Genomic DNA, 129,560 nt, shown 5'->3' on the forward strand with positions numbered 1-129,560 from the left:
TCAGGGCCCAGGTGAGGCTCAGGGAAGGGACCCTGGGAACATGTGCACTCACCCTTCCTCCATTCCTCATGCTCACCTGGGCCCAGCTTGAGCTCACAAGAGTGGGTTTTTTTTTCATTTTTTCTCTCTATTTAGGGACTCTGGCCCAGTCTGCTCTGAATCAGCCTCCCTCAGTGTCTGGGACTCTAGGACAGACAGTCACCATCTCCTGTACAGGAACCAGCGATGACATTGGGAGATATGATGATGTTTCCTGGTACCAGCAGCAGGAGGGCACAGCCCCCAAAATGCTCATTTACAAAGTTAACATTCAGCCATCCGGGATCCCTGATCGCTTCTCTGGCTCCAAGTCTGGCAACACAGCGACCCTGACCATCTCTGGGCTCAAGCCTGAAGATGAGGCTGATTACTACTGTGGTTCCTACAGAGCTTTTAACAAACTCACAGTGGTTCATGATCACAGGGAAGTGAGACAAAAACCTGCTCAGTGTTCCTCAAGCTCCTTTAATTCTGATAGACATTTCTGCTTTATCAATAATTATTTTTAAATTAAGTAATTTTAAACTACTGAGTTTCTATTTTTATTTATTTATTTTTCCTTTTTTGGTCACACCCTGCAATGCACAGGGGTTACTCCTGGCTCATGCCCTCAGGAATTACTCCAGGCAGTGCTCAGGGGACCATATGGGATGCTGGGAATCGAACCTGGGTGGGCCGCGTGCAAGGCAAACGCCCTACCCACTGTGCTATCACTCCAGCCCCCAAACTACTGAGTTTTTAAAATGATAATATTCTCCATATTCTTTTGGATTTATTAATTTTTAAATAATTTTTCTTATTTCCCGTTTCTTACATTTTTAATTATTCTCATTGAATATGTATGGATACATAGTCATGAATGACAATAAATTTATGAACTTCTTTGTATAATCTGCATATTTACCCAAAATTTTGAAAGTTTTTGATAGAATGTGCATTTCATAAATTTATTCTTTAAGACATGTAATGCACTGTTTTCCTATAATTTTCACTTTGAAGAATTCATTAACATTTACTCCATAATATAGTCATCTTCCTAAGGAAACTCTTTGAATATCATCAGTTTCTCCCAATATTCTTCCTCATCTGGAATTTACCCCAAAATGTTCTTTTATTCTGTGTCAATGGACTTATCTTCTTTCATTTCATATTAATAGTTTCATAAATGATGGCTTTTACTTTTCTTAATTATCACAATATTTTCTTGGGGTATTAATTCCTAAGTCAAACCAATCTCTTTGTAGTGGATAAGTAATATTTCTTGTTATGACTATAATTAATTTACCAATTTATTTATCACTTGATAAATAAATTAATAAAATTAGGAATCAATTCCTGGTGTTCTCTTCCACAATGCAGAAGAAAACTGGCACTTTCAAATCTTGAGCAAGAGCATCCTAAGTTCACATGACCATCGATGACAAGGAGTAGAGTTGGCCTGATTTGGAGGGAAGTTTTGAAGTTTATTCTGGTTGGTTATGTCTTAATAGGAACTTCTGAGACAGTCGTATATGGGAGGCAGAATGTGAGGTCTTTTCCTCCTCTGTTTTTAAGTTTATTCAATCTCTCTAGAACTGTTAATGCATGGCGCATGTTGCAGACTACTGAAGATTCTGAGACAAGGGATTCATGGGAATCATCTTTTACAGAAGATCAGGAAAAATGTGAAGGCAAATGAGAGATTCTACTGGGTTCAAGTGGACTCTCTTCACTGAGGACATGAGAATTTGGTTCTCTTACAACCCATCCAGGGTCCCCTGGCAAGACCACAGCCACCTACTCTTTCACAACTGGAAAACAAGTACATCTAGGATGACCCATTTTTGGAACTCTAAATGTGTCAGTGTGAAATAAATGAGAAAACAAAAGTATGTCAAAGAGATTAAACCGCTTAGTTTCCTCTCCTTTACAGTTGCCCCCATCTAGTCTGTTGAGGGACATGAAAGTTCATGAAAGGAACTTGGATATTTTCCCAGTTTCATTAAAATCTTTTCCTTCTCTAATCACTTAGATTTGAGACAAGTTCTCAGCCTTTAACATACAGCATTGAGGATTCTGTCCAGACTGAGCTCACATTTGCAGCCTTCATCATCTAAAATAAGATAGATATGTTTCACCCAGGCACTATTACTACTTAGGGGATTTTTTATTTATTTATTTTTAATTCTTTTATTGATTCACCATGTGTGGAAAGTTACAAATCTTTCATGTTTAAGTCTCAGTTATACAATGCTCAAAACCCATATGCACATATTCCACCACCAAGAATCACGATATACCTCCCCTTAGGGAATTTTTTAGGTGGGTGAATTCCTTCAAATATTGGTCTAGGGGCTGGAGTGATAGCACAGTGGGTAGGGCATTTGCCTTGCATGTGGCCGACCCTGGTTCGATTCCCAGCATCCCATTTGGTCCCCTGAGCACAGCCGGGGGTGATTCCTGAGTGTAAGAGCCAGGAGTAATCCCTGTGCATCACCAGGTGTTACCTAAAAAGCAATATATATATTGGTTTGACTGATTTCCAAACCTTTCTCTTCTAGAAAAATTCACAGTCATCCTTGGGATCACAGAAATCTTGCCTCTGACAGCTATGAGGACAGATTGTTTAAGGATACAGAATAGGAGGCACAGGGATGAAAGTCAGGTGTCCTTTGTGAACAATAGACACAGGCCAAGACATGCCTAGTGGTGGAGCTTTATTCCAATCCAGAGCACTTCTGCTTCTACAGGCAGAACATAGATTTCCCTTCGTACTTTCAATTACATGGTTTTCCTTCCGTTCTAGTCTATGTCTTGCATGGGTGTCTCTTCTTTTGATACTTTTGAAATAAGTATATTGTCTCTACATCTTGTTATTGGGTCAAGGATTCCTACAGGTTTTGTTTTATTAACAAATAACTATCCCCAGCCTTGGAATGAGGCCTTCCTGGGAACACATACCCCATGACAAAACAGTCCTGGAAAAAGCAAAAAGATTTCATGTGATATTTTCAGTCTGATTGAAGACGGAGTAAAGAGTATAAGAAGGATAGATAAAAAGTATCTTAGGACACTAACTCAAGTTGGGGTACCAAAGGAAAAAAAAGAAAGCAAAGTTACCTGCTTTCTTTGATAACTTGATGTTAGCAATCTTAGGACAGCAAGAGATAGAGGGGGCCAGAACTGGTGAGGATTTATGAGGTTTATCTTGATCCATTGATTTCCTAATGGGAACTTTTGAGACACACCATGTGGGACATTGGAAGGACAGGCATATCCCTTCTCTGTTTTTAAGTGTTTCCAATCTTTGTCTCTAAAACTGATAGTGAATGACACAAAAATACCTGATATACTGACTAGAAAATCAACTTTTACTGAAGATGATCAAGAAAAATATAAAGGACAATGAAAGATTCGGTTCGATCCAAGTAACCTCTCCTTATTGAAGATATCAGTGGTTGGCGACAGATATCCATTCTGAGAACCCAATCTTTGTTATTCTTACGCATCTTGTTGTGTTCTTCCCCAATTTCTATATTAAGAACCATAATAAACTTCTCTCTCAAATCTGGAAGAACAAGTATATTTAATGATGACCCATTTGGGGGAATAGAAATGTTTCACTGTGAAATGACTGAGAACAGGTCATGACAAAGGGTTAAATCCTCTTATTTTACTTCCCTTTACATTTGGCCCCATCTAGTCCCTAACTACAGAAACTGTTGACTGACAATAGTTCATGAAAGGAAATATTTCCCAGCTTCATTAAACCTTTTCATCTCCTAATCATTTGATCAGAGAAGCAAAGTTCTCAGCCTTCTCTGGTAACTACAGCTACTATGTCTCCAAATAAGAAAGAGTCTTCTATTTTGTGGGACATCACTCCCACTTCTGCTCCTTCTATTTGTTTTAAAATTTTTTTTTCAACCTTTTGGTGTCTGTATTGCAAGCCATAATGCTCCTTCATACAGCTTCCCTCCCCACCCCGAGCAGAGCTCCCGGAGGCTGAAGACCACTGGAACCTAGCTACAGCCATGCTGGAGGCCCCTCTTCACACGTTCGGACAGGCCTCATGCATGAAGGTACCGGCAGAGGAACCCAGGTGTGTGTAATTCCATCAACGGCCAACATCCAGAGAGAGACTGAAAAGCAAGCTCTCAGAAGAGAGTGATTCAGAGCTCCCGGAGGCTAAAGACCACTGGAACCTAGCAATACGGCCTTCAAGTTAGGCGCGCTGTAGCAATCCCAGAGCTTCTTTACCGATAATTTCAGTTATGTTATTTTTTCTTAATTACTCTTGAGTCTGAGGCTATCATGTTCAGTGTGCATTCCTTTAGGAGATGTGGTTCCTGATAATTTTTACCTTAATCAAAGTTTATATATGGGTATATACATATGTGTATATGTCTTGGTATATGACAAATATACGTATTTGCCTTCTATGCTGGTGATTTTTCTACTTTGCATATTACATTTTGATTTTATATCACTCTAGCTTCTTTTGTTTAGTATTAAATGCTGTACTTTTGGTCCATTTCAAAATATTTTCTGTATGCTTATACTCAAAGTGGACACTTTGTAGAAATTATTGTGCTGGTCTGTTCTTTCCCTTAAGTTTGTTTTGCTCTTTAGAAATATGAAAACAGGGGAAATAGGTTAAAAGGAAGTAGAAACCAATGAAGTGGTTAAAAACATAAAGGAAAGATTGACAGAGGATTTTCAGCTCAATGTAGTTTTCCACTGGTTTAGGTAATTCAATATGTGGCCACCAGGGGGAAGTCAAGACTGAGATTCTGGGAAGATCATTGCTGTGGTATTCCTGGAACTGTAGGAAGTACCAAGAGCTGCTTCTCTTTGGCCTCTGCCAGAAAGAACTATTAGTGGGCTCACTAATTTGGTGTTTCTTCTTGAATTAGACAGTATAGGCTGGAAAACAGGAAGTTCACTGTTTTTAATTTTACTTTAAAAACAAGAGCTTCCCTCATGAGTTTTCTCTGGTTAACATTTCAGTTACTAGAAGCTAGGTTTTTTTTTTTTTCTTTTCTTTTTGGGTCACACCCGGCGTTACTCCTGGCTCTGCACTCAGAAATTCCTCCTGGCAGTGCTCAGGGGACCATATGGGATGCTGGGAATTGAACTCGGATTGGCCACATGTAAGGCAAACGCCCTACCCGCTGTGCTATCACTCCAGCCTGTTCTCGGGGTTTACTGCAGTATTTGGGTGGGAAAATGGTGCTCTGAGTTCATTATAGCTTTAGTTGAATTTGATGTAAAATATATTATTAAATTGAGGTTTTTGTGTGCTTTTTTTGTTAGGTTTTTGAATTACAGCTCACTGTTCTTTCCCTTCTTTGTTACTGTTGTGGTTGTGTGATGCCTAAGGGTTGCAGACACACTGTGTTGCTTTCACATTCACTAGTTAGTGATACTGGGGTCACATGTCGCAGTTAAATTCTCATGCACTCAGAGCTTTGAGAACTATGCTCAGGGCATATGGTGGCACCAGTAGTCAAACTTGAATCCTTACTACTGTAGGAAGTAGTTTTAATCAGTTAGGTAGACCACAGACCCAAGACTCAATTTTAGACACATATATTAGAAAAAAGTAAAAACTGGAACACAATTTTACAGTCTTTTGAATAGAATAACAAGGGAGTATAATTTTGTATCAGTTTTCAGTGTACAGGATGGAGGGCAAGGATTTATATTCATATAACATCTATTTAGAGAGAGTTCTGTGTCGTATTCCTATGAATTCACTGATCTGAAGGGAGCCAAATATCAAGAAACTCATATATGGTCTAATAGATATGTACAGAATAATATGGAAAGAGGTCTTGGATAATGTAAATTTATAAAAAATATTACATAATATAAAAAATATTACAAAAGATACATAACTGTGCCCATACTTTTCACTTTGTCTCTATTTCATATTACTCTTTCCATATAATGCATACTATAGGATATATAATTCATAGTCTTGACTCTAGTTGAGTAGGTGAGTAAGCTAAGAGCGACCATGCTGCCTCAGGTTCCACAGAATAGACACTTTGACATAAACAAATATAATTTGGGGCTGTGAGCAGAGCGTTTCTGGAAGGAACAGTTCCAACAAAAAGCAAAAGCCTAGGGCTAATCTTTAATGAATGGGTAAACAAAATTATGTAACGGAAAGAGAATATGAAATAAGGGCCAGTTCCCAACAGAGGGCATTCTTAAAAGGATCTGAGTTCTCAGTTATCACAGAAAAAGATTTTTGTTACAACAGAGACCTGGAAGACAAGGAGGTCCTGAACATGAGGGGTTTTAACACATTCATCCTCCTCCGCCAATCAAGTAAAAATAATTCTTAATTCTGAGAAAAATATGATCAGGAGAAATTTTTTTCTGATAGGTCTGCTGTCAAGAAGTCCTGAGACATCTGGAGTCCAAGGCCAGGCCAGAGAGGGGTGAGCAGAGGCAGGTGCAGGAAGCAGCTTTGCATGCAGGCCCCTCCCTTCTCTGGGGCAGGGCAGGGATAAGAGCTGGCAGAGAGCCAGGCCCAGGGTTGGGGTGTCAGCAGGCAGCACTCTGGGCATCTCCATCATGACCTGGGCTCTTCTCCTGCTCAGCCTCCTCAGTCAGGGCCCAGGTGAGGCTCAGGGAAGGGACCCTGGGAACACCTGGGCTCACCCATTATCTCTCCTCCTTAGGTTCATCCAGAACAAGCCTGAACTCACCAGAGTTTTATTTCTCTTTATTCAGGAATCAGGGCCCAGAATGTCCTGACTCAGCCTCCCTCAGTGTCTGGGACTCCAGGACAGACAGTCACCATCTCCTGTACAGGAACCAGCAATGACATTGGAGCATATAACTATGTCTCCTGGTACCAGCAGCAGGAGGGCACAGCCCCCAAAATGCTGATATATGATGTCAATAATCGGCCGTCAGGGATCCCTGATCGCTTTTCTGGCTCCAAGTCTGGCAACACAGCGACCCTGACCATCTCTGGGCTCAAGCCTGAGGATGAGGCTGATTACTACTGTGGCTTACCCAGGATAGGTGGCACACGCACAGTGGTTCATGCTCATAGGGAAGTGAGACAAAAACCTGCTCTGAGTCATCTTATCCTCTTTCCCTTCTGAACTTAGATTTTCATTTGTTTTTATATTTATTTTGAAATTGAATGATTACAAACTTAAGATTTCTAATTTTTTAAAAAATAGTAACATTTGTGTAATCCCATCAACAGCCAACATCCAGAGACTTAAAAGCAAGCTCCCAGAAGAGAGCTATGCAGAGAGTCTCTTGCCCGCATGCCTGGCTGTCTTCTCCGGGGCCCTTCAGAGGGGATGGGCTCCAGCTTCCCTCCCTGCCCCGAGCAGAGCTTCTGGCGGCCTAAGACCACCGGAACCTAGCTATAGCCATGCTCGAGGCCCCTCTCCACACGTTCGGACAGGCCTCATGCATGAAGTTACTGGCAGAGGAACCCAGATGTGTGTAATCCCATCAACTGCCAACATCCAGAGACTTAAAAGTAAGCTCCCAGAAGCAATATCTTGTAGCCTACTTCTCCCTCTGGGAGAAACTGGCAATCCTCTGAGAGTTTCCTGCCCACATGGGACAGCCTTGCAAGCTTCCCATGGTGTATTCATATGCTAAAACCCGTAACTAGCTGGATCTCATTCCCCTGACACTGAAAGAGCCCCCAGTGCGACATCCTTGGGAGGGCTGAGTCGAGAGAGACTTCTAAGATCTCAGGGAAAGGACGAATGGAGAGGTTACTTAGCCCGCTTGAGAAATCGATGATTAACGGGATTTTGTGATCGTGATCATGAATAATATTCCCAAAATTCTTTCGTATGTCGTCTATTTGTTGCTCTTTATATTTGTTTCTAATTCTCTCTGAATGTGTATGGCATGCAAGCATGCACAAAAATAAAGTCATAAACTGTTTGAGATAATCTGGATATTCACCTATAGAAGTGGAGAGTTTTCGGATAGAATTGCCATCCCATAATTTCATTCCTTTAAGATGTGTTCTTGGGGCTGGAGTGATAACACAGCAGGTAGGGCATTTGCCTTGCATGTGGCCAACCCGGGTTCGAATCCCAGCATCCCATATTGTCCCCCAAGCACCGCCAGGAGTAATTCCTGAGTTCATGAGCCAGGAGTGACCCCTGTGCATCACCGGGTGTGACCCAAAAAGCAAAAAAGAAAAAAGATGTGTTCTTATAGTCTCACCTTGATACATCTATTAATATTTTTATACCATAATATATTTCTCCTCTTAAATAAAGAAACTTCCTACAAACCATCAGTTCTTTCCAATATTTCTCCTCCTCAACTCTCTACATAAAAAAAAAAAAAGTACAGTCCATGTCAACACATTTGCCTTGTTAGGAGTTCATATATTCCTGTTAGGGCTTCATATAGAGTATTAGTTGTTTAATTTTTCTTGGTGATCTCAATATTTTCTAGGTTCATTCATCCTGAAACCTACATAAATCAATTGTTACAGAGAAATAATAATTCCTTTTATGACTATCATTCATTTGTCCCTTGATAAGGTAATCAATGAATAAAATTAAGCGCCAATTTCTGGTGTTTTCATTCACAACACACAAGCAAAATAGACACTTTGAAATCTTTTAAATAGGACTATCCAGAAGCAAACTGAAAGTTTGAAATGTGAACATGACTAAGTGCTGTGGAATTTGGACGTCCAGAAACTTCAGAATCTTTAGAACTGTGATGAGTCTGCAGAAACCTTAATGAAGCTGTGAAGTTTGGTCCTAAGCAGTCAGCATGGCGGCAGCAGTGTCCAGTGGTGCGACTGCAGGAGCTCTGGTAGCAGGGAACATGGCTTGCCCCCATCCACACGGAGCCCCAGATTTTAAGCAGGGGAGACCAGTGTGTCTAGGAATTTCAGCTGCTTGTTTTGCATTTCTTCCGAGGTTTAGGTTGTGAATCTGAAGTTCAAGGCTGGTGGGTGAGTCAACATGACAGAGATTGTCACTGTATGCTTATATTTAAAACGAGCACTTTGCTGTAATCACTGTATCACTGTCATCCTGTTGTTCATTGATTTGCTCGAGCGGTACCAGTAACGTCTCCATTCTGAGACTTGTTACTGGTTTTGGCATATCGAATATTACACGGCTAGCTTGCAGGGCTTTGCCCTGCGGGCAAGATATCTTCGGTAGCTTGCCAGGCTCACTTTAAAAAATAAATAAAATAAAAATGAAATAGAAGGCCATAAAATGGACACTTTGTTGAAATCATTTGTTTTTATTTTCTTTTAATTTACTTTGTCTTTTTTGGATTCTGAAGACCAGGGAAAGAAGGTAGAAAAAGACTAGAAAGAATCGAGGTGGTTTTCTATCCTTTCCCCCCAAGTATTACTGTTTCCCAACATAGAAGAAAAGAGAGGGAATGGAGGAGAGGATTTTCAGCTCATTTGTGCTTTTCCAACTGTGCTTTTTATCTTTTGTGTCACACCCAGTGATGCTCAGGGGTTACTCCTGGCTAATCCTGGCTCTGCACTCAGGAATTACTCCTTTTGGTGCTCAGGGGACCATATGGGATGCTGGGAATTGAAACTGGGTCGGCCATGTGCAAGGTAAACACCAGCGGGTAGGGCATTTGCCTTGTATGCAACTGACCCGGGTTTGATTCCTCCGTCCCTCTTGGAGAGCCTGGCAAGCTACTGAGAGTATCCTGCCTGCATAGCTGAGTCTGGCGAGATACCCATGGCGTATTCGATATGCCAAAAACAGTAACAACAAGTCTCACAATGGAGACGTTATTGGTGCCACTCGAGCAAATGATGAAGAAAGGGAGTTCAGTGCTACAGTGCCACAGTGCTTTTTATCAGTCTTTGTAATGAAGTTTGTGGCCACCAGGTGGAGGTAAAGAGCTTGGTCGGGGAAATTCATTGCTGTAGTTTATCCTGAACATTAGAAGTATCCTGAACTGTATGATGTACCAAGAACTGCCTATCCTTTGCTCTTCCTAGAAGAAATATGGGTGGGTGTACTAGTTTGGCCTGAATGAACGGTTTGAAGCTCTTCCTGTTCCTGGAGCGAGCAGATACCACTGGGCTACACTAGCACACGACAGGGACAAATGGAGATGTTACTGGAGCCCGCTCGAGCAAATCGAAGATCAATGGGATGACAAGTGATACAAGTACTACTTTTGTGGCTATTTTTGAATCCAGAGACACAAAATGGGAGACAGAAAGTTCAGGACCTTTGATGTTGCTTCAAATCCAGGAGTTTCCCTCATGATACACATTTTATGACCCACATATTGAGTTACTCAAATAGCTGTCCCCTCTCTGTGTGCTCTCAGGGTTTTCTGCTGCGTAGGATGCAGAAATGTTGGTGTGAGCTCCCTACAGCTGGAGTGCAATCTGACGCTGAGTGTATTGTTTAACTTGACACTAAGGACGGTGTTTAAAAAAATTTTTTTTGAACTTATGGTTTTCTTTTCCTTCTTTGTTGCTCTAGTAGTGGTAGGTGTGTGATGTCTAAGGGTTCAAAACACACTGACTATGGTGCTTTCACATTTAGTCATGTTGCCTACTGGGCCACATATCAGATTTTAGTGCTCACACACACAGCACTGTGATCCCTGTGGCAGTGTTATCCTGGTGCAAGAGTTCACGTGTCTCTTCGTACTGCTCATCGTGGGTTACAGCTGTTCATTTTGGTGTTCACACCCACCTGGATGTTGTACTGCAGAAAATCCCTTATGGTGCTCGGATTCCGGCAGCAAAGCTGCCAATTTGAAACAGCAGAGCTTCCAAGATCCTGTTCAGGACGTGCAGTGGCACCAGACATCAACCTGGAAGACTTACTCATACCAGACAGGCCCTGTAACCAGTGAGCTAGTCTACAGACACTAACTCAGGTTTAGACCACAGGTATTAGAAAATGTGCAAATTAAAGAAAAAGCAAAAGACTAAATATTAGAGATTGAAGATAATTTTACAAGCTTTTGAAAGGAATAAAGAGGGTCTAAAATTTTATGTGAACTTTACACAGTGGAGAGGTGGGTTTATTCTAATATATTATTTATATAGAGAGATTTATGTATCACTCACCTATACATTCACTGCTTCACTGTGTTAAAGGAAGCTCAGAATATTGCAACTCCCCTGTGACCTAATAAATGTATATGAGGTAAAATACAATAAGATATTGGACAATATAAATATCTCACTGTGTATATACAAAGGTACATAATTGCCTTGCATGCAGCTGACCCAGGTTTGATTCCTCTCGGAGAGCCCGGCAAGCTATCAAGAGCAAGCTACCACCCACACGGAAGAGCCTGGCAAACTATCCGTTGTGTATTTGATATGCCAAAAACAGTAACAACAAGTCTCACAATGGAGATGTTACTGGTGCCCGCTTGAGCAAATCGATAAACAATGGGATGACAGTGATACAAGCGCTACGTAATTGAGTATGCATTTCTCCCAGTGTCTGTCACTACTATCTCCTATAATGCCAATAATAGAATATATAATTTATAGTCTTGAGTCTCTTGTTGAATCAGTGTTGGGAAGTAAAAGTTGACAAGTTTAAGGAATGCAAAGATGGCATTGTGAGACACAAATGGGAGTATCTTCCTTGTGCTTTTGTTTATTGCTCAGGCTCCCTCACTCCAGAGCATTGATGTGGTAATTACCTCAGTGGTCTGAGTGACCAAGGTACCTGAGGAATTGTATTCTGTAGCTGTCTCAGCACAAACATTTGTGATGCGTGCAAAGAAACATGTGTACCTAGGAGGCCCCACAAGACACTGATCACCAAGAGCAAGTGTTAGAGAGATGAGCAACTAAATATTCCTAATGGTAGACAGCAAAATGAAGCCTGGCTTTAGACAGAAAGTACTCCCTAGGGGTGCCCCAGGCTTGTGTTTACATGGAGAGAGAGTCACAACACAGCAGAGACCCAGAAGACACAAGAAGTCTTGGACACGAAGGACTTCAGCACATTTATTATTCTCTGTAAATCAAGTATCAAGAAATCTTTATTCTGGGAAAAATAATGTCAGAAGAATTATTTTTCTAGATATCTTTGATATCAAAATTTATCAGATATCTGGAGTCCCAGGCCAGGCCAGAGAGGGGTGAGCAGAGGCAGGTGCAGGAAGCAGCTTTGCATGCAGGCCCCTCCCTTCTCTGGGGCAGGGCAGGGATAAGAGCTGGCAGAGAGCCAGGCCCAGGGTTGGGGTGTCAGCAGGCAGCACTCTGGGCATCCCCATCATGACCTGGGCTCTTCTCCTGCTCAGCCTCCTCAGCCAGGGCCCAGGTGAGGTTTAGGAAAGGGATCTGGGCATATCTGGGCTCACCCTCTGTCTTCCTGCCTCAGGTTTATCCAGAATCAGCCTGAACTCACCAGTGTTTTGTTTCTCTTTCTTCAGGAACCTGGGCCCAGAATGTCCTGACTCAGCCTCCCTCAGTGTCTGGGACTCCAGGACAGACAGTCACCATCTCCTGTACAGGAACCAGCAATGACATTGGGAGATATAGCTATGTCTCCTGGTACCAGCAGCAGGAGGGCACAGCCCTCAAAATGCTGATTTATAATGTCAACAATCGGCCTTCAGGGATCCCTGATCGCTTCTCTGGCTCCAAGTCTGGCAAGACAGCGACCCTGACCATCTCTGGGCTCAGGCCTGAGGACGAGGCTGATTATTACTGTGGCTCTTACAGCAAAGTTAGCACTCGCACAGTGGTTCACACTCATAGGGAAGTGAGTTAAAAACCTGCTCAGTGTTCCCTTCCCTTCAATTTTGAACTTAGATTTCATTTGTTTACATGATTATTTTAGACTTGAATAATTATAAATAATTACAAAATGACAATTTTTAGGAATCATAAGGAGCACTTAAGTAAATACCTTCCATATTTGGTTAAAGAGGGGAGCAAGAGAGGACCTTAGTGAAAGAAATCAGATCAGGAGAAGATTGGCATGATATAAATGGAAAAACCTAGGGAATACCTCACTCTCTTTAGGGCACGTGTCTGATTTAAAAGTTCCAAACTTTTAATCTGATGCTTTTCTTCTTCACCTAAGTTTTCCAGGGACCTCTTAGTTTAAAAGGCACAATACTTTTTTTTTTTTTCCCTTCCTAGATCTGAGACATTTTTAGCTATAAAAGGCTAATTGAAATCATTATTTAAAATCCACTGAGAAGCTTAAGGGACTTTTGAAAATAGAGTGAGTGAATAGAACAAATAATGTGTCTGCCAACCCTTGGAGCACAGGCTGCTGGCCCTCTCCTGAGACTGGGGTGCCTGGCTCAGCGTCTTCCAGCTGTTGTCCCACTTGCTTTTGTTCTAGGGCCATACCCAGCAGTGCTCAGGGACTTTCTGGCTCTGAGCTCAAGAGTGACCCCTGGCTTGGGGAGTAAGGGGAGTGGGGGCATGGTTGTGGCTCATATGCCTTGTCAGGGATTAACCTTAGCTCAGCTGCATGCAAGGCAAGTGCTTTCCCCACTGTCCTATCTCTCCAGCCCCAGCTGTTGTCCCCTTTGACCAAAGCAGGCTGTCCGCTGAGCTAGGGCCAGATTATGCGGACCCTGTGAAACTGAATGTGCAGTGGATCAGGGGGGAAAGCCTCCAAAACTGCACGGCCTTTCATGCAACAGACCTGGCTTCAATCCCCATCATCCCACAGAGTTCCCCCAAGCCCCACCAGGAGTAAGCCCCAAGCATTGCCATGTGGCCCGCCCCACCCCCCAAAATAAAACGTTATACTATAAAATACTGTCATCATTTTATTTAGAGAATGTCTTGAGTAGGTGACCTGGGTTTCTCAGGCTTGGAGATAACCCCAGAGTCCCACCCACTTTTTGTTCTTCAAATGAGGAACTTCACAAAAGCCTGGCCATGCGCATGAATTGATCCTTTTTTTATTCTCCTCATAGTGTATTAGAATTGTATGACTATCACCAGCCAATTTTAGAACGTTTGTAGTCTTTATCAGTTATAGGTACAAGTTCCTTGCTTGGGAAGTCTTGTTCCTTTTTCTTCTTCTGGCAGCTGCCTCCCTTCCATGTGGTATCAGCAGCGTCCTGTAGGATCTGGGGTTTGTGTCCTGTTTTTTTGGTTTCTCGTTGTGCTTTCAAGGATTGTAATGTTTCAGTGTGCATCGATCTTTATCTTTCTTTGTTGTTGACTAATATTCCAGTGTGTTTTATTTATCAGTTGATGGACACAGGCCATTTCTTTGTGGTTATTATGAATAACACTTCTGGGAACATTTGTGTTTCTGTTTTTGATTTTGATCATGTCGGTTTTTATTTCTCTTACACAAATAGGAGTAGAATTGCTAGGCCCTATTTGAGGAACTGCCAGACCATTCTCTGAAGTGACCACACAGTCTACGTTTTTATCGACCATTTCTGATTTCTCCATATCCCAGTCAATGCTTGTTATTATCTGTCTCTTTTTTTTAATATTATAGCTTCCTACTGGGTGCAAAGCGGTTTCTCATTGTGATTTAGATGTACATTTCCCTGATGGCTAATGATGTGGATCATTTTTTTCATGTGCTTCTTGAAAATTTGTATGTGGGGCCAGATCAATAGCACAGTAGGTAGGGTGCTTTCTTTGCACATGATCAACCCAGGTTTAATTCCTGGCACCCGATATGGTCCCCTGAGCACAAGAATAAGACCTGAGCACAGGGGTCCTCCCCCCGCCCCCCAGAAAAGCCAAAAAGAACAACAAATAAAAGTTTTTGTATACCATCTTTGGAGAAATATGTATTCTGGTCCAAAATAGCTGGATCCATTCTGATCTAGCCTATTTTCAATTAGTAATTTATCTTTTTACTATTAAGTTGCTATTATTATTATTATTATTATTATTATTATTAATATCAAGGTCACTCTCCACACATTTGGATGAGCCTCATGCATGAAGGAACTGGCAGAGGAACCCAGGTGTGTGGGACCCGGGGCCAAGATCTCCAAGGCAGCTCGGATTGAGACTGGGCCTCTTCCACCCAGATTCCCCATTTTCCAGTTGCTAGGCAGTCACACCCAGAAATTTCCCCAGTGCCGTGTATTCCCATCAATGGCCAACATCCAGAGACTATAAAACCAAGCTCCCGGAAGCATGAACATGACATCTGATCGCCTAGTTCTCCCACTTGCAGAATCTGGCAAGCTACTGAGAGTTTACTGCCTGCATGGGGGAGAGCCGGGCAAGCTCCCTGTAGTGTATTCATATACCAAATACAGTAACAATGATGGGTCCCATTCCCCTGACCCTGAAGAGCCTCTAATGAAGCATCACGAGTAAAAAGAGGCTGCTAAAATCTCAGGACTAGGATGAATGGAGACATTACTGGGCCTGCTAGAGCAAACTGATGATCAATGGGATGACAGTGATGCAGTGATTATTTCCTATTTACCAATTTTAAACAATCAAATGTGTTTGCTGCTCCTTACAATTCTTTCACATCTCTCTGAATATATATGGGCATGGAGGCATGCAAAACAATACATTTATAATCTCTATAAAAGCTCTATTTCAGCACAGCGGGTAGGGTGTTTGCCTTGCATGTGACCGACCAGGTTTGATTTGTCTGTCCCTCTTGGAAAGCCTGGCAAGCTACTGAGAGTATCCCACCTGCACGGCAGAGTCTAGCAAGCTGCCCATGGCATATTTGATATGCCAAAAACAGTAACAACAAGTCTCACAATGGAGGCATTACTGGTGCCTGCTCCAGCAAATTGATGAACAATGGGATGACAGTGTCACAGTGCGGTGCTATTAAAATGGTATATACAGATAATCTCTATATCTACCCATAGATCTCAAGGTCTCTAAAATATAAATCACATTCCATAAAGTCAATCCTTTTAAACATGTATTCATTATTTTCCTATATTCTCACATTGATACTTAAATTGCAATTTTTCTTCCATAATATTTATCTTCCTAAAGAATCTTATTATATATTATCATTATATACATTATATATCATCATTTATATACCACTTCCCAGTACCATCTCTCACAATCCTTCCTCCTCACATCTCACCATAAAAAAATTACATTTCATGTCAATGCATTTGCCTGCTTTTGTTATTTTATATTGAAAGGTTTTATAAATTATGTTGTAGTCTGTAGAATTTGTCTTAGTTATCATAATGTTTTCTAGATTCACTTAGCTTGAAAACTATGGTCACCCTCTTCTTATGGATGAATAATAGTGCTTTTTATTGCTATAATTTATTTTGCTAATTTCTTTATCATTTGCTCTTCATCAAGGAATGGCATTAGGAATGAATTCCTGGTGTTTTTCCCAATCTGGCAGCAAATTGACACTTTGAAATCTTGAGCAGACTATCTTAAGCCGCCCACGAAACATCTCATGATATAAAATACACTTTCAAGGAAATTTCATTTTCATATTCTGCTGGCAAGGAACAATCATGGTGATTTAATCATGGGCAGAAATAAAGCCCCACAGAACCAGGTAAGCAGAACTTTGTGACCTTGGACTCTAGGCTCAAGGAGACCTGGAAACAAGATCCTCTGTCTGCCTCCTCCAATCTCTGGCTCCTTAGGGAGGGGTCAAACCCAGACGCCCCACACTACCCAAGCCAGATAAATACCTCACTGGCTGACCCCCACTACCTCCACTACCCAGCCACCGCCACACTCCAGGCCACGCGACACACCATAAGACACTTAATACCTATTTTCCATAATTCCAGAACCATATTTCATAGGGTTCAAATATGGTGTAAACCATGGGAACACCTCTAAGGGCGATTGGAGACTGCCCTAAAAGCCTCCATCCCTCTCGAAGAGCCCAGCAAGCTACTGAGAGTACCCCGCCCGCACGGCAGAGCCTGGCAAGCTACCTGTGGCGTATTTGATATGCCAAAGACAGTAACAACAATGGGCCTCATTCACCTGACACAGAAAGAGCCCCCAATATGGCAGCTTTAAGAAGATGAGCTAGGAGAGGCTGAAAAAAATATCAGGGATGAACTAAACTGCCAAAACGAAGAAAGACTAAAATGACTGTCTGTACTTTCAACGCATGTACACTGGCATCAGAAGCATCCATCGAGGACCTGATGGTGCAAGCGCAGAAGATCAAGTACTACATCATTGGTTTGTGTTACCACCCCATGTGATTGCTATATAAACTAAGACTGTAGGAGAAGTAAGGGAGAACACACAGAAGCGTAGGAGAACACACAGAAGCACAGGAGAACATACAGAAGCACGGAGAACACACAGAAGCAGGGGAGACACAGAAGCACGGGAGAAGACACAGAAGTACTGGAGAAGACATAGAAGACGGAAGAAGCAGCAGAACGGGAACGGAGATTGGAATAAACTGCAATTGCCTGGCACTCGTTCCTTCCTTCACCTGCCCATCTCCATTAGCCTCCCCGGGGTGGGGGAAGCATCGTAAGACTACCCAACTTGGGCAGCAGGAGAAATAGAGCCCTGCAGCCCCCCTGTTCTTTGTGAGCACACATCTGGTGTCCCTAGGTGGGCACGAACCACCAACCTTTTGGTTAACAGCCGCTGTGTGTTCACAAAGAACAGAAATTTTTTGAGGTCGCATAGTGGTACGCTATTTAACCTGAATATTCATATGGAGATGGTTCTAGACCACCAAGTGCTTCATCCCTTGCACACCCATACTATATCTTGGAAACTCACAATCTCCTAATCATTTAGATAGAGAAACAGCCTTCTCAGGGAAATACAATTGCCGTGTCTTTAAGCAAGAAAGATTCTTCTTTTTTTTATGGCATATCACTCCTTGTATTTGAAGGTACTGATACAATTGCACATAACTACCAGGAGCATATGGCCTTATAATTAGGCCATCTGTAGAGATCCCAGCTTGGACCCTTTTACCTATAATTTCACTTACGTTGTTTTTTTAATTACTCTTCAGACTATCATATTCGGTGTGCATTCCTCTAGGAATATGAGTTTTCTGATAATTTTAACTTTATCAAAGTTTATATATACAATGTATAATTACATATATATCTTCTATGCTGTTGATTTTTCTCTTTGGTATATTACCCTTTTATATTATATCACCACATCTTCTTTTAATAAATTTTTATTTTATATTTTTGCTTTTTGGGTCACATCCAGCGATGTACAGGGGTTACTCCTGTCTTTACACTCAGAAATTACTCCTGGCAGTATTCAGGGATTTAAGAATCAAACCCAGGTCAGCCACATTCAAGGCATATGGCCACCTGTTGTACCTATCGCTCCAGTCCTTTTAATTAATATTTTATGTTATACTTAAGGCCCATTTCTAAAATATTTTCTGTATGCTTATATTTAAAGTGGACACTTTGTAGAAATCATTGGGTTGGTCTGTTATTTCCCTCTAAGTTTGTTTTGCTTTTTAGAAATGTAAGAACAAGGGTAAAGGGTTAGGAGGGTAGTAGAAAATAATGAAGTGGTTAAAAACATAAAGAAAAGACTGAGAAGGACAGAGAATTTCCAGCTCAATGCACTTTTCCACCAGTTTAGGTAATGCAACATTTGGCCGCCAGGGGGAAGTCAAGACCGGGATTCTGGGAAGATCATTGCTGTGGTTTACCTGGAACTGTATGAAGTACCAAGAGCTGCTTCTCCTTCACCTCTGCCAGGAAGCACTATGGGTGGGTGCACTAAATTGATGGGTCTTTTTTATTTTTTTAGTTCTGAAGTATGGACTGGAAAACAGCCAGTTCATTGTTTTTAATGTTGCTTTAAAAGCAAGAGTTTAAAGCTATTCCTGTGTGTTGTTAGGGATTCCTGCAGCATTGGGTGGGGAAATGGTGTTCTGAGGTCACTATAGCTTCAGTGGAATTTGATGCTGGATATATTAAATTGACATTTTCGTGGGGTTTTCGGTTAGATTTTTGGATGATATTTCACGCTTTCCCTTCTTTGTTGCTGTTGTAGCATCTTAGATGCCTAAGGGTGTAGACACACTGACTTTGCTGTTTTCACATTTAGTTGTGATGATCACTGGGGCCACACATCATATTTAAGTACTCACACAGTCAGAGCTCCAAGTATTATGCTCAGGGCTTAACGGTGGCACCAAGAGTCAAACTTGAATTATTACTCCTGCAAGGAAGAAATTTTAATCAGTGAGGTAGGCCACAGACCCAAAACTCAATTTTAGACACATACACTAGAAGAAAGTCAAAACTGGAAGATTATTTTCATGAACTTTTGAATGCAATAATAAGGGGGAACAATTTTATATCAGTTTTCAGTTTACAGCATGGAGGGGAAGGGTTCATATTCACATACCATCTATTTAGAGAGATTTGTGTATCTTATACCCATGAATCCACTGATCTAAAGGGAGCCCAAGAACATTTGAGAAATTCATATGTGGTCCAATAGATATGTATAGAATAATATGGAATGATGTCTTGGGAAATGTAAATTTATAAAAAATATCACTTTGTATACATGAAAAGATACATAATTGTGCCCACACTTTTCACTTTGTCTCTTTCTGCTTCACATTGCTCTCTCCAAATAATGCATTATATAGGACCTGTCATTCATAGTCTTGTCTCTAGTTCAGAGTCATTCTAGTTTTTGACTCTGGGTCAGAGTTGTAGAGAAGAAAATTACAAGTTGAAATGCAAGGGGAAGAAATTAGGGGATGCCAACTCAGACCTAGGATTATGACTCCATGTTTGTTACTAGAATTCCCCCATGTCTGAGCATCTCTATGGTGGATAAGTAAGCTAAGAGCGACCAAGGTGACTCAAAAATTGCACAACAAATATGATTTGGGGCTGTGAGCAGAGCTCATCTGGAGGGAATAGTTCCCACCAGCAAACAAAAGCCTAGAGCAGAATCCTTAAACAATGGGTAAATAAAACTACCAAGCAGGGAAGAGAACCTGAAATAAAGACAGATACCCAGCAGAGTACACTTTCTTTTCATTTTTTTTAACAATTAATAAGTTTTATTCTCTTAACTTTCTCTTAGAATAATGATTAGTGGTCATTTAAAGCTCAAAACTCTACAATATATACAGCATAAACAAAAACTACATATTTAGAAGTTTTAAATTATAGGTTAGAAAGCATGGTTACAATAGTACTAATGTTTATGGTTTTGCTGTAGTTACAGTACTCACTACTAGCAAAGTAACCCTCATCACTGCTCATATGTTGCTTTTAGTCCTCCACTTCCCACCTTTGTGTGGTAATCTCAGGGGTTTTTTTAATTAAAAATTGTTTACATAATGTAGGAGTACTGCTATTTGTTCAGCCATTGATTAAGCTGATTGATTTAGGCATGAACTCCACATTACTTCTTTCTCTCTTTTTTTTTTTTTTGTACAACGTGAGATAGAGTTACAAAGCTTTCATGTTTAAGATTCAGCCATACATTGATGGAACACCCATCCCTCCACCAGTGCACATTTTCCACCACCAATGTCCCCAGTATCCCCGTTGGATCAACTGCCCCCACAACACTCACACATCCAAGTCCTCACCATGCCTCTATGGGAGACAATTTCCCCAATCCTCTTTGTCTAATTTGAAACATTATGTTTCACTCAAAATTTCCCACCACCATTGACACCTACCAGTCAGGGGAAAACGCTAGATAATTTATTTTCCATTGCTAATTTTGAATATCATGAGAGTTCAAGCAACTGTAATTAGTCGCACTAATCCATTTTGGGATTCATTTGGGAGTCTGTGAGCCAGGCTGTCAGTGCACTAAGTTGGCACTAGGAGGCAAACTGTGGGTGTGACAGTCAACCTGCTTGGAGACAGAGCCCAGGTCTTCTGCCACCATGCAGCCTGAAGATTCAGTCCTGGAACCCGAATACCTGGGCCTCGCTTGTGGAAGCTCTTGGTCACCGGGATTCCAACTGGAGTAGGCAGGGAGAGTGCACCTGCTCCATCTGGAGTGCCCTCGTGAAATTGGCTTGGTATGGGGCCCGGAGAGATCTCTGCTGTTGTGGTATCTTCTGGTACTTGCTGCTGTGTCTCTGGGCCCAGGTCGTTGGTGAGCTAAGATCCACATTACAAAATTTTCAGCAGATTATATCTTGGTGAGGTCCATCCTGAGACAGTGGAGTCAGGCTGGGGTATGGGGGTGATTTTGGATTGTGGAAAAAAGCACCTTCCAGGGGGTCTGCTTGGGCAGGCACAGGCCAACCTGCCTCTGCTCCAATTTACCCCAGTCTGTTCAGCCATGCAAGAGTCCAAACTAATTGCAGCTTTTGATCTCTTTTGAAATTTATTCAAGGGTCTCTGAAGTAAAGCCAGCAGTAGAGCTTAAAGTGTGGCACTGGAGTTGGTTCGTGGGGGTGACTGCCAGTGCTTCCATGTGTATTGGGAAGTGGGAGGAGGTAGCCCATCCCAACTCTGAAAAAGCCTGGAGATTTCAGTCACAAAAACCACATACCAAAATTTTCAGCAGATTATCTTGGTGAGGCCTGTACTGAGACAGTGGAGTATGGAGGTGATTTTGGATTATGGAAGCAAGTGGCTCCTGGGGGCTCTGCTTGGGTGGGCCAACAGGCCAACCTGCCCCCCTCTGATTTACCCCAGTCTCATCAGCCATGTATGGGTCCAAGATTAACTGTGGCATTTGATCTCTTTTGAGATTTATTTATGGGTCTCTGAAATAAGGCCAATAAATGAGATTGTATACCTGAGCTGGAGGTGGTTTGTGGGCATAGTTCCCACATACCTAACTTTTGTTAGTTCAATTTCTTTGTAAACTTGATCCCAAGTTGTTGGGGTCTGGCCAAAGGCACAGCGGCAATTTTGGGGTATCAGAAAGCCAGAAGGCACCATCAGGCCGCTGATGCACACACCCCGCAAGTACAAGTTGACCTGTTGGTGGCACCATATCCCTGGAGGACACTTTCAAGAGTAGCTGCGTCCTAAGTTACCACAGAGAAAGACTCACATTACAACAGAGACCTAGAAGACAAGGAGGTCATGAACATGAGAGGTTTTAGCACATCTATTCTCCTCTGGAACTCAGGGAAAAATAATTCTTAACTCTTAATAAATATTGATAACAGAGATTATTTTCTGATAGGTCTGCTGTCAAGAAATCCTGAGACATCTGGAGTCCAAGGCCAGGCCAGAGAGGGGTGAGCAGAGGCAGGTGCAGGAAGCAGCTTTGCATGCAGGCCCCTCCCTTCTCTGGGGCAGGGGAGGGATAAGAGCTGGCAGAGAGCCAGGCCCAGGGTTGGGGTGTCAGCAGGCAGCACTCTGGGCATCCCCATCATGACCTGGGCTCTTCTCCTGCTCAGCCTCCTCAGTCAGGGCCCAGGTGAGGTTTAGGAAAGGGATCTGGGCATATCTGGGCTCATCCTCTGTCTTCCTGCCTCAGGTTTATCCAGAATCAGCCTGAACTCACCAGTGTTTTGTTTCTCTTTCTTCAGGAACCTGGGCCCAGAATGTCCTGACTCAGCCTCCCTCAGTGTCTGGGACTCAGGGACAGTCAGTCACCATCTCCTGTACAGGAACCAGCAATGACATTGGGACATATAGCTCTGTCTCCTGGGTCCAGCAGCAGGACAGCACAACCCCAAAAATACTAATTTATGGTGTCAACACTCGGCCATCAGGGATCCCTGATCGCTTCTCTGGCTCCAAGTCTGGCAACACAGCGACCCTGACCATCTCTGGGCTCAAGCCTGAAGACGAGGCTGATTACTACTGTGGCTCCTACAGAAGGGGTGGCACCAGCACAGTGGTTCACACTCATAGGGAAGTGAGACAAAAACCTGCTCTGAGGCATCTCTTCCTCCTTCCCTTCTGAACTGGATAATCTGTATATCTACCTATAGAGTTGGAGAGCTTTGGATAAAATTGGCATCCCATAATTTCAGTCCTCTAAGACATGTCTTCTTATAGTGTCACCTTGATGCATCCACTAACATTTTTATTTCATAATACATTTCTCCTCTTAAAGAAGCATCCTACATATCATCAATTCTTTCCAATATTTATCCTCCTCAACTCTCTATATAAAAAATATTTACAGTCCATATCAACACATTTGCCTTGTTAGTTCATATATTCCTGTTAAGGCTTCATATAGAGTATTAGTTATTTAAGTTTTCTTAATGATCTCAATATTTTCTAGGTTCATTCATCCTGCAACCTACATAAATCAATTGTTACAGAGAAATAGTAATTCCTTTCATGACTATAATTCATTTGACACTTGATAAATTAATCAATGAATAAATTAAGCACCAATTTCTGGTGTTTTCATTCACAACATACAAGCAAATAGACTCTTGAAATCTTTTAAATAGGACTGTCCAGAAGCAAACTGAAGCAAATTCAAACGTGAACACTACTAAGTGCTGTGGATTTGCAGGTCCAGAAAATTCAGGATCTGTAGAACTGGGATGAGTCTGCAGGAACCTTAGTGAAGCCATGAAGTTAGATCCTAAGCAGTCGGCATGGCGGTAGTAGTGTCAAGTAGAGCGACCTCAGAATCTTTGGTAGGGGGGAGCATGGCCTGCCCCCATGCTCGGGGTGCCTGGGATTTAAGCAGGGGAAACCAGTGTGTCTATGAATTTCAGTTGCTTGACTTGCATTTCCTCTGAGATTTAGGTTGTGAATCTAAAAGCAAGGCTGGTGGGTGAGTCAACATGACAGAGGTTGTCACTGTATGCTTATATTTAAAACAGACACTTTGCTGTAATAAAAACTTTTTAAATAAACAAAATAAAAATGAAAAGAATAACATAAAATGGGGACTTTGTAGGAATCATTGTTTTTTCTTTTCTTTGAATGTACATTGTCTTTTTTTGGATTCTGAGGACCAGGGAATGAGATTAGGGACCGGACTAGAAAGAATCAAGTTGCTTTTCAATTCTTTCTTTTCCCGCCAAGTCTCCATGTTTCCCAACTGTGGAATCTCTGGGCAGCTAGGTGAACTCCTTCCGGCTCTCACTTTCGCCTCCCAAGTTCGATGGACTCAGGCTGCTCCACTACCTGGGGCAACCCATGCCATGGGTGGATGAAGGAGACGAGGACCAGGCTGGTTGATGATCAGTTGCCATATATTCCGTTCTCCCCATGTGCCTGTTCCAGTCTCATTAAGCCCCCCATTCTAGTCTCACACTGCCCCTCAGTCCCGGCTCCTCCTGTCTCTCCCACTCATCTCTCGTGCTCCCTCTCGCAACCTGGTCTCTGGTCTCTCCATGCACCTGCTCCTGCATTCTTCCCCCACATTCTTCTCCCTTTGTCCCCCTTGCTAGTCTCTCCATGCCCTTCTCTCTGTCTGTCTGTCTGTCTGTCTGTCTGTCTGTCTGTCTGTCTCTCTCTCTCTCTCTCTCTCTCTCTCTCTCCAACTCCCAGCCTTGGGGGATAGCCACACACCCTGTCTGGCAGCAAAAATCAACATATCAAAAGCCTGTCCTGACTGCCCATCAGGCTTAAGGGCTGAAATCCCACCAAGGGATGTTTCTCCTTTCCTTAGTCTAATAACTTAATTAACATCTGAATTAATTCTACTTCTTAATGTTATTCTGTATGAATATAATAAGAGATACATGAGCATCTAGGGTGGCTCTCCTAGGGACATTTTGCCAGAGGCTGAGACTACAGTGCTCAGACCAGATTAATCATTCCTAACCCTAGCAGGGTTCTAATCTAGTTATTACTTTTTGGATCATGACAGAATTTGTCCATGACCATTCTATTAACTTATAGTTAAGTATTATGGCACTTTGGCCAGGCCCATTTCGATGCCAAGGTGCTCATAGCTCATAGCTTGACCTGGATCCAGTCAGTCCCTCATCTGGACCTAGGAAATAAGGGCAACTGAGGCTTAAGTCGAGAGAACAGATGTCCAGGAGGTAATATTATCTTCCAAGTTACAAAGGCATAGCTTTAACTGTCTTCCTGTGTCTATACAAAAAGGATGTTGCTCTGAATCATCTATGCAAAGGACTTAAGGAGAAAAGAAAAGCAATATTTACAAGTTAACAGAACACAAAGAAAGAGGTTACAAATAAACACAGGGGGATGGGAGCACTGGATGGGAGTAATCCAATAAACCTAAGGTCCCTGTGGCAAGGTGGAAAGGACAAACCAATGTTATCCTATCCCAACATAGAGGAAAAGAGAGGGATTGGAAGAGAGTATTTTCAACTTAATTGTGGTTTTTCCAATCGTGCTTTTTATCAGTCTTTGCAATGCAGTAGCACTGTTGATTTCTCCGTCCCTCTCGGAGAGCCTGGTAAGCTATTGAGAATATTCTGCCCGAGCAGCAGAACCTTGCATGCTACCCATGGCGTATTCGATACACCAAAAACAGTAACAACAAGTCTCACAATGGAAACGTTACTGGTGCCTACTTGAGCAAATCATTGAACAAGGGGATGACAGTGCTAGGGTTCTACAGCAATGCAGTAGACCCTGGGTGGAGGTAAAGAGCTGAGTTGGAAAAATTCATTGATGTGGTTTATTCTGAAAAGTATGATGTACCAACAGCTGCTTATCCTCACTCTTTCTAGAAGAAATATGGGTGGGTGTACTAATTTGATGGTTATTCTTGAATCAGAGGCACAAAATGGGAAACAGGAAGTTTACAACTTTTGATGTTGATTTAAATGCAGGAGTTTCTCTCCTGATCCTCATTTTATGACCCACATATTGAGTTAGTCAAATAGCTGTCCCCTCTCTGTATGTTCTCAGGGCTCTCCACTACATAGGATGGAGAAATGTTGGTGTGAGCTCCTACAGCTGGACTGCAATCTGATGCTGAGTGTATTATTTAACTTGATATTGAAGTGGTATTTTTTAAAACAATGTTTTTGAACTCTTAGTTCCCTTTTGTTCTTTATTACTTTCGTAGTGGTGGGTGTGTGAGATATAAGGGTTGTAGACACACTGACTATGGCACTTTCATGTTTAGTTGAAACATGGGCCACACATCAGAATTTAGTGCTCACATTCTCAGCACTGTGATCCCTGGGGCAGTATTTTTCTGATGCAGGGGTCTACATGTCTCTTAGTACTGCTCATCGGTGGTTGCAGCTTTTCGTTTTGGTGTTCACACCCACCTGGATGTTGTATTGTAGAAAATCCCTTATGGTGCTCGAATGCAGGCAGCAGAGCTGCCAGTTTGAAACAGCAGAGATTCTAGGATCCTGTTCAGGTCATGTGGTGGCACTAGGCATCGACCTTGAAACTTTACTCATGCCAGGCAGACTCTTTAACCAGTAAGCTAGTCTACAGACCCTAACTCGGGTTTAGACTACAGGTGTTAGAGAATGTGAAAATTGAAAAAAAAAAAAAGCAAAAGACAAAATGTTATTCTGTATGGACATAATAAGAGATACATTGAGCATCTAGGGTGGCTCTACTAGGAGAAATTAAAGGCAGATCTCCAAGCTTTTGAAAGGAATAAAGAGGGTCTATAATTTTATGTTGAACTTAACTATACAGGGTGGAGAGGTGGTATTAATATATCATTTATATAGAGAGATGTATGTATCACTCCCTTAAACATTTACTGCTTCACTGAGTTGAAGGAATCCCAGAATATTGAAAATCATCTGTGTCCTAATAAATTTACATGAAGTAAAACAACTGAGAAAAAAGCTTGTCATAGATAGGACTCAATCCTCTCAACTTGCTCTCTTTTGTATTTGCCCTCTCATCCCTTGACTGCAGGAACTGTTGACTGACAGTCATAGCACTGTCATCTTGTTGTTCATCGATTTGCTTGAGAGGGAACCAGTAATGTCTCCAATGTAAGACTTCTTGTTACTGGTTTTGACATATCTAATATGCCACAGGTAGCTTGCCAGGTTCTGCCGTGTGGGCAGGATACTCTCAGTAGCTTACCAGGCTCTCCGAGAGGGATTGAGGAATCGAACCTGGGTTGGCTGAATGCAAGGTAAACACCCTACACACTGTCCTATCGCTCGTTCATGAAAAGAAATATTGGATGTTTTCCAAGTTGATTAAAGTCTTTTCTTTCCTGATCATTTAGATCAGAGAAGGAACATTCTCAGTCTCATTTGTGAACGTGATTTGGTGTGAGCCTCAGGCAACCACAAGCTAACGTCTGAGCTCACAAAGCTGTGCAGAGATGTGATAAGGGAAGACCTTAAAGAGAGAAGAGCAGCAGTGTTGGCCAGTGCAGCAGAAACCGGGAAAAGTATTCGCAACGCTCGCCTGTCCTTCGCCAACTACAAGACCAAGACAGGAAGTGCCTCAAACCGTTCATTCAGGATTTTGATGAAGAAGTCTGACCATCTCGTTGGTGGGCAGCTACGCGGTCTTTTGACGTTTCGTGGAATCCAGTCGGTAACAGCTCTAATCCAGCGGTCATCTCTGAATCACATTACATATCTGGCCCATGCTCTGAAAATTGAAGAGGAAAAGGTAAATTTCTGTTATTGATACTCTTGCCACTTTGTCAATTCTGGTCACTAAAAAGGTCTCACTCTCTCTCATTAGGATGTTGTTCTAATTATATGTCTGTCTGTCTGTCTGACTAGTTTAATTAAGTTTGTATACTCAGCTCTTTAATGTAATGTAATACTTTCATAAATGCAAATTCCACGAATTAGGAATTAAAAGCTATTTCAAAATAAATGTGACTGCAACCTTAAGAGAAACTAAAAGATTTCTGTATCTACATGTGCCTTGCTCTGTTAAATTATTTTGGTACTGTATGGTATTATTGCACGCAGAGCCTGGCAAGCTCCCTGTGTCATATTCAATATACCAAAAACAGTAACAATGACGGGTCTCATTCTCCTGATCCTGAAAGAGCCTCCAATGTGGCACCATTGGGAAGGACAAGTAAAGAGAGGCTGCTAAAATCTCAGGGCTAGGAGGAATGGAGATGCTACTGGTACTCGCTTGAGCAAATCCATGAACAACTGGATGACAGTGATACAGTGATGATAATATTAGTATCAATGACTTATAATAAATATTTTAGGTAATAAACATTGTACTATGTTTAAATAAACTCTTAAAAATGTAAAGGCTTATTTTAAAACATGATGTCCTTGAAATTGTAATATTAGGTATAGTGGTTTTGTTTTCTTTTTGTTTATTGATCAGAAATTAGTATACAATAAGAGAAATAACTGATTTTGTCTTGACTAAGTTTGATAATGAATATTCATTAAAGACTAGAAAAAATATATTGAAATGTTAATCACTAAACTTGTTTCCTTTGGAAACTGGAAATTTCCATTTTAGTGCGAAATATGTGTGACATGGAAAATTACACTATGAGAAACACATGAGGAAATTAGAAAAGTTTATTGGTAAGTCCTCTAAAAAGATGGCACTATGATACTGACATAGAAGAGTCTGAAAAAATGTTAAATGTAACAAGAAGTTCTCTCTCCTGTAATTAAAGAAAAAAGGACCATCAGATTTTAAGATTAATAACTTGGAGTTACCAATTTTCTGATAGAGAGAAGACTGAAGATCAGCCTCAACACCAACCAAATCCTTCTACTCCTCATTCATATTCTACCTCTTGGCTCAATCCTTAAAATACTTGTCCCCAGGCCAAGTGCACAGTGTTTCATTAATAATGATTTCACCCAAGAGTCTAGATCCTGAGGGAGATCCAGGTAATTTACTCTCTTTCTTATCACTGCACAGTAAGCAAGAAGTTGCATTTCCTTGTGATCCACAGTTCCCTGATGTTTCGGTGGCAGAGACCTAGTCAGGTCAACAAGACGAAGTAGATCTCTTATCAATCTGACTGCTGTCTCAGTATGACTGGCAAGATTTATTCCATGAAGGATCACCACAGGGCCTCCATATCTGCTCCTTCCCCTTTGTTTCTGGCTCCAGAAATAAAACTGGAAACATCAATTTGAGTCAAGGCACTCTTACACTTCCACACACTTCACATTTCCTGGAACTGTTGACACTACTTCCTGTAAACCCAATAATCCTGAACCCTTCTGAAGGCACAACCATACAGAAGCAGACAGGGCTCCTAACTTAGGTCAACTGAGAATACAACTTTCTGTTTCCTCCACCACATTCCGTGAGGCTGAGATGTTAGTGCACTGATAAATTCAAGACAAAGACCATCCTGATTGGGGGCTGTGTTAAGACAACCAAGTCCTCAATATCATGGACTCCAAGCTCCCATCATTAGCCCTGCTCCAAGAATGGCCTTTGTCTTGACTTCAGCTTGGCTCTTAAATACAAGAGCAGCAAACACCTGTTCTCACAGTGGTGTGTTAGATTGAATCTTGTCCACTACAGTGGCTGCTTAGCTCTTCTGTTATCTGCTGGGAGCATATGTAACATTTACTAATGATCTGGCTTCTATCTAAAATCAAGGGGTTTGTCTTCCAATTTTACAGTTATGGGAAGGGACTACAGGCTTCTTTCACTTCATTATTTTGTAGTAGGATGGCACCTCTTCTCCTCTCACCCATCTGTTCCACCCTACACCTTGCTGGCACCTACACAACCTCACCTGCTCTTGGTCACCCACCTCACGCACTCCAACTTCCTGCTGTGAACTCACAGAGCCTCACTGTAGACCTACCATTCCCCCATGACTCCCCAGCTTTAGAACTTGAAACCTAACTTTACCTGTTTATCCTGCTAAAATATTGTCACCAGGTAGAAGAAGTGACCAGAAACCAACGGAGGCAGAAACAGAAGTTTGATATTGTGAACAGTGTAATAGCTCACTTCTCAGATGATCCAGAATCTAAAGCTCCATCATTACCACCCACAAAGCTATTAATAATGAAAAAAATCCCATGAAATTTATCCTCAAGGTTTTTTCACCCTCACCACTATTCGATGAAGACCTCAGAACAACAATCTCCTTGGTTATAACAGAAAAATTTTAATTTATTTTATTTGAGAAAATTGATGAAAATATTAATATATCCATGTGAAATGGAAGAAGTACATTATAGTAGCAAGTTATAGAAGCCAAATAAAGAAAGCTGAAAACCCAATCAATGAACTTGAAGATAAAACATACGCTATCACCAAAAAAATGGAAAAGAAATAGAGATTGAAAAGGAGAAAATGTAAGGCATTTAATTGAAAATGGCAAGAGGAATAATCCCCCAAATGTAGATATAATAGACATGGGAAGAACGGCTGGTGAAAGTGACACTAGCAGAGACTTTCCCCAGCCTGAGGAGGGAGACACTGCACACTTCAGGAGGTGCAAACAGTGCCAAACAAAATCAACTCAGAGCAACACCAAGAAACTTTGTCATCAAAATAGTAACTACCAAAGAAGTGGATTTTAGGGATCTGGAATTACTGATTTTATTTTCACTGGTTCATAGGTGTTACTAGTTTAAAACTGCTGAGTTATAAGAAAGGAAATTAAAAAATAATCATTAGAATTATGTCAAAACATTGCAAGTATATACATATATACAGTATAATTTGTTGTTTAAATTTTTTATTTACTCACCATGAAATTACAAAACTATTTATCATTGGGTTTCATGCATACAATGTTTCCTTACTGATCACTTACCAGCATCCACTTCCTTCTATCAATGCCCCCTCTCCACCCTGCTTTTCCAGTGTCCCTTTTTCAAACATGCATTTTTGTAGGTGGTTTCCAGTACTGTTGCTGATAGGGTTTCATGCACAACCCTTTACCATCTTTCAGCGTCACCTCCTCTGCTTGGTTGAAGGCTTCCCACCACATAGATGTTTCCCCTCCCTTTATCCCCAGAGTTGAATCTTTGAAGTGGATCTATGTGGCCAACAGCTCAGAGAAGAGATGGAGCAGGAGGTTCCAGCTCTGGGCTCCGGGCCCTCAGGCAAGGACAACTACAGTCCCTGAAGATGCTCCAGGGGCTTCCCACCGCAGCAGAAATGGGGGCCACATCCATGTTCAATGCCCAACTTTCCAAGAAACTCTAAGAGAGTGGTCCTCGCTAATCCATGCTGTCTTGGGGCTTTCACCGAGTTCTGGGTAAATTTCACAGGAGAAAATGTCACCGATGTCACTGCAGGCCAGGGACCCACCTCCAGTTTCTCCACTGCTGTCCCATCCCAAGGCAGAAAACACCGACTTCCCAGCTTCCTTGCCAGAAAGAACCCCCCTGAAGCTGTGGTCCAAAAACCCTGTCTCCCCTGAGCCAGACACCACAAATATAATCACAAGACCCAGCACCAAGGGTCCCCCTGTATGGTAAAAGCACAATCACACCACCTTTGCTTCACACCCAGGGGCCCTTCCCAGGTACAAGTGCGTAGCCTCATGCGGCTTCTCAGGTCTGTATCAAAGTACAAGCCAGTCTTGGCCCCCAAAGCCTCTATCCCTTATGCAGGCAAATCACAGTGCAGAGGTGCCAAGGACATGACTGGAGATATAACCCCTTCCTCCAGCTCGAACTGGACGGGGAGAGACTGTAAGTACCCAAATCTGCCCCTAAGTGACAGCTCCCTCTCCTATAGACATTTCCCGCTCCTTGTCCTATTCCCAGCCCCCTTGAGTGGAATGTCTTCTACTGAGTACCAGCTCTCAAGTTCTGTTTCCATTGTCTTTGGGCATGCATTATCCCATCATAATATTTCTATATGATGGGATTATATAGATCATATAGATCACATAGCCCAGCCCTCAGTGGAGATGGGCTGAGCTTCCCTCCTCACCCCGAGCAGAGCTCCCGGCAGCCGAAAACCACTGGAACCTAGCCACAGCCATGCTCAAGGCCACTCTCCACACATTCAGAGAAGCCTCACTCATGAAGGTACCGGCAGAGGAACCCAGGTGTGTGTAATCCCATCAACGGCCAACATCTAGAGACTTAAAAGCAGGCTCCCAGAAGATATTTATAAGTAGATATCTTATAACCTACTTTTCCCTCTGGGAGAAACTAGCAAGCTACTGAGAGCTTCCAGCCCACATGGGACAGCCTCGCAAGCTTCCCATGGTGTATCCATATGCCAAAGCGAGTAACCAGCTGAATCTCGTTCCTCTGACCCTGAGGGAGCCTCCAATGCAGCATCTTTGGGAAGGCCAAGAAGAGAGAGGCTTCTAAAATCTCAGGGATAGGACAAATGTAGAGGTTACTGAGACTGCTCGAGCAACTAGATGATCAACGAAATTTCGTGATTGTGATTGTGATCGTGAATGTTTCTATATATTCTGCATATGAGAGCCATCTAATAGCGACATCTAATAGCCTAGTTCTCCCTCTTGGAGAACCTGACAAGCTACCAAGAGTCTATTGCCCACACGGGAGAGCCTTGCAAGCTGCCCATGGCGTATTCATATCCCCAATACAGTAATAGATATACACATACCTCTCGGAGAGCCCGGCAAGCTACTGAGAGTATCCCGCCTGCATGGCAGAGCCTGGCAAGCTACCTGTGGCATATTCGATATGCCAAAAACTGTAACGATAAATCTCATTCCCCTGACCCTGAAAGAGCCTCCAGTTGCTGGGAAAGACGAGTAAGGAGAGGCTGCTAAACTCTCAGTGCTGAGTGTAATAGAGACGTTACTGGTGCCCGCTCGAGTAAATAAACGAACAACCGGATGACAGTGATACAGTGATACAGTGATATGAGAGCCATCACTTGGTATCTGTCTCTCTCCTGCTTAAGGTTCAAAAGGTGCTGTCCTGTTCAACCACCACCACAGAAGGAGGATGGCATTCATCCTGGAACCACTAGGGGGCGCAGGAGTGCTGTTTGTTGATCAGTCCCTTGGGCTGCATTCAAGTGAAAAAACAGGTGTCTGAAGCTTTTTCTAAAAATACTTCAGAATAGAAAAAAACTCCCAAATGGGAACCCACAGCTGACACTTTATTTGGAATCTCACAGAATTATCAGTTTGAAGGTAATGATGAATGGAAAACAGATTTGCATTCAAGGCTCCACCCTTTTGTGACTGCATGAAGAGAGGATACAGAGAACCGAGGAGACACCAGTGCATCTGGACAGTTTTATGAGAGCACTCTCGGAAACCTCTCACCATGGCCTGGGTTCCCTTCTACCTCCTGCCCTTCATTTTCTCCCAAGGTTAGGCCATTCCCAAAATAAGGGGTCCCCTCCCCTGTTTTTCCCTCCAGGCACAGTCCTGGGGAGTATTTGACCTGTCTCGATGAAATCAGCATTATTGTTTATTTTCTATTCCAGGATTTTGTGCTCCACCCACGCTGACTCAGACCCCTTCTGCCTCTGCCTCACCTGGAGCCTCAACCAAACTCACCTGCACCTTAAGCCAGGAGCACAGCAGCTACTACATTGACTGGTATCAACAGATTCAAGGCAAGGCCCCAACTTACCTGATGCGACTTTATGGTAATGGAACCTTCAGCAAAGGGGACAACATTCCTGATCGCTTCTCAGGCTCCAGCTCAGGGGCTGACCGCTACTTAACCATCTCAAATGTCCAATCTGTGGATGAGGCTGAGTATTATTGTGCTGTATACTATAACATTGCTGGCCAAGTTGGGTACCCACAGTGACAAAAACAAAGGAGAAGTGAGAACAAAAACTCACTCTCTGCCCTCTTGATCACTAAGATTCAGGTTGAGTAACTCCTTCTTCGCCAGCTCCCTGAGACCATCAAGTCTTCTTTTAGTCCTCTCATCTGGCCTCTTGCATGAGAAGCAGAAATGGGTCAATTTAATGTAGGTCAATCTCAGGCCACAATTTTGTTTCCTACTAGTGTTGGTGGACCTCTGGGTTACTTACCTGAAGACTATTACTGATAAAGTCTGCAAGGAGTCACTGCATGTCACAGACCTGTGTCCCACAAGCTCTACTTAGTGTCCATCAAGCCACACCTGATGTCTCCTTGTTCTACTCTCCATGGAAGTTAAGCTAGACCACCCAGTTTCCTTTTTTAAATTTTTTTATTTTATAAATTTGTTCACAATGTTTCATTACATTTAATATTCAAATACCAATCCCACCACCATTACATTTCCCACCACCATATTTTGGGAGTTTCCATCCTGAACCCCAATCCCTGACCCAAGGCAGAACAGAAATAATATATTTCCCCTCTAAGATTGGTCTCAGAAAAGAAATTCATGAGAAAATGAGCAGCTAAATAGAAACAGAAGGTTTTATTTGAAGGTTTTTTTTATTTGAAGGTTTTCTGAGGAAGCGAGAAGGAGAAAGAGAAAGGGAGCATAATGCTGTAAAGAGATGAGTGCAGACTTCTCCAAAGGCAGAGGAGAGAGATGTGGGTGACACATGTACTCGGCACCAGCTATGCATCAAATGGGATATGGTACTCTTGGAGTATGGGTAGTGTGTGTCATGGCCATGTAGTTCAGGAGAAGGCTCACTCGTGGGTGAGGTTTTGCCCTATCATGTGGTGAGTGGTTGTGAGCAGGGTGGCAATTGGGTTCTGGCTGCCGGGGCTAAGTCCCTTGGGGTGAGGTGGGGCCTCACCGAAATCTTCTGAGGCTCCCCGAGTGAAACAGCTTGGCACAGAATCCAATAGTGTGGTTATGGCGAGTGCCATTTTGTTGCCTTCTGGGAGAGAAGGACATGTGATCTGGATGGTGACCAATGAAGGGATTATCTTGTGCCAGCCAGGGGTGTCTTATGGGAGTGACTGCTGAGTTGTTGGGAACTGGGGTGATATAGTTAGAAGATCTCCATTCCTGGTCCCATACAACCCAGAGTTCTCAGTAACAAAGTCCCACATACCTGGGTTTTCTGGGGATTCACTCCACCATCCAATTTCTTAGGAGGCAAGGACTCAGACTGGAACAAGGAATTGCTTTTTTGCAGGAAAGAAAAATCAGTCCTTAGTCTTTCCCAGACTTTCCTGTTCCTTGCCTATCTCTCAGAAAAGAAATTCACGAGAAAATGAGCAGCTAAATAGAAACAGAAGGTTTTATTTGAAGTTTTTTTTTATTTGAAGGTTTTCTGAGGAAGCGAGAAGGAGGGAGAGAAAGGGAGCATAATGCTGTAAAGAGATGAGTGCAGACTTCTCCAAAGGCAGAGGAGAGATGTGGGTGACACATGTACTCGGCACCAGCTATGCTTGGCCATGTGGACACAAGCACCATGTGGGGTTGGATAGTGTATGTGTCTACTTCCTTTGTTCAAGTTGGCTTTTACAGGGTTTTTCTCAAGCTGCCCCACATGGAGCTTTTTACTGAGGTAAGAGTCTATTGCTAGGGTAGTTACCAAAAGGAATAGAGTTGGGATTGGTTGATGGTTTCTTTGAAATTTATTTCTTGGCCTTGTTCCTGCTGGGGCTCCTCTCAGAGTGGGATCCAGCCTTCTCTGTGTCTGTTGGCACCAGGTAAGGGTCTTACCAGGCTTTAGTTCCTGTACTCCAAAGTGGGCTTTCTGCACAGAAAGCTGTTTCTGGGCGCTATTGGTTTCATTACTTCCCAAGAATTCCATTGCCATGGAGGCCCTTCCCTGTCTTCCTATTTGCCTTACTGCAATATAAGTCTCTAGAAAAAGCTCTGATGGTGAACATATCATCTTTACAAGCACCAGACCAATAGGGAGGCTCTGCTGAGATTTCAAATCCTCAGGAACCATGGATCATATGCTTAATGTACTCCAAGAACAGATTTGTATTTTAGGGTTCTAACGTAACCCTCAATATTGCATCAGCAAGTCCCAGGAATCAGGGTGCCTCATTGATGAAGCAGAACTCAAGTAAGAACCGGAGTTCAGCAGAAATTATTTGAACTCATGAGAGGTAGGACATAATTTTATACTTCATTTTGTTTGTAGATCTGGGGCCTAAGGATCATGGTGCAGCGTTTATGACACTGTGTCATGAGAATATCGAGCACGTGGGGCCCCTCAAGTGTGGAGAATTCTTTGCTTTTGTCTAAGTGTAGTCAGTACCCCACTGGTGACTTATGTGAGGTGGGGAGTAAAAAGATGGTCACTTTCTCCCGATCCACCTCTACTACTCCAGGACTCAGGGTTACCAAGTTTTTATCTCGCCTCACAGAAAAGAATTTCAGGAGCAGATGAGCAGTGAAGCAAAACAGACTGTGTTTGGAGGGTGGCAAGGGGGAGGCAAGAGAGAAAGTGAGAGAGTAACATGCACAAGAGAGAACACATGCTTCTCCAAAGGCGGAGAGAGCCTGAGTTACTGGGGCCAGATGGAAGAATTATCAGGCTGTGCTCACAAGATGGGCCCTGATGGCCTTTAGATTAGGCAGTTTTATTACATCCTAGGAATTCCATTGCCATGGGCCCTTTCCTATTTTCTTGCCTATATCAAAGGATGACACCATTTCTGCTAAGAGACTTTGGCAAGGAGAAGTTCTACTCTATCAACCAGCCTTGAGATAGGCCAAAACTTCTGTCCTTGTTGGTGGTGCCAGAGAGGGGCCTGGTGATCTTTGATTCTGGGAATGTGTGGCTATTTCATCAGCTGGCTGCCATTTGGTCCCAAACAAACCTTACAGACAGTGTGGAAAATCCTCATCATCATGCTTGCCCAAGACAAACCTTTCAGTAAGTTCCCTTGTTATTTAACCAGCCCTCTCTCAAACTAGTGTCATTTGGTCTTTAACTCTTTTTCCCTGATGAATGTTACCAAACATCCATCCTCTCTAACTCAGTAAAAAGCTGTTCTGACAAAGGCCTACAGTGTCTTTGCCCCAACTAACAAATATTTCTTGTCTTTCTGATGGGAGTAGGGTGGGATCCTACTATGTATATTTCCTACAATGTAAGCCTGCTGTGCTTACATTGCTGAATATGGCAGGTCTACTGGGACAGACATCAAACTCCATGTGGATCACACACATTTTATTTATTAAAAAAAAGCATATACTTTAAAAAAGAATTTGTGGTATTTACACAGACAATGGGATTCTATTCATCTATGAGATAGAACAAAACCATGCAATTTTCTGCTACATAGATGATATCATGCTTAGTGAAGTCAGTCAGAAATGGACAGGCAGGTACACAATGATGATTCTCATAGACGAGATGTAAATACACACGTAAGGGGCAACAAATGGTCAAAGGTCACAGAACTGGAGAGTTGATCCACTAAACTTAATTTACTGTGGAGAGTGTGGAGTTGGATGGAAATTGCCTTTGGGACATTAGTGGAGAGAAGCTGGCGCTCTACTGATGGGTGTGGTAGTGGAACAACGTACACATGAAACTAGCATTGGCTATACTGTAAATCACAGTACCTCAATAAAGATGGGAGGGACAGTAAGCTGTTCTGAGATACTATGAGTCCATTTAAACATCTATTTTATTTTAAATTTCCATTTCCTTAGTTAGAAAATATTGTGAGTATTTTAAGTGCTTCCTTGTGATATGTGTCCTGTTTGGTGAAGTGTTCAATGAAATATTTACCCTTTCAGGGGGACAGTACAGTAGGTATGGCACTTGCCTTGAACACATCTGACCCTGGTTCATTCCCCAGCACCTTATCTAGTCCCTGAGCATCACAAGGAGAGACCCTTGAGCAAAGTCAGGAGTAATTCCTAAGCAATGCTGAGTGTGCAATACCCCCACAAAGAAAGAGGGGAAATATATTCACATATACTTTATATAATCACATTAACTGAGGTATACTCCTTCTCAAGACTCCACGCCAGGCTGTTTTTACTCGGGGTGCCCCAGAAGGGGCGGGTGAGAACCCTCCCTGCCCCAAGGGACCCAACCCTGGCAGCCGACCTCCACTACCAAACTGCCACCATGCTCCAGGTGGCTTTCTAGACCACGTGGCCATGACACATTATGAGACACTTCCTACCCATTTTCCATAATCACCACACAATATTTGATGGAGTTCAGACAGTAGGCAACAAATCATGGAGATTAACATATATATTATATATAATATATATGTATATATATGTATGTATATACACACCTCTCGAAGAGCCCGGCAAGCTACCGAGAGTATCCCACCTGCATGGGCAGAGACTGGCAAGCAAGCTACCTGTGGCGTATTCGATATGCCAAAAACAGTAACAATAGGCCTCATTCCCCTTACCCGGAAAGAGCCTCCAATCGTTGAGAAAGACAAGTGAGGAGAGCTGATAAAATCTCAGGACTGGGAGAAATTGAGATGTTACTGGTGCCCACTCGAGTAAATCGATGAACAACGGGATGACAGTCATACAGTGACAGTATTCTTTCTCATTACTAAAAGGATGTGAGTGTGTGAACATGTATGAGTATTTTAATTTCCATGTGACTCTATCCCCAAGATTAGATCAATACCACATCAATCAAGAGACAAGCAGTCCCATCTCTTCAGGAAACTCTGCTTTTCTTTTAATAGAACATCCTTCTCCTCCCGTAGGATTCCTTCCCCTGTCCCTAACTGATGCATCTAATAATTTATTTTCCATTTTAATTTTATATTCCGAAAATGGCAAGAAAATTTAAGAAGAGTCCTGCAGAATTTAGACTCTTGAGATTTATATTTTCACACAGCATGATACTCTGTGGAATAATCAAAAAATAATTGCTTCAAATGAGTCAGAAAGAGAGAGACAGACATAGAAAGATTGCGCTCATCTGTGGAATATAAAATAACAGAGTAGGAGACTAAAACCCAAGAATAGTAGAAATTAGTACCAGGAGGTTGGCTCCATGGCTTGGAAGCTGGCCTCACATGCTGGGGGAAAAGGCAGTTCAGACAGAGAAGGGAACATCAAGTAAGCTCTGTTTGGAGGACCCGCTCAGGAGGGGAGATGCGTACTGAAAATATATTATAGATTGAACACGATGGCCACTCAATACCCCTATTACATACCACAACACCCAAAAGGATAGAGAGAGATCAAAAAGGAATGCCTGGCCACAGAGGCGGGGTGGGGGGAGAGGGGAGATGGGATTAGGTGGTGGGAGGGATACTGGGTTCACTGGTGGTGGAGAATGGACACTGGTAGAGGGAGAGGTGCTTGAACATTGTATGAGGGAAACACAAGTATGACAATGTGTAAATCTGTTACTGTACCCTCATGGTGATTCACTAATTAAAAAATAAAAAATAATAATAATTGCTTCAACATCCAGCCCCTTTTTATAGCAATTCCATGATTTGAATGCTTTAAGATCTATTTAGCCATCCATCACTTAGGGACAACTGGATTGCTTCCTTTTAGGCTCTTACGCATAAGAATGCTGTAAACTTTTGTGTAGTTTTTCCATGAACACACACTTTCCGTTTTCTAATATATATGTATATATACACACATATATAAGAAATATATACTTATATATCAGATATGGATCAAAGGTGCCCATTTGAGACACTGGTGGAGAGAAGCTGGCACTCTGCCGGTGGGTGTAGTGGTGGAACAATGTATACACGAAGCAACTTCCATTTCTGGATTTTGTGTTAAATTCACATTGTTATTCTCCTTATTTTGTGTAAATCTGCCAAAGTCCTCCAGAGTTGCTATATATTTCGCATTTCATATGGTTCCCCTTTGTCCACATTACTGCCCACATTGCTTTATGTTAAGCATCAATCATCTGATAGATGTATGATTCTCCCTCACTGTGATTTAGTTTGCACTTGTTGACTAATAATTAAGTTCATTTTATGCTGTATTTTCCATCTCTACAGTTTACCAGTAAATGTTAGTTCTTGTTCACCACCCCTTCTATTTTTTTAAATGAATCACCTGAGATACAGTTAGACTTAGAAACTTTCATTGTATGACATTTTAGTCATACAATGATTGAGTACCCATCTTTCCACAAGCTCCCCTTCTTCAACACTAATGTTCCCAGTATCCCTTCTACCCCTTCACCTCTCCACCCCCACACCCGCTGCCACTGCCTCTGTGGAAGGTACATTCCGTTTTACTCTCTCCTTTTGGGTGTTATGGTTTGTATTACAGATATTAAGTGGACATCATGTTTGAACTATAGTGTACTTTCAGCATGCATCTCCTATTCTAAGCGGGCCCTCCAAGCATCATTTACTTGGTTGTCCCTTCTCTGCCTTATCTGCCTTTTCCCTCAGCATTTGAGGCAGGTTTCCAGGCCATGGAAACAATAAATTTACAAATAATATGAGATAGTCTATATACCTATAAATTTTGAAAGTTTTTTGATAGAACTCATACTCCACAATTTCAGTCACTTTAGATTTTAACTCAGAGAAACTCAATCACCCCAACAGAGCCCTAGCAGCCAAAAACCTCAAGAGCCACCATATTCCTGGCTAATCTCCACAAGCTGGAACAAACCTCAACTGTGAGTGAATTTTCTGCAACACTCAAGTCTGTGGGTTTTGTGACCAAATATCCAGTCTCTAACAGACTCCAGGATCGGTAACCACCCCCCATCTCCCTGTTCTTCCAGGATCCTGGCAGTCACACCCAGGAACTGCCTCTGGTACCATATAAGCTCAGCTCATTAACTGACATGATCCAGAGACTCACAAATAAATCTTAGAAGAGAGCAACAGGCTGCAGAGATGTCTCTGTCCCCAAAGTCACCCTCCAGTAAAAAATTTAAGTCCAGCTGTATCAATGTATTTAAAATTTTAGAAATTCTGGAGTGCAAAGACGCAACATCTCATTCTTTACACCACTGATGTGTATATATATGTATATACATATATATAAATATATACATGTTCACAACATAGCTCAACCTATAAGAGTATGTTAGTAAATCTCTTATAAAAGGATTTAATGGTTCCAGGTTGAGTGACAACAATCTTCACACACTTTCTTCCAGAGAAAACCATTTTGATCAATTTTAGTGGATTTTTCATAACAAGCAATACAAAATAAATTATTTAGGGCCTGCTTCTGGGGAAGGTGTGAGTGGCAGTTGGGAAAATTCAAAATTGGTTGTGGAAAGGTGTAATGGTGATGCAATTAATATTGAAATATCAATATAATAAATTATAGTGAACACTATAAAAATAAAATTAAAATTAAAAAGATAGGTAATTCATCATTTCTTATGTTCTCACATTGATACACCCATTAACATTATTATTCCATAATATATTTATCCTCTGAAAGAGTCTCCTTATATACTATCAGTTCCTTCCAACACCATAATCTTCACCATTTCTCCAGAAAAATGTTTAGATTCTGTGTCAATGCATTTGCCTGTTTTTTTTATTTGATATGTATAGTTTCATAAATGTTGTGATTATAAATTGCTTACTTTTTCTTTAGTTATCACAGTATTTTCAGCCATTCATATGAAACTTACATTAACCTTCTTGTTATGGAAAAATAATAATGCTTTTTAAGACTATAGTTCATTTTGCTAATTCATTTATAACTTGATGAATTAGTTAGTAAATGAATGAGTTTGGCATAAATTTCTGCTGTTCCCATTCACAACCCAGAAGGAAATTGACACTTTGAAATCTTGAGCAAGACTATCCTAAGTTCCCATTTTCACCCATGACAAAACTAAAAATATAACATGCACATCTATTTCATTTGTACCACTTGTCATCTCTTTTTTCATTGATTTTCTCGAGCGGGTGTCAGTAACATCTCTGTTAGTTCCTGTCACTTGCTAGTGTAGCCCAATGGCATCTGCTCACTCCAGGGACATGAAAAGCCTCAAACCATTCATTCTTCATTTTGACGAAGAAATCGGACCATCTTGTAGGTGGGCAACCACGCATTCTTTTCATGTCCCATGGAATCCATATGGTAACAGCTATAGTTCAGCAGTCATCTCTAAATTGCATTATGTGTCCAGCCCATCTGATTTATGATGCTGTGGCAAATGAGACAGCATCCCTGATTCTTGAGCACATCTATTTAAATTTCTATTTTTATGTTCTACTGAAAAGGAACACTCATGGAGATTTATTACAATAAAACCAAGTCGATTAGCACCTTCGACTTCTATTCATCAGGGTCAGTAACAAAGAAAGAGATCACTAGTGACTGTCTAGGTGGTCTGGACAGAAGGCCTGTTGGGAAACCAGCTTTTACTGCAGATGATCAAGGAAATTTAGAAAGATTAATGAAAGATTCTGTTGGGTTCAAGTAGCCTGGCTTACTGAAGAGATCAGTGGTTGGACATAGATATCCATCCTGGGACCCAGTCTTTGTAATTCTTACATATCTCGGTGTGTTGGTCTCCAGTTTACATGTTAAGAACCATAATAACATTCTTTATCACAGCAGGCAGAACAAGTATATTTAATGATCACCTATTTGGGGGACCACCACAGAAGGAGGATGGCATTCATCCTGGAACCCCTAGGCGGTGCAGGAGTGCTGTTTAATGATCAGTACATTTAAGTCCCTTGGGATGCATTCAAGTGAAATAACAGGTGTCTGAAGCTTTTTCTAAATATACTTCCTAATAGAATGAACTCCCAAGTGGAAACCCACAGCTGACACTTTACTTTGAAACCTCACAGAAGTGTCAGTTTGAGGTTAATGATGAATGGAAAACAGATTTGCATTCAAGGCTCCACCCTCTTGTGACTGCATGAAGAGAGGATACAGAGAACCGAGGAGACACCAGTGCATCTGGACAGTTTTATGAGAGCACTCTCGGAAACCTCTCACCATGGCCTGGGTTCCCTTCTACCTCCTGACCTTCATTTTCTCCCAAGGTTAGGCCATCCCCAACTTATGGGATTCCTTCTCCTCTTTTTCCCTCCAAGAACAGTCCGGGAGAGTATTTGACCTGTCTCGGTAAATTCAGCATTATTTTTTTTTCTGTTGCAGGATTTTGTGCTCCACCCACGGTGACTCAGACTCCTTCTGCCTCTGCCTCACTTGGCGCCTCAACCAAGCTCACCTGCATCTTAAGCCAGGAGCACCATAACTACATTATCCGGTGGTATCAACAGATTCAAGGCAAGGCCCCAACTTTCCTGATGCGAGTTAATAATGATGGAACCTTCAGCAAAGGGGACAACGTTCCTGATCGCTTCTCAGGCTCCAGCTCAGGGGCTGACCGCTACTTAACCATCTCAAATATCCAATCTGTGGATGAGGCTGAATATTATTGTGGTGTAAGCTATAGTGGTGGTTATCCACAGTGACAAAAACAAAGGAGAAGTGAGAATAAAAACTCTCTGCTCTCTTGATCACTAAGAGTCAAGCTGAATTACACCCTTTTCCCAGGCTCCTGAGACCAGTGAGTCTTGTTTCAGTCCTCTCATCTGGTCTCTTGCATGAGAAGCAGATGTTGGTCATAATGTAGGTCAATTTCAGACTATAGTGTTGTTTCCTATTGATAGTAATGGACCCCTGGATGACTTACCTGAAGGCTAGGACTGAAAGTCTGCAATGAGTTCCCGCATGGCACAGACCTGTGTCCCCCCAGCCCCACTAGATGTCCATCAAGCCATATCTGACATCTACTTGTTCTACTCGGCATGGGAGTTAATCAACACCACCCAATTTCTTAGGGAGACAAGGATTCAGACTGGAACAAGGAATTACTTTTTGCAGGAAAGGAAAATCAGTCCTAGGTCGTACCCAGACTTTCCTGGTCCTTTCCCTTCTCTCAGAAAAGAAATTCAGGATGATACTAGCAATTAAGTTGAAACAGATTTTATTTGGAGGTTTTCTGAGGAAACTGAAGGAGGGAGAAAATGAGGGATCACAATACTGTCGAGAGAGAGCACAGGCTTCTGCAAAGGCAGAGGAGAGATGTGGGTGACACATGTGCTCTTGGCCATGTGGATACAAGCATCGTGTGGGTTGGATAGTATATGTGTGTACTTGCTTTGTTCGAGTTGGCTTTTATAGGGTTTTTCCCCAAACTCCCCACCTGGAGCTTTTTACATAGGTAAGAGTCTATTGCTAGGATAGTTGCCAAAGGAGTAGAGTTGGGATTGGTTGATGGTCTTCTCTGAAATTCAGTTTTTGGCCTTCATTCTCACTGGGGCTTCTCTCATAGTGGGATCCAGCCTTCTCTGTGTCTGTTGGCACCAGATAAGGGTCTTTTAGGCCTTAATTCTTGTGTTCACAAAGTGGGCTTTCTGCAGCCTTGGGGCAATTGGTCTTATTACTTCCCAAGAATTCCATTGTGATGAGGGCACTTCCCTCTCTACTTGCCTGCCTTTAAAACAGATACATAACAATAAAATGGCAAGTATTTCAAGCTTCTGAATATAGTTCTCTTAATGGCAAGACATAAGTACCAGGAGGATTACTCCAAGGCTTAGAAGCTGGCCTCACATGCTGGGGTATAAGGCAGCTCAGATTGAGAATAGAACACCAAGTAAAAGGTGTTAGGAGGGTCTGCTTGGGATGTGAGATGTGGGCTGTAAGTAAACTCTAGTCCAAATATGATGGTCATTTAATACCTCTATTGCAAACCACAACACACAAAAGGAGAGAGAGTAAAAGAGAATGCCCTGCCACAGAGGCGGGGTGGGGTAGAAGGGACAGGGTGGGGGTGGTGGGAGGGATGCTTGGACTATTGGTCGTGAAAAATGGACACTGGTGGAGGGATGGGTACTTGATCATTGTATGACTGAAACGCAAGCACGAAAATTTGTAAGTCTGTAACTGTGTCTCACGGTGATTCACTAATAAAAACTAAAAAAATTAAAAGCAAAGCACAATAAAATTAAATCTAAGTAAAAAATAAATAACTAGGTTTGATGCCTGATTACGAGTTAGAGGTTCTTCGTTCTCTTAACCACTTCTTCGACGCTCTTGAAGGCATTCCATGCTGCTCTCTTCCTCCTGTGCAGTTCTGGCACCAAGTCATTCCTCATGTCGATTTCTCGACCCAGGTATACATAGCTGCTGCATTCGGAGATGTTCGTTCCATTGACAGCAAATGGAGCTTCAGGGACCAGTTCATTTTTCATGAACATCGTCTTGTTGAGATTCAGCTGCAATCTGACCTTTCCACACTTGTGGTCGAAGTTGGCCAGCATTTGTGCCACTTGCCGATGTTTGATGTTATGAGAACAATGTCATCAGTGAAGTGGAGGTGGTGTAATTGCCGCCAGTCTATATTCACTCCCATTCCTTCCCATTCCAGTCGTCGCATGATGTTCTCGAGGGTGGCACTGAAGAGTTTCAGTGAAATGGTATCACCCTGCCACACCCCTCTCTTTATATCAATGATCACTTCCTTGTAGAATGGTGAGATCCTGGTGGTGAATCCACAATACAGCTCGAGGAGGATTTTGATATACTGAGTTTGAACGCCCTGTTTGGCCAGGGCTTCTATGATTGCCTCAGTCTCAACAGAATCGAAGGCCTTCTTTAAATCGATGAACTTTAGACAGAGTGGCATCTTGAACTCTCATGAAACTTTGATGAGTTTGGTCACTGTGTGGATATGGTCTATCATGCTGAATCCCCTTGGGAAGCTGGCTTTCTCGCATGGTTGTCCTTTGTCTAGTGTTCTGGCTATTCTATTCAGGATGACACAAGTGAACAACTTGTAGATGAGAGACAGCAGGTAGATTGGGCGATAATTGCCGATGTCGTGGATGTCTCCCTTCTTGTACTGGTTTTCCACTGAAATGTAACTTTGCATTCAGACAGGTAGCATGTGAAGAGTCGAGCCAGTGTATTGATGAGTACTGGGGGCAGATTCTTCAGGTGTTCGAGACATACCAGGTGCTGTACGCATATTTACCAACGAAATGGCATGTTGGATTTCAGTTCCCAAGTAAGGGCCTTGGGAACGACATATCCATCTTGCAGAATTTGGTGTTTATTTGGGAAGGTGGACATGGCTGTCAAAGAGATCCAAGTAGAAGTCATGAATAGTCCTCTCCATTGCCTTTCTGGAAGATGTGATAGATCCATCGGGACTTCGGAGGGAGTCATCTTGGTTTTGTAGTTGGCGAAGGACAGGAGAGCATTGCAAATACTTTTCCCGGCTTCTGCTGCACTGGCCAACACTGCTGCTCTTCTCTCTTTGAGGTCTTCCTTTATCGCATCTCTGCACAGCTTTGTGAGTTCGGACATTTGCTTGTGATTGGCTGTGGCTCGTGCCAAACCACGTTGACGAATGAGCTCGAGAGTTTCTGAAGACAGGCGTCTGTTTGTGGCTTTTTCACTCGAAGCATTCTTCGCACAGTCATGGAGGTGCTGAACCAGTTGTTCATATTCCTCGTCGATGTTGTCAAGGACGGCATCTTCCCACGTTGCTGCAATAGTGCCAAAGAGCTCCCAGATGTGGTCATTCTGGGAGTTGCCTTCTTAGACTTAAATTTTGCAGACTTTTCTCCCCACTTTGTGAAGTAAAATTTTGCACAAAGGAGATGGTGGTCCAATCCCGTTTGGAATTTTAGGACAACAGCGACAACGGTCAGGCAAAACCTTCGATTGAATATGATGTGGTCAATTTCATTGTGGAACTGTCCACGGGACACTCCCATGCCCAGCATTTAGATTCAGTCTTTTGGAACTGTGAGTTACCATGGATGGTTCTGGTCAACATGATGAATTCAGACAGTCTCTCACCCTGATCGTTCCATTCTAGGCCATGTGTCCCAATGTGAAGTTCTTCAGACGACCTTCTCGGACCTATCTTGGCATTAAAATCACCAACAATGATCTTGTAGAAGGTGTGTTCTTCTTTATAGAAGGTCTCCAGTTCCATGAAGAACCTCTCAATTTCTTCTTCATCGTAGTTGGAAGTTGGTGCGTAGATGACAAGATAGATACTGCAGGCAGTGAGCCACATCTATTCGAGTGTAATCGTCCAATTCGGATTGTTAGGCATTTGAATAAATCGATGCTCATGGCCAAGTTCATGTAAATATACTTTTACCTAATGATGAATCATCAAGATATTTAGAGCAACCTGTATAGACTGGAAAAATTTTTAAAAGCAATAAAATAGTTGTAGTAGATTTCAAAACCACTCTCTCTCTTCCTGAGAGATCAACCAGACAAAAATTCAATAAGAAAAACACTGGTCCTAAAGGAAGAATCATAGGAATGAGTCTAACAGACCTTTCTAGAGCTCCTTTTCCCCTCTCTTACACCCCACAGTTGGAGTACACATTCTTCCCCAATAAACATGGGACATTCTCCAAGATCTTGGGGCACAACATCTACTTCTATAAAGCAAGAAAATAAAAGTTGTGTCAACTACGTTCTCAGACCATGTTGTTTTGAACGTCAAAGCAACCACAAACTGAAATGGTGGTGGGAAGAATCTCAAATACTTATATTTAAAACTTACTACTGAACAATCTGGGGAAAGTAGTTTTAAACAGGACATTAAAGAGGTGAAAAGATTCCTCTAACCTTCTGCTTGCTGTTCCACAGTCCCCGGTGAGGCCTGCCTCTTGCTGATATCAATTGACCTGTCCTGGAACAGGAGGCAGCGTTCCGACAGGAGGAAGAACCTCTCCCTCACGGTGGGTCCCAGCAGCCTCTACACAGCCCACATCACAGCTCCTGAATTGTTGACCATTTATGTTGTTGTGCAATAGCTCCATTCAACAAATTACATCTCCTCACAGTTATTCTTCCTGTTATTCTGTGAGACAGGCAGAAAAGACAGAAAGCAGTTGCCACCATTATCTTTTAGTATCTTCCGGGGAGGGGAGCGCTCTATCAGCAGGGTATAACTACAAAGACTCATCCTTAGCACAAGAACACTAGAAAATCAATGGGAAAACATGTAGAAACCCATCCAGCTCAATGAACAGTACACAATATCACTGAATATGTAAACAACACCAGAAATCTTCGGACAGTGTCTTCAAGTGACATTATGATGAGGATGTTCAATGAATTCAAAGAAGCGATAGCACAGGTAGTCAGCAAAGCACGAGAAAGTATGAGAGTAGAAATGAGAAAACAACTACAGTCAGAAACCACAGAAATGAATATGGTAGATGATATAAAAAGAAAGTCGATAGAAGCTCTGAACATCAGAATAACAGATGCTGAACAGAGGATTGAAGATCTCCAAGATGAGAAAGGAAAAAATACTAGAAAATAGCAGAAGGTTTTCAGAAAAATACCCTGAAAAGAAATGAACAGCGTACCAGAGAACTATAAGATCAGTTCAAGAGGAACAAAGTAAAAATCACTGATGTCTCTGAAGAACAGGAAGACAAATGTGGTGAAGAAATATTAGCTAAAGAAATTGATAAGAATTTCTCAGAGTTAAGGATTACAAGCACCAAAATCCAAAAGGCCCCTAGGTTCCCAGGGAAAATAGACCCAATTAGGAAAACTCTAAGACATATGATACCCAAAATGACATAATCCAGATATAGCGAAAGAATACTTAATGCAGCAAGATCAAAAAAGAAACTTTTATTTAAAATAAGGTCCATTAAATAAACAGCAGATCTATCAAATGAGATCAAATGACCCCGGTGAATATTGAATATGAAAATTCAGTGAAATAAACACCTCACCAAGAATACTCAATCCAAGCAGATCATGATCATCATTCAGATTTGAAGGAACTCTACAGAACTTCATGGAGAGGCAACAGCTTAGGGAATTAGTAGCCTTGGGACCAGTTTTGTAAGAAGTGTTTAAAAATCTCCTTTAATGTCAGGAGATACTTCCCATCATGTAGCCTTTTGTTTGGCACTCACTATTGGTTCATCTGGTTGTCCTTTACTAGATTAAGAAAGATTAAAAACATATAGCAACTCAAAATCATTAATTGACTTTTATAGTTTTTTTTTCTGATACTTTGCCCACCATTTCTTGTTTTTATTAGACCAAGTAATGCACTGTAGCACTGTCGTCCCATTGTTTACTGATTTGCTTGAGTGGGCACCAGTAATGTCTCCATTGTGAGACTTGTTGTTACTGTTTTTGTCATATCAAATATTCCATGGGTAGCTTGCCAGGCTCTGCCATGCGGACAGGATACTCTTGGTAGCTTGCCAGGCTTTTTGAGAGGGATGGAGGAATTGAACCCAGGTCAGCTGCGTGCAAGGCAAATGCCATACCCGAGCAAGTAATATGAAATAAATTTGTTCTATGCCTGCTAAGTGGGTGTGATGGAACTTGTGGATATTGGTGGAGAGAGGGGACATTAGTGATGGGATTGGTGTTGGAACATTGTATATCTGAAACAACTCTGTTATGAACAACTTTGTAAATCACAGTGTCTCAATAAACATTTGTGAGGGGTAAAAAAGAATAGTTTCAAAATAAGGACCATAGAGTAGCGAGGGAGGGAGGGGGAAGATTTCTGGAAACAATATCAAAGATACCAATTACAAGAACATATGGGATACCACAAAACAGCGTTCAAATATAAGTTCACAATAATGCAAGCATTTATCAGGAAACAAGAAAGGGCCCAAATAAGTAACCTAACTGCCCCCGGAGTAATTTGATTATAGAGCAAGGAATAACCCCTAGGCATCAGAATGTTTGGATGAGGAAGAGGAGGAAGAGGTATAGGAGAAAGAAAAGAAGAGAGGACATTGGTGGCAGGAAATGTACACTGGTGAAGCGACAGGTGTTGAAACTTTATATAACTGAAACCCAATCGTAAACAACTTTGTAACTGTGTATCTCATTGTGATTCTGTTAATTATTTTTAAATTTTTAAAAAGTGAGTAAAGGCAAAAAAAACCCCACTCTGAACACCTATTGGTGTTATTCCAAAATAAAATGAAACAAAATAGAAAGCCCAAAGACAAGAAGTTAGAAGAAACCAAGGAGGAGGAAGACAAAGAGACTTTTGGACAATGCTAGAAACTAAAAAAGTCAGCAATCAGCACAACTGCATGCCTTCTGTGAATTTGGGGTATGACATTTGGTGCCACCAGGGGGCAGTGAGGGCCTATGTTCTGGTACTATCATTACATGGAATAAACTATAAAGTCTCAAGAACTGGTTCTCACCAAGTTTTTTTTGTTTTGTTTGTTTTTTAAGAAATAAGGGTACATTGTCTCAAATCTCCTGTGTTTTCATGAGTCCAATAATGCAGAAGCGAAAAGAGAAATTTCACTGTTACTTCAAATGTGGCTGCTTCCCCTGTTTGCCTTCTTTGACCCACATTTTTAGGGATTCAAATAATTGTTTGTATGTTTTTGGAGGGCTGGAGCAATAGCACAGTGGTTGGGCTTTCGCCTTTCACTCGACCTACCCGAGTTCGGTTCCTCCGCCCTTCTCGGAGAGCCCAGCAAGCTACGGACAGTATCTAGCCCTCTCAGCAGAGCCTGGCAAGCTACCCGTGTGTATTGGATATGCCAAAAACAGTAACAACAAGTCTCTCAGTGAGAGACAATACTGGTACCCACTCAAACAAATCAATGAGCAGCGGGATGACAGACTTGGGGCTGGAGTGATAGTACAGAGGTTGGGCGTTTGCCTTTCACGTGGCCAACCTTTGTTCGATTCCTCCACCCCTCTCAGAGAGCCCGGAAAGCTACCAAAAATATGGAGCCCGCATGGCAGAGCCTGGCAAGCTACCCGTGAGTATTGGATATGCCAAATAGAGTAACAATAAGTCTCTCAATGAGAGATGCTGCTGGTGCCCGCTTGAACAAATCGATGAGCAATGGGATGACAGTGACAGTGACAGTGAATGTTCTCGGAGTTTATACCTGAATTAAGGGTATGTGGGGAGGGACATTGGTGTTGTGTCCTCACTGATACTTTTAACTTGTTATTACAGTCTCTTTTTCTTAAATGCTGTCATGTGTGTTTTCCCTCCTCCATTATTCTATGTTGCAGAGGTGGTTGTACAATGATGGGTGCCAGGGGGCACAGAAACACTGACTGTGATGCTTTTCCATTCAGTTCTGTTGCTTGCTGAAACTGTAGATCAGGAGGCAGAGCTTCTCTGACTCAGCACCAAGTGCTCCTCAGGGCTTCCCTTCCTGGCCAAGTACCACACATGTTATACTGTTCATTGGGGTTGTTTTCCATTAAGTTTGGAGTTGACACACAGACACACACGCTTGGCTATGCTATGGATGGGAGTTGCTCCTGGAGTTGGGAATCCACACAACAGAGCTGCCAACCTGAAAAAACAAAGCTTCCTGGATCATACTCAGTGCCTGTGAAGGTATCAGGGATTGAACTGGCAAGACAGGCCTTCCAAGCTCTGAATGGCCCTCATGGGTTTTGGGGGGTGGGGCGGGGAGTACAGGGAAGATAGCTTATTAAATGGCTCATTAGGTTTCTACTTAGATGTTAATAACCAAAATAGTATGGCAAATTTGAAAAAACTGCTTGAAGGTAGAGTAGAACTCCCAAAGTAGCCATCATTTGGAGAGGCTAAGAATGATTCTAGAAAGCAGGTAAGTGCATTGAATTGAGCCATGCATTTTTGTGGCACTTTTATCTACAGCTCATTTCTGACCAGTGGCAGAGGCGGATCCTCTATAAATGAGCAAATTCAGTGACTAAGAGACTTAAAGACAAAGCAGACATTTTGGCATCCTGGTAGGGTTGAGAAAATAAGAATTGTAGTTCATGGTCTGTTAACAAAGAACAAACCCAAGTTTTAGTCATACGTTGAGGAAAAGATGAGAATATAACATTTTTAGAAGATTTTAAATGAAATCAAGAGAAGGATGTAGGTGTTCTATGTTTAGTATCCATAGTTACAGAAAGAGGATTTTTTTTTTTTTTGCTTTTTGGATCACACCCGGCGATGCACAGGGGTTACTCCTGGCTCTGCACTCAGGAATTACCCCTGGCAGTGCTCAGGGGATCATGTGGGATGCTGGGAATCGAACCCGGGTTGGCCGCATGCAAGGCAAACGCCCTACCCACTGTGCTATTGCTCCAGGCCCCAGAAAAAGGATTTATAAGAGTATAATATTTACACATAGAAATTTGATCACATATCTATGAGTGTAGTGATCTAGAAGAAAACCACCCAAGAAGCTTGAGAAAAATTGCCAGTGACCTAGTCAAAAATAAAAGACACATTGGAATAAGCTTCCTGGATAAAATGATTATTCTCATACTGTATAGATAGAAATTCAGAACAATCAAGCATTGGATTTTCTGTCTCTGATTATTACCTCCATGTAACACCTACTGTGGGATACACAATTCAGTCTTGACTCTGGTGAAATATTGAAGCAGGATAAAATAAAGTTGCAAGTTGAATAACGTAAAGAATATATGAGGAGATACAGAGACAAGAACCTATTGTTGCTGACAGGTGCCCTTGTTTGCTAAAGAGGCTCCCTCCCTGGTGTATGTGTGGGGGTAACCTGGGAGTGGCAATCTGATTCTGAGACTTGGGACAACAGGTGCTTCAGCACAAACAAGTGTGGTTGGGATAGTGACAAGTATGTACCTGAGACATTCAGCACTGGCAACCAACCACCAAGAACTGGTGTAAACAGGTTTTTTACTTTGCCAATGTTAGAGGGAATGTGAAATATGAGCACCCTCCAGAGCGCATTTCCTGAAGTAACACAGTACTGAGTGGTGATCATTGAGGCAGTCACTTTACAAGCAGAGACCCAGAGGATTTGGCAGGTCATGAATGTATGAGATGTCCAAACATGTATTTCCCTCTTCAAAGCAGGAATCAAAATGTTTGGATGAGAAAAATTTATATCAAGGAGAATTAATTTGTTTGATAGTTATGTTCTGCAGTAATACAGAGGTGACAGAGGTAGTCTACTGCTGGTTCAATCTCTGGCACAAGATCAGTCTTCTGGGTTTGGCTTTGGGGTCCCAGAGCACCACCATGGGGACCCTGGTGCTCCACAGTACCATTCAGTATACTTGATCCACAGCATGACTCAGCCTGGGCATTGAACAGTCATCCCCATTAGCAGAGTGTCACTGGGAGTGTCCTCCATGCCTCCATGAATGCCAAAATAAGAGAAAAAAGTCAAGAAAAAAAAACTAATAATAATTATTGTTAAAAGGAATGCAGAAGCTTCAGGAGTGCAAGGCCAGGCCAGAGAGGGGTGAGCAGAGGCAGGTGCAGGAAGCAGCTTTGCATGCAGGCCCCTCCCTTCTCTGGGGCAGGGGAGGGATAAGAGCTGGCAGAGAGCCAGGCCCAGGGTTGGGGTGTCAGCAGGCAGCACTCTGGGCATCTCCATCATGACCTGGGCTCTTCTCCTGCTCAGCCTCCTCAGTCAGGGCCCAGGTGAGGCTCAGGGAAGGGACCCGGGCACATCTGGGCTCACCCTTTGTCTCCCTTCCTCAGGTATCCAGAACCAGCCTGAAGTCACCAGTGTTTTATTTCCCTTTCTTCAGGAACTTGGGCACAGAATGTCCTGACTCAGCCTCCCTCAGTGTCTGGGACTCCAGGACACACAGTCACCATCTCCTGTACAGGAACCAGCAATGACATTGGGGCATATAACTATGTCTACTGGTTCCAGCAGCAGGAGGGCACAGCTCCCAAAACCCTGATATATAATGTCAATAATCGGCCGTCAGGGATCCCTGATCGCTTCTCTGGCTCCAAGTCTGGCAACACAGCGACCCTGACCATCTCTGGGCTCAAGCCTGAGGACGAGGCTGATTATCACTGTAGCTCATATACAAGAAGTAGCACTTTCCACAGTAGCTGCTGTACACAGGGAAGTGAGACAAAAACTGCTGAAAGTTATCTTGGTCTTTCTCTTGTAAACTTGTAGGGCATTTTTAATTAATGATTTTCAGTTGAAAAAATTGGAAACTAATAAATTTATAAAAACATGTATTCATATAGGTTTTTTAAACACATCTATTTTTATTTAATGTTAATTTTATAACGTTGTTATGTTGGAGTAGTCCCACTAAAGGCCAACATCCAGAGACTATAAAACCAAGCTCCCAGCAGCCACATGACATCTTATAGCCTAATTCTCCCTCTCGAAGGTCCTGGCAAGTTACCGAGAGCTTCCTGCTCGCATGGGAGAGCCTGGCAAACTCCCTGTGGAGGATTCATATGCCAATACCAGTAACAATGATGGGTCTTATTCCCCTGACCCTGAAAGAGCTTCCAATGCAGCACCTTTGTGAAGGATGAGTAAAGAGAGGCTTCTAAAATCACAGGGCTAGGACAAATGAAGACATTACTGAGGCCGCTCAAGAAAATCGAGGATCATGGGATGATGATGATAATGATGATGATAACGATGATGATGAAAGTTGTTACAGTAATTCATTATATTTAATATTCTAATACCAATCCCACCACCATTGCACCTTCTCACCACCATAATCCCACTGTTTTCACCCCAAAATCCAAACCATGCACCCAAAGTAGAATAGAAATAATTATATTTGTATTGCTTGTTTTGAATAATCTGCTAAAAATGGTCCAAAGGGTTTCCTTAGAGGAAAGTGTATGAAGATTGTTATATTTCATCCTGGAACCATAAAGCCCATGTAGAAAATATTACTAACATGTTTTAAAAACATTTGAGCCTCGTTATGCGTATCTAGATAGATAGATAGATAGATAGATAGATAGATAGATAGATAGATATTTATATATACACACATGAATTGGTTGCTGTCTGGTCCCACCAAATATTGTGTGCTATTCTTGTTAATTCAGTGGTGTAGGGTATGAGAGATCGAACGGCCACTCTAGGAATTCACTCTAGGAATTCTAAAATTTAGAATAGGATTATACAGCTGGATCACTCAACCGAGCCTATGGAGAGGATCCATGAGCATGGCAGTGCTTGAGTTTTGGAGTTTTTTGCTCCCGGGACTCTGTTGGGGTGGGGTGGGTAATGAACCTGCCCCCCTCCGAGTTGCCCCCCTTAAGACATCTGGTCCAGGATCTGGAGGCATCTCTCCAGCATTTTGTTCTATGTTGCTCTCTTCTGGGAGATTTATTTCTGACATTGATCGTGTCCCTTAATGAGACTATATGCCACCAGGGGGCAGTTTATGGGCGTGACTCACTTTTTAACATATTTAAAATTTTTTAATTTATTTGATTGTAGACAAAAGCCACAACTATTAATACAACACTAGCGTTAAAAGTGATTAGATAACAAGGTTTCAATACTAAAATTAATAAGTATAAAAATCTATTTTATGTAAAAATTGTTATATATGATCATGGGTTGTTATGTCCTCATCTAAGAATTTACTAAGTTGTTTGTTGCTATTGGGCCTCTTGTGCTATTGCTTTTGATTGTCGAGTTTAGTTGGTTTCTAAGTTACTTTCCCATATAATTTGTTGTGCTCCTACTGATATTTCAGTGTTAAGTAATTAGGAGGTGTTGTGTGTTCAGAGACTTCAGGATCTATTTTCTGGATCAATGAGTTGACATGGTGGCACACAGGGAAGATGGGTTTGAATGTTGGGGCAGGTGTGAGGAAAGACTACCCACCCTGACACTGAGAAGACTGCAGAGTTTTCATTCTGGGCACTTGAGTACATGGAATTACTCGCAGTTTGGCATCTCTGAGAGAATATTAGTGAATTGGAACAATTAAACCCTTGGTGTGACTGCAGCATTGGGCTGTGGGCATGGCTGCCTCCTAAGGGCACCTCAGAGTTTCCTTGAAAGGACTGGTGTTTCCATGAATTGTATCTGTTTTGTGTGCATTTCCTCAAAGACTTAGTCATAAATCACTAGAGCAGGGCTCGTGGGTGATCAATATGGTGGTAGCTGTGGGAGGTGAGTCTTCCTGTAAACGTTCTATTCACTAATTTAAACACTTTGCTATATTTGTTGTTTGTTAAATATTTTACTAATTCAATTATTTTAATATATCAGCATGCCCAAAATTAAGTTATTAACTCTTTGAGAAATTAGCATCTTGCTTCACATTTTGGGTAGTTAGTTGAGTAGAATTTACATTCTATATTTAAGGAATATAACTCAGAGCTTTCCTATATCCACAATAAATTCCTGTTCCACATTCAATTATTTGATTTTTATATAATATATTTACCCTCCTAAGTAAATACATCAAGCATCTCTAGTACCACCCTATGATCTCCTACTTTGCATTCCACCATATGCAAATCTTTATTCACTATCAATGGACTTGCCTCATCTGATTTCATGTTAATGATTACATGAATGACTCCGTTAGATGTCTCATAGTTAACACAATGATTTCAAGATTCATTCATTCATCTTGTAACATGTATCATCAATATCTTATCCCTAGTTATGAATGAGTGATGTTGAATTTCATAACTAGCATTAATTTAGTTAAACCATTAATCCTTTGTTAAATTAGCCAATTTTTAGTATCAATTAATCTGCATTCTCAAATTCCACGGGTAAAGTGACACTTTAAAATGTAGAAGAGGATTATATTTGGTTCATATTACCATTCGTGGAAAAATAAATTAGACAATTAAGGAAATTTAATTTTCGTTTACCTTCTAGGGAGGAATAATCAATGTTAAATTAGTCTGTTTCTCAAATCCATCTCTTTCTAGGAAAAAAAACATAGCTGGATAACATGGTACTGCAGACCCAGAAAATTTCACATTAATCAGCTTAGAGGAAAGATTGGCTCAAGGTGGTAGAGTGTAGGTACAACAGCAAAGCCACATGTGTCTTGTGACAGACATTGAGAGGGGAGGTACCTCAAAATGGTCTTTATTCCTACCCTGAGCCCACTCTCTTTCTCTTAGGTCCTAAAAGTTAGGGTCTCCCCCATACTTTCTATTACATTGTGTTTTGACTACTTTGTTATACCACTCTCACAGATATCTGTTTCACTTTTTTTTCCAAAAAATCAATCTATCTTCCCCCCACCCCATTACTGAATCCAATCTTCTTTATCTTCATTTTTTAAAAACTTTTTATTGAATCACTGGGAGATAGAACATTAGAAAGCTGTTCATGATTGAGTATCAGTTATACAGTATTCCAAAGAGTTGGAGTGATAGCACAGCAGGTAGGGCATTTGCCTTGCATGAGGCCAACTTGGGTTCAATACCAAGAGTATCCTGCTCGCACAGCAGAGCCTGACAAGCTTCCCGTGGCATATTCGATACGCCAAAATCAATAATAACAAGTCACAATGGAGACGTTACTGGTGCCTGCTCGAGCAGATCGATGAACAATGGATCTTATTAACTAGGTTTCATCAGTGCTGGTGTATACTACATCTTTCAGTAGTAACAGACTTTGAGGGCAAATCTTTTAGGGGAGCTCCACCTGTTACTTAAAAATAGCTGAGTTACTTGGGTAGAGAGGCCACAAATGGGGCCAGAAAAATAGTACAGGCAGGCAAGACCCCTGCGTTGCAAAAACAACTGATCCATGTTTGATTCTCTGGAACTCCATGTGGTCCTCAAGCCTACCAGGAGTTATCCCTGAACACAGCGCAAGAGTAAATCCTGAGCAAAGACAGGTGTGACCCATAAATAAATAATAACAAAAAAACAGAGAAGTGAATGATCATGTTAGCTCCAGGCATATTATATATGGTATAATATATAATATGTGATATATATTTATATAAAGATGTATATGTATAAAAAAACTGACCCTTATTGTTCCCACTTGGCTTCCTCTAAAGATAGTTCTAGAGTAGAGGCATCCCATGCTGAAATCCGGAGTCATACCTTTTGTTTTTTTTTGTTTTGTTTTTTGTTTTTTGCTTTTTGGGTCATACCTGGCAATGCACAGGGGTTACTCCTGGCTCTGCACTCAGAAATTACCCCTGGTGGTGCTAAGGGGACCATATGGGATGCTGGGAATCGAACCGGGGTTGCCCGCATGCAAGGCAAACACCCTACCCGCTGTGCTATAGCTCCAGCTCCCATACCTTTTCTTTCGAACTTTGGAAATCACAATATTGATGTCTTTAGACTTTGGGTCAGACATGACTGAGACAGACACAGTCTTATGGGGACAGAGAATAGATTTGCATTCAGGGCTCCCCTCTGTGACTGCATGAAGAGACAACCAGACAGGAGCTTGGAGGCAACAGAGAAGCAGGGCTTTCTTCAGGCAGAGCTCATTTCACCATGAAATTGGTTCCCTTCTACCTGCTCTCTCTCATTTTCTCCATAGGAAAGGCATCAGACACTCAAGGGCCCTCCCTTGGATTTGCCCCTATTCACACTACAAAGAGGCAGCTACCTGCATTACAGATTGTCCTTTATTTTCTCTTCCAGGTTTATGTGCTCACCCAGTGCTGACCCAGAACCCCTTTGCAACTGCCTCACTGGGAGCCTCCATCCAATTTACCAGCAGCAGGGGGCACAGTGACTTCACTATTAAGTGGTATCAGCAGAGTGCAGGAAAGGCCCCTGTCTCTGTGATGTATGGTAGGGGTGATGGAAGCCACAAGGAATGGCATGATATTCCTGATTGCTTTTCAACTCCAGATCAGAGGATGACCGCTACTTAACCATCTAAAATGTCCAATCTGTGGATAAGGTTGAATATTGTTGTAGTGTATGCCACGCTACATATGACCAAATCAGTCATGCACAGTGATGAAAACAAGGGAGAAGTATGAACAAAACCTTCCACCCTTGCCTTTTTGATCACAGAGTCTTAGGTTGTGTTGTTCCCTGTCCTCCCCACAGAACCTTCAACTGTAGACACTACTTCCTATAAACAAAATAATCCTGAACCTTTCTGAAATCACAACCATACAGAAGCCGACAGGGCTCACAACTTAGGTCAACTGAGAATACAACTATCTCTTTTGTCCACCACATTCCTGAGCCTGAGATGCTATTGTACTGATAAATTCAGGACAAAGGCCATTTTGACTTGGGGCTGTGTTAAGATGACCAAGTCCTCAATACCCATGGGCTCCAAGCTCCCGTCATTAGCCCTGCTCCAGGAATGGCCTTGGTCTTGGCTTTTCTTTTGGCTCTTGAACACTAGAGCAGCAAGCACCAGCTCTCACAGTGGTGTGTTAGAATGAATCTTTTTCACTGTTTGGTTCAAACTGTGCCAAATAAAATAAACTCAGAGCAATACCAAGAAACCTTTGCCATCAAAGTCGTCACCCAACTGACACACTCTAACTTCCAGCTGTGAACCCACAGAGTCTCACTGTGGCTGCTTAGCTCTCCTGTTATCTGCTGGGAGCTTAAGTAACATTCACTAATGATCTGGCTTCTATCTAAAATCAAGCAGTTTGTCTTCCAATTTTACAGTTACGGGAAGGGCTACAGGCTTCTTCCACTTCACTATTTTCTACTAGGATGGCACCTCTTCTCCTCTTACCCATCTGTTCCACCCTAAACCTTGCTGGCACCTACACAACCACACCTGCTCTTAGTTACACCTCATACACTCCAACTTCCTGTTGTGAACCCACAGAGCCTCACTGTAGACCTACCATTCCCTCGTCTGACTCCTCAGATTTAGAACTCGAGACCTAACTTTACCTGTTTATCCTGCTGAAATATCGTCACCAGGCAGAAACCAACAGAGGCAGAAATAGAAGTTTGATACTGTGAACAGTGTAACAGCTCACTTCTCAGATATCCAGAATCTGAAGCTTCATCATTAGCACCCACAAAGCTATTAATAATGAGAAAATCCCTTGAATTTTTCACCACTATTTTGAAGACCTCAGAACAATATTGGTTATAAGAAAAACTTTTTAATTCACTATGTCTGAGAAAAGTGATGAAAATATTAATGTATCCATGTGAAATTGAAGGAGTAAGTACACTGCAGTAGCAAGTTATAGAAGCAGAATAAAGAATGCTGAAAACCCAATCAAAGAACTTCAAGATAGAACATAAGCCATCGCCAAAATAATGGAAAAAAATGGAGATTCAAAAAGGAGAAAATTTGAGGCATTTCATTGAAACTGGAAAGAGAAATAATCTCCAAGTTGAAGAAATAACAGACATAGGAAGACTGGCTGGTGAAAGTGATACTAATAGAGACCTTCTCCAGCCTGAGGAGGGAGACGGTGCACACTCCAGGAGGTGCAAACAGTGACAAACAAAATAAACTCAGAGCAACTCCAAGAAACTAAAAGAGTAACTACCAAAGAATTGGATTTTAGGGATCTGAAATTACTTATTTTACTTTTACTGATTCATAGGTGATACTAGTTTAAAACTGCTGAGTTATAAGAATGGAAATTTAAAAAATAATCATTAAAATTATGTCAAAACATTGAAAGTATATATATGTAGTAGAATTTGTTTTTTCATTTTTTTAATTTGCTCATTATGAAGGGCTGGAGCCATAGCACAGCGCATAGGGCGTTTGCCTTACACGTGGCTTACCCAGGTTCAATTCCTCCGAACCCTCTTGGAGAGCTTGGCAAGCTACTGAGAGTATCCTGACCACATGGCAGAGCCTGATAAGCTCCTCGTGGTGTGTTCCATGTGCCAAAAACAGTAACAAGTCTCACAAAGGAGACTATACTGGTGTCCGATCAAATCCATGAACAATGGGAGGATAATGCTACAGTGTAGTGCTACTCACCATGAAATTAGAAAGTTATTCATCATTGGGTTTCATGCCTATAATGTTTCAGCAAGGTTCACTCACCAGTATCCACTTCCTTCCACCAATGCCATATCCTCACCCTACTTTTCAAGAGTCACTTTTTCAAACATGCATTTTTGTATATGGTTACCAGTACTGTTGCTGATAAGGCTTCATACACAACACCTTACCACCTTCCAGCATGACCTCCTTTGCTCGGTTGAAGGCTTCCTCCACATAGATGTTTCCACCTTCCTTTATCCCCAGATTTGGACCTTTGTGATAGACCCATGTGACCAGCAGCTCAGAGAAGAGATGGAACAGGAGGTCCCAGCTGTCTCTGAGCCCCTGCCCCTCATGCAAAGATAACTAAAGTCCTGGGACTTCCAACTGCGCCAGAAATGAGGACCACATTCCATGTTCGATGCCCAGCTCCCCCAGTAACCCTAAAAGAGTGGTCCTCGCTAATCCATGCTATCCTGAAGTTTCCACTAGTTCCAGGGGAATTTCACAGGAGAATGTCACCTATGTCTCTGCAGGCCAGGGACCCAACCCCTATTGTTCCACTTCTCCTGTTGCATCCCAAGCCAGAAAACACCGACTTCCCAGCTGCCTTTCCAGGAAGGGAACCCCTGAAGTGTGGTCCAAAAGCCTCGTTCCCCTGAGCCAGACATCACAAAGGCGATCACAGGGCTCAGCACCGAGGATCCTCCTGCATGATAAAACCATTATCACTCCAACTTTGCTTCATACCCACGGTCCCTTCCCAGGTACAGATGCTCAGCCTCATGACAACTGCTGTCAGACCTGTGTCAAAGTATAAGTCAGTCTTGGCCCTCAACACTTCCATCCCTTATGCAGGTAAATCACAGTGCAGACATACCAAAGACATGACTGGAAATATGACCCCTTCCTCCAGCTTGAACTGGATAGTGAGGAACTGTAAACACCCAAATATGTTCCAAGGTGTCAGCTCTCTCTCCCATAGATATTGCTCCTTCCTTGTCCTATCCCAGCCTCCTCAAGGGAGATGTCTTCTACTGAATACCAGTTCTCAAGTTCTCCGTTACGACTGTCTTTGGGAATTTGTTATCTCATCATTATATTTCTATATATCCTGCCTATGAGAGCATTCATTTGGTGTGGCTCTCTCCCTCTTAAGATTCAAGAGATGCTGTCCTGTTCAACCACCACCACAGAAGGAGGATGGCATTCATCTTGGAACCTCTAGGGGGCGCATGAGTGCTGTTTGATGATCAGTACATTTAAGTCCCTTGGGCTGCATTCAAGTGAAAAAACAGGTGTCTGAAGCTTTTTCTAAATATACTTCATAATAGAATGAACTCCTAAATGAAAACCCATAGCTGACGCTTTATTTGGAACCTCACAGAAGTGTCAGTTTGAGGTTAATGATGAATGGAAAACAGATTTGCATTCAAGGCTCCACCCTTTTGTGACTGCATGAAGAGAGGACACAGAGAAGAGAGGAGACACCAGTGCATAGGGCAGTTTTAGGAGAGCGCTCTCGAAACCTCTCACCATGGCCTGGGTTCCCTTCTACCTTCTGTCCTTCATTTTTTCCCAAGGTTAGGCCATCCCCAAATTAAGGGGTTCCTTCTCCTGTTTTTCCCTCCAGGCACAGTCCTGGGGAGTATTTGACCTGTCTTGATGAAATCAGCATTATTGTTTATTTTCTATTCCAGGATTTTGTGCTCCACCCACGGTGACTCAGACCCCTTCTGCCTCTGCCTCACCCGGAGCCTCAACCAAACTCACCTGCACCTTAAGCCAGGAGCACAGCAGCTACTTTATTGAGTGGTATCAACAGATTCAAGGCAAGGTCCCAACTTTCCTGATGCAAGTTAAAAGTGATGGAACCTTCAGCAAAGGGGACAACGTTCCTGATCGCTTCTCAGGCTCCAGCTCAGGGGCTGACCGCTACTTAACCATCTCAAACATCCAATCTGTGGATGAGGCTGAGTACTACTGTGGTGTAAGCTATAATAGCTGGTTTTCCACAGTGATAAAAACAAAGGAGAAGTGAGAACAAAAACTCTCTGCCCTCCTGATCACTAAGATTCAAGCTGAGCTACTCCCTCTTCCCAGCACCCTGAGACCAGTGAGTCTTCTTTTATTCCTCTCATCTAGCCTCTTGCATAAGAAGCTGATGTTGGTCATAACGTAGGGCAATTTCAGACGGCAGTGTTGTTTCCTATTGAAACAACACTGTCCTCTGAAATATGGCCATGGACCCCTGGGTGACTTACCTGAAGGCTAGGGCTGAAAGTCTGCAATGAGGTATGTGCCACGCATAGGTATTGCGTGGCACATACCTATGTCCCATCAGCCCCACTAGGTGCCCATCAAGTCACACCTGATGTCTACTTCTACTCAGCATGAAAGTTAATCTACACCATGCAATTTTTTTTTAACTTATAAAATAGTTCACAATATTTCATGACATTTAATACTCAAACACCAATCCCACCACCATTACACCTCCTACCTATTTTGAGTGTTTCCATCCTGAAACCCAATCTCTGCCCCAAAGCAAAACCAAAATAATATAATATTTCCCTCTAGGTTGGTTGCCTTCTAATTTGAATCCCATTAAATATGATGTGGTACTCTTAAAGTACGGGTAGTGTTTGTCATGGCCGTGCATTCTAGAAATAGTTTTATTTTGGGGTGAGGTTCGGCTCAAGGATTTGGAGATGACCATGAGGAGGGGAGACAGTTGCATTCTGGAGGTTTTCAGCTTCTGGGGCTGGGTCCCTTGGGGCAGGGAGTGCTCTCACCCACACCTTCTGGGACTCCCTGAGGGAAACAGCCTGGCACAGGGTCTGGTGGCATGGTTATGATCAGTGTCATGTTGCTGGTGTAGTTTCTCATTTCCTCTATTTCTCTGATGAATGTTACCCAACATCCATAGTCTCTAACCCAGTAAAGAGTAGTCCCGTCCAAAGGCTTACAGTGCCTTTGCCCAAACTAACAGGCATTTCTCGTTTTTCTAATGAGGGTACAATGAGATCCTACAATGTACATTCCCTACAACATAAGCCAGCCGTGCTTACATTGTTGCATATAGATTTGGGAGATCGACCGGGACACACATCAAACCTCCATTTGGATCACACACATTTTGTTTTGAAATAAAAATACACTTTAAAAATATTTTTGGTATTTACACACATACACAATGGGGTTCTAGGTAGTTGTAAGAAAGAATGAAACCATACAATTTTCTGCTACATAGATGGTATCATGCTGAGTGAAGTCAGTCAGAAAGGGGCAGGTACAGAATTATTGCTCTCATCCATGGGATATAAAAGTGCACAGTAATGGAGCAACAAATAGTCAAAGGCAACAGAACTGGAGAGTTGACTAAGCACCAAGCTTAGTTTACTGTCCAGGTTGTGGAGTTGGATGAAGGTGCTTTGGGACATTGGTGGAAAGAAGGTGGATTTCTGTTGAGGGGTGTGATGAGGGAAAAATGTATGCAGGAAACTAGCATTGGCTGTTTATAAATCACAATAGCTCAATAAAGATGGAAGGGAGAATAGATGGGAGGTCATTCTGATATACTATTTGTCCATTTTAATATCTATTGTATTTTAAATTTCCATTTCCTTAGTGAGAAAATTTTGTGCATTTTTTAAACTGCTTCCTTGTGATATGTGTTCTGTTTGTTAAAGTGTTTAATAAATATTTACCTTTTGTGGGTACAGTAGGTTAGGTACGGGTGGGGGGGAAACAAACCCTGGGGCCACTGATGGAGAAGGACACTGGTGGAGGGATGGGTACTCGAGTATTGTATAACTATAACACAGGCACAAAACTCTGTAACTGCACCCTCACGGTGACTCATTAATAAAAAAAAATTAAAATTAAAAAAATACTGGATTATGCAAATTCATATAAAATACCTTACTGAGATTGTATTTCTCTCTTTTTTTCTCTCACTACTGTCTTTTTAATGCTATAATAGAGTACATAATTTACTGTGTTGACCCTTGTTGAAAGAGAATTGGAGAGAGGAAATTTAAATTGTCAAGTTCAAGAATGGAAAGGGAACATTGGGACACACAACTGGGAGTATCACCCCTTGAGTTATTGTTTACTGCTGTATTACTGCAATATTGCTCAGACTACCTCGATTTGGAGCATCCCTGAGGTGGGCAAGTGGGTGTTCCCCTGATCAAGCTGCCTGAAAAATTCCATACTGCAGATATTTTAGTATGCACTAAACAAGTATGGCAGGGGTCAGTGAAAAATGTGTACTTTGGAGATCCAAAAGAGATCACCATAAGCACGTTTTTGAAGAGATAGCTAAATTCCATAATGTTAGAGAATAACGTGGAATGTGAACTCCCACTAGAGAGTAACTCTGTGGGTGCCCCGGGCTAGTGTGTTCACAGAGACATGGTCAAGGTCCAGCAGAGTCCCAGAGACACAAAAGATCATAAACACGAGGGATTTCTGCATATTTATTATTCTCTATAAATCACGTGTAGATAAATACTTACTTTGAGAAAAGTAATGTCAGAAAAATTTGTTTGATATTCCTGCGGTCAAGAAATCCTGAGACGGGGCTCGAGTGATAGCACAGCGGGTAGGGCGTCTGCCTTGCATGCTGCCAACCCGGGTTCGAATCCCAGCATCCCATATGGTCCCCCGGGCACCGCCAGGAGTAATTCCTGAGTGCATGAGCCAGGAGTGACCCCTGTGCATTGCCAGGTGTGACCCAAAAAGCAAAAAAAAAAAAAAAAAGAAATCCTGAGACATCTGGAGTCCAAGGCCAGGCCAGAGAGGGGTAAGCAGAGGCAGGTGCAGGAAGCAGCTTTGCATGCAGGCCCCTCCCTTCTCTGGGGCAGGGGAGGGATAAGAGCTGGCAGAGAGCCAGGCCCAGGGTTGGGGTGTCAGCAGGCAGCACTCTGGGCATCTCCATCATGACCTGGGCTCTTCTCCTGCTCAGCCTCCTCAGTCAGGGCCCAGGTGAGGCTCTGGGAAGGGACCTGGGAACATCTGAGCTCACCTTTTCTCCCTTCCTTAGGTTCACCTGGGCCCAGCTTGTGCTCACCAGAGTGGTTTTATTTTTCTCTAGGAAGTCTGGCCCAGTCTGCTCTGACTCAGCCTCCCTCAGTGTCTGGGAATCCAGGACAGACAGTCACCATCTCCTGTACTGGGACCAGCAATGACATTGGGGGACATGATGCTGTCTTCTGGTTCCAGCAGCATGAGGGCAGAGCCCCCAAAACGCTAATTTATGCTGTCGAACATCGGCCATCAGGGATCCCTGAGCGCTTCTCTGGCTCCAAGTCTGGCAACACAGCGACCCTGACCATCTCTGGGCTCAAGCCTGAGGACGAGGCTGATTATCACTGTGGCTCAGGTCGAGTTGTGGGAAGTGTAGTGGATTTCCACAGTGGTTCATGCTCATACAGAAGTGAGACAAAAACCACTCTGTTTCCCCACGCTCCTCCCCTTTATGAACTCAGATTTTTATTGTCTTTTAAAAATTATTTTAAATTCAAATTGTTATAACTGAATACATTTTAAAGGAAACAGTACATCACACACCCTTTCCCATTCACCAAGTTTAATTTCTCACATAAGCTATTTACCATGTTTGTTTGTAATTTTCTCTGAATTTCAGAAAAATATTAGAACTATGTAGGTATACACAACATTAATTTTCTGTACTATTTGAAATCATTTTTACATTCATAAATTTTAGTGTAAAAATTTATATGAATACATACATTTTTAAAACTTAATATTTAAGGAATATATACACTTATGTTTGAGAGCATTTTTGATAAAAATCACATTCCATAATTTTAATCTTTAAGCCAGATTCGTGCATCCAATAACACAATTAATCCATCACACATATATCCCCCCTAATGGAACACCCTTTTATTTCAACAGTCCCTTTCCATTTTCTACTCATCAGTGACTTACCACCAAAAAAAATTTTATATTCTGTGTCCATGGAATTGTCTGTTCTTGTCATTTCACATGAATGGTGCCATAAACCATATCTTTCTATGCATCTCATTTTTCTTTGTTATGACAATATTTTTAGTTTCATTCATCCTGAAAGCTACATCAATACTTCTCTTCTAGCTATGAATAAATAATATTGCTTTTTATGACTGAAGTTCTTTTCAATGGTCCAATAATTTATTAGTCAATGGTTGGCATCGACTTCATTGAATCTTCATTTCATACTAACAAGGATCATGACTAGTCTCTCTCCAAAACTCTTCTTTTTCTAAAGAAATCCACTCCTGGTCTATAGTACTTCTGGGTCATGAAAATTTTGGCCCTGACAGCTTTAAGGAGAAATTGCTTTAATGTGCTAAGTAGGAGGCACAGTGATGAAAGCCAGGTGTTCCTTGTCACCTAAGACATGCTCTCACAAGAGGTCCCTAGAAACCATCCCCTATTTCTAACTCAGAGCCCCCTCTCCTTCTCTTGAAGACCTTAACATAGAAATTCCCTCTGTACATGAGAATATATTGTGTTCTTCCTTCTATTTTCCATATCTTTCATGGGTCTATTTTCTTTTGATATTTTTAGAAGTCAAAGGATCTTCATCTCATCCTATTATTGCGTTCAATATTCCTACAGTATTGCAACATCTTACCCTTCCTCAGTGCCTAGATGAGGGCTTCCTGGGAAGACTTAACCTGTGAAGAGACAATCAATGGAAAATCAAACTGACTTCAAGTGATGCTATGTGCCTCCTGAAGTGCAGATGATAATTCTGATAGAATCTGGGGGAAAACAAATGACTTTGGATGAATTTAATAAGAATCTAGGCACTTGGTACTGAGTTAGAGGGCAGGAGAAAGAAGGAAACAGTTCCAGGCTTTTGGAGATACTTTGTTGTTACCATTTGATGCCAGCAGGCAGCCATGAGAGCTTGATTTGGTGGATGTTTGTGTGTTCAGTCCTATATTGCCTGTCAAGTTCTATACAGGTTATGCTTCTGTATGGGATGTTGGGTGGACAATTATGGCCCACATCTGTTCCATTGTCCAGTATATCTTTTTGGAAATGTCATTAAATGTTCACAGGTACAAGGCTACTAAAGGTTTTAGAAAAAGTAATGGCTGGTGATTATTTTCCTAGAAGATGAGGAAATGGTTGAATTTTTGTTCATGCTGGTGTCAGTTTCTGTGTTGATTTTAAGAAGGGCCAACTCTCATTTGAAGGATTCAGCCCTAATTTTGTGTTTGTCTGTGTGTCTTCCTGTTGAACTGAATTTGGCCATTCAGTTTTCTAAATTAATTTTAAAAATCCTTTAATAAATGCATTTTCAGAGGAATTTCTTGGATTGGGAATTTTAAAAAGCTATCAGAAAATCATTGTGGCTCAAAACTTTGAATGAATCTTTGTGTCTGTTTTCCTCTTGTAATGTGTTGCCACTGGATGCTATAATTCATACTAGTGACCCTATATCTTATATTTCAAAATAGGGTGTTTTGGGTAAACAGTCTAATTTTAAATGCAAGCATATAATTTGAAACAATGTCTTTGAAATTGTTATATTAAGTCCAGTGTTTTTATTTTACTTGTCTTTATTGGTCTTCAATTGTAGGTTAACATTGGTTCATCCTTTTTCCTCTGTCCTCTCTCTCTTGGTGCAAGTAGTGTAAGATTACTGAGTTAAAAAAGCTTCTGCACCGCAAGAGATACAGTGACCAGAATACAAAGACTATCCACAGAATGGGAAAGGATATTTACACAATACCCATCAGATAAGGGGTTGATATCAATGGTATATAAAGCACTGGTTGAACTCTACAAGAAGAAAACATCCAACCCCATCAAAAAATGGGGCGAAGAAATGAACAGAAACTTTACCAAGGAAGAAATACGAATGGCCAAAAGGCACATGAAAAAGTGCTCTGCATCACTAATCATCAGAGAGATGCAGATCAAAACAACTTTGAGATACCACCTCACACCACAGAGGCTAGCACACATCCAAAAGAACAAAAGCAACTGCTGTTGGAGAGGATGTGGGGAGAAAGGGACCCTTCTTCACTGCTGGTGGAAATGCCGACTGGTTCAGCCCTTCTGGAAAACAATTTGGACGACTCTCAAAAAATTAGATATTGAATTCCCATTTGACCCAGCAATACCACTGCTGGGAATATATCCCAGAGAGGCAAAAAAGTACAATCGAAACAACATCTGCACATGTATGTTCATCGCAGCACTGTTTACAATAGCCAGAATCTGGAAAAAACCCGAATGCCCCAGAACGGATGACTGGTTGAGGAAACTGTGGTACATCTATACAATGGAATACTATGCAGCTGTTAGAAAAAAGGAGGTCAAGAATTTTGTAGTTAAGTGGATGGGCATGAAAAGTTTCATGCTGAGTGAAATGAGTCAGAAAGAGAGAGACAGACATAGAAAGATGGCACTCATCTATGGTATATAGAATAACAGAGTGGGAGACTAACACCCAAGAACTGTAGAAATAAGTACCAGGAGGTTGACTCCATGGCTTCGAGGCTGGCCTCACGTTCCCGGGAAAGGTCAACTCAGAGAAGCGATCACCAACTACATTGTAGTCGAAGGCCATGTGGGGGAAGGGAGTTGCGGGCTGAATGAGGGCTAGAGACTGAGCACAGCGGCCACTCAACACTTTTATTGCAAACCACAACAGCTAATTAGAGAGAGAAAACAGAAGGGAATGCCTTGCCACAGTGGCAGGGTGGGGTGGGGGGGAGATGGGATTGGGGAGGGTGGGAGGGACACTGGGTTTAGGGTGGTGGAGAATGGGCACTGGTGAAGGGATGGGTTCCCAAACTTTGTATGAGGGAAGTATAAGCACAAAAGTGTATAAATCTGTAACTGTACCCTCACGGTGATTCTCTAATTAAAAATAAATAAATTTAAAAAAAAAAAAGATTACTGAGTTAGACACAGGGCTCCTGAGGCACTCCAATTTCTCTGTGTTTAGGTTTAACCTCTTTCTGTGCACTGATTGTCCTATATATCTCTTACTGTGTCCATACCACATGATTAGAAAGATTATTCAGAATTAGAATTTAGGTGACTTTTTTAAATGGATATGATCAAAGAAAGGAGAAATACACACCTAGATGCTCTTTTGACCTTGGGCAGATCTAGCAGAATGAGATCATTGTCTTAGAAGAAGCTTCCCTGAAGGAAGGGCTTTACATATGTTAATTATGCCATCTGACCTATGTATAGTAGCAACCCCAACCCAGTAGGTTGGGCTCTTAACAAAAGTGGTGTGATGGGGTGGGAGAGAGACAGGGATATAAAAATAGAATGAGAGAGAAGAACAGAAAATAATAGAATAGAGTAAAATACAACAGGGGAATGAGGAGCAGTGTGAGATAGGAATAGGGCGCTCAGTGAGACTGAAATAGGAGCACAGGGAGAATAGAATGAAAGGTGGGACTGAGATTGGAATCAATGGTGACTGATCAGCAAGCAGCCTGGCAGCCCTGATCTCTCCTTCATGCATCTGTTGACCAGGGCTGCAGGCAGGGGTGGAAGGGGCTCGTGTTCACTGAACACTTGTGGTGAGCGCCCGCACATTTTGTGAGCACACAATAAATTAAATCATTGTCTAACAAGAGAAATATCTGTCTTGAATTTAACTAAGTTTGATCATAGATGTCTGGATAAATCTAGAAAAAGCTAATTGCTACATTTGAATTTGGATGTGATTTCAGAAATTTACATCTATGGATGAAATGGTGTGCCACCTAGAGAAATCTTTATGAAAAAAAATGTTTAGTTCAGCAAACTACAAAAATCTACTTTTTATATAATATTTCTTCTGCTTCAAAGCTGATGATGCCATGCTGATATAACAGTGGAAAATATATAAATTGTTGTTAAGAGATAAAAGATTGGGAAACTTTACTACAAACTCTTGTAAGAGATAAAGGAACTTTTTCAAAAGAGCAGGAACTTATGGCACTGTGGTCTACAATACTGTTTATGACAGTGTTCCATAAATACAATATTCCAACACCACCCCCTCCACCAGAGTGTTGTTCCCCCTCAATGTACATCCCCACCCCCATTCTCCATTCTCAGTTCAGATCTGTTGGTCACTTTAGTTCTGATGTCTTTGGAGAAAGGGCTCTTAATTGAGCTGAAGGAAGACCCTTTGACCCTAAACCAACAACCTTGAACTACCCACTTCCTGACAGAGGGTTATGAAATCCAGTTGCCCCTAGTTAATTGGAGCCTGTGCAGAGCACAATGTCTGTCCCAAACTCCACTTATCTCTTCTTGAAGTTTCAAGTACATGTTAACTCAGCTCTATAGCTATATAAGGAGACGTTAATGATGCATAGAACAATGTAAAAGGGTGTGTTTCTCATATGAACAGCTTGAACACCACAAAATCATGCTTTCCAGATTTAACCCTTCTGCATATGGTTCCCATTTATTACCTCAAAACAGTTCTCCGAGGACCTAGTACATAATAACTTTTCCACTGATAATCCTTTCTTGCCACCAAGATAAAAGCCTGGATCCAGGAGGAGATCAATGTAACTTCTTTGATGGGTTACCTCTGCAAAAAGCCAAGATGTTTCCTTGCGCTGATCCACAGTTCCCTGGACAGAGAGGGGCAGGAAGTTGAGTAAATTGTACAGATGTATTGGAACTCTGATAGTCTGACTGCTGTCTGGGTTGGACTCACAGGGATATATCACCGACCATGAAGGAGCTCAGGTGAGTTTTTTAAATCTCCTCCTCCTCACCTGCTTTGTCTCTTGAATTTACATTGGCTAACTCAGTTTTAATTAAGACACACCCATGATTGTTTCTGAATCAGAAAGAATTGCATTACATTCATTCCTTTGTTCTGTAGCCCCTCTGTGTCTGAGGGTGTCAATAATTTATTTTAAGGACTTGCAGATCAATGTGACCTAAATGTGGCCTAACAACCATGTCAGTACCCTGGCAGAGTAATAGCCTTCACCAATCAGACACTTACCCAGGTTTTACCTTATTTCCTGTCTTCCCCTGAGCCTGATCTCTGGCCTCAATATTGTTTTAATTTCTTACAATGTTAAAATGAATGTTTAGAGGGTAAAAATTCTAAAAGTTCTATAAAGACAGTGTCAATTCAGTGAAATAAATGAAGTTGATGGGCCTGCAGGGGTGGCTTATGTGAGGCAGAGAGGAGAGAGATGGTCACTTCCTTCCAATCCACCTCTGACATTATGGGATCACCTGGGAAGGCTAAGGCTGTTAAAGTCCTTGTTGAGTCCCTCCTTGGCAGGAGGGAGAGAAATTGGAGAGATAGGAACACCGGCAAGAGAGAAGGCAGGCTTCTCCCAAGGCAAAGAGACCCCCAGCACACATCTCAAGAGGGGAGATGTGGGTGACACATGTGCTCTGGTACCACATATGCTCAGCCACGTGGGCACAAGCAACACATGGGCTTCGACAGCATATGCTTGAGCTTCCTTTGTTCAAGGTGGCTTTCATAGAGTTTCTCCAGTCTATCCCCATGTGGGGTTTCTACCTAGGTAAAAGTCCTAAGGTATTTGCCAAGGGGCTAGAGTTGGGTCTGGCCTGTGGTTTTCTTTGAAATTCTCTTCTTGGCCTTTGTTTCTGATGGAGCTCCTCTCTGAATGGGATCTAGCCCTCCCTGTGACTATTACTGGCCCATTAGGGGACCAGAGCACAAAGAAAGAGGATACAGTTAAAAACATAGAGGAATGGGAGTGCCTTGGGAGCACTATGATGGGTGTAACCCAATGAATCCAAGTTCCCTGCATCTAGGCAGAAAGAACAAACCAAAGTTTTTCTACATTTCTTAACTGAACTTTCTCCTTTGTTCTTTTTACTTCTTTTTCAGTATATCCTCAATTCTCACTCCAGCACTACATCAAGATACTAACAGCAAAACAATGTATTGAAGACAAGTACAAGGACGTTCACCAGCTGAGGATGAGCTTTAGATGGATTAGTGAATCCAAGGGTTTGTATCAAGCTTGGACTGGAGGGAGACAGCAGAAGAAATAGGACAGAATTTCCCATTTCCCACTCAGATGCCTCTGCTGGAGTTGGGCTGTGACATGTGTCCCCCAGAAGGCAGTCAAGGCTTGTGTGTGGGAAAATATCTTGATGGGGTTCCCTGACCTGCATGGAGTCCTGTGAGTTACTTTCCTATGAGCTTTGCTAAAGTGACTGAGATGGAGAACCCCATGAGTTATACCTCAATAAATTATATTTTATATACAATCATTAAATAATTTCTAGCTCAATCCCTAGTTCAGGCCACCATACAGACATAAGACTAAAAAACCCAGACTGTTGAGGAGACCTAGAAAAGTCTGAAGAAAAATGGGAAAACCGCAGATTTGCCTGAAGGCTATGAAATAGAACTGTCAGATCGTGTCCACCTGCCTCTTCTGTCATCATTACCATTTCACACAGAACACAGAATGGAGGTCTTAGACTCCTGAGCCAGGGATTCCTGGGCCATGTCTCCTTCAACAGGAAGGATGGGAATCTCATCATGGTACAATCTGTGGCAACCCCTGCAGATGCTTTTTAATCTCTCTAGTGAGACCTGCAGTATAGAGCTGCAGCATCCTGGGGTCAAGTTTGAGCAGGTGGGTATGAACAAATGTTAAGTGAGGAAGGATATTTGCATGGAGGCCCTCCCCTCTGCAGAGGCAGAGCAAGGGATAAGAGTAGGTGGGAGAGGGAGTTCCAGTGTTGGGAGTCAAGGGACAGCATTCGTGAGGCATTTCCACTATGGCCTGGGCTCTGTTTCTCCTCACTCTCCTCACCCAGGCCACAGGTGTGATCTCCGGGGGTCGGGGTGAGGGGGATTCTAGTTTGATTCTATGTTCTCTCCTCTCCTGTGAAATATCTCAAACTCACCAGAGTGTAGTTCTCGTTTGCCCCTTCTTTTGTTCAGGTTCTTGGACCCAACATGCCCTAACTCAGTCTTCCTTCAAGTCTGAGGCTCTGGGATGGACGGTCACCAACTCCTGTGATGGAAGCAGCAATGGCATTGGCTATTACTCAGATGGTGTCTCCTGGTACCAGCAACGGCCAGGAACAGCTCCTAAACTTTTGATTTATGATACAACTTCTCGGCCCTCAGACATCCCTGATCGCTTCTCTGGCTCCAAGTCTGGCAACACAGCGACCCTGACCATCTCTGGGCTCAAGCCTGAGGACGAATCTGATTATTACTGTTGCTCATATACAAGAAGTAGCACTTTCCACAGTGGCTGCTCTACACAGGGAAGTGAGGTTCTCAACCTCCGCAGTTTGCTACACTTCTGAATCCAAATTTTTCTGCTTTTACCTTACTTAAAACATTTTAGTTAATGTAAATTTTAAATAACAGAGAAATATTCAATGATTTTTTACCACGTGTATATTTCATTTCTAATTCTCTCAGCATATCTGTATTAAAGAATAGATTAATTTTATTTAAATCACTTACAAAATACCTACTGAGAATATTTATTTTTCTTGTTTATATCTTTCATAACATTAATTTATGTCTTATATTTCATATGCAAGTTATTTTATATTCCTTCCATAGTTTTACTATATTCACATTTGTGCAACTGTTAGCACTATTATTCATTAACTCTTACATGTTCTTAAAAGAAATTTCTATTTCATTACCAGTACCTCTCAATTCCCTCATAGCTTAAGCTCACTTAAACAAATATAAACATTATTGGTGCTTATATTTGCTTATTTGAGTCATTTTGCATTTATGAAATGATTAACACATCGAACATTGTGTTTGGTTTCTCCTGTTCTTTAGCAAGGTTTATCTTATTTCTTATTATAGCTCTAGAGATGGTTCAATATTTCCACAAAAAGTATATGTATATGTGTATAATATCATATCTAATATTGGAGTATTCCTGTATTAATTGAGTTTCCATTGTAACTGATTTTTTCTGGTTGTTCAGAGACTGAGCAATCTTGGAAGCTAACCTAGGTATATCCAAGTTCTGTAATGAAATGACTGTCATTTATTAATTGTTTGCTTGACAATTTGTTAATTGTCATTTATTAATTGTTTGGAGCCACATCCATTGAAGATCAGGAGTAATTCTTGGTTCTGCACTCAGGAATTATTCCTAGCGGTGCTTGGGGAACCATATGGAATACCAGGGAACCAACCCAGGTTGGCCAAATGCAAAGCAAATACTCTACCCAATGTCTTATCTCTCAGACTCAAGAACAGTCATTTTAAAAAAATATAATAAGTATCTTGTAGCATAGTACCAGCTAGAGTGTGTCTTGTCTGCTAGACCCATCATAATCTGTAATTTCTTCTCTATGCCTGAAAATTGCAAAATCTTTTCTCGAATCTGGAGATATGTCCTAAGTGTGAGCTTCAAGGAAGCCTACTGAAGTTGCTTCTATTAGTTACACATTTTCTGACTAACAACCCTACCTCATTTAATGTTAGAACGCATGCAAGTGGAGTTTGAAAGTCATTCAAAACATAATAATTTGTTTTTTTAAATTTTAGAATTCAATACCTAAGCCTATTTTTCTCCAAAAACTTCTTATTGTTCTTTGCTTTGGTTTATTTACTTACTTATTTAAATAGAATCACCATGATATTTACAGTTACAAAGCTGTTCATTGTCAGGTTTAAGTCCTACAATATTCCAAAACATACCCCTCCTCCAGTGCACATTACTTCTCTCCCAATCTTTCTGTGTGTGTGTGTGTGTGTGTGTGTGTGTGTTCCTCTGTGGTTTGTAGTACAGATACTGAAATGTTACCATGCTCGTTGCTTTACCTACTTTTCAGCACACAGTTCTTATCCAGATTGATCATTTCCAACTATCTTTGTCATGTTCTCTATCCCAACTGCCTTCCTCTCCAGCACTTTTCACTTTCTGAATAAGAAAATTATGACTTAGATAAACCTCGGTGAGGAAGAGAGAGACAAACTGCAGAGATGCCTCCGAACCCACACCAGACTGTTTCATCCAGGGGAACACAGAAGCGGGTGGGGGAGTCCCACCACTCGCCCAAGCAGCCCAGTAGCTAAAAACCTTCCAGAACTTAATTGATACCATGCTCATGGCCAATCTCGACAGGCTCAGATGAGACTCAGCCATGAGTGAATCTGCTGAAAAATGTGGTCACTGAAATTTCCAGGCTCACATGGAGTGTGGAATGGGCCACTTCCTCCATCTCTTTGTGCTCCCATAGCCTGGCAGTCACACCTACAAACTGCCTCTGGGGCCATATAAGCTCATTAACAACCATGACCCAGTCACTCACTAATAAACCTTGGGAGAGAAAGAGAGAAGCATGCCAGAGATGCCCCCAGACCCCAAAGTCACCACCAGTTAAAATTCAATTCTAAGCATATGACCCTATTTAAAATCTTAGAATACCTGGAGCACGTCTGCAGATGCAGTCAAACAACATCTCATACTCTATAAAGGGCTAAATAGCTCCTGGGTGATACAACAATCTTTACATACTTTCTTATAAGGAAATATTTTGGCATAAATTTCAGTGGATTCTTCATAACAAAGAATACAAAGTAAATTATTTAGGTCCTACTTTGGGGCAGGCTCTTGGGGCACTGGGTAGAATAATTCAAAATATGGTGAGTGGAAGGTACAATTGTGGTGGGGTTGATATTGGAATATTGAATGTAATAAATTATTGTGGAAAACTAGATAAAAATAAAAATAAATTGAAAAAAATAAAATTATGACTTTCTTTGCCTTCATTGCTCCTCTTCCTGTGACAGGTTCTGTGTCCAGACCAAGTTTTAGGATAAAGAGGAACACTGTTGACACTGTTGGGTGGGCCCAGGGACCTCGTGGTAGAAGGGCACCTAAAACAGTGGGTAAGCACATGCAGACTGGCCTCATGAACCAGCCCCGAATTTTTTCATCCTGTTGGAATTCCTCAAGGATGCACAGAAGCTCCTATCTGTTAACTTGCACGGACACCCCTGCTCCTCATTTCATTCCACCCCATTCTTCTCCCAAATCCCTGGCGAATTGCTAAATTCACTCTCACTAAAACTTTTTCTCACTACAATTTTAAAAACTAGGAACTACAAAATCAGAACTGCATTCATAGCCCCAGAGCACAGCAGACAGACACAATGAGGACGCAGTGCAAAGTCCCCTTAGCTTAATGAGATAATTTGAAGATGCCTGGACATCTATAATAGTAACAACTGATTCTATAAACTCTCAGCCAGAAGAAAGTCCTAAGCGTTGCTGGCCCAAGACCAAATTAAACAAATCAAAAGAGTTGGAATGACCATACTTATATCAAAATAGATTTCAAAATAAGAAAATCTATGAGGAAGGGATACAGATGATCATCACATAATAATAGGTCATCTGAATAACAAAAAGAACTTCTACTCCTAAATGCAGATCAAAACAACAATGAGATATCATCTCACACCACAGAGACTGGCCCACATCCAAAAAAACAAAAGCAACCAGTGTTGGCACTGATGAGGGGAGAAAAGGACTCTCCTTCACTACTGGTGGAAATACTGACTGGTTCAGCCCTTTTGGAAAACAATATGGATGATTCTCAAAAAATTAGAAATTGAGCTTCCATTTGACCCAGCAATACAACTCCGGGGAAAACACATAGAAACCCATCAAGCTCAATGAACAAAAAACAATATCATTGTACTCATAAACAACAGCAGTAAATCCTCAGACAGTGTCTTTAGTAACGTTATGATGAGGATGTCCAAAGAGTTTAAAGAAACAATAACACACATAGTCAGCAATGCACAAGAAAGTATGAGAGTCAAAATGAGAAAACTATTAGTCAGAAATCACTGAAATGAAGAACATGGTAGATGATATTTTAAAAAATGTCGATAGAAGATCTGAGCATCAGAATAACAGAAGCTGAAGAGAGGATTGAGGAGGTCCAAGATGAGAAGTGTCAAACCACTAGAAAGCAGCAGAAGGTGGGAAATACCCTGGAAAGAAATGAACAGCCTACCAGAGAACTATGGAATAAGTTCTTTACTGTAGCACTATAGCATTGTCCTCCCATTGTTCATCGATTTGCTCGAGCAAGCACCAGTAATGTCTTCATTGTGAGAATTGTTACTGATTTTGGCATATCGAATTCATCACAGGTAGCTTGTCAGGCTGTGCCGTGGGGCCCCCCCCCCCATACTCTCGGCATGGGATAAGTTCAAAAGGAACACAATAAAAATCATTGATGTCTCTAAAGAACAGGAAAATAAATGTGATAAAGAAACACAAGCTAAAGAAATTGATAAGAATTTCTCAGAGTTGATGATTCCAGGCACCAAGATTCAAAGACCCCTGGCATCCCAGTGAAAATTGGCCCAATTAGGAAAACTCCAAGGCATATTGTACCCAATCGCAAAATCCAAATATATAGAGAGAATACTGAATGCAGCAAGATCAAAAAAGAATCTTTTATTCAAAGTAAAGTTCATTAAATGTACAGCAGATCCACAAATGAGACTTTGTGAGTCAAATTTGAATATTGAAGGATATAGTGCAAAAACTCAATGAAAAAAACACCTCATCAAGAATGCTCTATCTAGCTAGATTATCATTCAGATTTGAAAGAATTATGCAGAACTTCATGAAAAGGCTACAGCTTAGGGAATTAGTAGCCTTGAAACGTTTTGTTGAAATTCATTAAAAAAGTCCTAAAAGGGCAGGATAAACTTCCCATCATGTGGAATGGAGTATAGCACTGATTATCGGTCCATCTGGTTGTCCTCTACTGGATTAAGAAAGGTTCAAAACATATAGCAACTCATCATCAGAAATTAACTTTTATTTGTTTCATTTCTGATACATCTACCCACCGTTTCTTGGTTTTATTGGACCAATTGATCTGAAATATATTTGTTATATACCCGCCAAGTGGATGGGATGGAACCTGGGGATATTAGTGGAGAGAGAGCCATTAGTGGTAGGATTGGTGTTGGAACATTATATATCTGAAATAACTCTATTATAAGCAACTTTGCAAAAATGATGTCTCAATAAACATTCCTCCTGGAAAAAGAAAAAGAATAGCTTCAAAACAAGAACCTGTGGGATGGGATCTGGCAGGAGGAAGATTCCTGAAAGTAATAATGAAGATACCAATTACCAGGACATATGACATACTACTAAAACTATGTCAGAAGACAGGTTTATAGTAAGAAAAGCATTCATCAAGAATCAAGAAAGGGCCCCAAAAAGTCATCTAACTGCACCAGGAATGATTCTTGATTTCACACCCAGAAATAACTCCTGAGGACCAGAATGAGAAGAGGAGGATAATGAGAGAAGGAGAAGGTGGAAGAGAAGGAGGAAGAGGAGACATTGGTGGTGGGAAATGTACAATGATGAACCAACAGTCGTTGAACATTATAAATGTTCACAGAAACACAATCATGAACAACTTTATAAGTATGTATCTCATTGTGAGTCAATTAAAAAAAATTTTTAATTTTTAAAATGTGAATGAAGGTTAAAAAACAATACTGAGCACCGCCATGTGTGACCCCAAACAAAACAAAACAAAACAAAATAGAAAACCCAAAGACAAAGAGTTAGGACTTAAAAGAAAAAAGACGAGAAGTTCGGAGGATGCTAGAATTTAAAAAGAGTGGTAGAAATTAGCTTAATTCTGCTGCTTTATGAATTTTGGTTATGCCGTTATGTGACTCCAGGGGGCAGTGAGGACCTGTATTCTGGTACCATCATTACTGTGGTTTACAGGAAATAAACTCAAAGGTCTCAAGAACTGCCTCTCACTAAGTTTTTCTACAAGAGAAGTAAGGCTGCACTGTCCCAAATCTGCTGTGTTTCCTTGAGTGCAGTAACACAGAAGGGAAAACCGGAAAATCGCTGTTGTTTTCTGTTAGTTCAATGTAGCTGCTTCTCCTGTTTGCCTTCTGTGGACACACATTTTTAGGGATTCGAAGAGTTGTTCTTTGTAAGTTATCAGAGTTTATACCTGAATTAAGGGGTGTGTGTATGGGGGGGGGACAAATGATATTTTGAACTCACTGATACTTTTAACTTGACATTATAGTCTTCTTTTTCTCAAATGCTGTCAAGTGTATTTTCCCTTCCTCTCCATTATCCAATGTTGCAGAGGTGTTTGTACAATGATGGGAGGGAGGGAGGGGGTATAGAAACACTGACTGTGATGCTTTTCCAGTGAGTTATGGTGCTCACTGGAGCTGCACATCAGGTGGCAGAGCTTTCCCACTAAGCAGCAAGTGCTCCTCAGGGCTGCCCTCCCTTGCCTGGTACCACATATTTTATAGTGTTCATTTGGGCTGTACTTCATTAAGTATGGAGTTGATACACACACATGCTTGGCTATGCTACCGCTGGGAGTTGCTTGTGGAGTTGGGAATCCACACAGCAGAGCTGCCAATCTGAAACAACAAAGCTTCCTGGTTTCATACTCAGCACGTGTGGAGGTACCTGGGATTGAACTGGCAAGGCAGGCATTCCAAGCTCTGAATGGCTCTCGTGGGTCTTGGAGCTTGGGTTGAGGGCTGGGTTAAAGATAGCTCATTAAATAGTTCATTTGGTTTCTACTTAGATGTTAATAACCAAAAAAGCTCGGCAAACTTGAAAAAGCTGCTTGAAGGTAAAGTAGAACTCCCAAAGTAGCCATCATTTGGAGAGACTAAGAAAGATTCTAGAAAGCAGTTTCATGCATTGAATTGAGTGATCCATTTTTGTGGCACTTTTATCTAAAAGGCATTTCTAGCTGACAGGTGGCACAGGCAAATTTTATATAAATGAGCAAAGTTAATGACTAAGAGACTTAAAGATGGATAGGTATTTTGGCATACTGGTAGGGTTGAGAAAATAAGAATTGTAGTTCATGGTCTGCTAACAAACAAGAAACCCAATCTTTACTCATAAGTTAAGAAAAAGATGAGAATGTAACATTATTTTTAGAAGATTTTAAATGAAATCAAGAGAAGGATGTAGTATTATGTTGGTTCTTTATGTTTAGTATCCATAGTTACAGAAAGAGTACTTAAAAGCATGTAGTATTTACACATTGGAATTTGATCACATATGTATGAATGTAGTGATCTAGAAGAAAACCACCGAGGAAGATTGAAAAAAATTGCCTGCGACCTAGTAAAAAATAAAAGACAAATTGGAATAAGGTTCTTTGATAAAATGACTATTCACAAATACCATACTGTATAGATTGAAATGCAGAAGATCAAGCCTTGGTTTCTCTGTCTCTCTGATTACTACATCCATGTAACACTTACTGTGGGATACACAATTCAGCCTTTACTCTGGATAAATATAGTACGATAAAATAAAGTTGCAAGTTAAATTATATAAAGAAGATATGAAGAGATACAGAGGCAAAAACCTGTTGTTGCTGGCAGGTGCCCTTGTTTGCTGAAAGGACTCCCTCCCTGGTGTGTGGGTGTGGGGGATGGGTAACCTGGGAGTGGCAATCAGATGCCTTTGAGACTCAGGACAACAGATGCTTCAGCACAAACAAGTGTGGTTGGGGTAGTGACAAGTATGTACCTGAGACCCCCGCCACAGGCAACCAACCACCAAGAACAGGTGTTTACACAAAAGGATAACTTAACTTTGCCAATGTCTGAGAGAATGTGAAATATGAGCACCCACGAGAGGGCATTTCCTGGAGTAACACTGACCTGAGTGATCACTGAGGCAGTTGCTTTACAAGCAGAGACCCAGAGGATTTGGCAGGTCATGAATGTATGAGATGTCCGCACATTTATCTTCCTCTTCAAGCCAGAAATCAAAATGTTAGTATGTGGGCTGGAATAATAGCACAGCAGGTAGGGCATTTGCCTTGCATGCGGCCGTCCTGGGTTCAATTCCCAGCATCCTATATGGTGCCCTGAGCACTGCCAGGAGTGATTCCTGAGTGCAGAGCCAGGAATAACCCTGTGCATCGCCGGGTGTGACCCAAAAAGTAAAACCCAAACCAAGAGCCTTGAACTACCAACTTCCTTACAGAGGGCTATGAAAACCAGTTGCCCCTAGTTAATTGGATCCTGTGCAGTGCACAGAAGTCTGTCCCTAACTCTACTTATCTCTTCTTGAAGTCCCAAGTACATGTTAACTCAGCTCTATAGCTGCGTAAGGATATGTTAATGATACATAGAACAATGTAAAAGCCTGTATTACTCATAGGAACAGGTTGAACACCACAAAATCATGCTTTCCAGATTTAACCCTTCTGCATACGGCTCCCATTTATTACTCATTTATTACCTCAAAACAGTTCTCCAAGGATCTAGTACATAATAACTTTTCCACTGATAATCCTTTCTTGCCACCAAGACAAAAGCCTGGATCCTGGAGGAGATCAAAGTAACTTCTTTGCTGGCTTACCTCTGCAAAAAGCCAAGATGTTTCCTTGCGCTGATCCACAGTTCCCTGAACAGCGAGGAGCAGGAAGTTGTGTAAATCATGCATATGTATTGGAACTCAGATAGTCTGACTACTGACTGGGTTGGACTCACAGGGATATATCACCACCATGAAGGAGCTCAGGTTAGGTTTCTAAATCTCCTCCTCTCCTGCTTCGACTCTGGGATTTACATTGGTTAACTCAGTTTAAGTTATGACACACACGGCTGATTCTGAATCTGAAAGAATTACATGATATTCATTCCTTGGTTCTGTAGCCCCTCTGTGACTCAGGGTGTCAAGAATTTATTTTCAGGACTTGCAGATCAAATGGGACCTAAGCATGGCCTAACAATCATTTCAGTACCCTGGCAGAATAACTGCCTTCACCAAGCAGACACTTACCCAGGTTTTACCTTATTTCCTGTCTTTCCCTGAGCCTGATCTCTGGCCTCAATATTGTTTTAATTTCTTACAATATAAAAATGAATGGTTAGAGGGTAAAAATTGTTTAAGTTCAATAACGTCAAAGTCAATTAAATTAAGAAATGAAGTTGGTGGGTCTGCAGGGGTGTCTTATGTGGGGCAGAGAGGACAGAGATGGTCACTTTCTCCCAATCCACTTCTGCCACCATGGGACCACCTGGGAAGACTAAGGCTGTTAAAGTCCTCACTGAGTCCCTTCTTGGCATGGGCCAGAGCCTGCAGCCCCAACAGGTGACTATCCAGCCATACCTGACAGCCACTTGGTCTTTACACAGGGGAGTTTGTCCCTGCCTGCCGATTTCCTTGGGAGCCATGGACTCAGGAAGGAGCTGGGAATTGCTTTTTGCAGGAAAGGAAAGTCAGTTCTAGGCCTTAACCAGGGTTTCCAGGTACTTTGTTCTGCCTAGCACAAAAGAATTTTAGGAGTAGACAAGCAGTGAAGTTAAAACAGATTTTATTTGAAGAATTTGGGAAGGGGATGAAGGGGGATAAATTGGACAAGTAGGAACACAGACAAAAGAGAAGGCAGGCTTCTCCAAAGGCAGTTTCTCAAGAGGGGAGATGGGGGAGACACATGTGCTCTGGCACCACATATGCTCAGTCATGTGGACACAAGCAGCACATGGGCTTCAACAACATATGCTTGAGATTCCTTTGTTCAAGGTGGCTTTTATAGAGTTTCTACAGTCTATCCCTAGTGGGATTTCTACCTAGGTAAAATTCCACTGTTAAAGTATTTGCCAAGGGGCTGAGAGTTGGGAGTTGCTGGTGGTTTTCTTTGAAATTCCCTTCTTGGCTTTAGTTTCTGCTGGAGCTCCTCTCTGAATGGGTTCCAGCCCTCCCTGTGACTATTACTGACCCCTGGACGGTCTTATCAGGTCTTTGTTCCTGTGTTTGCAGCCTTGACCATGTTAGGGCCCTTTCCTGTCTAACTGCCCGTATAAGAAATGACACTGAAGGTAAGAAAGAAAGGCAGGTCCCTTTAGTAACACAAAAACGTGACTTTGTTGTTGGTACTGTTTTGACAGGGATTACTCATGCTTGCCTCTGCTTCTCAAGCACTATTTTTTTGTTGTGGTTAGCTGAGGCTCACTCTAGGTTGCCCCTTGGAGTATGTTGCTTGCATAATCAGACTGACACTGTTACTTGCATTTTCCCAATAATGTGAGCCAGTGAACACTTTTTCACATGCTGTTAACTATCAATATATGTCTGTTAACAAATGTCTATTCTGTTCCCCTTCTCAATATTTATGGAGCTGTTTTTTCCTCTTGTTGTGTTTTTCCTCTTGTTATGTTTTTCCTCTTAATTGAGTTTTGTGAGTTCCCACTCATTTTGTGTTTTGTGAGCTCCTACTCATCTTGTGTTTTAGGCTTTTGCCAAATGCATATTGTAAGAACTTTCACTCTCATTCAGCAGTGTGTCTTATAATTTAGCTACAGATTCTTGGCAATGCAGAAGCAGAAATGTTATTTTGATGTTTAACTTGATGTAGACCCATTTATTTAATTTTGGAGGGCAGGGGTTGGGTCGTGCCTGCTCAGGACTTACTACTAATCTGTGCTCAGAAACCACAACTGCGGAGACCCTGGGACCTGACCATATGGAATGTGGGGTCTTATACCAAGAAAGTGCCCTGTACTGAGCGCTCTCTCTCTAGCCTCTATTTTTGGTGTTTTGAAATTTATTTTTAAATACTACAAAATTATTACAGACACATTATTTTCATAGGTGATTTAAGGGGGGCTGAAGTGATAGGATAGCAAGTGTTTGCCTTGCACACAGCTGATGTATTCTGTGTGCAAAATAAATAAGTTGCTAATACTATTCAATTGTTTTCAAATTCAAGGGTGATGTGTTCCACATTTTTCAAAACATTTATTGTAGATATGTTCACCTCCTCAAAGATTTTTTTGTGCTAAGGATTTACTCTTGTATATGTTTAATTAAGTAGCTTTGGTTTGATTCATTATTAGTTTTCTTTTTTTTATTTGTTCTTTTTTCTTCTCATTCATGAGTCTTTAGATGTTTTGTGTTTCAGTCTGTAAGAACAAATATCTACGCTACATTAAATGAAATCAGGTGCGACTAGAACATGAAATGAAGGCCCTTATGTAGTATGAGAAGACCAAAGTGGATCCTCATTAAAATTAGCCATATTTTTACATTTTTTTCTTTTATTGAATCACCATGTGGAAAGTTACAAAGTTTTCAGGTTTAAGTCTCAATTATACAATGCTCGAACACCCATCCCTTCACCAGTGCACATATTCCACCACCAATAATCACATTAGAGCTTCACCCCGACCCCCCACATCCCCAGCCCCCCACCCCGCCTGTGTAACTGATAAATTTCACTTAACTTTCACTTTACTTTGATTACATTCAATATTTCAACACAAAACTCACTATTATTGTTTGGAGTTTCTCCCCCCTAAAGTCAGACCTGCTGAAAAGGAAGCATTTGATAGTTTGTTTTCCATTGCTGAGAAAATTAGCCATTTTCTTTTTGCTAAGAATGTTGGACACTAACATTTTTCCCGTAGAGAGCTACTCTATGGTGATTCCAAGAGAGATTTATTTGTATTTGTGGTCTCTAATCCAAGTACATATACCTTGTCTGAAAATTTTTTTGCAGTTCATTATCTGAGTGCTTTCTTTTCTTTTTTTTCTTTTTGGGTCACACCTGGTGATGCACAGGGGTTACTCCTGGCTCTGCACTCAGGAACTACCACTGGCCGTGCTCAGGGGACCATATGGGATGCTGGGATTTGAACCCGGGTCGGCCGCGTGCAAGGCAAACACCCTACCCGGTGCGCTATCTATCCAGCCCCTATCTGAGTGCTTTCTAAAGAATTTCTTAAATTATCACTGTATCACTGTCATCACTGTTACTCATCGATTTGCTTGAGAGGGCACTGTATCGTCTCCATTGTGAGACTTGTTGTTAACTGTTTTTAGTATATCGAATATGCCACAGGTAGCTTGCTAGGTTCTGCCGTTTTTTAAATTATAGATATTATTAATAACCTTGTGTAAAAATTTTTATATCAATGTTTACAATACAGAAACAATCATGACAAACCAAAACTATTACTCCAACAAATATTTATTATTTGTTACTTCATCTAGAGACCCCCATTTACCTCTGCCCAAGATCATCAAGTTATCACCTCTTTCATACTGTTGGAACTGTCAAGATAAATAAACCGTGGAAGCAAAATCATTCCATCAACGTATCCACACCTACATTGCCTGCTGTAAATCCTAACAGAGGGCTGGAGCGATAGCACAGTAGGTAGGGCTTTTGCCTTGCACGTGACCAACCCAGGTTCGATTTCTCTGTCCCTATAGAAGAGCCTGGTAAGCTACCGAAAGTATCCTCCCTGTATGGCAGAGCCTGACAAGCTACCCATGGCATATTTGATATGCCAAAACTAGTAACAACAAGTCTCACAATAGACACGATACTGGTGCCCGCTCATGCAAATCGATGAACAACAGGATGACAGTGCTACAGTGCTACTTCCTAACAAAGTATTTTCATTGTGTTCCAGACAGCATAAAGAGACTATTCTTCAAACCTGTTTGCTCTAAGAAAATTTACTGAGTCAGGCTCATCTCTGAGGTTGGAGAGCTTTTTGAGGAAAGGGTCCATCTCAGAGGACTAAGTTTTCACAGCATGCTCAAACAGGGCAAGAAGAAAAAGAAAATCACAAGTTATACCTGGTAAGGAATCACTGAAACTTATGCTCCTAGGTCAATCTCAATATCAGTCTCTTTCCCCGGTTTTTCTAACCCAGAATTGAATTCCTGGTTCTCAGGACATTATTCCTTATCCCGTTGCCCTCCACTTTTCAAGAAATATATTTTCCATTTATGATTGAAAAAACCAAATGCACTTTATTTTTTCCTCATATTTCTTTGTGTATTCACTAAATGACTACAAATTCCTCGGCTCTCTCTTGCCTCCTGTGTTCAGTGGTCTCGGGCAGCTTCCCCATCCAGGACAGTCTATGACATGTGCAGGCAAAGGAGGAAACGAGAGCCAGGTTGGTTGGTGATCAGCTGCCATTTATTACATTCTCCTCATGCGCCTGTTCCAGTCGACTAAGTTCCCCATTCCAGTCTCACCCTGACCCTCATTCCTGTCTCCCCCTGTCTCTCTTGCTCCTCTCTCCATGCTCTGACTCCTTGCCTTGGTCTCTCCCTAGTCTTTCCCAACCTCCCAGCTTTGGGGGTAGCAACCACAGCTCAGTCAGGTAACACAATCAGCATAGCAAAACCCTTCCTAATTTTCTGCTGTCCAGAAGGGCAAAACACCACTTAAGGTGTGCTTCTCCTCTCCTTTGTCCAATAGCCTTTTAAACATTCATATTAGTCATTTTGTATGGATACAGTAAGAGATACATTAAATTTGTAAGGTGGCTCTCCTGGGGATATCTGGTATAGATGCCAGACTACAGTGCTCAGGCCAGATTAATCTTCCTAACCTGAGAAGGGTCCTAATCTAGTGTTTGCTTTTTGGATCATGACAGAATTTGCTCATAACCATGCTCTTAACTTATAATTAACTATTATGGCACTTATGCCTGGCCCATGTCAATTCCAGGGTAGCTCACAGCTTTCCCTGGGTCCATTCAGTCTTTTGTCAGGACCCTACTTTGGGGGTACTAGGAAGTAAGGACAAACAAGGTTTAAGTTGACAAAACAGATGCCCAGGAGTGAACATTATTCTGAGTCAATTAAATCCCAAGTTACAAAAGTGGCATTGACTCTTTTTCTGTGTCTATAGAAAAAGTAACCGAAGTAACTAGGCAGAGGACATAGGAGGAGAGAAAAGCGAGAAAAGCAATATTTATAAGTTAATAGTCTGATTAAGAGACAAAGGTAATTGACCTATTGGGGGACCAGAATACATAGAAAGAGGTTACAGATAAATACAGAGGAATGGGAGTGCCTTGGGAGCACTATGATGGGTGTAACCCAATAAATCCAAGTTCCCTTCAGGGAGGCAGAAAGGAAAAACCAAGGTGATCCTACATTTCTTAACTGAACAGCCTCCTTTGTTGATTTTACTTCTTTTCCTGTATTTCCCCACCCTTCACTCCAGCACTATCTCAAGTTACTAACAGCAAAGAAATGTATTGGAGACAAGTACAAGGATGTTCAACAGCTGAGGATGAGCTTTAGATGAATTAGTTAATCCAAGGGTCTGTATTGAGCTTGGACTGGGGGAGGCAGCAGAAGAAATAGGACAGAATTTCCCATTTCCCACTCAGATGCCTCTGCTGGATTTGGGCTGTAACATGTGTCCCCTAGAAGGCAGTCAAGGCTTGTGTGTGGGAAAATATCTTGATGTGGTTCCCTGACTTGCATGAAGTCCATGAGTTACTTTCCTATGAGCTTTGCTAAAGTGACTGAGATGGAGAACCCCATGAGTTATACCTCAATACATTATATTTTATACATAATTATTAAATAATTGCTAGCTCAAACCCTAGTTCAGGCCACCATACAGACATAAGACAGAAAACCCAGACTGTTGAGGAGACCTAGAAAGGTCTGAAGAAAAAAATGGGAAAACAGCAGATTTGCCTGAAGGCTATGGAAACAGAACAGTCAGATCGTGTCCATCTGCCTCCTCTGTCATCGTCACCATTTCACACGGAACACAGAATGGAGGTCTTAGACTCCTGAGCCAGGGATTCCTGGGCTATGTCTCCTTCAACAGGAAGGATGGGAATCTCATCATGGTACAATCTGTGGCAACCCCTCCAAGTGTGTTTTAATCTCTCAAGAGAGAGCTGCAGTTTAGAGCTGCAGCATCACAGGGTCAAGTTTGAGCAGGTGGGTGTGAACAGATGTTAAATGAGGAAGTATATTTGCATGGAGGCCCTCCCCTCTGCAGAGGCAGAGCAAGGGATAAGAGTAGGTGGGAAAGCAAAGTGTTGGGAGTCAGAAAACAGCATTTGTGAGGCATTTCCACTATGGCCTGGGCGGTGTTTCTCCTCACTCTCCTCACCCAGGCCACAGGTGAGATCTCTGGGGCTGGGCGTGAGGGGGATTCTAGTTTGATTCTATGTCCTCTCCTCACCTGTGAAATATCTCAAATTCACCAGAGTGTGGTTCTCATTTCCCCCTTCTCTTTTTCAGGTTCTTTGACCCAAAATGCCCTGACTCAGCCTTCCTCCAAGTCTGAGGCTGTGGGACGGACGGTCACCATCTCCTGTGAAGGAAGCAGCAATGACATTGGCTATTACTCAGATCGTGTCTCCTGGTACCAACAGCACCCAGGAACAGCCCCCAAACTTTTGATTTATGGTACAACTTCTCGGCCCTCAGACATCCCTGATCGCTTCTCTGCCTCTAAATCTGGCAACACAGCGACCCTGACCATCTCTGGGCTCAAGGCTGAGGACGAATCTGATTATTACTGTTGCTCATATACAAGAAGTAGCACTTTCCACAGTGGCTGCTCTACACAGGGAAGTGAGACAAAAACTTGTTCTAAGTCTCCTCAGATTGCTACACTTCTGAATCCAAGTTTTGCTGCTCTTTTCTTACTTTAAAATTTTTAGTAAATTGGCCAAGCAAGTGAAAACAGAGATAAATAAATGGGACTACCTTAAACTAAGAAGCTTCTGCACCCCAAAAGATACAGTGACCAAAGTACAAAAACAGCTTACAGAATGGGAAAGGATATTTATCCAATACCCATTCGATAAGGGGTTGATATCAAGGATATACAAGGCACTGGTTGAACTCTACAAGAAGAAAACTGCTGACCTGATCAAAACATGGGGTGATGAAATGAACAGAAACTTCCTCAAAGAAGAAATACAAATGACTGAGAGGCACATGAGAAAATGCTCTACATCACTAATTATCAGGGAGATGCAGAACAAAACAACAATGAGGTACCATCTCACACCGCAGAGACTGGCCCACATCTAAAAAACAAAAGCAACCAGTGTTGGCGCAGATGTGGGGAGAAACGGACTCTTCTTCACTGCCGGTGGGAATACCGACATGTTCAGCCATTTTGGAAACAATATGGACAATTCTCAAAAATTTAGAAATTGAGTTCCCATTTGACCCAGCAATACCACTCCTAGGAATATACCCAGAGAGGCAAAAAGGTATAGTGGAAATGATATCTGTATTTCTATGTTCATAGCAGCACTGTTCACAATAGCCACAGTTTAGAAAAAAGCAGAGTGTCCAAAAAGAGATGACTGGTTAAAGAAACCTTGGTACATCTATACAATGGAATACTATGCAGCTGTTAGAAAAGATGAATTCATGAAATTTGCATATATATGGATCAACATGGAAAGTATCATGTTGAGTGAAATGAGTCAGAAAGAGACAGACATAGAAAGGTTGCACTCATATGTGGAATATAAAGTAGCAGAGAGGTACAAGCTTGCACTGATGCAACTTCTGGAAGAAATTTCTCTGAACTTAGTTACTAAAATATGAAAATACAGAAGTGCAAAATCTCGGGGCCACTATTGTGGCCACATGACCTCATATCTCTTCATTCTCAGCAATGGAAAACAAATTATCAAATGCTTCTTTTCCAGCAGGTCCGAATTTGGGGGGCGAGGGGGAACTCCAAAAAATAATAGTGAATTTTTTGTTGAAATATTGATTGTAATCAAAGTAAAGCGAAAGTAAAGTGAAATTTACTAGGTACATAGGCGGGGTGGGGGACTGGGAGGGTGGGGGTTTGGGGGGAAGGTTTACTGTTTTTCTTGGTTGTGGAATATGTGCACTGGTGAAGGGATGGGTGTTCGAGCATTGTATAACTGAGACTTAAGCCTGAAAGCTTTGTAACTTTCCACATGATTCAATAAAATAAAACAATTAAGTTACTGTAAAGTTTAAATAATAAAGAAATCTTCAATGATTTTTTTACCACATGTATATTTCATTTCTAACTCTCTCAGCATATATGTATTTAAGAATAGATTAATTTTATTTAAATCACTTACAAAACGTTTACTGAGAATATTTATTTTTCTTGTTTATATCTTTCATAACATTTATTTTGTATTTTATATTAAAAGTTATTTTATATGTTATTTAAGTTATTTTATATTCCTTCCATACTTTCATTATATTCACATTTGTGCATCTGTTACCACAATTATTCATTAACTCTTTCATGTTCTTTTTCTTTTAAATGAATCACCGTGAAAAAAGTTACAAAACTTTGAGGTTTAAATCTCAGTCATACAATGATCAAGCCCCCATCCCTTCACTAGTGCACATGTTCCACCACCAAGAACCCCAGTATACCTCCACCCACGCCCCACACCTGTGTGGCTAATGACCTTCACTTTATACGCTCTATACTTTGAATACATTCAATGTTTCAACAGAAAACTCACTATTATTATTTGGAACTTTCCTCCAAGAATCAAACCTTCTGAAAAGGCATCATTTGATAATTTGTCTTCCATTGCTGAGAATGAAGAATATATGAGCTTGTGCAGCCGCAACAGCGGCCGCGTGGTTTTGGATTTCTGATATTTTACTAATTAAGTCCAGAGATATTTCTGCCAGAAGTTGCATCACTGCAAGCTTGTACCTCTGGTTAGTGGGCTCTATAAGATGGCAATCAGCCTGTGGCCACTGCAGACACCACCGCTGGTGCTGCCACAGAAAGAAAAGGCCGAAGAGAAACACCTTCCCCTCCCACGGTGGCATGGGGTCGTAGCTCAGTCCACAGTCTAGATGCATTTCTGTAAGAAGCCACTAGGTGCCAAAAGTGGTTAGTATCATAGTTCAGGATCATAGTCTTTTAGGAGACTCTTTCATGTTCTTAAAAGAAATTCCTATTTCATTACCAGTACCTCTTAATTCCCTCATAGCTTAAGCTCACATAAACAAAAATAAAGATTATTGGTGCTTATATTTGTTATTTGAGTCATTTCACATTTATAAATGATAAACACATCGAACATTGTGTTTGGTTTCTTCTATTCTTTATCAAGTTTTTTCCTTATTTCTTTTTATAGGTCTAGAGATGGTTCAATATTTCTATGAAAGGTTCCAATATATGTATATGTGTATAATATATCAAATATTGGAGTATTCCTGTATTAATTGAGTTTCAATTGTAACTGAATTTTTCTGGTTGTTAAGAAACTGAGCAATCTTGGAAGCTATCCTAGATATATCCAAGTTCTGTAATGAAATAATTGTCATGTATTAATTGTTTGCTTGACAATTTATTAATTGTCATTTGTTAATTGTTTGGGGCCACATCCATTGAAGATCAGGAGTAATTCTTGGCTCTGCACTCAGGAATTATTCCTAGCAATGCTTGTGGGACCATATGGAATACCAGGGAACCAACTCAGGTTGGCCATGTGCGAAGCAAATACTCTCAACACTGTTTTATCCCTCTGACACAAGAACAGTCATTTAAAAAAGTATAATAAGTATATTATAGCATAATATCAGCTAAATTGTTTCCAGTCTGCTGGACCCATCATAATCTGTAATTTCTTGTCTATGCCTGAAAATTGCAAAATCTTTTCTCGAATCTTGAGATATGTCCTAAGTGTGAGCTTCAAGGAAGCCTACTGAAGTTGCTCCTATTATTTACACATTTTCTGACTAACAACCCTACCTCATTTGATGTTAGAATGCATGCAAGTGGAGCTCAAAATTTAGTCAAAACATAATAATTTGTTTTTTTTAATCTAAGAATTCAATACCTAAGACTATTTTTCTCCAAAAACTTCTTATTTTTCTTTGCTTTTGTTTATTTATTTACTTATTTAAATAGAATCACCATGAGATACACATGGTGTATCTTTGACAATGGACAAAGCTGTTCATTGTAGGGTTTGAGTCCTACAATGTTCCAACACCCGCCCTCCACCAGTGCACATTTCCCATCACCAATGTTCCCAGTTTCCCTTCCCCTGGCCTGTTTCTATAGCAAGCACATTACTTCTCTCTCTCTCTCTCTCTCTCTCTCTCTCTCTCTCTGTCTCTCTCTCTCAGCATGTGTGTATGTTCATCTGTTGTTTGTAGTTCAGATACTGAAATGTTATCATGCTCATTCCTTTACTTAATTTTCAGCACACAGTTTTTATCCAGATTGATCATTTCCAAATATCTTTCTCATCATCTCTATCCCTATTGCCTTCCTCTCCAGCACTTTTCACTTTCTGAATAAGAAAATTACGACTTCAATAAACTCTGGAAGAGGAAGAGAGGAACAAGCTGCAGAGATGCCTTCGAACCCCAGGCCAGACTGAGTTTCACCCAGGGAAACCAAGAAGGGGGTGGGTGAATCCCACCACCTGCCCAAACAGACCAATAGCTAAAAACTTTCCAGAACTTAATTGATTCCGTGCTCATGTCCACTCTCCTCAGGCTCAGATGAGACTCAGCCATGAGTGAATCTGCTGAAAATTTTTGTCACTGAAATCTCCAGGCTCACAAGGAGTTGGAATGTGCCTCTTCCCTCATCTCTTTGTGCTCCCATATCCTGGCAATCACACCCACAAACTACCTCTGGGGCCACATAAGCTCATTAACAGCCATGACCCAGTGACTCATAAATTAACCTTGGAAGAGAAAGAGAGAAGCATGCCAGAGATGCGTCCAGACCCCAAGGTTACCATCCAGTTAAAATTCAATTCTAATTACATGACCTTATTTAAAATCTTTGAATGCCTGGAGCACATGTCTGCAGATGCAGTCAAACAATATCTCATACTCTATAAAGGGCTTAATAGCTCCCAGGTGATACAAAAATCTTTACACACTTTCCTGCAAAGAATCATTTTGGCATAAATTTCAGTGGATTCTTCATAAGAAAGCATCTCACACCACAGAGTAAATTATTTAGATCCTGCTTTGGGGCAGGTTTTTGGGGTGCCAGGTGGAATAATTCAAAATATGGTGAGTGGAAGGTATAATGGTGGTAGGATTGATATTGGAATATTGAATGTAGTAAATTATTGTGAACAACTTCATAAAAATAAAAATAAATTGAAAAAATAAAAAAGTTTTTTGCCTTCGTTGCTCCTCTTGCTGTGACAGGTTCTGTGTCCAGACCAAGTTTTAGGATAAAGAGGAACACTGTTGACACTGTTCAATGGGCCCAGGGACCTAGTGGTAGAAGGGCACCTAATAACCTTGGGTAGTACATGCAGACTAGCCTCACGAACCAGCCCCGAATTTTTTCATCCCGTTGGAATTCCTCAAGGATGCACAGAAGCTCCTATCTGGTAACTTGCACGGACATTTCTGCTCCACATTCCATTCCACCCCATTCTTTTCCCAAATCACTGGCGAATTGCTAAATTCACTCTGACTAAAACCTTTTTCTCACTACAGTTTTAAAAACTAGGAACTACAAAATCAGAACTGCATTCATAGCCCCAGAGCACAGCAGACAGACACAATGAGTATGCAGTGTAAAAAAAATCCCCCTAGCCCTCTAGCTTAATGAGCTAGTTTGGAGATGCCTGGGCGTCTATAACAGTACAACCAGCTTCTATAACCTCTCAGGGCAGAAGAAAGCCCTAAGCGTTGCTGACCCAAGACCAAATTAAATAAACCAAAAGAGTAGGAATGACCATACTTATATCAAAATAGATTTCAAAATAAGAAAGTCTATGAGGAAGGAATACAGATGATCCTCACATAATGATAGGTCAACTGAATAGCAAAAAGAACTTCTACTCCTAGATGCAGGATAAAACAACGAGATATCATCTCACACCACAGAGACCGGTCCACATCCAAAAATAGCAAAAGCAACCGGTGTTGGCGCGAATGTGGGGAGAAAGGGACTCTCCTTCACTGCTGGTGGAAATACTGACTGGTTCAGCCCTTTTGGAAAACAATACTGACGATTCTCAAAAAATTAGAAATTGAGCTCCCATTTGACCCAGCAATACCACTGCTGGGAAAAAAGATAGAAACCCATGAAGCTCAATGAACAAAACACAATATCACCGAACTCATAAACAACAGCAGTAAATCCTTCGACAGTGTTTTTAGTGATGTTATGATGAGGATGTCCAAAGAGCTCAAAGAAACAATAGCATAGGTAGTCAGCAAAGCACAAGAAAGTATGAGAGTCAAGATGAGAAAACTACTAGTCAGAAATCACAAAAGTGAAGAACATGGTAGATGATATAAAAAAAATGTTGATAGAGGCTCTGAGCATCAGAATAACAGAAGCTGAACAGAAGATTGAGGAGGTCCAAGATGAAAAGCGGGAAACCACTGGAAAGCAGCAGAAGGTGGGAAACACCCTGGAAAGAAATGAACAGCCTACCAGAGAATTATGGGATAAGTTCTGCACTGTAGCATGTAGCACTGTCATCTCATTGTTCATCGATTTGCTTGAGCAGGAACCAGTAACGTCTCTATGTGAGACTTGTCACTGTTTTTGTCATATCACATACATCACAGGTAGCTTGGCAGATCAATTAAGCAATTGATCTGAAATACATTTGTTATATATAACATTCACCCAGAATGAGAAGAGGAGAGAGGGAGAGAAGAAGGTGGAAGAGAAGGAGGAAGAGGAGACATTGGTGGAGGACGATGTACACTGATGAAAGGACAGTAGTTGAATATTATATCACTGAAACACAATCACGGAAAACTTTATAGTTGTGTATCTCATTGTGATTCAATTAAGCAAAATTAAAAAAATTTTTATAATGTGAATGAAGTTTAAAAACAATACTGAGCAATGCCAGGTGTGACCCCAAAACAAAACAAAACAAAATAGAAAACCCAAAGACAAGGAGTTAGGAGTTAAAAGAAGAAAGACGAGAAGGTCAGAGGATGCTAGAAAGTAAAAAGTGTGGTAGAAATTAGCTTAATTCTGCTACTTTATGAATTTTGGTTATACCATTATGTGACTCCAGGGGGCAGAGGGGACCTGTATTCTGGTACCATCATTACTGTGGTTTACAGGAAATAAACTCAAAAGTCTCAAGACTGCCTCTCACTAAGTTTGTGTCCAAGAGAAGTAAGGCTGCACTGTCCCAAATCTGCTGTGTTTCCTTGAGTGCAGTAACACAGAAGGGAAAACCGGAAAATCACTGTTGTTTTCTGTTAGTTCAATGTGGCTGCTTCTCCTGTTTGCCTTCTATAGATACACATTTTTAGGGATTTGAAGAAGTGTTCTTTGTAAGTTCTTGGAGTTTATACCTGAATTAAGGGGTGTGTGGGGGGCGGGACAAATGGTATTCTGATCTCACTGATACTTTTAACTTGATATTATAGTCTTCTTTTTTTTTCCTTTTTGGGTCATACCCAGCAATGCTCAGGGGTTACTCCTGGCTTTGTACTCAGGAATTACTCCTGGCGGTGCTTGGGGGACCATATGGGATGCCGGGGATCGAACCCGGGTTGGCCACATGCAAGGCGAACGCCCTATCCTCTGTGCTATCGCTCCGGCCCCTAGTCTTCTTTTTCTTAAATGCTGTCAAGTACATTCTCCACTCCTCTCCATATTCGATGTTGCAGAGGTGGTTGTACAATAATGGGAGGGAGGGGTTATAGAAACACTGACTCTGATGCTTTTCCACTGAGTTATGGTCCTCACTGGAGCTGCACATCAGGTGGCAGAGCTTTCCCCACTCAGCACCAAGGCTTCTCAGGGCTGCCCTTCCTGGCCTGGTACCACACATTTTATAGTGTTCATTTGGGCTCTACTACATTAAGTTTGCAGTTGACACACTCATGCTTGGCTATGCTATGCCTGGGAGTTGCCTGCGGAGTTTGGAATCCACACAGCAGAGCTGCCAATCTGAAACAACAAAGCTTCCTAGATTCATACTTAGCACCTGGGGATTGAACTGGCAAGGCAGGCATTCCAAGTTCTGAATGGCTCTTGTGGGTCTTCGGACTTGGGTTGAGGGCTGGGGGTCACAATAGCTCATTAAATAGTTCATCAAGTTTCTTCTTACGTGTTAGTAACGAAAAATGCTTGGCAAACTTGAAAAAGCTGCTTGAAGGTATAGTAGAACTCCCAAAGTAGCCATCATTTGGAGAGATTAAGAAAGATTCTAGAATGCAGGTAAGTGCATTGAATTGAGAGATACATTTTTGTGGCACTTTTATCTACAGGTCATTTCTAGCTGACAGGTGGCATACGCAAATCCTGTATAAAGGACCAAAGTTAATGACTAAGAACTTAAAGATGAAACAGATATTTTGGCATTTTGTAGGGTTGAGAAATTAAGAATTGTAGTTCATGATCTGCTAGCAAAAAAGAAACCCAAGATTTCATCATAAGTTGAGAAAAAGATGAGAATATAACATTATTTTTAGAAGATTTTAGATGAAATCAAGAGAAGGATGTAGTATTATGTTGTTCTTTATGTGTAGTATCCATAGTTACAGAAAGAGGACTTATAAGCATATAGTATTTACACAAGGAATTTGATCACCTATCTATGAATGTAGTGATCTAGAAGAAAATCACTGTAGAAAATTGAAAAAAATTCCCTATGACCTAGTCAAAAATAAAAGACAAATTGGAAAAAGGTTCCTGGATAAAATGACTATTCGTAAATACCATACTGTTTAGATAGATCAGAAAAATCAAGCTTTGGTTTCTCTGTCTCTCTGATTACTATCTCCATGTAACACCTACTGTGGGATACACAATTCAGTCTTGACTCTGGAGAAATATCAAAGTAGGATAAAATCAAGTTTCAAGTTAAATAGCATAAAGAAGAGATGAAGAGATACAGAGACAAAAACCTATTGTGGCTGGCGGATGCCCTTGTTTGCTGAAAAGGGTCCCTCCCTGGTGTGTTTGCGTGTGTGAGGGTGGGGGGCTTGGGGGGGGGTAACCTGGGAGTGGCAATCTGCTTCTGAGTTTCAGGACAACAAATAATTCAGCAAAAACAAGTGTAGTTGAGGTAGTGACAATGATGTACCTGAGACCCCCACCATGGGCAACCAACCACCAAAAACAGGTGTTTACACAAAAGGGTAACTTAACTTGGCCAATGTCTGAGAGAACGTGAAATATGACCACACAACAGAGGGCATTTCCTGGAGCAACACCAAACTGAGTGATCACTGAGGCAGTTGCTTTACAAGCAGAGACCCAGAGGATTAGGAAGGTCATGAATGTATGAGATGTCCACTCATTTATCTTCCTCTTTAAAGCAGGAATCAAAATGTTTGTATTTGAAAAAATCATATCAAGGAGAGTTAATTTGTTTGATAGTTAATGCTCTGCAGTAATACAGAGGTGACAGAGGTAGTCTACTGCTGGTTCAATCTCTGGCACCAGATCAGACTCCTGGATTTGGCTTTGGGGTCCCAGAGCATCACCATGGGGACCCCAGTGGTCCACAGCACTATACAATGTACTTGGTGCACAGCACGACTCAACCTGGGCATTGAACTGTCAGCCCGATTAACAGAGTATCACTGGGAGTGTCCTCCATGTCCCCATGAATGCCAAAATAATATTATAAAGACAAGAAAAATAAAAACTAATAATAATGATTTTTAAAAGGAATGCAAAAGCTTCTGGACTCCAAGGCCAGGCCAGAGAGGGGTGAGCAGAGGCAGGTGCAGGAAGCAGCTTTGCATGCAGGCCCCTCCCTTCTCTGGGGCAGGGGAGGGATAAGAGCTGGCAGAGAGCCAGGCCCAGGGTTGGGGTGTCAGCAGGCAGCACTCTGGGCATCTCCATCATGACCTGGGCTCTTCTCCTGCTCAGCCTCCTCAGTCAGGGCCCAGGTGAGGCTCTGGGAAGGGACCCGGGTACATACAGGCTCACCCTTTGTCTCCCCTCCTCAGGTTCATCCAGAACCAGCCTGAACTCACCAGTGTTTTATTTCTGTTTCCTCAGGAACCTGGGCCCAGAATGTCCTGACTCAGCCTCCCTCAGTGTCTGGAACTAAGGGACAGACAGTCACCATCTCCTGTACAGGAACAAGCAATGACATTGGGAGATATAGCTATGTCTCCTGGTTCCAGCAGCAGGAGGGAACAGCCCCCAAAACCCTGATATATGATGTCAATAAGCGGCCGTCAGGGATCCCTGATCGCTTCTCTGGCTCCAAGTCTGGCAACACAGCGACCCTGACCATCTCTGGGCTCAAGCCTGAGGACGAGGCTGATTATTACTGTAGCTCATATACAAGTAGTAACACTTTCCACAGTAGCTGCTGTACACAGGGAAGTGAGACAAAAACTGCTAAAAGATCTTTTTGGTCCTTCTCTTCTAAACTTGCAGTGCATAAAAATGTTAACTAAAAAGTTAATGATTTTCAGTTGAAATAATTAGGAAAAAAAGCTTTTAAAACAACATTGAATTCATGTGGGTTTTTCTTTATAACAAATATGTTTTTTTTTCTTTTTGGGTTTACACCCAGCGATGCTGAGGGGTTACTCCTGGCTTTGCACTCAGGAATTACTCCTGGCGGTAGTTGGGGGACCATTTGGGATGCCGGGGATCGAACCCGGGTCGGCCGCATGCAAGGCAAACGCTCTACCCGCTGTGCTATTGCTCTGGCCCCACAAATCTGTTTTTTATTTAATGTTAATTTTATAAAGTTGTTATGTTGGTGTACTGTAACAACAAGTCTCTCAATGAGAGACTTTACTGGTGCCATATCTAACAAATGGATGACTAGCGGGATCACAGTGACAGTGACAGTGACGTTGGTGTAATCCCAGCAATGGCCAACATCCAGATACTATAAAACCAAGCTCTCAGCAGCCACGTGACATCTTATAGCCTAGTCAGAGATCCTGGCAAGTTACTGAGAGTTTCCTCCCCACATGGGAGAGCCTGGCAAACTCCCAGTGGCGTATTCATATGCCAAAACCGGTAACCATGATGGGTCTCATTCCCCTGACCCTAACAGAGCCTCCAATGTGGCACCTTTGGGAAGGACGAGTAAAAAGAGGCTTCTAAAATCTCAGGACTAGGACAAATGGAGATGTTCCTGAGAGTGCTCAAGAAAATCGAGACCAACAGGATGATGATGATGATGATTATGATGATAAAAGTTGTTACAGTCGTCCATTACATTTTATATTCTAACACCAATCCCACCACCATTTCACCTTCTCACCACCAATCTTTCCACCCCTAAATCCAAACCGTGCACCCAAAGTAGAATAGAAATAATTAATTTTGTATTGCTCATTTTGGATAATCTGCTAAAAATGGTCCAATAAGTTTCCCTTAGAGAAAAGTGTACAAAGAGTGTTATATTTTATCCTGGAACCATTAAGCCCATGTATAAGAGATTATTAACATGTTTAAAAAGTTTTGAGCCTCATTGTGTGTATGTATATATGTATGTATACACACATGATATTTGTTGCTGTCTGGTCCCATCAAATATTGTGTGCTACTCTTGTTACAAAAGTGGTATAGAGTATATACGTCGCATGGCCACATTCACTTTAGGAATTCTAAAAGTTAGAATACGATTATACAACAGAATCACTCATCCAAGCCTGTGGAGAGCATTCGTGAGCATGGTGGTGATTGAGTTCTGGGGTTTTCGCTACCAGGACTCTGTTGGGTGGAGTGGGAAACTCACCGGCACCCCTCTGAGTTGCCCCCATTAAGACAGCTGGTCCAGGATCTGGAGGCATCTCTCCAGCATTTTGTTCTATGTTGCTCTCTACTGGGAGATTTATTTCTGATACTGATCATGTCCCTTAATGAGACTATTTGCCACAAGGGGGCAGTTCGTGGGCAGAACTCACTTTTTGACATGTATTAAAAAATTTTAATTTATTTGAATCAAACAAAAGCAATAACTATTAATACGACACTAGAGTTAAAAGTGATTACATAACAATTTTTAATATTAAAATTAATAAGTATAAAAATCTATTTTATGTAAAAATTATTATATATGATCATGGGTTGTTATATCCTCGTCTAAGAATTTACTAAGTTGTTTTGCTATTGGGCCTCCTGTGCTATTGCTTTTGATTGTTGAATCTAGTTGGATTTTAAGTTACTTTCCCATATAATTTGTTGTGCTCCTACTGGAATTTCAGTATTGACTAATTAGGAGGTGTTGTGGGTCCAGAGACTTCAGGGTCTATTTTCTGGATCAATGAGTTGACATGGAACCACACAGGGGAGATGGGTTTGAATGTTGGGGCAGGTGTGAGGAAAGACTACACAACCTGACACTGAGAAGACTGCAGAGTTTTCATTCTGGGCACTTGAGTGCCTGGAATTTTTCGCAGTTTGGCATCTCTGAAAGAATATTAGTGAATTGGAACAATTAAACCCTTGGTGTGACTGCAGCAGTGGGCTGTGGGCATGGCTACTGAGACTTCCTGCCTCCCAAGGGCACGCCAGAGTTATCCTGCAAGGGCTAGTGTTCTATGAATTGTATCTGCTTAGCCTGCACCTCCTCAAAGACTTAGTCATAAATCAGTAGAGCAGAGCTGGTGGATGAGTCAATCTGGTGGCAGCTGTGGGAGGTGAGTCTTCCTGTAAACTTTCTATTCACTAATTTAAACATTTTGCTATATTTGCCGTTTATTACATATTTTACTAATTCAATTATTTTAGTATGTCAGCATGCCCAAAATTACGTTATGAACTCTTTGAGAAATTAGCATTTCACTTCATATTTTGGGTACATTGTTGGTAAGAATTTACATTCTATATTTAAGAAATATAACTTAGAGCTTTCTTATATCCACAAAATTTCCTATATCCACATTCAATTATATGATATTTTCGATAATATATTTACCCTCCCAAGTAAATACGTCAAACATCTCTGGTACCGACCTATTGATCTCCTACTTAGCATTTCACCATATGCAGATCTTTATTCACTATCAATGGACTTGCCTCATCTGATTTCATGTTAACGGTTTCATGAATGACTCCATTAGATGTCTCATAGTTAGCACAATGATTTCAAGATTCATTCATTCATCTTGTAACATGTATCATCAATATCTTATCCCTAGTTATGAATATGTGATGTTGAATTTCATAACTAGAATTAATTTTGTTAAATCGTTAATCCTTTGTTAAATTAGCCAATCTTTTAAGTATCAGTTAACCTGCATTCTCAAATTCCACTGGTAAAGTGACACTTTCAAATGTAGAAGAGGAATATGTTTGGTTCATATTACCATTCATGGAAAAATAAATATAGACAATTAAGGAAATTTTATTCTAATTACATTCTAGAGAGGAATAATTAATGCTAATTAGTTTGCTTCTGAAACCCATTTCTTTTTTTAAAATTTTTTAAATTTTATTGAATCACCATGAGATAGTTAGAAGCTTTCATGTTTGGGTTACAATCTCACAATGATCAAACACCCATCCCTCCACCAGTGCACATTCCCCACCACCAATATCCCGGCTATATCCCCCCTTTTCCACCCTCCCCCTACCTCCCCCTGAATATGGCAGACAATATTCCCCACACTCTCTCTCTACTTTTGGGCATTATGGCTTGCAACACAGACACTGAGAGGTCATCATGTTTGGTTCATTATCTACTTTCAGCACACATCTCCCATCCTGACTGATTCCTCCAGCCATCAATTTCTTAATGATCCCTTCTCTATTCCATTGCCTTCTCCTCTCCACTCATGAAGCAGTCTTTCAGCTATGGGGCAACCCCCCTGACCCTTGTATCTACTGTCCTTGGGTATCAGACTCATGTGATGTTATTTTATACTCCACAAATGAGTGCAGTCCTTCTACGTCTGTCCCTTTCTTTCTGACTCATTTCACTTAGCATGATACTCTCCATGTCTATCCATTTATAAGCAAATTTCATAACTTCATCTCTCCTAATAGCTGCATAGTATTCCATTCTGTAGATTCACCAAAGTTTCTTTAGCCTATCATCTGTTTTAGGGCACTCGGGTTGTTTCCAGACTTTGGCTATTGTGAACAGTGCTGCAATGAATATAAGTACAGATGTCATTTCTACTGTGCTTTTTTGCATCCTCGGGATGTATTCCCAGAGGTGGTATTTTGGGGTCATATGGAAGCTCAATTTCTAGTTTTTGAAGGACTGCTCATATTGTTTTCCAGAAATGCTGCACCAGTCGGTATTCCCACCAACAGTGAAGGAGCGTCCCTTTTTCCGCACATCCACGCTAGCTTTTGTTCTTTTGAATGTGTGCCCGTCTCTGTGGTGTGAGATGATATCTCATTGTTGTTTTGATTTGCATCTCCCGATAATTAGCATTGTGGATCATTTTTTCATGTGCCTTTTGGCCATTTGTATTTTTTTTTCTGAGGAAACCTCTGTTCATTTCTTCTCCCCATTTTTTGATGGGGTTGGAGGATTTTTTTTATACAATTCTACTAGTGTCTTGTATATCTTGGATATTAATCCCTTATCAGATGGGTATTGGGTAAACATTCTTTCCCATTCTGTGTGCTCTTTCTGTATTTTAGTCACTGTTTCTTTTGAAGTACAAAAGATTTTTTTTTTCTCTTTGGGTCACACCCAGGGATGCTCAGGGATTACTCCTGGCTTTGCACTCAGGAATTACTCCTGGCAGTGCTTGGGGGACCATATGGGATGCTGGGGATCAAACCCGGGTCGGCCACGTGCAAGGAAAACGCCCTACCCGCTGTGCTATCGCTCTGACCCCGGAGTACAGAAGATTCTTAATTTGATGTAGTCCCATTTCCATTTGTCAAACCCAACTCTTTCTAGGAAAAAAAAAACATAGTTGGATAGCATGGTTCTGCAGACCCAGCAAATTTCACATTGATGAGCTTAGAGGAAAGATTGTCTCAAGGTGGTAAAGTGTAGGCACAGCAGCAAAGCCACAGGTGTTTTGTGACAGACATTGAGAGGGGAGGTACCTCAAAATGGTCTTTATTCCTACCCTGAGCCCACTCTTTCTCTTAGGTTCTAAAAGTAAAGGTCTCCCCCATACTTTCTATTACATTGTGTTTTGACTACTGTGTTATACCTCTCTCTCAGATATCTATTTCCTTTTTTTTTTTAAGAAATCAGTCTATCTTCTCCCCACCCCATTATTGGATCCAATCTTCTTTATCTTCATTTTTTTAAATTTTTTTATTGAATCACTGTAAGATAGAGCATTACAAAGCTGTTCATGATTGATATCAGTCATACAGTATTCCAAATAGCTGGAGCAATGGCACAGTGGGTAGGGCATTTGCCTTGCATGCGGCCAACTCGTGTTCGATACCAAGAGTATCATGCCCGCACAGCAGAGCCTGACAAGCTACCCGTGCATATTCGATATGCCAAAAACAATAAAAAGTCTCACAATGGAGACATTACTGGTGCCTGCTCGAGCAGATGGATGAACAATGGGTGGACAGTGCTACAGTGCTACAGTGCTTGTTTTGCAAAAGTTCTTTTTAGGGCACAAGAGATAGTCCAGCAGGTATGGCATTTGCCTTGTACATAACCAACCAGGTTTTGATCCTAGCACCGCGTATGGTCCCCAGAGCACATAGCCAAGAGTAAACCCTGAGTATATCCAAGTGTGGCCCCAAAACATCACAAAAATAGGAACAAAAGCTTGTTCTTTCTTAAGGTTCAGAAGAGTCTGCCAAATCTTTGGGTGTTGGAAACTAAATATAATAGCAAAAATCTTTGATTTCTATGTTATTTATACCATATTAAAATCAGAAGTGGACATAAAAACTAAAAATTACAAGTGGACATAAAAACTAAAAAATCATTTTCTGCTGACTCCAATGTATTTATTGAAGTTCTGTCACTGACTTCTCATGAGCCTTTAGCTTTAGCACCCTACCTTCATTCCTGGTGCTGACTTTTTTTGTTTGTTTGTTTTTGGGTCACACCTAGTGATGCACAGGGGTTACTCCTGGCTCTGCACTTAGGAACTACTCCTGGTGGTGCTCAGGGGACCATATGAGATGCTGGGAATCGAACCTGGGTCGGCCGCGTGCAAGGCAAATGCCCTACCATCTGTACTATCGCTCCAGCCCCAGCCTGGTGCTGACTTTTCAACCAGAGACTATGTTTGAAAGAAAACATAGTCATTTAGATATGGTAGACATTCTAGAAAATTCTAATCAGATTCACGGAGATAAAAAGTACATAGCTTATCTTTTCACAAACATGTATTAAGATTCACGGTATTATCAGCACTATAAAATAAGATTTTTCAATTAATTTCATGAAATAGTAATAGAAGTTATAAAAAATAAACAATAAAAACTCAGAAGAGATTGAATAAAGATGAGACTTTTTGGATAGCTGTAACAGGAATCCCTGGGAAAGAGAAGAGGAAGAAACAATAAATTAAAAATTAATTTGTAGGACACAGAGCAAAAATGTAGCAGGTAGAACATTTGCCTTGCACATGGTGAGCTTATCACTGAGCATCTCTGAGAAAGGCCCCAAAAACAAACAAAGCAACAACAACAACAAAAAATTTGCAGAAATAATAAACAACATTCCACATTTCATACAGATTCATCAACTGACATACTCAAGAAGTTCCATAAAGCTCAAACTCAGGAAATATGAGAAAGAGCTCTAGTTTATCAACAGTAGGATTGTGCTATAAACCAGTGATGAATTTCCCCACCAAAAGCAGTTATACAAATAAACACCACATAAATAAATGAAATCAGAATTTTCATTAAGAACAGCGCGAGCAGCTCTATTAGAACAATATCTTTGAAATATTGAGAGAGGCTGAAGAGATAGTACAGGACTAAGGTACTGCCCTTGCACGTGCCTGACTATGTTTCAATCCCAGGAACTACATAACGGTCCCTGAACAGTGCCAAGAATGATCCTCAGAGCTAGTCAAACTAGTTTAAATCAGAAAGTCATTTCAATTGAGGGGAAAGAATGGGGCAGGATTGAACACAGGCTTATAGTTCTATAATCCTTATAGTAGTGGAACAAGAAGCAAGAAACCACAGGTTAAACAGGATGGATTTAGCACCAGGCACCATCTTGATGATCTTATTCACCATCTTTCATCTGTGCTGGTGGATACTACATAATAACCCATTTTCTGTAGTAACAGACCTTGAAAGCACATCTTTTAGGGGAGCTTCACCCGTTACTTAAAAATAGCTGAGTTACTTGGGTAGAGAGGCCAATAAGGGGGCCTGAAAAATAGTACAAGCAGGCAAGACCCCTGCCTTGCAAAAACAACTGACCCAGGTTAGATCTCTGGCACTCCATGTGGTCCTCAAGCCCACCAGGAGTGATCCCTGAGCACAGCGCTAGAGTAAATCCCGAGCAAAGACAGGTGTGACCCATAAAATAAATAATAACAAAAAATAAAAAAGAGAGAGGTGAATGATCATGTTAGCAACTGGCATATTACACATATAAGATATAAATTATATTTACATAAAGATGTATAGGTATAAAAGAACTGACCCTTAGTGTTCCCACTTGGCTTCCTCTAAAGATAGTTCTAAAGTAGAGTCAACTCCCATGCTGAAAGCCTAAGTCATACCATTTCTTTTGAACTTTGGAAATCACAATGTTAATGTCCTTAGACTTTGGGCTCAGACATGACTGAGAGAGACACAGTCTTGTGGGGACAGAGAATAGATTTGCATTCAGGGCTCCCTCAGACAGGAGCTTGGAGGCAACAAAGAAGCAGGGCTTTCTTCAGGCAGAGCTCCTAGAAGCCCATTTCATCATGAACTTGATTCCTTTCTACCTGCTCTCTCTCATTTTCTCCACAGGAAAGGCATCCAAGACACTCAAGGATCCTGCCTTGGATTTGCCCCGATGCACACTACAAAGAGGCAGCTACCTGCATTCCAGATTGCCCTTAATTTGGGCTGGAATGATAACACAGCGGGTAGGGCATTTGCCTTGCACGCGGCCAAGCCTGGTTCAATTCCCAACATCCCATATGGTCCCCTGAGCACCGCCAGGGGTAATTCCTGGGTGCAGAGCCAGGCATGACCCCTGTGCATCACTGGGTGTGACGCAAAGAGAAAAACAAAGAAAACAAAAACAGATTGTCCTTTATTTTCTCTTCCAGGGTTATGTGCTCATCCAGTGCTGTCCCAGATCCCTTCTGCAACTGCCTCTCTGGGAGCCTCCATCAAATTTACCAGCAGCAGGGAACACAATGACTTCACTAAGTGCTATCAGCAGAGTCCAGGAAAGGCCCCTGTCTTTGTGATGTATGGTAGGAGTGATGGAAGCCATAAGAAATGGCATGATATCCCTGATCGCTTTTAAGCTCCAGCTCAGAAGATGAATGCTACTCAACCATTTCAAATGCCCAATCTGTGGATGAGGTTGAATATCATTATACTGTATGCCATGCTATATATGACCAAATCAGTTATGACAGTGATGAAAACAAGGGAGAAGTAAAAATAAAACCTTTCACCCTTGCCTTTTTGATCACAGAGACTTACGTTGTTGTTGGATATCATTGGTTTGTCCTTTCCCCCTTGCCACTAGGAGCTTAGGTTTATCAGTCACACCCATCAAAGTGCTCCCAAGTCACTCCCATTCCTTTGTTTATCTGTAACCATTTCTACCAGTTTATCTGCTCTTCTCTTAATCAAACTCTGTTTATTGGTAAGGTCAGAACTTTCTAGGACACTGAATATTATAACATTGCCTTTCTCTCCTCTTTATGCCTTTTGAATAATTTACTTTAAAGCTATGTCTTTTTTGTATAGACACAAGAAGACAATATTATGTTTTTACAACTTAAGACTTAATTGGCCTCGAATATTATTCCCTTCTGGGCATCTGCTTTCTCCACTTAAGCCTCAGTTGCCCTCAGTTCCTAGCACCCCAAAGTAGGGTCCCCGACGTGGGACGGGAAGGATCCAGGGCAAGCGGTGAGTTATGTGCTACCCTGGCATCGAGATGGGCCTGGCCAAAGTGCCTAATTCTTAACTATAAGTTAAGAGCTTGATCATAGACAAATGCTGTCATGATCCAATAGTAATTATGAGACTGGGACCCTGCCAGGGATAGGAAAGACTGATCTGGCCTGAGCACTGTAGTCTGAGATTGAGATGGCCCCAGGAGAGCAATTCTATAAGCTTTAATGCATCTCTTATTGTGTCCATACAAAATAATTAATATTAATATTATGAATTCTTATATGTTTGCTGGCTGAGAAGAGAAACACCTTCATGGGACTCTGCCCTTGGGTGGATCCTCCTGCTGAAAGAGAATTAAGTCCTAGGAGAAGCATCCCCTAGGGAAAAGAACCTAACCCTATTGCTGACCACACCTATGTGTATGCCCCAACCCCCTGATGCGGTGGAGATTTAACTAGGCTGTAAGAGTGGGTTGGGGGCCAGATCCACAGATCGAGAGAGAGACCGAGAGCCGGGAGAGAGGCAGAGAGAGAGAGAATTAAGTAGGATGGGGGAGAAAGAAGCAGGAGGAGAATCAGAGGAGAATGGAGATGGACATGAAATAAACCGATCGAGCAACCAGTTTGGCCTTCTTCCTTCCTTCGCTTGCCTCGCCGCCTGCGCGCCCCTTCTTTTCTTTTTATTTTTATACAACTGTGTTGTTCCCTGTCCTCCCCATAGAACCTGGAACTGTAGACACTACTTCCTGTAAACCAAATAATCCTGAACACTTCTGAAGGCACAACCATACAGAAGCAGACAGGACTCATAACTTAGGTCAACTGAGAATACAACTTTCTGTTTTCTCCACCACATTCCATGAGACTGAGATACTAGTGCACTGATAAATTCAGGACAAAGACCATTCTGATTGGGGGCTGTGTTAAGATGACCAAGTCCTCAATACCCATGGGCTCCAAGCTCCCATCATTAGCCCTACTCCAAGAATGGCCTTGGACTAGGCTTTTTAGTTTGGCTTTGAACATTAGAGCAGCAAGCACCAGCTCTCACAGCTCTCACAGTGGTGTGTTAGAATGAATCTTGTTCACTGTTTGGTTCAAACAGTGCCAAATAAAATAAACTCAGAGCAACACAAAGAAACTTTGTTATTAAAGTAGTCACCCAACTCACACCCTCTAACTTCCTGCTGTGAACCCACAGAGTGTCACCGTGGCTGCTTAGCTCTTCTGTTATCTGCTGGGAGCATATGTAACATTCACTAATGATCTGGCTTCTATCTAAAATTTAGGGGGTTGTCTTCCAATTTTACAGTTGTGGGAAGGGCCTTCATATTTCTTCCACTTCAGTATTTTGTACTAGGATGGCACCTCTTCTCCTCTTACCCATCTGTTCCACCCTAAACCTTGCAGGCACCTACACAACCACACCTGCTCTTAGTTACCCACCTCACACACTCCAATTTCATGCTGTGAACCCACAGAGTCTCATTGTTGACCTTCCATTCCCCCATGACTCCCCAGCTTTAGAACTTAAGACCTAACTTTACCTGTCTCTCCTGCTAAAATATTGTCACCAGGCAGTGGAAGTGGCCAGAAAGCAACAGAGGCAGAAATAGAAGTTTGATATTATGAACAGTGTAACAGCTCACTTCTCTGATGATCCAGAATCAGAAGTTCCATCATTAGCACCCACAAAGCTATTAATAATGAAAAAATCCCTTGAATTTTTCACCACTATTTGATGAAGACCTCAGAACAACAACACTGGTTATAACAAAAACTTTTAAATTCACCATGTCTGAGAAAATTGATAAAAATATTAATATAATCCATGTGAAACAGAAGTACATTATAGTACCAAGTTATAGAAGTAGAATAAACAATGCTGAAAACCGAATCAATGAACTTGAAGATAAAACATAAGCCATCACCAAAAAAATGGAAAAAATAGAGATTAAAAAAGGAGAAAATGTAAGGCATTTAATTGAACATGGAAAGAGAAATAATATCCAAGTTATAGAAATAACAGACATGGGAAGAAGAGCTAGTTTAGTGATATTAACAAAGACTTTCCCCAGCCTAAGGAGGGAGATGGTACACATTTCAGGAGGTGCAAATAGTGCCAAACAAAATAAACTCAGAGCTAAACCAAGAAAATTTGTCATCAAAATAGTAACTACCAAAGAATTGGATTTTAGGTATCTGAAATTACTTATTTCATTTTCACTGATTCCTAGGTGTTACTAGTTTAAAACTGCTGAGTTATAAGAATGGAAATTTAAAAACTAATCATTAGCATTATGTCAAAACATTGTAAGTATATATGTAGTATAGTTTATTTTTTAATTTTTTAATTTGCTCATTATGAAGGGCTAGAGCCATAGCACAGCGTATAAGGCATTTGCCTTACAATTGGCTTACCCAGGTTCAATTCCTCCATCCCTCTCAGAGAGCCTGGCAAGCTACGGAGAGTATTCCGCCCACATGCCAGAGCCTGATAAGATCCCCGTGGCATATTCGATATGCCAAAAACAGTAACAAGTCTCAAATGGAGACATTACAAGTGCGCACTTATTGGATGAACAATGGGAGGACAGTGCTACAATATAGTGCTACTCACCATGAAATTACAAACTTATTCATATTGGGTTTCATTCATACAATGTTTCAACAAGGATCACTTACTAGTATCCACTTCCTTCCACCAATGGCCTCTCCTCACCCTGCTTTTCAAGAGTCACTTTTTCAAACATGCATTTTTGTACATGGTTTCCAGTACTGTTGCTGATAGGGTTTCATACACAATAGTTTACCATCTTCCAGCACCACTTCTCTGCTCCTATAAAGGCTTCCCTCCATATAGATGTTTCCACCTTCCTGTATCCCCAGAGTTGGACCTTTGCGGTGGACCCATGTTCCCAGCAGCTCAGAGATGAGATGGAGCAGGAGGTCCCAGCTGTCTCTGAGCCCCTGCCCCTCATGCAGAGACATGTACAGTCGTGGGGCTCCCATGCAGTAAAAAATGAGGACCACACTCCATGTTCGATGTCCAACTCCCCCAGGAACCCTAAAGATTGGTCCTCGCTAATCCATGCTATTCTGAATTTTCCACTGAGTTCCAGGGGAATTTCACTGAAGAATGTCACCTATGTCACTGCAGGCCAGAAACCCAGGCCCAATTGTTCAACTGCTCCTATGGCATCCCAAGCCAGAAAACACTGATTTCTCAGCTGAATTTCCAGGAAGGGAACCCCTGAAACATGGTCCAAAAGCCTTGTTCCCCTGAGCCAGACATCTCAAAGGCGATCACAGGGCTCTGCACCAAGGGTCCCCTGTATGGTAAAACCATGATCACTCCAACTTTGCATCACACTCAGGGCCCCTTCCTAGGTACAAATGCTTACCTTATGACAACTGCTGTCAGGGCTGTATCAAAGTATAAGTCAGTCTTGGCCCCCAACAACTCTATCCCTTATTCAGGAAAATCACAGTGCATACGTGCCAAAGACATGACTGGAGATGTGACCCCTTCCTCCAGCTTGAACTGGACGGTGAGGAACTGTAAATACCCAAATCTGGCCCTAAGTGTCAGCTCCCTCTCCCACAGTAATTGCCCCCTCCTTATACTATCCCCTGTCTCCTCAAGGGATATGTCTTCTACTGAATACCAGTTCTCAAGTTCTCCGTTACGACTGTCTTTGGGAATTTGTTATCTCATCATTATATTTCTATATATCTTGCATATGAGAGCATTCATTTGGTGTGGCTCTCTCCCTCTTAAAGTTCAAGAGATGCTGTCCTGTTCAACCACCACCACAGAAGGAGGATGGCATTCATCCTGGAACCTCTAGGGGGCGCAAGAGTGCTGTTTGATGATCAGTACATTTAAGTCCCTTGGGCTGCATTCAAGTGAAAAAACAGGTGTCTGAAGCTTTTTCTAAATATACTTCATAATAGAATGAACTCCCAAATGAAAACCCATAGCTGACGCTTTATTTGGAACCTCACAGAAGTGTCAGTTTGAGGTTAATGATGAATGGAAAACAGATTTGCATTCAAGGCTCCACCCTCTTGTGACTGCATGAAGAGAGGACACAGAGAGCCAAGGAGACACCAGTGCATAGGGCAGTTTTAGGAGAGCGCTCTCGGAAACCTCTCACCATGGCCTGGGTTCCCTTCTACCTCCTGCCCTTCATTTTCTCTCAAGGTTAGGCCATCCCCAAATTAAAGGGTTCCTTCTCCTGTTTTTCCCTCCAAGCACAGTCCTGGGGAGTATTTGACAAGTCTAGGTGAATTCAGCATTATTGTTTATTTTCTATTCCAGGATTTTGTGCTCCACCCACGGTGACTCAGACCCCTTCTGCTAATGCCGCACCTGGAACCTCAATCAAATTCACCTGCACCTTAAGCCAGGAGCACAGCAGCTACTATATTTTTTGGTATCAACAGATTCAAGGCAGGAGCCCCACTTATCTGATGCAAGTTAAAAGTGATGGAACCATCAGCAAAGGGGACAACGTTCCTGATCGCTTCTCAGGCTCCAGCTCAGGGGCAGACCGCTACTTAACCATCTCAAATGTCCAACCTGTGGATGAGGCTGAGTATTATTGTGGTTTAGACTATCCTGATGCTGGCCAAACTGGGTATCCACAGTGACAAAAACAAAGGAGAAATGAGAACAAAAACTCACTGTCTGCCCTCTTGATCACTAAGATTCAAGTTGAGCTACTCTCTCTTCCCAGGTCCCTGAGACCAGTGAGTCTTCTTTTAGTTCTATCTGGTCTCTTGCATGAGAAGCAGATGTTGGTCATAACCTAGGTCAATTTCAGACTACAGTGTTGTTTCCTATTGATGGCAATGCACCCCTGGGTGACTTACCTGAAGGCTAGGACTGAATGTCTGCCATTGGTCCCTGCATGGCACAGACCTGTGTCTCACCAGCCCCACTAGGTGTCCAACAAGCCATACCTGACATCTACTAGTTCCACTATGCATGGGAGTTAATCAACAGCACCCAATTTCTTAGGGAGCCGAGGATTCAGACTGGAACAAGGCATTGCTTTTTGCAGGAAAGGAAAATCAATCCTAGGTCTTACCCAGACTTTCCTGGTCCTTTCCCTTCTCTCAGAAAAGAAATTCAGGAAAACACTAGCAACTAATTTGGAACAGATTTTATTTGGAGGTTTTCTGAGGAAACTGAATGTAGGAGAAATGAAGGAGAAAACGAGAGCACAATGCTGTCAAGAGAGAGCACAGGCTTCTGCAAAAGCAGAGGAGAGATGTGGGTGACACATGTGCTTGGCACCACGTATGCTTGGCCATGTGGATACAAACATCATGTGGGTTGGATAGTGTATGTGTGCACTTCCTTTGTTCAAGGTGGCTTTTGTAGGGTTTTTCCCAAAGCTCCCCACCTGGAGCTTTTTATGTAGTTAAGAGTCTATTGCTAGGGTAGTTGCCAATGGAGTAGAGTTGGGATTGGTCTTCTCTGAAATTCAATTTTTGGCCTTCATTCTCACTGGGACTTGTCTCATAGTGGGGTCCAGCCTTCTTTGTGTCTGTTGGCACCAGATAAGGGTCTTTTAGGCCTTAATTCCTGTGTTTACAAAGTGGGCTTTCTGCAGCCTTGGGGCAATTGGTCTTATTACTTCCCAAGAATTCCATTGTGATGGGGGCACTTCCCTCTCTACCTGCCTGCCTTTAAAACACATACATTACAATAAAATGGCAAGTATTTCAAGCTTCTGAATAAAGTTCTCTTAGTGGCAAAACATAAGTACCAGGAGGATTACTCCACAATTTAGTAGCTGGCCTCACATGCTGGGGTATAAGGCAGCTCAGATAGCGAATGGACCCCCAAGTAAAAGGTGCTAGGACGGTCTGCTTGGGATGTGAGATGTGGGCTGAATGTAGACTATAGTCCAAACATGATGGCCACTTAATACCTCTATTGAAAATCACAACACACAAAAGGAGAGAGAGTAAGGGGAATGCCCTGCCACAGATGTGGGTTGAAGTAGAAGGAACAGGGTGGGGTGGTGGGAGGGATGCTGGGACTATTGATGGTGAAAAATGGACACTGATGTAGTGATGGGTACTCGATCATTGTATGACTGAAAAACAAGCACGAAAATTTGTAAGTCTGTAACTGTGCCTCACAGTGATTCACTAAGAAAAAACTAAAAAAAAAAATAAAAGCAAAGCACAATAAAATTAGTTCTAAGTAAAAAATAAATAACTAGGTTTGATACCTGACTACAAGCTGTCAGGAAAAAAGTTATCTGAATAATAACATGGGCATTTTCATGCATGGACCAGTTAGAGTATGCACAGTACGTGAAAATGCAGTACATGAAAAGTAGATTGGTTCCCAAGGACATAGAGTTGGAATTGGCTTATGGTCTTCTTTGAAATTTATTTCTTGGCCTCTGTTCCTGCTGGGCTTCTCTCAGAGTGGGGTCCAGGCTTCTCTGGGTCTGTTGGCACCAGCAAAGGGTCTTATCAGGCCTTAGTTCCCGTGCTCATGAAGGGGAATTTTTGCAGCCTTGAAGCAATTAGTTTTATTACTTCCCAAGAATTCCATTGCCATGGGGGCCCTTCCCTGTCTACCTGCCTGCCTTATTACAACATAAGTCTCTAGAGAAAACTCTAAGAGTGAACATATCATCTTTACAAGCGCCAGCCCAATAGAAAGGCTCTGCTGAGATTCCAAATCCCCAGAAACCATGGACTCTATGCATAATCTACTCCAAGAACAGATTTGTATTTTAGAGTTCTAAGGTAACTCTCAAAATTGCATCAGCAAGTGCCAGGTACCAGGATGCCTCATTGATGAAGCAGAACTCTAGTAAGGACCGGGGTTCAGTTGGAAATTATTTGAACTCATGAGAGGTAGGACAGAATTTTATACTCAATTTTTTTTGGTAGATCTGGGGCCTAAAGATCATGGTGCAGTGTTTATGACACTATATCTGGAGAACACAGAGCATGTTGGGCTCCTCAAAGGTGTGGAGGATTCTTTGCTTTTGTCCAAGTGAAGTCAGTGCCCCCATTGGTGACTTATGTCAGGCAGCAAGGAGAGAAAAGGTCACTTTCTCCCGATCCACCTCTGCCACTCCAGGACTCAGGGTTACCAAGTTTTATCTCACCTCACAGAAAAGAATTTCAGGAGTAGATGAGCAGTGAAGCAAAACAGATTTTTTCTGGAGGGCTTTAGAAAGGGGGAGGTGAGAGAAAGTGAGAGAGTGCAACACAATCAGGAGAGAACTCGGGCTTCTCCAAAGTCAGAGAAAGCCTGACACACACACACACACACACACACACACACACACACACACACCAGCATTAGATACAGAAGCATGAAAGTACAAATCTCAAGAGGGGAGGTTCAGGCACCACATGTGCTCAGGCCTTACATGTGCTCTGACACATGGTACAAGCAGCACATGGGCTCATGCGGCATATGTGTTCTTTTTTCAAGGTGGTTTTTATAGGGTTTTTCCAGCTTGCCCCCACATCGGGCTTCTACCTGGGTTCATTGCTAGGTGGTTGCCAAGGTGGATAGAGTTGGTTTGGTCAATAGTTTTCTTTGAAATTCTTTTCCTGGCCATTTGTTTTTGCTGGAACTTCTCTCTGAGGGGAGTCTAACCCCATAACTCGGTGTTATGGGGCCCAGGTGGAAGACTTATCAGGTCTTAGTTCCTGTGCTCATATGTTGGGCCCTGATGGCCTTAAGGCCTAGCAGGCAGTTTTATTACATCCTAGGAATTCCATTGCCATGGGTCTTTTCCTGTTTACTTGTCTACATCACAAGGGTGACACCATTTCTGCTCAAAAGACTTTTGTAGGTGTTGAAGGAGAAGTTCCACTCCATTAACCAGGCTTGGGATAGACCATAAATTCTGTCCTTGTTGGTGGTGCCAGAGAGGGGCCTGGTGATCTTTGATTCTGGGAATGTGTGGCTATTTCATCAGCTGGCTGCCATTTGGTCCCAAACAAACCTTACAGACAGTGTGGGAAATCCTCATCATCGTGCTTGCCCAAGACAAACCTTTCAGTAAGTTCCCTTGTTATTTAACCAGCCCTCTCTCAAACTGGTGTCATTTGGTCTTTAACTCTTTTTCCCTGATGAATGTTACCAAACATCCATCCTCTCTAACCCAGTAAAAAGTTGTTCTGACAAAGGCCTACAGTGTCTTTGCCCCAACTAACAAATATTTCTTATCTTTCTGATGGGCGTAAGGTAGGATCCTACTATGTACATTCCTATAACATAAGCCTGCTGTGCTTACATTGTAGGAAAGCGATTTGGGAGGTCTACCAGGACATATATCCAACCTCTTTTGGAGCACACACATTTTATTTATTAATAAAAATGTATTTATAAAAGAATTTGTGGTTGTTACACACTACACAATGGGATTCTATGCAGTTGTAAGAAAGGATGAAATCTTGCAATTTTCTTTTTTCTTTTTTTCTCTTTGGGTCACACCCAGATATGCACAGGGGTTACTCCTGGCTCATTCATGCACTCAAGAATTACTCCTGGCGGTGCTTGGAGGACCACATGGGACGCTGAGAATCAAACCCAGGTCTGCCGCATGCAAGGCAAACGTCTTACTCACTGTGCTATTGCTCCAACACCCGAAACCATGCAATTTTCTGCTACGTAGATGGTATCATGCTGAGTGAAGTCAGTCAGAAAGGAGCAGGTAGAATGATTGTTCTCGTGTATGGGATTTAAAATGCACAGAAAGGTAGTAGCAAATGGTCAGAGGCAACAGAACTGGACAGTTGATGCACTGAGCTTATTTTACTGTGAAAAGTGTGGAGTTGGATGGAAGATGCCTTTGGGACATTGGTGGAGAGAAGCTGGTGCTCTGCTGATGGGTGTGATGGTAGAACAATGTATGTATGAAACTAGCATTGGCTGTGTTATAAATCATAATGCCTCAATAAAGATGGGAGGGAGAATAGGCCATTCTGATATACTAGTGTGTCCATTTAAATCTCTATTGTATTTTAAATTTTCATTTCCTTAGTTAGAAGATATGGTGCATTTTTTAATTGCTTACTTATGATATGTATCCTGTTTTGTGAAGTGTTTAATGAAATATTTTCTCTTTTGGAGTGGCAGTGCAATAGGTATGGCACTTGTCTTGAACACATCTGACCTTGGTTCATTCCCAAGCACCTATCTAGTACCCGAGCATCACAAGGGGTGACCCTTGAGCAGAGTCAGGAGCAATTCCTGAGCACAGCTGGGGGTGCATTACCCCCAAAAAGAAAGAGGGGAAATATATTCATATATACTTTATATGATCACATTTCCTGAGGTGTACTCCTGCTCATTACTGTATGGATGTGAGTGTATATGAGCATGTATGAGCATATTAATATCTATGTGATTCTATCACAAGATTAAATTCATACCACAGCAATTAAGGGATAGGCAGTCCCATCACTTCAGGAAACTCTGCTTTCCTTTTAATTTAACATCCTTCTCCCAGAGGATTCCTTCCCCTGCCCCTAACTGGTGCATCAGATAATTTATTTTCCATTTTAATTTTTGTATTCTGAAAACAAAATTGAAGATGAGTGAGGAGTAGGAAGGGGGCCACCTCCCTACATGCCACCCTCACAGCAGAACCTGGCAAGTTACCCATGATGTATTTGATATGCCAAAAACAGTAACAAAAATGGGCCTCATTCCTCTGACACTGGAAGAGCCCCCAATATGGCAGCATTGAGAAGGACGAGCAAGGAGAGGCTGCTAAAATCTCAGGGTGCCAAAACAAAGGCTGCCAAAACAAAGAAGGACTATAATGACCATCTGCACTTTTAACGCACATACAGTGGCATCAGAAGCATCCATCAAAGACCTGATGGTCCAAGTGCAGAAGATCAAGTACAACGTCATTGGGTTGACTGAGATGAGAAGACATCAAACACATCACGCCATTTTCGACACTGGAGAAGAATTTTTCCTCGGAACATGCCACAGAAGAGGCATCAGGGGTGTCGGTGTTCTTGTCAACACAAACTTAGCCATGAGCATTGATTCATTCAGATGCCTAAAAACCTGAATTGGATGCTTACATTTGAATAGATGTGCCTCGTTGCTGGCTATTTCTATCTTTGTTGTCTAAACTCCAACATCCAACTACAACAAAGAAGAAACTGAGAAGTTCTACATGGAGCTGGAGAAGTTCTATAAAGAAGACCACACCTTCTACAAGTTCATTGTCGGTGATTTTAATGCCAAGATAGGACCAAGAAGGTCACCCGAAGAACTCCACATTGGAAACCATGGCCTAGAATGGAACGAACAAGGTGAGAGGCTGTCTGAATTCATCATGTTGACCAAGACCATCCATGGTAACTCACAGTTCCAGAAGGCCGATCCAAACGTTGGATATGGGAGTCTTCGAGTGGACAGTTCCACAACAAAATTGACCACATCATATTTAATTGACAGTTTTGCCTGACCGATGTCACTGTTATCCCAAAATTCCAAACGGGACCAGACCACCGTCTCTGTGCAAAATTCTACTTCATGGAGCGGGTAGAAAGGGCTGCAAAGTTTAAGAATAGAACTCCCTAAACGACCACTATCTGGGAGTCCTTTGGCACTATTGTAGCGATATGGGAAGATGATGTTGTTGACAACATCAACAAGGAAAATGATCGACTATTTCAATACCTCTATGATTATGCAATGAACATTGAGAGAGAGAGAGCCACAAAACAATGCCTGTCTTCAGAAACTCTCAAGCTCATTTGCCATGTGGTTTGACACAAGCCCCAGCATTCACAAACTAATTTCTGAGCCTGCAAAGCTATGCAGAGAAGTGATAAAGGAAGACCTCAAAGAGAGAAGAGCAGCAGTGTTGGATGATGCAGCAGAAGCCAGGAAAAATATTCACAAAGCACACCTGTCTTTTGCCAACTCTAAGACCAAGATGACTGCCCTTCAATGCCCTGATGGATCTATCACATCTTCCAAAAGGGCAATGGAGAAGGTTATCCACGACTTCTACTCGGATCTATTTGATAGCCATGTCCACCTGCCCACAAGCCCACATACCAAATTCCACAGGATGAATATGTCATTCCCAGCATTCTCCCTTCCAAAATCCAATATGCCATTTCGTCAGTAAATGTACAGCACCCACTTCAGACAAGGTCAGACACGAACACCTGAAGAATCTGCTGCCAGTACTCAGTACTCGTCAATACACTGGCTTGGCTCTTCACAGGCTACCTGTCTGAATGCAAGGTTCCATTCCAATGAAAAACCAGCAGGACTGTCCCGTTATACAAGAAGGGAGACATCCACGACATCGACAACTATCACCTGATCTGCCTGTTGCCTTTCATCTAAAAAGTTGATAGCAAATCTGCCAATTTGAAACAACAGAGCTTCTAGAATCATATTCATGATATGTGGTGGCACCAGGATTTGAACTTGAAAACTTTCTCATGCAAGGCAGACATTGTGTATTAGAAAATGTCAGAACTGAAAAAAAATAAGTCAGAACTCTTGGCCACTTCTTTAGTTCTGATGTCTTTGAAAAGGGTTCTTAATTGAGCTGAAGAAAGACCTTTGAAGCCAAAACCCAATAGACTTGAACTACCAACTTCCTGACAGAGGCTATGAAAACTAATTCCCCCAGTTAACTGGAGCATCTGCAGAGCAGAGAAGCCTGTCCCTAACTCCACTTATCACTTCTTTAAGTCCTAAGTACATGGTAACTCAGCTCTATAGTACATAAGGAGATGTTAATGATACATAGAACAATGTGAAAATCTGTATTTTTCATATGAACACCACAAAATCATGCTTTTCATATCCTACCTCTTATGCATATGGCTGCGGTTTATTTCTCAATCCTTCAAAATAGATTCCTGAGGGCCTAGCACAGAACAACTTTTCCACTGATAATCCTCTCTTGCCACCAAGCCAAAAGCCGGAATCCTAGAGGAGATCAAAGAAACTTCTTTGCTGGCTTAGCTCAGCAAAACGCCAAGATGTTTCCTTGCCTCTGATCCACAGTTCCCTAAACAGTGGGGGGGGGGCAGGGAACTGGATAAATCAGTATTGGAACTCAGATAGTCTGACTACACTCTCAGTTGTTTTTGCAGGGATATATCACAGACCATGAAGAAGCTCAGGTAAGGTTCCTAAATCTCCTCCTCCTCCCCTGCTTCAACTCTTGGATTTACATTGGTAAACTCAGTTTAGGTTAAGGCACTCCCATAGGTATTTCTGAATCATTTAAAGAATTATATTACATTCATTCCTTGGTTCTGTAGCCCCTCTGTGACTCAGGGTGTCAAGAATACATTTCCAGGACTTGCAGGTCATCTAACCTAGGCATGGTCTAACAATCATTTCAGTACCCTGACAGAGTAGTTGCCTTCACCAAGCAGGTATTCGCCCCAGTCCTACCTTATCTTTATGTCCTCCCCTGATGCTGCTCTCTGGCCTCAATACTGTTCGGGTTTTTTACAGTGTTAAAATGAATGTTCCGAGGGTAAAAATTCTATAAGTTCTATAAAGTCAGAGTCAATTAAATGAGGAAATGAAGTGGTGGACCCGTAAGTGTGGCTTATGTGAGAAAGAGAGGAGAAAGATGGTCACTTTCTCCCATATCTACCTCTTCCACCTTAGGGCCACCTGAGAAGGCTAGGACTGATAAAGTCTTTGATGAGCCCTTGTGCAGCATGGGCCAGAGCCCCTTCAGCCCGCCAGGTGGCTATTAAGCTACCTGATGACCACTTGGTCTTCTTGACAGAGGAGTTAATCCCTGCAAGCCTATTTTGGTGGGAGCCACAGACTTAGGCTGAAGTGGGAATTGCTCTTTGCAGGGAAGTCAGTTCTAGCCTTACCCAGGATTTCCAGGAACTTTGTTCTGTTTAGCAGTAAAGAATTTCAGGAGTAGACAAGCAATGAAGTAAAAACAGGTTCTATTTGGAGAGTTTAGTATGGGAAGGAGGGAAAGTGGGAGAGATAGTAACACGGACAAGAGAGAAGGAAGGTTTCTTCAAAGGAAGAGAGAGTCCCAGTATCCAACTCAAGATGGGAGTTGCAGGTGATACAAGTCCTCTGGTACCACATGTGCTCAGCCACATGGGCACAAGCAGCATATGGGCTTGGGCAGCATATGTGAGTGCTTCCTTGTTGAAGGTGGCTTTTAGAGAGTTTCTCCAGTCTGTTCCCATGTGGAATTTCTACCTAGGTAAAAGTTCATTGCTAGGGCAGTTGTCAAGGGGATAGACTTGGGAGTCGTTGATGATCTTCTTTAAAATTCCTTCCTTGGCCTTCCTTTCTGCTTTAGCTTCTCTCTGAATGGGGTCCAGCCCTCTCTGTTTCTGTTACTGGTGCCTGGATTTTCTTTTCAGGCCTTGGTTCCTGTGTTTGCAGCCTCAGCCCTATTGAATTTATTACTCTCTAGGAATTCCTTTGCCATAGGGGCCCTTTCCTATCTAACTTCCTACATCAGAAATGATATAAAGGTAAGAAATTAAGGTGTGTCTCTTTAGACACAAAAACATAGGACATTGTTGGTGCTAAGTCAGGACATTAGGAAGAGCCTATGGATGCTGCCTTGCAAGCAGAAAGCAGAACCAAGGGCCCACTTTGAGGAAAGTGGGCAAGCTAAAACTTGTGATTCTGGATGATCTGAGAACTACAGCAGCATGCTCTCATATGCCCGCCTGGTCATACATTATCTTGGCAGTACAAGGCGGCAGTTTCCTTCTCTCACACATCCTTAGTGTGCTTTGACTTTGAGTATCAGTATGAGTCTTCTCTTTGTTTTTTGTGTAACCAACCACAAGAATGTGGGGGACTTAATCTGTAGAGTCAACATGTCCAGCTCCATCTCTTTCTCTGATGTTTTAATCATGGCAACATAGCTTTGACAAGACAATGCATACTATGATGTTATTTTGACGAATGCTTATCCTATAACTGTTTGTACACTCGTTAGTGATTCTTTCTCTGTGATGAAGTCATTAGGATGTAACTGATAAAAAATAGAATAAAAGGAGGCCTCTGGTAGTCACTCTTTGTCATGAGCCAGATTGATGCCTTGACCTTCCATGCTTCTACATTCTTCTCACGTGTCTTATCTCTGTGCCTCTGACCAACTGATATATCACTTCATGCAACAGGACTTTTTTACTGGTGTTGTTTTGACAGGGATTTCTCATGCTTGACTCTGCTTCTCAGCACTGTTTTGTTGTTGTTGTTAGCTAAGGCTCGCTGTGAGTTGTCCCTTAGATTATAATGCTTGCACACTCAGGCTGACACTGATGCTTACAATTTTCCCAGTAAATGTGAGATGGTGAACACTTTTTCACATGCTGCTAACCATCTACCTATCTATGTCATTTAGGAAATCACACCTGCTCAAGACTTACTGCTAATCTGTGCTCAGGGCCCACACCTGGCAGGACTCTGGTGAACGACCATATGGAGTGTGGGGTCTTACACAAGGCAAGTTCCCTGTACTGCACTATCTCTCTGCACTCTATTTTTGTTTTTTGAAATTTATTTTAAATATTACAAAATGATTAGATACACATTATGTTCTTAGGTGTTTTAAGGGACTGAAGTGATAGTATAGTGCGGAGGGGTTTGTCTTGCACACAGTTGACCTGAGTTTGATCTGTGGCATCCCATTTGGTCCCCTGAGCACTGACAGAAGTAAATTGCAGAGCCAGAAGTAACATCTAAGCAAAATTTACAAGTTAACAGAGTCTGATTAGGAGGCAAAGGTGATTGGTTGGGGAGCAGAGCACTAAAAAAGGGGTTACAGATAAACATAAAGGAATGAGAGTGCCTCAGGAGCACTGTGATGGGTGTAACCCAATAAACTTAAATTCCCTGTGGCCAGGCAGAAAGGACAAGCCAAGGTTATCCTACATTTCTTTTATTTTTAAATTTTTATTCTATTTTTGTTTTTTTGTGTCACACCCAGAGATGCACAGGGGTTCCTCCTGGCTCTGCGCTCAGGAATTAATCCTGGCGGTGCTCAGGGTACCATATGGGATGCTGGGGATCGAAACCGGGTCAGTCACGTGCAAGGCAAACACCCTACCCGCTGTGCTATTGCTCCAGTCCCTAGTCTACATTTCTTAACTGAACTTCCTCCTTTGTTGATTTTATTTCTTTTCCTGTGTTTTCCCTCACACCAGCACTACAGCAAAGAAATGTATTGGGGACAAATAGAAGTATGTTCATCAGCTGAGGATGAGCTTTAGTTGGATTAGTGGACCCAAGGTTTGTATTAAGCTTGGATTGGAGGGAGGCAGCAGAAGTAATAGGATGAAATTTTCCATTTCCCACTCAGATGCCTCTGCTGGAGTTGGCCTATAACATGTGTCCACTGGAAGGCAATAAAGGCTTATATTTGGTAAAATATCTTGATGTGGTTCCCTGACCTGTATGAAATCCTGTGAGTTGCTTTCCTATGAGCTTTGCTAAAGTGACTGCAATTGAGTCCTCCATGATTTATACCCCAATAAATTCTATATCAAATCATTAAATAATTTCTACCTCAATCCTTAGTTCAGGCCACCATACAGACATAAGACAGAAAACCCAGACTGTTGAGGAAACCTAGAGAGGTTTGAAGAAATATGGGAAAACCCCAGATTTACCTGAAGGCTATAGAAACAGAACAGTCAGATCGTGTCCACCTGCCTGCTCTGTCATCCTCACCAGTTTGGAGGTCCCAGATTCCTGAGCCAGGAATTCCTGGGCCATGTCTCCTTCAACTTGAAGGATGCAAATCACATCATGGTCCAATCTATGACAACCCCTGCAGGTGCATTTTCATCTTTCAAGTGAGAACTGCGGTTTAGAGCTGCAGCATCACAAGGGTCAAGTTTAAGAAGGTGGGTGTGAACAGATATCAAAGGAGGAAATATATTTGCATGGAGGCCCTTCCCTCTGCAGAGGCAGAGCAAGGGATAAGAGTAGGTGGGAGAGCGAGTTCCCATGTTGGGAGTCAGGGGACAGCATTCTTGGGGCATTGCCACTATGACCTGGGCTTTGTTTCTCCTCACTCTCCTCACCCAGGCCACAGGTGAGATCTCCGGGGGTGGGGGTGAGGAGGTTTCTAGCTTGATTCTATGTTCTATTCTCTCCTGTGAAATATCTCAAACTCAGCAAAGTGTGGTTCTCACTTTCCCCTTCTTTTGTTCAGGTTGTTGGACTCAACATGCTCTGACTCAGCTTTCCTCCGTGCCTGAAGCTCTGGGATGGACGGTCACCATCTCCTGTGATAGAAGCAGTAATGCCATTGACTTTTACACATATGGTGTCTCCTGGCACAAATAGCACCCAGGAACAGCTCTTAAACTTTTGATTTGTAATGCAACTTCTCGGCCCTCAGACATCCCTGATCACTTCTCTGTCTCCAAGTCTGGCAACACAGCAACCCTGACCATATCTGGGCTCAAGCTGAGGATGAGACTGATTACTACTGTTGCTCACGGATAAGTGATAGCACTCTCCACACAGGCTGTTCATAAGGAATAGATTCCTTATGAACACTGAGATTCCTGTTCTAAAGGAAGTTCATAAGGAAGTGATTCCTTATGAACAGCAGAGATTCCTGTTCTAAACCTCCTCAGACTGCCACACTTCTGAATCTAAGTTTTGCTGTTTTTGTACTACTTTAAAATTTTTATTTAATGCAAAGTTTAAATAAAAAAGAAATTTTCATGATTTTTATTTATCGTACAAACTGTTCCATATTTGCCATTTATTATATTCATTTCTAATTCCCTCAGCATGTATGTATGAAAAAATAGATTAATTATATGTTATTTTAATCACTTATAAAATACTTAGAACTGTAGCACTGTTGTTTCTTTGATCATCGATTTGCTCGAGGGGCACCAGAAACATCTCCATTGTGAGACTTTTGTTACTATTTTTGGCATATTGAATACGCCACGGGTAGCTTGCCAGTCTCTGCCATGCAGGCAGGGTACTCTCGCTAGCTTGCTGGGCCCTCTAGAGAATGGAGGAATTGAACCCGGGTCAGCCACATGCAAGGCAAACACCCTATCCACTGTGCTATCACTCTAGTCCATAATTTTGAATATTTTTATTTCTTGTTTATATTTTTCAAAACATTTATTTAATGTTTAATATTTTATGTTTAAGATACTTTATATTACTTCTGGGCTGGAGCAATAGCACAGCAGGTAGGGCATTTGTCTTGCATGCAGCTGACTCGGGTACTATTCCTCCATCCATCTCAGAGAGCCCAGTAAGCTACCAGGAGTATCTCGCCCACACGACAGAGCCTGGCAATCCCCTGTGGCGTATTCGATATGCCAAAAACAGTAACAAGTCTCACAATGGAGATGTTACTGGTACCCTCTCAAGCAAATCGATGATCAATGGGGTGACAGTGATGACAGTGATGACATTTCTTCTCGATTTTTTGTATTCACATTTATGCATTTGTTGGCACTATTATTCTTTAACACTTGTATGTCCCTAACAGGAATTCCTATTTAATTACCAGTACCTCACAATTCACTCCTAGATTAAACTCACATAAACAAAAATATACAGTATATTTGCTTATGTCAGTCATTTCACATTAACGAAATCACTAACACATAGACAATTGTATTTGGTTTCTCTGGCTTCCTTATCAAAATTTTTCCTTATGGCCCATGAGATGGCTCAATGTTTCCATGAAAAAATCCAATATATTTATGTGTGTATATATAACATTATATCCAATATTGGAGTATTCCTATATTAATTTAGTTTCCATCATAACTGAATTTTTCTGGTTGTTCAGAAACTGATCAGTCTTGGAAGCTAACCTAGATATATCCATGTTTTGTAATGAAAAAAGTGTCATTTGTGAATTGCTTGTTTATTTTTGTTTTTAGGCCATCACCAGTGAAGCTCAGGTGTTATTGTTGGCTCTGCACTCAAGAGTTATCCCTAGCTGAGGGACCATATGGGATACCAAGGAACCAATCCAGGTTGGTTGTGTGCAAGGCAAATACTATACCCACTGTATTATCACTCCAACCCCAGAATAGTCATTTTTTAAAACATAATAGGTATCTTGTAGCAGACTACCAGCTAAATTGTTTGAATATTTTCCATCATTTTACTTGAAACAATCAATACTATTAAGAATTTGATATTTTTCACTAATCATCAGAGAGATGCAGATCAAAACAACCATGAGATACCACCTCACACCACAGAGACTAGCACACATCCAAAAGAACAAAAGCAACCGCTGTTGGAGAGGATGTGGGGATAAAGGGACCCTTCTTCACTGCTCGTGGGAATGCCGACTGGTTCAGCCCTTCTGGAAAACAATTTGGACGACTCTCAAAAAATTAGATATTGAATTCCCATTTGACCCAGCAATACCACTGCTGGGAATATATACCAGAGAGGCAAAAAAGTACAATCGAAACAACATCTGCACATGTATGTTCATCGCAGCACTGTTTACAATAGCCAGAATCTGGAAAAAACCCGAATGTCCCAGAACGGATGACTGGTTGAGGAAACTTTGGTACATCTATACAATGGAATACTATGCAGCTGTTAGAAAAAAGGAGGTCAAGAATTTCGTAGTTAAGTGGATGGGCATGAAAAGTTTCATGCTGAGTGAAATGAGTCAGAAAGAGAGAGACAGACATAGAAAGATTGCACTCATCTATGGTATATAGAATAACAGAGTGGGAGACTAACACCCAAGAACTGTAGAAATAAGTACCAGGAGGTTGACTCCATGGCTTCGAGGCTGGCCTCACGTTCCAGGGAAAGGTCAACTCAGAGAAGCGATCACCAACTACATTGTAGTCGAAGGCCATGTAGGGGAAGGGAGTTGCGGGCTGAATGAGGGCTAGAGACTGAGCACAGCGGCCACTCAACACCTTTATTGCAAACCACAACAGCTAATTAGAGAGAGAGAACAGAAGGGAATGCCTTGCCACAGTGGCAGGGTGGGGTGGGGGGGAGATGGGATTGGGGAGGGTGGGAGGGACACTGGGTTTACGGGTGGTGGAGAATGGGCACTGGTGAAGGGATGGGTTCCCGAACTTTGTATGAGGGAAGTATAAGCACAAAAGTGTATAAATCTGTAACTGTACCCTCACGGTGATTCTCTAATTAAAAATAAATAAATTTAAAAATTTAAAAAAAAAAGAAAAGAAATAAATTTCTCTTACTTTCAAATAAACTCTAAGTAACTTTGAGGAAAAAAAAAGAATTTGATATTTTTGTAATAAACTGGTAGAAAATAGATGCAATAACACTATAACTCCTGTTTTGCATATAGTCATAAAATAGGCAAACAACAAACAAAGACAATTACATTAGAAATGAAAAATATCACACAGAGGAGATGGGGCCAAGATGATAGATCCAACTCATAGTGGATTCAGAGTCATCAAAATATGGGATCTACAAAAATTCAGTTCAGATAATAGTGTGTGAGTGTGTTTGTTGAGTTTGTGTATGTGTGAGGGAGGGAGAGAGAGAGAGAGAGAGAGAGAGAGAGAGAGAGAGAGAGAGGGAAAGAGAGAGAGAGAACACTGACTGCAGAAAGATACTGTGCCCTCACCAACAGAAATTGAAAGCCAACTGGGAAAAGGAGAAAGCAGAGGAGTTCATTGTCCCCAGAAGATCTCATACACCCTCAACTCTACAACAGTAGAGAGCGATGCAGAATCTCACATGGCAGAGCCTGGCAAACTACCATTGGCATATTAAATATGCCAAAAACAGTAACAATAATGGACCTCATTCCCCCGACCCTGAATGTGACAGGGACGAATGAAGACATTACTGGCACCCGCTCGAGCAAATCAATGAACAACGGGATGACAGTGAAAGGGATATGTTGTTTGGAGTAGTCTGCTCAGGAAATTACATCAGCTCACAGCTATTCTTCCTGTCATTCAGTGAAATGGGCAGAAGAGACAGAGCAGTCGCCAGCTTTATCTTTTAGTATCTCCCAGTGGGGGCTCTGGCCTGGGATTGTAACACATCCTCAGCACAAGATCACTAGAAAACCAGGGGGCCAGAGCGATGCACAGTGGGTAGGGTATTTGCCTTGCACGCGGCCAACCTGGGTTCAATTTCCGGCATCCCATATGGTCCCTGAGCACCATCAGGAACAATTCTTGAGTGCAGAGCAGGAGGAACCCCTGAACATCGCCTGCTATGACCCCACCCCCCAAAAAAACCACCAGAAAACCAATGGGAAAGCATGTAGAAACCCATCAAGCACAATGATCAAAACACAATATCACCGAACACATAAACAACACCAGTAAATCCTCAGTGTCTCTAGTGACATTTTGATGAGGATGTTTAATGACTTCAAAGAAACAATAGTACAGGTAGTCAGCAAAGCACAGGAAAGTATGGTAGTCGAAATGAGAAAATGACTACAGTCAGAAATCACAGAAATGAAGAACATGGTAGATGATATAAAAAGAAAGTTGACAGAAGCTCTGAACATCAGAATAACAGAAGCTGAACAGAAGATCGAGGAGCTCCAAGACAAGAAGGGGGAAACCACTAGAAAATAGCAGAAGGTGAGAAATACCCTGAGAAGAAATGAACAGCATACCAAGAACTATGGGATAAATTCAAGAGGAACATAATAAAAATCAGTGATGTCTCTGAAGAACAAGAAGACAAATATGGTAAAAAAACATTATCTAAAGAAATTGCCAAGAGTTTCTCAGAGCTGAGGATTACAGGCATCAAGATCCAAAAGGCCGCTGGGGTCCCAGTGAAAATAGACCCATTAGGAAAACCCCAAGATATATCATACTCCTAATGACAAAATCCAAATATATAGAGAAAGAATACTAAATCCAGAAAAAAAAGTTTCAGAAAAGAAACTTTCACTCAAAATAAAGTACACTAAATGGACAGCAGATCTATCAAATTAGACTTTATGAGTCAGACAAATATGTAAGGATATAGTACAAACACTTGGGGCTGGAGCGATAACACAGTGGGTAGGGCATTTGCATTGCACACAGCTGACCCGAGTTTGATTCCCAACATCCCATATGGTCGCCCAAGCACTGCCAGGAGTAATTCCTGAGTGCATGAGCCAGGAATAACCCCTGTGCATTACTGGGTATGACCCAATAAGCAAAAAAAAAAAAAAAAAAACCCTCAATGAAATAAACACTTCACCAAGCATTCTGTATTTAGCAAGATTATCATTCAGATTTGAAGGTTTAAAGGTACTATACAGAACTTCATGAACAGGCAACAGTTTAGGGAATTAGTAACCTTAAAACTAGTTTTGTAAGAAGTGTTTAAGAAGCTGCTTAAAGGGCAGGAGAAGCTGCCCCTTTAGTATGGCACTCACTATTGGTTCATCTGGTTGTTTTCTACTAGTTTAAGAAAGGTTAAAAATATATAGCAACTCATCATCAGAAACTGACTTTTTTTTCTGATACTTCTACCCACCATTTCTTGGTTTTGTTGGACCAACTGATATGAAATCCATTTGTTATATGCCTTCCAAGTGGGTGGGATGGAACCTGAAGATATAGGTGGAGAGGAGGGGACATTAGTGGTAGTATTAGTGTTGGAATATTTATTCCTGAAACAACTCTATTATGAAATATTTGTGAATCACAGTGCCTCAATAAACATGCCTGGGGGAAAAAGAAAGAGAATTTTTTCAAAACAAGGAGCTCAAGGATGCAGGGGATGGAGGGGGGAAGAATCCTGGTAACAATAATGATGATACAAATTACAAGAACATATGAGGTACCCTAAAAACTGTGCTGAAAGGTAAGTTCACAGTAATGGAAGCATTCATCAAGAAACAAGAAAGGCCCCAAATAAGTAATGTAACTGCACCAGGAGTAATTCTTGATTACAAGCCAGAAGTATACCTGAGCACCAGAATGTGAGGAAGGGTTAGAGGCGGAAGATGAAGAGGAGAAGTAGCAGAGGGGAGAAGGAGAAGGAGGAGGAGGAGGTGAAGGAGAAGGAGGAGGAAGGGGCAGAGGAGGAAAAGAAGAAGGGGACATTGGTGTTAGGAAGTGACAGGTCTTGGAACATTATTTGGCTGAAACCCAATAATAAACTACTTTGCAACTGTGTATATCACTGTAATTCAATTAAAATATATATTTAATTTTTAAAAAGTGAATAAAGGTCAAATAACCCACCCTGATCATGGGCAGGTGTTATCCCTAAACGAAGCAAAACAAAACAAAAAAACGCAACGACAAGGAGTTAGGAGGAAACAAGGAGGAGAAAAACAAGGAGAAGTTTGGAGGACGCTAGAAAGTAAAAATCACCGTCATTACTGTCATACCCTTGCTCATCCATTTGCTCGAGCGGGTAACGTCTCCACTGTGAAACTTGTTACTGTTTTTGGCATATCAAATACACCACGGATAGCTTGTCGAGCTTTGCCGTGTGGGCGGGATACTCTCGGTAGCTTGCCATGCATTCCGAGAGGGACGGAGGAATCGAACAAACACCCTACCTGCTGTGCTAT

At 41.7% G+C, this 129,560-nt stretch overlaps 11 gene segments (V, D, J or C); all 11 read left to right on the plus strand.

Moving 5' to 3' along the window:
- The window catches only part of LOC101539128 (immunoglobulin lambda variable 2-18-like), a 583-nt gene extending 35 nt beyond the window's left edge, over window positions 1–548 (plus strand). Inside the window, 2 exon segments of the V gene segment in view lie at window positions 1–11; window positions 136–548. The exon segment at window positions 1–11 is cut by the window's left edge and continues 35 nt beyond it. Coding sequence covers window positions 1–11; window positions 136–548 — 424 coding nt within the window.
- A 6,058-nt stretch (window positions 549–6,606) lies between these two features.
- On the plus strand, window positions 6,607–8,403 carry LOC101539401 (immunoglobulin lambda variable 2-18-like). The segment is given in 3 exon segments: window positions 6,607–6,652; window positions 6,766–7,048; window positions 8,328–8,403. Coding segments are annotated over 3 exon segments (405 nt in total).
- Window positions 8,404–12,280: 3,877 nt separating this feature from the next.
- LOC129407132 (immunoglobulin lambda variable 2-8-like) lies at window positions 12,281–16,365 on the plus strand. The segment is given in 3 exon segments: window positions 12,281–12,326; window positions 12,439–12,731; window positions 16,315–16,365. Coding segments are annotated over 3 exon segments (390 nt in total).
- Window positions 16,366–22,302: 5,937 nt separating this feature from the next.
- LOC129407087 (immunoglobulin lambda variable 2-18-like) lies at window positions 22,303–22,840 on the plus strand. The segment is given in 2 exon segments: window positions 22,303–22,348; window positions 22,461–22,840. Coding segments are annotated over 2 exon segments (426 nt in total).
- A 10,135-nt stretch (window positions 22,841–32,975) lies between these two features.
- On the plus strand, window positions 32,976–33,503 carry LOC101539922 (immunoglobulin lambda variable 4-3-like). The segment is given in 2 exon segments: window positions 32,976–33,054; window positions 33,172–33,503. Coding segments are annotated over 2 exon segments (378 nt in total).
- A 19,458-nt stretch (window positions 33,504–52,961) lies between these two features.
- Window positions 52,962–58,196, plus strand: LOC101540189 (immunoglobulin lambda variable 2-18-like). The segment is given in 3 exon segments: window positions 52,962–53,007; window positions 53,118–53,450; window positions 57,961–58,196. Coding segments are annotated over 3 exon segments (615 nt in total).
- Window positions 58,197–61,771: 3,575 nt separating this feature from the next.
- On the plus strand, window positions 61,772–62,300 carry LOC101540451 (immunoglobulin lambda variable 4-3-like). The segment is given in 2 exon segments: window positions 61,772–61,842; window positions 61,960–62,300. Coding segments are annotated over 2 exon segments (387 nt in total).
- A 2,905-nt stretch (window positions 62,301–65,205) lies between these two features.
- Window positions 65,206–73,582, plus strand: LOC129407088 (immunoglobulin lambda variable 2-18-like). The segment is given in 3 exon segments: window positions 65,206–65,251; window positions 65,361–65,462; window positions 73,314–73,582. Coding segments are annotated over 3 exon segments (417 nt in total).
- Window positions 73,583–88,141: 14,559 nt separating this feature from the next.
- On the plus strand, window positions 88,142–88,754 carry LOC101540973 (immunoglobulin lambda variable 2-18-like). The segment is given in 2 exon segments: window positions 88,142–88,218; window positions 88,339–88,754. Coding segments are annotated over 2 exon segments (462 nt in total).
- Window positions 88,755–97,895: 9,141 nt separating this feature from the next.
- Window positions 97,896–98,460, plus strand: LOC129407089 (immunoglobulin lambda variable 2-18-like). The segment is given in 2 exon segments: window positions 97,896–97,941; window positions 98,054–98,460. Coding segments are annotated over 2 exon segments (453 nt in total).
- Window positions 98,461–111,168: 12,708 nt separating this feature from the next.
- On the plus strand, window positions 111,169–111,663 carry LOC129407090 (immunoglobulin lambda variable 4-3-like). The segment is given in 2 exon segments: window positions 111,169–111,214; window positions 111,332–111,663. Coding segments are annotated over 2 exon segments (378 nt in total).
- Window positions 111,664–129,560: the final 17,897 nt, after the last annotated feature.

Source organism: Sorex araneus, chromosome 9 (assembly GCF_027595985.1).
Source record: "Sorex araneus isolate mSorAra2 chromosome 9, mSorAra2.pri, whole genome shotgun sequence".
In the NCBI taxonomy this organism is placed as follows: Eukaryota; Metazoa; Chordata; class Mammalia; order Eulipotyphla; family Soricidae; genus Sorex; species Sorex araneus.